This window comes from Callospermophilus lateralis, chromosome 8, assembly GCF_048772815.1.
Source record: "Callospermophilus lateralis isolate mCalLat2 chromosome 8, mCalLat2.hap1, whole genome shotgun sequence".
In the NCBI taxonomy this organism is placed as follows: Eukaryota; Metazoa; Chordata; class Mammalia; order Rodentia; family Sciuridae; genus Callospermophilus; species Callospermophilus lateralis.
This window is the reverse complement of record NC_135312.1, coordinates 46897679-47041857: the sequence shown is the minus strand read 5'-3', so window position 1 is coordinate 47041857 and position 144179 is coordinate 46897679.

Sequence of the window (144179 nt, the reverse complement as noted above, 5' to 3'; positions counted from 1 at the left end):
CTTTATAATATTGTAAAATAGGGTTATTATCCCATTTTTCAGTTTGTGTTTTTAATGCTCAACATTATTTCAGCCCAAACTTTTATTATATATTAGACACTTTGTCTTCTATTGCAGATAGTTACTATTATCAAGGTTTCCAAATAATTTGGGAGTGAGCAATGACATATGCTGAAATTTGTTGTTAGGTCTCTCCATGTAGGGTAGTAAATAATTTTGTTTTAAGGTAAAAATCAAGGGTCGTTCAAATGTTAAAATATTTATAAAAGGCCCCAGAACTCCTTTGTAATTACAATCTAACCAAAATGTCTAATGTACAAGTAAAATGTTTGGCTGAGGGAATGAAAAAAATTAAATGAATAAATTTCATCATCATTGAAACTAAAATATCAACCACATTTTATAATAATACAATATCACAAGTAGTGATATTGTATAAAAACCCTAGAACTTACAATATTTCTCCCTTGTTCTTTCTCTAAGACCTAAGTTAAAACTTCCCTAGAATCTTTCCCATTTTATCTGAATGAACTAACCTGTACCTGAGTGAGGGTGGTTGGAACGTGATTTCTGGTGGTATCCTCAGTTTCTGGATACCCAAGTGCCCCCGTGACTTCATCCTGAATCTCCTTCCATCATGTTTTGCTAGCAGCATTACTTAGGTGTGGATGTTATATACTTCCTCTAGGAAACATGGAACAAGCAGCACCCCACAAAATCTGAAGATGAGTCTTTTAAACTACATATAGTTAGCTTCACATTTAGCTTTATTAAGAAAATTCAGAAATGAGTATTTTGAACAGTTATAACAATTTAAATAAATGTTTTGAGTTAGGGCTTTTTCTATTGACCTGTCTCTATTCAACACAGATTTAATGGATTCATTTAGTTTCCATTCAATTCTTTCCTATTCATTCTAATGCTTAGTGCAATTGCAGGTCATTATATTGCAATTACTCAATAAGGAAATACTTTTAAATGGTGGCTTATTAAAACATTTTATAGTATTTCAATTGGAGCCAAAAAATAACTGCATGTGCAAATATTATTTTTTAAACTGCACAGTAAATAGAAAATCTACAATTAGATGTTTTTCTTCAGGCATATTGCTAAACCTTATATATGGACAATTAAAAATATTATATTTTTTCTTTCTTTGTATTAGATTAAGTGTGAATAATTTTGGTTAGCATACAATAATGAATTAAGAACTAATTTTTTTCTTCCATTATATATTAATATGTGCACATGTTCTTTTGATTTTTTGATAACTACATCAGTATAGATAATTCCTTTTAAAGTCATAATTTTTAAAATTCATTCTAAACAGAAAGTACTAATACTTATATTTAATAAATAGCAGATATGTTTAAAGGGTCCATACTGATGGTTGTGAAGATATTCAATGGCTTTAAGCTTTAATTACATATGAGAAAAACTTTATATGTAGTTTTATGTGCCAGTTCATAACATTTTCAAACTCTTGCTAAAAATAAAAAATAATAATAGTATAAATGATAAACATAAAAAGATTATAGCCTGGGTTATTTTTGTCTACTATAGAAAGAACACAATTATTGATTCTAGTTGTTGTTATTGTTTTTGCATAGGAATTTTCTACACAATCCCTAATAGTTCATTTATAAATGTTAAGATACACCAAATTGTTGCTCTCAAATTTTCATTTTCATATTATTTCAGCATTTTCAAGTAACAGATTTCTAAAATTTTCACCACGGTTAAGTTAACCATAAAATTTTGCATTTTGGAATCAATATTACTTATCTTCCTTCCCTTTTCCCCAAAATTTATAGGATGGCTAAATTAGTTTGTTTGGTTTTTTTTTTTTTTTTGGTAATTGAAGAAAGACTCTATTTTGGCTTTATTCCTATCATTTATCATACCAAAATATTAATAAACAATTAAAATTTTAAAAGGCAGCATTAAATGAAAAAGCAAATTTCTCAAAATGCCTATTGAGAAATCAATATTTTTAGAATGGCAAAAATAGAGAAACATTTAGGTAAACTGAATTACTGATGAATGTATATTGAAACAATATTTGATCAAATTATTTTTAATCATGCATTTAAAGGTCAATTGGCAATCATAATCAAGAAGGATTTATACATATATTTAAAAATATGTAAATATTCACAAATTAATTAATTAATAAAATACATCACAACATAAAATAAAGGACCCAAATCATGGGATCATTTCAATTGGTGCAGATAAAGCATTTGACAGTACTGAACATTATAAAAACTCTCAAAAAAATTAGGTAGAAAAGGACACAATAATGTCCATACCTGTAAACCACACAGCTAACATCATATAAACTGCAAAAAAACTGATAGCTTTTCCTACAAGATCAGGAAGACAAGTATGCTTACTCTCACCACTTCTGCTCAAGATATTATTGGGAATACTAGCCAGAGATATAAGGCAAGAAAATAGTGAAGAAGGCATGCAAATTGGAAAGAAAGAGGCAAAATTGTCTCAGGGAAAATGATATAGAAAAAAAAAAAAAAAAAAAAACCTAAAGATTCTACCAAAAAGAAAAAAAAAATGGGCTTGTAACTAATAAGTGCTTTCAGCAAAATTAAAGAATATAAAATCATTGTACAAAAGCCAAATTGCATTTATATATATATATATATATATATATATATGAAACCATCCAAAAAAAGAAATCAAGAGAATATCCCATTCACAAGAGCATCAAAAAGAATAAAATACTTGCATAAATTTAACCATGTAGATGAAACATCTATTCACTGAAAAGTATAATACAAGGATGAAAGAAACTAAAGAAAATATAAATAAATGAGAAGATAGAAATTCTAAGTTCATGTATTTGAAGAATACAGTTAAAATTTCAATACAACCCCAAAAATTCTGTAGATTCATTGCAATCATTATCAAAATTCCAATAATTGTTTTTAGAGATGTGGAAAAATAATCCTGAAATTCATATGGAAGAACAAAAGACCCCAAATAGTGAGATCGAGCTTGGGCAAAAAGAACAAAGCTTGAGACACCACACTTTTTGATTTCAAAATATATTAAAATGCTATAATAATGAGCATAGTTTTTAACTGGCATATAGACATACAGACTAAATAAACAGAACAGAAAACCCAGAGATAAATCCATGGTTTCAAGTCAATTGATTTTTACCAAAAATTGTCAACAGCATCCAATGAGAGCAGGGCAGTCGCTCAATACATAATGTGGGGAAAATTGGATATGCACATGCAGAATGAAAATGTATCTTTATGTTACACCATGTACAAAAATTAACTCAAAATTGTGAAAGATTTAAATATAAGACCTGAAAGTATAAAACTAATGGAAGAAAACATAGGGGGAAAAGCAATTTGATATGAGTCAGCATAATGAGTTTTTTAAATATGACCTCCAAAGCAAAAACAACAAAAGTGATAATAGACAAGTTGGATTTTGTTAATCTAAAAGCCCCTCCTACAAATGGAAACAATAGAGAGACTACCTACTTAATGGGAGAAATAATTTTCAAACCTTACATCTGTTAAGTGGCTAATATGCAAAAGAGGAATACAAGTAATTCAATAGCAAAGAAAAAGAACAGTTAAAAATTGGATAAATGGATGATTTCACTACTGATCTGGACGGTGTGCTTTTCCAGCTACAAATAGTGTAAATATTTGTGTGAAATATGAAATATTAAGCATCCACAGGCTATATGTTTATTTTTTGTTTCCCTTATCTCTATTACATTATCTGATGTTATAGAAGTTGTGTGGTGGAGGGGAGCCCAAAAGACTAGGAACCATATCTATTTCACAAACCTCAGCACCTAGTACACTGACTGGTACACTGGACACACCGGCACACAGTAGCCAAGAGATGTTTGTCAAATAAACATATGTGGTGACTAAAAGCAGAAAGAAGAAGGAGAAGGAGAAAAAGAGGAGGAAAGGGAAGAAGAAAAGAAGAGACAAATGTGGATGTGTAATCAATGTGAATCTGCAATCTGTATACATGGTAAAAATGGGAGTTCATAACCCACTTGAATCAAATGTATGAAATATGATATGTCAAGAGCATTGTAATGTTTTGAACAACCAATAAAAACTAACTAAATACATCAAATAAAATATGACCATTAGAAACAAAAAAAAAAAAGAAGAAGAAGAGACAAAAGAAGACATACAAATGATGGTTAGGAGATATATGAAATGATATTCCATATCATTAATGATCAGAAAAATATGCAAATTAAATCCCAAAAAAGATATCTCATATTTTTTAAAAATGACTATAATCTGGGCTGGGGAAATAACACAGTTAGTAGAGTGCTTGCCTGCATGCACAAGGCCCTACATTCAATCCCCAGCACCACACACACACACAAAAAAAAAAAATGAAATAAAACAAGAAAAGAAAAAAAAACTAAAATTACAAATATAATAGACAAAATGTGATGGTAAGGATGTGAAGAAAAGGGAACTCTAATACACCATAAATGGGAATGTAAATTGGTACAGCCATTAAGGAAAACAGTATGGAATTTGTCAAAAATTAAAAATAGAGCTATTTTACTTCAGGCCATATATCCAAAGGAAATAAAATCAGCATCAGCATCTAAAATTAAAAACAAAGTTATTGCAGCATTATTCACAATACCTAATATATAGAAACAACTTAAACATTCATCTATGGATGAAAGAATAGAAAATAAATACACATATGAATATATACGCACTGCAAAATGTCATTTATCTTTTAAAAAGAAGAAATCCTGCCATTTGAAAGAACATTCATGAAACTAGAGAACATTATACTAAACCAGACACAGAAAGACAAATACTACATGTTCCCTCTACTATGTAGAATCTACAAATGCTGAAAAACAGTGTACAATGGTAGTTGCTAGAGGCTAGGGAGTGAGAAATGGGAAGATGTTGGTCAAGAGTTGTGAATTTTCATTTATTCAAGATCGGTAAGTTTGGAAGGAGTTAATTAACAACATTAAGTCTGTAATTAAAAATAATACATTGTATGCTGGAAATGTGCTAAGCCAATAGATGTTGAGCATTTTCACCATACACACATGCAGAGGTAACTATGTGAACTGATGAACATATTATTTAGCTTGATTGTGGTAAGTATTTCACAATGTACCTATATATATTGAAACACAATATATGGTAACTTAAATACATTTTTATTTTAAAATACATTTAATACTTTTTATTTTATTTTTATTTATTTGTTAATTTTATGTCAGTACAGAGGAAACAAAATATCCATCAGCACAATTCAGAGCAGTGCTATTTGTATATGTAATGGTATTATCAAGTATAATATTATATGGGTATGGGTATTATTGGCTAGTTATTCTTAATTTACATCCTTGATAGTAATAGAAATTAGTTACAACATAGATATTTGTAATATAAATTAAAGATATAGAACATATAAGTACAAAGCAACATATTTTAAATCTGAACTTGACCTCTTTTAAAATATCAGGATTCCCAAATAAATCATTAGAGAAAAATTAACTTTGCACTCTTACATTTGTCAGAAACTGCAAAGAGCTATATAATGTTTTCCTCTAGTAAAAGCAAAACCTTTTCATTCATTTAATCTCTATACCAATTAGAGTCAGGAGAAGGGGCAAAAATACAATAATTTAAACATAAAATGTTAATACAATGAAAGATTAATTGTAGAGGGGAATGGAGTGAAAAAGGACTGACTAGGAAGAAATATGGAGAATTGTAAATATAGGGATTGCAGATATACTGAAAATTATAGCAAGTCAATTATGTACTATATACTAGTCACTACCCTGATAGCTGAGTTAGAGCATCTGAGGTAATGTTCTCTCTTTGCTTATTCCCTCCTACAGTTGAGGTCCAGACCTCCTTGGAAAGGACATGATCAATATATTGAATGGCAGATTGCTATACAAGTTCCTAGCACAGGTGGAATGCTGTGCTATTAGAACTCACTGGAAATCATCCCTCTGGAAATTATCAGAAACCTGTATTCTGAGGTGCTTCTCCTCAGAATTTGCTGTGAATCAAAACAGAGAGATGCCAGATGCTATAATTTGAATAAGCATCCTCTAAAGATCCATGCATGGAATGCTTGGTCCACAGGATAGTGTTTTGGGAAGTGGTAGAACCTTTGGGAGGTGGGACCTAGTAAGAAGTCCTTATGTTATCAGGGCCTACAGGGAATTGTGAGAACTTGACCCCAGCCTCTCCCTGTTTCTTTTGCTTCTTGGTGGCCACATGTTCCTTCCGTTCTTTTATGGTACTTATGGTACCTCAACAGAGGCTCAAAGGAATGGGACTTAATTATTCATAGACTGCAACATCTAAAACTATGAACTAAATAAAAATTTTTGTATAAGTTATTTAACTCAGGTATCAACTGAAAGTAATACAAAGATGACTAATACGTTAGAAGAAGCCACTGACTGTTGGGATCTGTTGCTTTCCATGATTGCACAGCCATGCACTGCAGAAGCTGTTAGATCAAGACAACAAAGCGTCTTCTTCCTCCAGCATCTCTGTAGTACACTCTATTGGCGAAGCTGAACATTAGTTCCACTGGCCAAAAAGACCCTCACAGCTTAGAAATAATATATTGATAACTGTCCTAGTTATTTATCTTACCAATGACTATGTCTTGAACCTACTAATCTCTTAACAGGGTTTGTAACACTGCTTTCTGCTAGCATTGTTTTTCTTTCTTAATAGAGTATAAAATTATTACCTATAAACTGTACCTTTTTAAAAATTTTTGTTTAATTTCTCTCACTATGGTTTATTGAAGATAGCAGTTTTAAATTTATAATAGTATTTTTCAATTATGAGTAGAGTTTACTTCAATAACACTGAACAAACACAAGGCTGATGTAGGTCGCATGCTTTCTCAAGCCTTCATTTAAAAAACATATCAATAATTCATGTTCTATAGTCCTGTATGGATTTAAACTTTTCTCTTAACTTTTAAAAGAAAAAGTAAAACAGAAAAAGCTATTAATTACATTTTACAGAAGGAAATCTGAAATATCTAGTCCCATCTCCTCCTATATAGTCTTCTCATATTAAGTCCCCCCAACTCAATATTCCAAAGTATCTTACACAGTTAGGAGCTTATTGAAACTTATTTTTTCTTTCATACTTAATGAAATCTAGGCTCCTTAACTTGGGAGAATAGATTTTCTTATTATGAAGTTAGGTTATTTTTTTTCTTGTTATGTTTACTTTGAATATATCTCAATATTCATTCTTTTTTTATTCATTATTGAATGCCAAATTGTTTATTTTTTAACAGTTTGGGAAATAAAAGTAATGTAAGTGTAAAAGCTAATAGTTTTTTTTTAATTTGTTCTAATTAGTTAGACATGGCAGTAGAATGCATTTAGACAACATCATACAAATATGGAGTATAACTTCTCATTCTTCTTGTTGTACATGGATCTAGAAACACACCAGTCTTATAGTTATATATGTACATAGGGTAATAATTTCCAGTTCATTCTACTGTTTTCTTAAGCCCATGCTTCTTTCCCTCCCTTCACTCCCCTCTGCCTAGTTCTAAGTACCTCTATTTTTCACTAGCACTCTCCACTTCATTATTGTGAATTAGCATTCGCATATCAGAGAAAACATTTGGCCTTTGATCTTGGGGAATGGCTTACCACACTTATCATGATATCCTCCAGCTCCATACATTTAATGGCAAATGTCACAATTTCATTATTTCTTAAGGCTGAGTAATAATCAATTGTGTATGCATAGTACATTTTCTTTATCCATTCATCTGTTGAAGGGCATCTAGGTTGGTTCCACAGTTTGGCTATTTTGAGTTGAGCAGCTATAAACATGGATATGGCTGTGTCACTGTAGTATGCTGATTTTAAGTCCTTTGAGTATAGACTGAGGAGTGGGATAACTGTGTCAAATGGTGATTCCATTCCAAGTTTTCTGAGGAATCTCCATACTGCTTTCCAGATTGGTTGCACCAATTTGCGGTCCCACCAGCGATGTATGAGAGTACCTATTATCCCAAATCCTCGCCAACAATTATTGTTGCTTGTATTCTTGATAACTGCCATTCTGACTGGAGTGAGATGAAATCTTTGAGTAGTTTTGATTTGCATTTCTCTAAATGCTAGAGAGGTTGAACATTTTTTCATATATTTATCAATTGATTGTATTTCTTCTGTGAAGTGTCTGTTTAGTTCCTTAGCCCATTTATTGATTAGGTTATTTTTGTTTATTTGTTTATTTTGTATTAAGTTTGTTAATCTCCAGGTTTGTATAACCTGGAGATTAATGCTTTAGATGAGGTGCCTGTGGTAAAGGTTTACTCCCTTCTGTAGGCTCTCTCTTCTATTGATTGTTTCTTTTGCTGAGAAGAGGAAATAAGATCCTAAGCAGACATGGTAAACATTTGGGTTTACTATTATTTTTATATTAGACGGAGGGTCTCTGTTCTAGTGCTAAGTTTTTGATCCACTTTGAGTTGAGTTTTGTGCAGGGTGAGATAGAGGGATTTAATTTCATTTTGTTACAAATGGATTTCCAGTTTTCCTAGCACCATTAGGTGAAGAGGATACTTTTTTTCAATGAAAAACTTTTTTATTAGTTGCTCATGACAATACAATGATCTTGAAATATCATACATTTGATTCAAATGGGGTATGAATTCTGATTTTTCCATGTATACAGGTTGCAGGATCACATTGGTTATACGGCCACATCTATACGTACAGCAATACTAGTGTCTGGGTCTAATATGAAATAACTGTATGTATGTGAGTATGTCTCTGTGTCTTCTATTCTGTACCTTTGGTCTATATGTGTGTTTTGGTGCCAATAACATGCCATTTTTATTAATATGGCTCTGTTACATAGTTTAAAGTTTAGTATTTTCATACCTCCTGCTTCATTTTTCTGGCTGAGGATTTCTTTGGCTATTCTGGGTCTCTTATTTCTCCATGTGAATTTCATGAATATTTTTTCTAGTTCTATGAAGAACATCATTGGAATTTTAATAGGAATTGCACTGAATCTGTATAATGCTTTTGATAGAATGGCCATTTTCACAATGTTAATTCTGAGAATGCAAGAGCATGGGAGAAAAACTGGAACAAGACAAGGATTCCCTCTATCACCACTTCTACTCGGCATAGTCCTAGAAACTCTAACCATGGCAATCATACAGATGACAGATATTAAAGAAGACCCTCTTCTAAAGTCTTCTTCAATCTCTTTCTTTAATGTTCTGTAGTTTTCATTGTAGAGGTCTTTTACCTCTTTTGTTAGATTGATTCCCAAATATTTTTTTACCCTATTATGAATGGGGTATTTTTCCTAATTTCTCTTTGAGTGGATTCATCACTGATGTACAGGAGCATGTTTGATTTATGGGTGTTGATTTTCTATCCTGCTGCTTTGCTTAAATCATTTATTATTTCTAGTAGTTTTCTAGTGGAAGTTTTTGGATCTTCTAAATATAGAATAATGTCATCAGCAAATAGTGATAGTTTAAGTTCTTCTTTCTTATTCATACTCTTTTAATGTCTTTCATATTTAGTTTAGCATACATAGCTTTTACAATATTGCTACTATCCCTAGTTTTTCTAATGTGATAAACATAAAGGAGTGCTGTATTTTGTTGAATGCTTTTTCTGCATCTATTGAGATGATCATATGATTCTTTTCTTTAAATCTCCTGATGTGATGAATTATATCTATTGATTTCTGTATGTTGGACCAACCTTGCAACTCTGGATGAACCCCACTTGATCATGGGTGACACTGTCTTTTAAATAGGTTTGTCTTCAGTTTGCAAGAATTTTATTAAGAATTTTTGCATCTATGTTCATCAGGGATATTGGTCTGAAGTTTTCTTGATATGTCTTTGTCTGGTTTTGGTGTCAGGGTGATACTAGCTTCATAGAATGAGTTTGGAAGAGTTCCCTCCTTCTATATTTTATAGAATAATTTGAGGATTATTAGTGTTAATTGTTCTTTGAATGAACTGGGCTGAGAATCCTTCTTGTCCTGGGCTTTTCTTGGTTGGTAGGTTTTTGATGGCATCTTCCATTTAATTGCTTGAAATTGATCTGTTTAAATCATTTATGTCTTCCTGATTCAGTTTGGGTAGGTAATAAGACTCTAGAAATTTGTCAATGTCTTTGAGATTTTCTATTTTATTGTAGTAGGAAATTTTCAAAATAGTTTCTAATTATCTTTTGTATTTCAGTAGTGTCCATTTTGGTGTTTTGTTTTTCATCATGAATTTTATTATTTTGAGTTTTCTCTCTCTTTGTCTTCTTTACCATGGCTAAGTGTTTATCAATTTTATTTATTTTAAAAAAACAATTTTTGTTTTGGCATTTTTTTTTGTATTGTTTCTTTTGTTTCAATTTCATTGACTTCAGCTCTGATTTTATTTATTTGCTCTCTTCTGCTTTTCTTGATGACTTTTTCTTGTTTTTCTAGGGCTTTGAGATGTAATGTTAGGTAACTTGTTCATTGGCTTTTCATTATTTTAATGAATGAGCTCAATGCAATGAATAGTCCTCTTAGCACTATTTGCATAGTACCCCAGAGATTTTTATATATTGAATTGGTATTCTCATTTACCTCTAAGCATTTGTTTTTTATTTTATCCCTTATTTCTTCTGCTCTCCGTTAATCATTCAGTAACATATCCTTTAGTTTTCAGGTGTTGGAATAGCTTCTATTTTTTATTTTATTTTGATTTCTAATTTAATTCCATGATGATCTGATTAAATGCAGTGTATTATGTCTATTTTTTTGTATTTGCTAAGAGTTGCTTTGTGGCATAAGACATGATCTATTTTAGAGAAGTTTCCATGTGGTGTTGTGAAGAAATTGTATTTGCTTGTTGATATATGAAATATTCTATATGTCCATTAAGTCTAAATTATTGATTATATTATTTAGTTCTAAAGTTTCTTTGTTTAGTTTTTGTTTGGAAGATTTATTCAGTGGTGAGAGAGGTGTGTTACATCCAGTATTATTATATAGTGATCTATTTGATTCTTGAAATTGAGAAGGGTTTTTTTGATGTATGTAGATGGCCCATAGTTAGCATTGTTTGGGACATGAATATTATTCTGTCTTGTTGATGTATGATTTCCTTAAGCAGTATGAAATATCCTTCTTTATCTGTCTTAACTAACTTTGGCTTGAAGTCCACTTTATCTGATATGAGGATGGAAACCCCTGCTTTTTTACGAGTTTCACGTGAGTGATATGTTTTTTCACATCCTTTCATCTTCAGTCTGTGGATGTCTTTGCCTATATGAGGTGAGTCTCTTGGAGACAGCATATTTTTAAGTCTTTTTTTTTTTTTTTTTAGAGAGAGAGACAGAGAATTTTTTAATATTTATTTTTTAGTTTTCGGCAGACACAACATGTTTATTTGTATGTGGTGCTGAGGATTGAACCCAGCGCATGCCAGGCGAGTGCGTTACCGCTTGAGCCACATCCCCAGCCCTAAGTCTTTTTTTTTTTTTTTTAATCCACTTTACCAATCTGTCTTTTGATTGAAGAGTTTAGGATATTAATATTCAGGGTTACTATTGAGATATGATTTATATTCCTGTCCATTTTGATTTATTTCTGATTTTTAATTGTATTTAGTTTCTCCCTCGATTGTCTTTTCCTTTAGTTTAGTTCCTCCCTTTTCTGGTTTTCTTTTTTTTTTTTTTAATTTCCTCCTTATGGAATATTATTGCTGAGAATGTTCAACAGTGCAGGCTTTCTAGTTGTGAATTCTTTTAACTTTTGTTTATCATGGAAGATTTTTACTTCATCTTCAAATCTGAACCTTAATTCTGCTGAATATAAAATTCTTGGTTGGCATCCATTTTCTTTCAGAGCTTGGTATATTTTGTTCCAGGACACCATAGTTTTGAGGGTCTGGGTTGAGAAATCAGCTGAGATCAGAATTGATTTTTCCCCTTTAAATAATCTGATACTTTTTTTGTGTGTGTGGCCTTTAAAATCCTATCCTAGGCATTTTCATTTTAATGTGCCTTGGTGTGGTTCTTTTGTAATTTTGTACATTTGGATTCCTGTAAGCCTCTTGTATTTGATTTTGCATTTCATTCTTAAGGTTTGAGAAATTTTGGTATTATTTCATTGAAAATATTATATATTCCTTTGCTTTGAATCTCTGCTTCTTCCTCTATCACATGAAATCTTAAGTCTGAATTTTTTTTCATGTTTTCCCATAAATCTTGGAAGTTCTGTTCATGGTTTCTCATCATCTTCTCTATATGGTCAATTTTATTTTCAACATTATATATTTTCTCTTCATTACCAGAGATTCTCTATTCCAGGTAGTCTAGTCTGTTGGTAATACATTCCATTGAGTTTTTATTTGATTTATTCCTTCATTTAGAGGATTTCACTTCATAATCTCTCTTTGTTGAAGTGATCTTTCACCTCCTGAATTTTATCTCTGATTTCACTCCTTACATCAACTTTTATGTTGTGGATCACTTCATGTACATTCTGAACTCCTTCTCTGACATCTCTTATACTATGTTGTCAATGGTTAACAGACTCTATCATTGGAGTATCTTGGTTTGTTTGAGGCACTTTGTTCCATTGGTTTCACATATTGTTCCTATATCTTCCCATCTAGCAGTGTGGATCTGAGGTGATACAGTTTCTACCCTGTAGACTTATAGTGTCCATGTAGGTCTCCAGTACCTCACATTTAAGGGAAAAACAAATATTAACAACACCTAATGCAAATAAAATTCAGTCTTAAGCCAAATGGCTCCTATTAAGTCATCAGGCATTTCCCTCCCAGACAGTCCTGAGGGCCAATCACTAGGATCTGGGTGCCTGGCACTGAGAGCTGCTCTGTATCAGGCAGATCAGGACCAGGTGCTGAGAGCTGCCAGTCAGCCATTTTGCTGTGAGCTCCAGGCTGTGTTGTTGGCTGGGAATGGCCTGGGAGCCTGGGACTGGGAATCTGAGGGCCTGTTAGGTGCCAGCCTGATGCCAGAACTGGCAAGACTAGGGGATTGGTGGATGCTGGACTTGGGAGGGGGTTGAGGACTGGGCTGGTGCCCAGGCCCAGTGAGTACAAGCCAGTGTGGACCCGAGGAACCCAGTGAGTGCTGGACTAGTGTTGGATGAGCAAACCAAGAGTAAGTTGTCCTCACACCCTCTTCTTATCTTCTGACCTGCTATAGCCAACCCTGTCAGTCCCCTTGCCCTTCAGGATTCACAGTGATAGGGAGAGTTCAGCTATCTCCCACTTCTGCAGCAAGATAGTGGATACCAGTACACCCAGCAGGAAGACCTCTGGTTCAACTATACCTGTAGGCACCCTGACAATGGGCCTCCAGCCCCCTGCTGGTATCCCAACAAGAAGGCTGTCATGTCTTGAGATGGCAATGGCTGCAGTAGCAGTGTCTCAGGATGGAAGTGCCTGCCACTGGAGATGGGGCAGCAATGCTTGAATATCCACTTTTAATACAAAACATAATGCTCTCTTCCTTCAGTAAGTCACTCCATTTGGGCAAATATGTGGCTAGTTATAACCTATTTCTTCTCACTGTCCCAAAACTCAAGGTTAATAAAAGGAGGGATTATGTCCACAATATTGCCATGTTATGTTAAAATATGATAAGTTAATATAGATAATATGTTCAAGTAGTGCTAGGCATATCCTGTGTGCTAAATAACTGATGGCTCTTATTATTTGCTCCACTTTAATTTTCTCACTTCCATCATTTGTAAAGTAGCTTTGATCAAACTACTGTACTTTTCAATTTTCCTACCACTAGAGTGAACAGAAAATACTGGGCAGTAAATCTGGCTGATATGTTGGGAAAATGCTCAGTCAATTGGATCATCAATCCCACTTTCCATGCCAGGGCCAGAAGCATCTCTAAGTCTTTGCCATAGCTGCTGCCTTTCCTGTCCTGCATCATTATATAGAAAACTAAAACACAATGGATTAATTTAAATCTTATGGGAGCTGAGTCAACTCTTGTGGTCCAGTAATACATTGCTGAAATGGGCCAAGAGTGAGTCATAACACATCTCACTGCTGAAAGTAAAGTAACAGAACGTATGGTGAAAGCAGAGAGAAAAGATTAACATTTCAAATAATGGATTAATGCTGGAAGGCAAAACAAATGGAGACCATTATATATATGCATAGAAAATTCATTGCTTCCATAGAATCTAATAGTAATAGAATGTCAGGTACACCAGAACAACTTAAATAATTTGGTAATCACTTCTGATTCCATTGTTACATGTTATTTTATTTTTTTCCAATAAAATTAATTTAAAGATGATATACTAATGAAACAGAAGCACACTTTGTCTAAGATCAAATGTTAAAAAATATCAGAGCAAGGAGGAGAACCCAGTTTTTTTCAATTCAATATTTTATTCTCATAAACAACGATTCCCTAAAAAAATATTTTAAAATAATAACCCAAGAAATGTAACTACAAGGGAAACACCAGCAAAGTAAACTAATAATTTGCAAACTGATACATGCTCAGTAGACGAAATATTCTGCCAGATAGGGCATCAACCTTCAAATCCAACCAAAATCCTCAACACTTTCTAGATATTCATTTTTCTAACCTTTCTCCAAATCTCTTAGTTTGTATTATCTCTTGGCTTCATGTTTCCCACGAGTTATTATTTTGGTATTGTGCAGATTTAGCATAACCATGCTCTGTTCTTCATCACTTCTAAGGAATGCTGATGCTCCTTGCTTAATAATAGCAGGCTCTTTGTTTTAACCTCAATGGCAACATTATATAAACTGTATGAAACCAAACCATCAAAAGTTCACTTACCAATAAAGTGTTCCAGTGGGAATCTATAGCACAGAGGCTAAGGTATTTATCTAAGGATTCAGCTCATAAAATACATACCCCCAAATCACATCCCCATGGGTCTACCTACTCCAACCACACCCTATACTCCTTCAGTTACCACTAAATTAATCCCTATTAGGGGATTAATTCAATGATTGGATTAAAGTTCTCAAAACCCAATCAAGTCACTTCTAAACCTTCTTCTATTGTCACACACATGAGTTTTGGGGGGATGCCTCATATCTAAATCATAACAGCATTTATTGTAAGGAGTGTTTCAAATACAGACAAATGATAATACCTAGTTACATCTCCTTGGACAATTCATATCTCCTACATTTCAGTTTCTTCATATCTAAAATGAAAATTGCAGCTTACATTCACTAGGGAATATTCTTTGGCAGGCACTCAAATATTCAAAATACTCTTATGAGTTAAGTTTAATTATTATTCCCCTTTCAAAGATGAGGAAACAGGCCAGAGAGATGAAACAAATTACCCAAGTTCACCCAAAAAGTAGGTGGTGGATCAGAGCCAGCATTGTCAGCCAGCCATTCAGCAGTTCTACATCTACTTGGCCAAATGAATACCATTTTGTAAGGTTAGTCTAGAGATGAAGTGCAGCAATTCATGTAAAACAATAAGCACAAAAGTTGCCACATAGATAAACTGCAATAAATTTTAGCTACTACTACTGATATAATGTTCAAACAGCAAGAGTCCACTGGAATCTGACAGTTTTGTTATGAAGAGAGAACTTAAATGTATGTTTTCTTTATAAATGAGAAAATAAACAAGGTAAATTTATTATTTAAATAAATGTCTGCTTATCTGAATGAATGCCTTCAGAAGACTAGTATATATTTATACTTATCTATATTTGATATGGTTATAAAAACTTCTTTCATATATAACTTCCATTCCATTTTTTTATCAAAGCACTTTCCTATCCTGATAATGATAAAATAACATAATCTTTGAATATAATATCATTAAACCTTTATTGATCATTTTCTCTCTCTGATGCTAATTAAAGTTAATCAGCAATAATTCATACATTTAGAAAAAAGTATTTAGGCTTTTTGAGACTGGTTTCTAAATTATATAATATAAAAATTATAGAACCCACCAGCTTATAATGACTTTAGATAACAAATGTTAGTGATAATGAACGTGAAAAAATATAAATTGTGAAATTATTTTGAGAAGTAAAAGGATTTATCTATTTTCAACTTTAGTAAAATGAATCAAAAGATCTATTTTAAAGAGAATTCTAGCCCATGTTTTTAAGTTAAGAGTTTGCCATTTAACTAAATTCTTTCTATTTCTCATTGCATTAAATAAATATATCCATACCCAAAGTTTCCATTTCTTTTATATTAAACCAGAAAGTTTTTTCAAACTCTAGAAAAGTATAGTATTGCAAAAAGCAATAAAACTTCAAGGTCATAGTAGATCCAGGGAATTCTAAGCCCAGATCTTCAGATTTCAAATCCAATATAGTTCTAGTTAAGTGCAAGTGAGTGGATAATGTCAAATAATGTTATAGAGGCAGTACAAATTGATGTCTTAGAGAACTGGTTTTGAATCTAAAATACTTGGTTTTGTATCTTTGCTGTATAATTTATTATTTCTATAACCTTAGGAAAGTTATTTAACCTCTTTGTGACTTCACTTTCTAATCTGTTAAATGAGAAAATAATTCTACACACTTCAAATGGCCATAGCAGAGACTGAATGTACAAATTCCTGGAAAGTGCTTTGAGAAATCTGAATGCATTATACATTAAATAAATGTAAGATATTAAATAATTTTTGTAGTTTGAACATGTTCATTAATTATCCCTTCACCTTTTTCAAATTCTCATCAAATAATAACAGACATAAAAATTCACATGAGAATTAACATATAGTACCAATTCTCACATGATGAGCTAGATTAGTGGATATGACAGGATCTTCTATGCCCTTGGGACTGAAAACTCTAGACCCACACAACTTTGATTTACTCTGTGCAGACACCGGAAAATGACATAACAAACTTCCTCAGGACCTACCTTCCTGCCAACTTAGCCTTGGTCTTGGTCAGAGGATAAGAATCACAGGAGGAAAGTATGCTTCAAATATGGTGGGCAGGAAAATGAGAATGCATTGACAGTAATCATTCTTTGAAAAGAGGAGCCAGTGATATGAAAATCAGGAAGCAGTTCAGCCTCTGGACACTCTAAGTAGGTAGAAGTGAGGTGTTAGAAGGATAACCTATAAGCGTCATTACAGTGGTACTCCATTGAGCAAAGGAACGGAATTTTCTTCTCTCTACGGAAAATAAACAAGAGGGTATAAACTTTTTTCCACTAGGTGGTTCAGATGGGCTGGGAAATCTGTTAGGAAGAGGCAGTTTGTACAAATATTAATTGTTTTGACAAACGTGCATTTAGGTCCTATTATATGCCAGGCTTTGTGCTGATGGAACAGAATAAAAAGCTGAGACAGATTCAACAATATGTGAATTATAATTATTATTGATCAAATTAGATAGTAGAGAACATGGTTCAGAATCTGAGGCAAAGATTTTGTGCTCCACAATGTATATAGATACTTTCCAAAAGTATACCAGAGTGCCTAGCCGAAAGCCCTTTTAATCTACCAGAATGTGTATTTGAGTATTCCATGTGTTAACATTCTTTTCTGAGAAAGCTGGACTAGATAAATGGTTCTTAAATCTTTTCTTATCACAGACTTCTTTGAACAGATAAAATGTTATTGAAAACCTCAAAGTATAAGTTGACAAAAGATTCTTTGCTTGATCTCTCCCTCATCATCTTCAGCTTTCCTGAAGTTCCTCCTGAAGAACTCTCATCTCTAAAGGACATTTTTAAAGAACACTGGACCTATGAGCAACAAGGACTCTTCCACTTATTAAAGTTTGTAGTTCTAAGAAGTTCCATCTTCAATACATGTGACCAGAAATCCTTAAAAAAAAAAAAAGAAAAAGAAAAAACTGCTAACAAAATTGCTTCTTTCAAAATATTCTTTCTTTAAAATATGACAAACAAATCTTCACATTTCCAAGAACATCTTAGTAAACGTGAGACCTAGAAATTGCAGTCAAGCATTATTTACTAGGAAGACAGTAGCACAAAAGTAAAGTAAAACATTGTTTTCTATCTGAACTTCTATGATTTTGCTTGTGTGAAGTCTTATAATAAAACACGCAAGAGAAGCTGTTTCACAAATTCACCTTGTTTTAGAGTTTTCATTTGTCAAGTTGCTGAATTTAGACTATCATAGTTATTTGTTATTATATTTCTATATATTTCTAAGTCCTCATGACAAAATTTAAGATCGAATATACACATGCATGTTTACAGATACATGTATTAAAACATGTTCTGTCAAGCCAATGTTGCTCTCATACATCATATAATAATATATATCAATCCAGTGTTTTGTAATGACAGATCTAGCTGTTTCCTTTTTTCCTATGCCTCTGTTCTTCCTGCTTCTTTAAAATACACACCATTGAAAAGAAGTAAAGCTATCAGAATACACACTTTATATTAGCACTCATAGTACACAGTAGAGATGAGTAAAGAAATTGGCAAAGGATAAGAACTTGACAGGGTTTTTTCTGTTCTTTGCTATTTTTGCTGGGCACATGCAGATGGCTGTTTAAGAATGGTCACAGTGTTCAGCCTGAGGTCTGCCAACAATGTAGACTTAGAAGGTAGAATAAAGAAAGTCATCAATGTGCATAGTAATGGCAGGAAATGGTTCAAAAGAGGGCTCTGTGCTGCATACAGAAATATCCTACAAACCTGAAAGTAACTTGAGTAATTATTAATTATAAAGTGTAGCTTTTTAATTTTGGCAGAATGTGCTTAACTGAAAAAATTCAAAACGGAATAATTTAGTTATCTAACAGCTTTTGGAAGCTAATCTTTATAACTAGGATATCATTAATCCATTTATTTCCATTTATAACATCAACAAATATTTACAACATGTTAGTGATATGCCAGACAACACACTTGAACAGAGATAAAATGTTGGACAAAACAGCCTCATTTATGTTCACATTTCATAAAAGTAAAATAGACATGCAGCAAGCTTACAAATCTAAAATAGACATACAGCAAGCTTACAAATCTAAAAAGTACTTTCTCTAGGGGTTGTAGGGGATAACCGGAAGACCATGAGCTTTACAGTCACAGATAATTGCATTAGAATTCTCACTTAGAAACATGCGATTTTTTATATCTTAGAAAAGTTGTTTAACCTCTAAGAAATTGTTTTACTAATCGAACAATTACTACATGTACTTGGTAGTGTAACCTCAAATATTAAATAAAACAGTAATATTCACAATTCAGATATTTTATACTTTACATCTATTGTCCTAAGGTTTTAATAATGAAAACAAATCCTTTTGTTTTACCTAAATCTTTCTCAGAGAAATTTTGTGGGCCATTTCAAAGTCATCATTGTAGTGAAGTGACTGCTTTGATTCTGTGCATGTATAAATGTTATTCTAAGACAATTAAATTTATTATTTCTCCTTATTGTGTTTTGTTTAAATGTCTCCTATCTCTAAGAAGAAATTAACCCAGAAGAAACTAAAACATTTGCTCCTCAATATTTGCAGATCCTATGTATTGTCAACTTGCCTAGAGGCTGAAATTTATTTGTAACCTTCAAATCAATACTTTCAGCACTTTTGGGTCGTTTGCTGATGTGGGGGAGAAAAAGCAACATCTTTTCTTCAGCCATACAGGGTTCATGGCTGGCACTTCTATAACAAAATGACAGATTAACAAGATGAAAGCACACAAATTTAATTCAACCAAAGTTTTTGCCTACATAGAACTTCCAAAATAAGGGCTCAAAAGACATAGAGAAAACTTCATTTTTTATGCTTGATATGAAAGAGGAATGAACAGTCTCCTCCTAAGGGAGAAGACTTAGCAAGTACTTATTTGTTCAAATTCCTCTGTCCCTGTGGTTACAGGTTAGGACCCCTTTCGATGACCCCTTTTCATGTAAGATAAGTCAGAGAATACCTTTATAGTCATGCTCAGGGAAGAAAGTCAGGAGGTGACAGTGACCAATTTTCTTCTTAGTGTTATCAATCTCTAGGGTCCCATAATTTGGGGGGTTTATGTTCTGAATCCCAATATTCACATAAGCAGACTAGTAAAATTTTAATTGAACAAGTTATCTGTTCCCATTTGATATTAAATTAGATGATGATCTGCCTCCTTATTTTGTTCCCATTTAGAGAAGACTAGAGGATGAAGAAAACAGAGGTCAGGAGAAGCTTCTATTCTGAGACCATTTTGAGCATTTGAATACCAACTCCAACATCTGTGACTAGGGTAGTCTTAGGGAAGTCACTTCACTTTACTGAATCTTATTTTCTCTTTTTTTTTAAAAAAAAAAAAAGATAAAAAATATTAGGATAAATTGTTTTTGTGATTTAAGATTATAATCTATGTGAAGTTTGTACATCTATAAAGATGAGGTAGATGACAGGTAGATGGATAGATAAATTTACAAATTTCTCCTGGTAACAATGTTTTAGTATTTCCTACTTCAGTGTTCATGGGAACTTTATAAAACATGGCTATCATGAAGAATAAAATTTTCTGTATTTTGATTATCAATTTTTCCAACATTATTTTAAACTTTGTATACTAGTAAGGCAAAAATCAAATAATAACCTACTACAGAGTACAAGCAAAATATTTTGGTAATTTTACTCTAAAACAGACAATGTCATTAATATTAATGTTAGATGACAATGAGCTTCATAGGAGACAGAAAAGTTTACTTTTCATTATAAACTAAATAAATGTCTCCCTATTTATGATCCAATAAAGTGATTAAAAATGATTTTAGTATGGAGGCAGGAAAGATTGTGGAATGAGATGGATATTAGTACCCTAGGTACATGTATAACTGCACATATGGTATGATGCTACATCTTATATTATCAGAGAAATGAAAGGTTGTGCTGCAATTGTGTACAATGAATCAAAATGCATTCTGCTGTTGTATTTACCTAGTTAAAATAAATACGTAATTTTAAAAAAATTAAAGAAGAATGATTTTATTACTTCTATAAATAAAATTTTTAAATGATGACATAGTGCGATATTTTAATGTTCTAATTTGTGAAAAGAAGAATTATCCTACTTTGTTACATTTCAGCTACTTAAGTATTCAAAATCATAAAGGAATTACAACATACATAAGGTATCCACTTGCCTGACAGAATGTATTTTGTGTAAATAGAGAAAATTCACATCACTCCTATGTGTAGATCAATTACCTATAACTGAAACTGTATAATTAATTATAATTAAGGCAATGTTCAAATATTATTATTTTAAAACAAATATTATTAGAAATTATATGGAGCTTCTCTTAATTAAAAGAATACACTTTACATACTAAATATGGTTAAACACAAAACTGTAACAATTATGACCAAATACCTCAGAGGGAGTAGTTTAAACTTAAGCTCTAAATTACTTAAGGTTGTGATCTCAAACAATAAACTCTGAAAAAATAAACCATAATAATTATTTTATTTGTTCTAATTAGTTATACATGACAGGAGAATGCATTTTGACACAACATACACAAATGGAGTATAGCTTCTCATTCTTCTGGTTGTAAATGATCTAGAAACTCACCAGTCTTATAGTCATATATGCACACAGGGTAATAATATCCAATTGATCTTACTATCCTTCTTAAAACCTATTCCCCTCTCTTCATTTTACTTTCCTCTGCCTAGTCCTAAGTACCTCTATTCTTGCCTAGCCCTCCTTCTTACTGTGAATTAGCATCCACATATTAGAGAAAACATTTGTCCTTTCTTTTGGACAGATTGGCTTACTTCACTTAGCATGATATTCTCTAGCTCCATTCATTTACCTGCAAATGCCATAATTTCATTCTTCCTTAGGGCTGAATAATAATCAATTGTGTATATATAGCACATTTTCTTTATGCATTCATCTGTTGAAGGGCACCTAGGTTGGTTCCATAGTTTGGCTATTGTGAGTTGAACCATTCTAAACATTGATGTGGTTGTGTCATTGTTCTATGCTGATTTTAACTCCTGTGGGTATAATCTGAGGAGTGGAATAGCTGGGTCAAATGGTAGTTCCATTCCAAGTTTTCAAGGAATCTCCATACTGCTTTCCAGATTGGTTGCACCAATTTGCAGTCCCACCAGCAACGTATGAGAGTACCTATTATCCAAAGACCTTACCAACAATTATCATTGCTTGTATTCTTGATAATTGTCATTCTGACTGCAGTGAGATGAAATCTTTGAGTAGTTTTGATTTGCATTTCTCTAATTGCTAGAGATGTTGAACATTTTTTTTTTTTACATATTTGTTGATTGATTGTATTTCTTCTTCTGTGGAGTGTCTATTCAGTTCTTTAGCCCATTTATTGATTGGGTTCTTTATTTATTCATTTGTATTAATTTTGTTGAGTTCTTTATATATCCTGAAGATTAGTGCTTTAGCTGAAGTGCCTGTGGTAAGGATTTACTCCCATTCTGTACTCTCTCTCTCTCTTCGTGTTATTGATTGTTTCTTTTTCTGAGAAGCTTTTTAGTTTGAATCCATCCCATTTATTGATTCCTGATTATACTTCTCTATGCTTTAGGAGTCTTGTTAAGGAAGTAATATCCTAAGCAGACATGATAAAAATTGGGCCTGTTTTTTCTTCTATTAGGAAGAAGGTCTGTGTTCTAGTGCCTAAGTCTTTTATCCATTTTGAGTTGGGTTTTGCGCAGGGTGAGAGAGAGGGGTTTGATTTCATTTTGTTACATATGGATTTCCAGTTTTTGCAGCAACATTTATTGAAGTAAGCCACAATAATTTAAAAACTATCTTTTTGAGTTAGGCAAGAGTCTCTTTCAGTAAAGTTTGCAGCAAGATCTGTCAGGCAATGCAAAATTCATTTGAAATTATAATCTTAAAACATCCCAGAGATATGCTAAGCAAAATCAGCTACTCAGGACTAATCTTCATACACATTATCTTGTATCTTAAACCAAGCTCACACTTGAGAAACTGATAGAAGGAAAGACATTTCAACAAAAGATCTAAGTTAACTATTTTCCATTTGGACAAAATAGCTTTACCCTCAGAATGACCTGCTAGCCTAAGATTGTTTTTCTGACTCTTTCTTTTCAGCTACAGATAACTAATTTACACCATCCATTAAAACAGGTGTTATGTTATGTGTGTTTATTTTAAAATAAGAGAAAATATGTCAGTGAGAATATGCCTCCTATTATATCTTTGAATATTAACCTAAAATAAATTGGCACTTTTTTCTTCAAAGAGTAATGTATGACAGTGTTGTGACCTCAGTTTTACCAATTTGTAATGTTTTCAGCCCTGCAAGTAGGGTAGCCACAATAATTTAAAGACTATTTTTATAAATAGTGAAAATAATCACACTGAATAAGCTAGGAGTCATAATTTCAAATATAATTCTTATTCCACAACAATATTATTTGAATAAAAGGCCATGAAATTAGGAGGCAAAGACCTGAATGAAATTATATAATTCTGTCAGTGGTCATGTAACTGGGTTACAACTTCTAGAATTCTTTTTCCATCTGGATGCAAATTGCTCAGGGATCACAGAGACTTATTTCTTTTCTGAACTCAACCATATAAATAGAACTCTGTGGATATCAATGCAGGAAATAGAACTTGACATTGTTTAAAATAACATGAGCTAGGTTTCTGGTTCTGTGGGTTTGCCACAGAATTGAACAAAATGAAAGTGAGAAGAAAGCATCTTGATATTAAATAAGGTTGAGATATTTTGAAAGGGAAGTTTAGCATTAGAAATTCTAGCTTCATTAATAGAAGTAACTAAAATACAGCTTATCTGAACTCTTGGTGCCAGGTTATTTCTACTATGCCACTGAAATGACTTTCTGAAACACAATTAAAAATTTCATAAACATATTAGTATTCCACTATAGAAGATTTTATTATTATATTTTTGAAGTGTACTTTGAGTCAAATAATGTCCCTTAAATTTTACTTCCACCAAAAAAATGTCATATAAGTAAGATAATAAGCCTACAAGGTAAGCATACAATGTGAATCCTCAAATCCAAAGGATTTTAGCATTTTTTCCATTCTTTCTTATAAACAAAGAAAATATCAAAAAATTAATAAAAAATACTATTTCCATAAAACCAGAGCATATAATGCATGTAATGTTTGCTGTGGTAGGCAGAATAGGGTAACCCAAATATGTTCATGTTCCAGTTCCTGAAAATTGACAATATGTTATTTTACATGGTAAAAGAAATGGTACAGATGTGGTTAAATTGAGTATATTAACATAGAGAAATTATCTTCGATTACTGAATCAGGCCTGATAAAATCATCAAGGTTCTTAAAAGGTGGAAGAGGAAGTCAGAAGAATCAGGCATAAAATGTTGGCAGTCTAAAAGGGCTTAGAACACATTTCTCAGTTTGGAAAGTGGGAGAATGGAGTCACGAGCAAAGGAATACAGGGATCTCTAATCCTTGAGAAAGGCAAATTCTCCCCTCAACCCACCAGAGAACACAACCATTCCAATGTTTGGATTTAGGCCACTGAGAACCATTTCAGATTTTAGACTTCTATAACATGAGTGATGTTTGAAAGCAGTTTAATTTTGTAGTAATAGAAGGGTTCTATGTTGATTCTGTTTGTTAATTTTGTGAATTTGATAAATCTAATATAAATGTACACAAAGTATTGAAAAATCACTATAGGTAAACAAAAAATTTTCCAAAAATCATATTTTTTCTTTTTTTTAATATTGAAAAAGTAATAAGTAAGCTGAGAGTAATGGAGCACATCTGTAATCCCAGCAGCTCGGGAGGCTGAGGCAGGAGGATCATGAGTTCAAATCAGCCTAAACAAAAGAATTTTAATATTTATTTTTTTTAGTTATCGGCAGACACAACATCTTTGTTTGTATGTGGTGCTGAGGATCGAATCCGGGCCACACGCATGCCAGGAAATCGCACTACCGCTTGAGGCACATCCCCAGCCCGAGACATGGATACTTTAAGAAAAAAATAATAATAATACAAAATAAAATATCCCCAGTGAACAAATAAGCAAAAATCCTCAACAAAATATTATGAGCAAACCATTTAATCACACATTATAAAAATCTTATACTATAATCAAATAGGATTTATTTCTGAGATGCAAATACAGTTTAACATATGCAAATAAATGTAATATACCACATTAAACAGAATGAAAGATAAATCATATGAAAATCTGATATATATAGAAAAACCATTTGATGAAATTCAACATCCTTTCATAATAAAAAACTTTAAAAATTTAGCATAGAAGGAATGTACCTTAATATAATAAAAGCCATGTATCATAAGCCCACAGATAGCATGATACTCAACAGTGAAAGATTCATCCTCTGAATTAAAGAATAAGGTAAAAATATTCACTCTTTTCAATACTGTTTAATATAATACTAAAATTGTAGCCAGAGCACTTAGGCAAGATAAATAGATAACCCAAATTTGAAAGGAAGGGATAAGATTATCTGGGTCAATTGCTAACATGATCTGTATAGATAAAATTCTAAAGACTAAAAATAACAACAAAAAAAAAGAAAAAAAAAAGAACTGTTAGAACTAATAAATGAGCTCAGTAAAATTGCAGGATACAAAATTAAGAAAAAAAATTAGTATAATTTCTATACAGTGTTAACAAACTCTCTAATTAGGAAATTCAAACAAAAATAGGTATAATAGCATAAAAAAATAGAATAAATTAAAGTAAAGATGGGCAAGAATTTTGCACAATGAAAAGTATAAATATGTGTAAAGAGTAAATAAATTAATGGAAAGATACACTGCATTCTTGAATTGAGATAAATAGCACTTAAAATACTATTTAAAAAAATCTTTGCCCAGAAATATATTAAGATTCACACATTTTTTCTCTAGTAGTATTTCATATTGTCTCAAGATATCTATAGATCCAATGGAATCCCTATCAAAATTTTATTATTTTTCACAGAAATAGGAAAATAAAACTAAAATTCAAAAGGGACTACAAATGACCTTGGATAGCAAAGCATTTCAAGCAAAATAATCTGATGAAGCTAAAAGCAGTGTAAACTTGATTTCAAAATATATTACAAAGTTACTATAAATCAAAACATTAGATTGTACTAGCATTAAAACATATAGACCAGTGGAACAGAATACAGACACATAAACGAATCCATGCATTTAGAGTCAACTGATTATTAAAAAGGGTTTAAAGAACACAAAATGGGAAAGCACCATCTCTTTAGTAAATGGAAATAGGAAAATTAGATATAAAATGCAGAAGAATGAAAATAAATCCTATGTCATATCACATAATTGAATCAAAATGGATTTAATATTAAATATAGGAGCAGAAAATAAAAAAAAATAACTAGAGGAAAAAGTAGAGAAAACTTGATATTTTTCTGAGCAAAGATTTTTTTCTTTGGGAAAAAATGTTGGCTTTTTCTGAGGGAAAATGAATGACACAGAGCTAGCTAACTCCCAGGCTGGGAGTGAAGCTTAGTAGTTCTATACTTGCCTAGTACATATAAGGCCCTGAGTTCAATTTCCAACACTTCCAAACAAAACAAAGCAACAACAACAAAAACCTTTCAAGCAGCTTGCTGTTCTTCACCAAAAATGGTGACAGGGGCCTGTAATCCCAGCAATTTGAGAGGCTGAGGGAGAGGATTACGAATTCAAGTCTAGCAAAATGAAAAAGATTTTACTCAGCAAAAGAAGCAACAAAAACAAAAATCTAAAAAATAAAAGAAAATATTTGCAAAACATATACCTGCTACGTGATTAATATTCAAAATACAGACGGAACTGGATACATTCAATGACAAGAAAAATATAAATTGATCTAAAATTTGGAAAAAACTGAACAGATGATTCTAAAAAGAGCATATAGAAATGGTCAAGAAATATGAAAGTGATCCTTATCAGTATTCATCTAGGAAATTCAAACAAAAACTTGGATCAATTATCAAAAGAACAAAAGACAATAAGTTTTGGTAAAAATGTGGAGAAAGGAAAACTTATTCACTCTTGAAGGGAATATGAAGAGTGCGACCACCACAGAAATAGAAATGCTGTGATGCCATGCCCAGCATGGCCAGTAATTCAGAAAACCCCTGAGGGGCGATGGTCGGGGGAGGCTTAAGAAAAGACAAACAGACACAGAGAGAGAGAGATGAAGAAGCTGGGGCCACGTGGGAATTCACCCTCTGAGGGAAAATAAATGACACAGAGGTAGCTCATCATGTTTGTTATATATAATATAAAACCTATAGGTTTTATCATCAAAAGGGTTTTCTGTGAGAAAGTTTCTTCAAAGCAGGCAGGCTGAAGGACAAAGCCCAGTTATAATTATCTCTTTTTTTCCACTCATAATTCTCTACCCAGCGCAGGCACATAGCTCCTGCTGTAGGACAATCAGAGACCATAATTAAAATCACTGCTGCCCATACTGAACTCTGTGCCTTTGGGGAGTGGTGAGCTGCCTCAGGATCTCTGGCTGTGCCTCTGCCCAGAGGTTCCTCTGCAAAGGTGCAGGTCAAGATTGCCCAGTTGTTATAGCGACACCTTGCATAAAGAGGTTCTGTACAAAGCATGGGGCTATGGGTCTTGGCCCTGAGTTTAGACACCAGCTGCTAGAGGTAGAAAATTAGGAGCACAAAAAGATAATTATAATTGGTTGTCAGTACTTCATCCTTCAGCCTGCCTGCTTTGATGAAACTTTCTCACAGAAAACCCTTTTGATGATAAAACTTATATAATAAATGTGCTGAGATAGCTCTGGGTCATTGTTTCTTCACCAGAGGATAATGTCCCACCTGGTCCCAGTTTTCTCTATCTCTGTTTGTTTATCTTTTCTAATCCCCCATCACCTCTCACTGGTTTTTGAATTAACAGCCATGCAGGACATGGCGTGCGCCAACAAACGTGATAACCTAGATCAAATAGACATACACTTTTAATATGTCTAAACTCACAAACTTTATCATTTTCTATCACACATTATATCAAAATTATATTCCATGTATGTATGATATGTCAAAATATATTCTACTGTCATGAGTAGCTAAAAAGAAAAAAATTTTTTTTTAATTGTGAGCTAAATAAACATTTTTTTTCTTTATAAAGGGGGGAAAAAGGATTAAAAACATTTGACAAAATCCATTATCCACTCCTATCTTCTAATTAAAGTAGAAATAGATTGAAACTTTCTCAACTTGACAAACAATACAAAAACACATGTGTATGTGCTCACACACACACACACACACACACACACACAACCAAAGCTATTTTTATATTTAATGGCAATAAGATATAAACTTCCCCACTAAAATCAGGAACAAAACAAGAACATCCCCTCTTATCACTTCATTTCAACATTATAATAGAAGTACTAAGTAATTCAGTAAGATAGTAAATGGAAATAGAAGGCATACATGTTGAGAAGAAAGAGATGAAACTATCTTTGTGCATAGATGACATGACCTTCTTTGCATAAATCCAGAATAATTGGGGGGAAAAAATCACCATAAATTTATAAGAAATTGTAGCCAGGTTTCAGAATGTAAGGTTGATATATACAAAAATAACTCCCACGCTGGGAGTGAAGCTTAGTAGTTCAATACTTGCCTAGTACATATAAGGCCCTAAGTTCAATCCCCAACACTTCCAAACAAACAAAGCAACAACAACAAAAACCTTCCAAGCAGCTTGCTGTTCTTCACCAAAAATGGTGGCAGGGGCCTGTAATCCCAGCAATTTGAGAGGCTGAGGGAGAGGATTAAAAATTAAAGTCTAGCCTCAGCAATGTAGTAAACAGTGTCTCAAAACAAAAAAAGTGAAAAGGATTGGGGATATATCTAAGTGCTAGAGTGCCCCTGGGATCCATTCCCAGTAGTGCCAAAAAAAGAAAAACACAAAAACTACTGCTTTTCCTATATGCTACCAATGAATAAGTGGACTTTAAAATTAAAAACATATTAACCTTTATATTAATGCCCCCCAAAATGAAATACATAGGTATAATTCTACGAAACATGTATGGGGCTATATGAGAAAAACTATAAAACTTAGTATAAATATACCAAAGAGAAACTTAAAAAATGGAGATATATTTCACTTCATTGATAAAAAGACCCAATACCATCAAGATGTCAGTACTTTCCAACTTCATCCATAGATCTAATGTATTCTCAATACAAATCCCAGCAAGTTAGTTTATGGATGTTGACAAATTCATTCTAAAGTTTATATGGTGAGGCCAAAAGATCCAGCATAACCAATCTAGACACAGACTTCATGCTTTAAAATAACGTTGATAGCAAATGGATCATTAACCTAAATGTAAAAGGGGGGGAAAATGTACAACTCCTAGAAGAAACACATGGATAAACCTAGATGACCTTGGGCACGGGGATGATCTTTCTGATATAGCATCCAAGGCATAATCTGTGAAAGTAATTATCACTAAAATGGGCTTTTAAAATGAGAAACTTCTATTCTGTTAAAGAGAGGTAAAGGAATGAGAAGACAAACCGTAGACTAGGAGAAACTGTTTGCAAAAAACATATTTGATAAAGAACTGTTTTCCAAAATATATAAAGAATTCTTAAAAATCAACAAATTTTTTAAAAAGCCTTATGAATTTAAAATTATCTAAAGATGACACCTCACCAAATTGTTACAAATTATAAATATATGAAAAGAGGGTTTACATCATTTTCTCAGGAAAGTTCAAATTAAAACAACAATGAACTATCACTACATAACTATTAGTATGGCCCAAATCTAGAACATTGACATCGCTAGATCCAGTAAAGATACAGAACAACAAGAACATTCATTCACTGTTTATGGGGATACCAAATAGAATAACCATTTTCAGAGACATTTTGGCAATTTATTTTAAAACTAAAGATGCTCTTATCATGGAAATCTATCAATCTTCTTAGTGTTTGCCCAGATCACACTTATGTTCACACAAAAATCTACACAGGGGAGTTTATGTCAGTTTTAGTCATAAATGCCAAATCTTGGAAAGCAATAGGGATGTTCTTCAATACACGGTAATATGTCCAAACAATGAAATAGGTGAGAGATAAGAATATGACCCCAAAATATGCCTTTTTAAGATAATTTGTATTTGGGGTGAAAGCAATTGAAAAGTAGATACTAGAAAGCACTCTGCACCCCACCCCTTCTATTATTCTAAATGAAGGGTGAAGATTTACAAGGCAAAAGGAACATACCTCCCTGTTATCATGGAAAACAAAGTTAATCCCTGAAGACAACTTTAGATCTTTAACAGTCTACAGATGACAATAGAGGAATTTACATTAATAAATTTTTTCTAACTACCTTTTATTGGCCTTCAAGTTAGCCCTCCTATAGACTTAGAGTTTTTTTATTTTTTATTTATATATGACAGTGGAATGCATTACAATTTATATTATACATATAGAGCACAGATTTTTTTTTATATCTCTGGTTGTATACAAAGCATATTCACACCAATTCATGTCTTCTTACATGTACTTTGGATAATGATGACCATGACATTCCTTCTCCCTTGTCTAAAAATGTTCTTTGTTGAAATATTATATAAATTATAAAACCAAATCTCAGAATTTTCCATTCCCTGAGTATTTCCCATTTACATATGAAATACATATGCTAATAAACTTGTGTTTTTCCTCTTATTAACCCATATTGTTAGAGGAGTCTGTTCCAAGTAAAAATTCCTGAAGATTGAGAAAAAAAACATTCTCCTTAAAAAAAAAAAAAATCAAGAAACACTTAAAAGAAATAAACTATTAGCCAGGTGAGGTGGTGCATGCCCATAATTTCATCAAGTTGGAAGGCTGAAGCAGGAGGATGTCAGGTTCAAAGCCAGCCTGAGCAGATTAGTGAGGCACTTAGCAATACTTTGGATCTAAATAAGATATAAAAAAGGACTGGGTATGTGGCTCAGTGGTTAAGAATCTGTGGGTTCAATCCCTGGTACTAAAAAAAAAGGAAAGAAATGTAGTATCAAGCCATAAAAAGTCATGGAAAAATTAAATGCATGTTGCTAAGTGCAGAAAGCCAGTGTAAAAAGATTATATACTATATCCTTTGAACTGCATGCCATTTTGTTAAGAAATTTTTGGAGACAGTACAAAGATAAGTGTTTGTCAGTGTTTTGGAAAAGGGGAAGAATAGATGCAGCACAGTGAATTTTAGGCAGTAAAATACTGTTGCTCTATATTATGATACTGTAATGATGAACATGTGTCATTATACATTTGTCCAATCAAACTAATAGCATAATAACCTCAGAAAATAATTCTAATGTGAACTGTGGACTTTAGGTGAATATGATGTGTCAATCTAAGTCCAGTAAGTGTAACAAATATATCAATTTAGTGGAGACTATTGATAATGTGGGAGACTATGCATGTGTAGGACCAAGGTACATATGGCAAATCTCTGTACCTTCCTTTTAATTTTACTATGAATGTGAACTGCTCTAAAAATAAGGCTTTTAAAAATAATAAAATAAAATGTAAAGTCATTTCAAGAGAATTAAAAACTGAAATAATTAATCACCAGCACATATGGTATAAGAAATCTAAAGGAAGATTTTTGGATATATTTTAAAAATTGAGAATACAATAAGATAAATTGACACCTCACTTTAGTCAGTTGAATTGTAATGAAAGACCCTTTCACTTATAAAGGAAGCTTACATGTAAAATAGAAAAATGTGTGGTTTTTTTTGTTTGTTTTGTGTAGTGTAAACTCAGTAGAACATATGAAACATGACATTTCCTTGTTTTTAATAAAATATGCCTTAAAATATTACAAAGCACTGTATAATTCTATTATCCAATAAGTGGAAAATACCAAGTGGTCAGTTATATGAAAGCATATTCAAAGTGTCATTTAGGGACCTCCCAGACACTCAGAATCTGGGTAAGATTGACTTATTCCCTTCCCAATCTTACCACTCTCTGTTGCAATCCAAAAGTCCGCATGATATTTTGGAAAATTCCTTGAACACTTCCATTTTCACATAAGATCTTGTTTCTATACATGTGGGGAAAATATTTACATAATTTTAAATCAAATAAAGTCTTTAGGCTTACATCATGGTAATTTTAATATATTTCATCCAAAATTGCATATTAGACTTATAAAGGAAAATACAGAACAATTAATAAATTCAGTGTTATTCTCATGCTTTCAATCTTTTCTGTCAGGCTGAACAAATTGTACTCAAGTTGATGTCTCTGGACAACTGCAAAAAAGTTCACTGACTGTCAATTCTTCTCTGGGTACTTTCATGAAAAATACGAATATAACATTAAGATGAACAAGAAATTTCACCAGTGCTATCCATACCTTTTTACTGGGATGATGGAACATTGTAAAACAGAAGACACTATGACGGTACTATATCATAAGCATAAATGTTGAATTTAAGGAATACTTTCTGCATAATAAATCACCTAAGATGAAGACATTAATTTATAATGAACAGAAATTTCACTTTTCATAGTTTCAGAGGTTGGAGAGTCGAAAGTCAAAGAGATTGATTTCATAGGCAAAAAATTCCAGAGGCAGCCCATGTTCCTGCTACTCCAGCATAGACTCCTCTTTGCAGAACAAAATCAGTTACATTACATACATAACACTGAGTAAAAATTGTCTCTTTTTTCACATATGCTGAATTACTGAAATTACAGTGAAGCAGATGCTAAGGCAAGTAATGTTGATATCATCCAGAAATGTAGGAAATGAAAATCTACGATAGTAGTATTTGCTGAATGAAATAAACAATAAATCAATCATTACTTCACTGCATGAATGAACATGTGGTGATTGTATCTGTTATGGATTAAATTGTGTCTTCCCCCAAATTCATCGATTAAAAAACTAAACCCCAATGTAATTGTACTTTAAGATAAGGTGGTTAATTGGGATAGAAGCAAGTAAAATTAAATGAGGTCAAAAGGGTTGAACTCTAATTCTAAGGAATATATATATATATATATATATATATATATATATGCCTCCCCTTCTCCCTCGCTACTTTCTTTCTCTCATAGAAAAAAAGTTCTTATGAAGACATAGTGACAAGGCAAGGAAGAGAGAGCCCTTATCCAGAACAAAATGAACTAGGCTCTTGATCTGAGACTGTCTTCCAGAATCATGGGAAAGAAACAAATTTCTTTTTTAAGACACTCAGTGTGGAGAATTTTGTTATGACAGACTATCCTACTCTGTTTTATGCTGCTATAAAAAAGTGCCACAGACTGGGTAATTTATAATAAATATAAATTTATTTTTCATAATCCTAGAGGTTGGGAAATCCAAGATCAAGGTGCCAACATGGAATGATGAACAGAAGGAAAAGGAGGTTGTGAATTTAGCCTGTTAACAAATCCCCACATGTGATAATGACTTTTGGGGACAGAGCTCTAATCATCACTTAACTGTGCCACATGTACTACTGTTGTGTTGGGGCATAAGTTTCCAACACATGATTTCTGGGGGGAAACATTCAAATAACAGGCTGAGCAGGTGAAGCTAGTATTTTTTTTTTCCCCAAGTCTTAATATACTGACTAATAGATACATACATCTCACTTAGTTTCACACTAAGAAGTGAGCAGTAATAGCAAAATCATAACTCTTAATAGTCCGTGGAAGAGAATCATAATTTTTGAATGCAAACTGAAATTCACAGTATGCTAGTAGTGATTATTATGAGTTTATTCAGTTTCCTGCTGCTGCCAATGACATTTCTTTCTGTTCGCTGTTTTGGTATAAGTTTTCTTTTTCCTAATCATGAAAGGGTAAATTAGATCTGTTGTCTTAAAATCCTGATTAGGTGTTAGCACTTCAGACCTACAATGATAATTTTTTTTTACATTCTTTATACATGAAAGCTATTTTAGAAAAATAGCAATAGTTTAGAGATTTAATATAATTTTTGTTTTAAATGAAATTATTAATGTTAAAAATTCAGTATTTAATTTACTACTGGTTTAGGCACCAAATATTGATCATAAAAGGTACTAACTATGGCTTTTTGTAATGTAATGGGCTATAAGAAAGCATGTCTGATAATTTGACAGGAAGCAAATATTATCATTATTATACTGCACAATAAGTTAACATACCCTCTAATGCAGGGGTTGATACATTCTTTATCTCCCAAGGACTTTTGTTGTAGAAACATACTTAAAAAAAATAATATGGGGAGAAAAACTAGCAATATCTCTCTGCTTTTGTGACATGTAGAATGTGAATAGACTAAAGTAATATAATTCCCACGTGTAAAAATTCATATTATGTTTATGAATTTAAGAGAAAATTAGTAGTTTTCTGGGCTTATACACACACACACACGCGCACACACACACACACACACACACACACACACACACCCTCCTAAAAACACACAGACTGTTATGGTTTGAATATGAAGTGTCTCTAAAAAGCTCCTATTAATCTAGGAATGTTCAGAGATGGGATGATTGAATCATGAGAGCCATACCTCATCAGTCCATCCTAGTTTGAATGGCTGGGTTGTGACTGTAGGCAAGTAAAGAATAGCTGGAGGAGGTAGACCACTGGAGACATGTCCTAAAGGAGTTGATTTTTTTTGTAGACCCTCCCCTTACCCTTTCTCTCTATTTGGTTCCTATCCCCACCATGAACTGGGGCAGCTTTTCTCCACTGGACGGGTCCCCCATGGTATGCTGCCTCAAGGTAGGCCCAGAGCAATGGAGCCACCCATCTACGGATTGAGGTCTCTGAACCATGAGCCACAAAAGAACTTGTCCTCTTCTAGCTTGTTCTCCTCAGGCATTTTGGTCACAGTGACAAAAAAAGCTAAAACACATACTTTTCTAATGTTTAACTGAAATTTAGAATCACTATGAAAATTGTGTGGAACACTGCATAAAACAGGGCTCTATAAAGTACAATATATGCATATGTAACCATTACTCTTTCAATTAATCTATTTAGGTCTTTTTTAACCAAATTTACCCAATATTTCCATCTAAGTTGTTGTTTATCAAAGGTATGAGTTCCATCAGACTTTTTTTTTGATACATGTCATCAAAATTATAGAAATATCCTATATTAGCAAAATTGCTTCTGAGATTTAGATTAAACTATAAAATATACATAAAATATGGCAGTGAAAGTACCCCTATCATTATTTTTTTTCAGTATACCAAGCATTTATTTGTGAAAAGAATTTATAGTTAAATAATTCTTCTAGTAATTCATTTTATTTAAAAAGAAGGTATGAACTTCAATCTCAAAAAGTTAGCACTATCAAACAGAAGTATAATTTAAGCCATGCATATAACTATATTCTTTCTGATTATTACACTTAACAAGTAAATAAAAAAGGTGAAAATTAATAATATCTCAATTCAAAAGCAAATTATTACAGAAAATGTTTTAATCTAGGTTTTATCTATGTTTGAGGGTTTTTTTCATTTTATTTTGTTTTCTAATTTCAAGTTCTTAAAGCCACATGCCATGAACCTATTGGTTATTGTTATGGTTTGGATATGAAGTGCTCATGTGAGACAATGCAAGAATCTTTATAGGTGAAGGACATTATTATGAGAGCTATAACCTAATCAGTTAATTTATCCATTTGATTAATAATTTGAAAGGAGTACTGTACTGGATGGTAACTGTAGGCTAGTAGGGTGTGACTGGAGGAAGTAAGTCACTGGGACCAAGTCCTTGGGGATGATATTTCATTCCTTTGGCTCCTCTCCCTTCCTTTCTCTGCTTCGCAGCTGCCACAAGTTTTCTTATACCATGCCTTTCTTCTATAATATTCCGCCTCTCTTTAGACCCAGAGCAAAGGAGTCAGCCACCATAAATTTCTTCTTCTCTAAGTTTTTTGTCAGGCATTTTGGTCAGAACAATGAAAGACTTGGCTAACATTTACTCTAGTGGAAAATGAAGAGTTAGGAGCTCATAAACTCAAGAATTTGTGAACAGAATCTGTGTACTTATTTTGAAGTTTCTCCTTAACCGATTCTCTTTTTAAACTATGCATGGGGTATATTTTTCACAGTCCTGCAGAGCCCATTTCAAAGATCATGAAAGTAAAATATTATCTGAAACCATGTTGCCTAGCATTCTCAAATGGAATTCAGCAGAAATAGGAGTAAACTGACATCATATCCTGAATCTAGGACAGGCATGAACTGTGGAGCTGGAGAAAAATGTCACAAGTAACATAGTCAAAGGTGCATCTGGAGTAAAGGGAAAGGACTTGAATGTGATATTAAGATATTATAATATGAAATAAGGAATTGAAATATACCTGACTTATTATAAGAAAGAAATTATTGAAGGATATCAGAGAAAAGAAAAAATGGAAAAGGAATTCACTCACTCAGTACAAATCCCCAATCTAACAACAAAAAAGTGAATGGGGGATAATTGGCTAAAAGTTTAAAATAAATATTATAACCTTAATATATTGTTTTGAGCTTGAGAGTTGATTACTTTAATAGTTAATATTAAATTATCATAATAACTTAAATATTCCAATAATTTTGTGTTAATATGATAAACGCTATTTAGCTTAAAATATTTTAATTTAAAACTGAACTGTTCTATTAATCTCTCATGATGTGTCAAATATCTAGATAACAAATTCTTGAGATATTTTCTTTTTAATAAAACCAACATTAAAAATGTTTGTAATTTTAACACTCTCTGGAAGACCCATCATACTACATACTTTTTTTCACTTTTTGTTGTAGTAAAATACAAATAACATAAAATTTACCATCTTAACTATTTTTAAGCCTATAGTTTAGAGGTATTGTATATATTGCCAATATTATGCAACCACCATAACCGTCCATTTCCATAAACTCTTTTCTTGCTATGGAATGGAAACTCTTACCCATTAACTCATAACTCTCTGTTTTTGTCTCCCCAAATCTCTCATAAATATGATTTCATTCTCTAAGATTTTTATTATTCTAGGAACTCATGTAGATGCTATCACACAGTATTTGTCTTTTTGTAAATGATTCATTTCACTTAACATAATGTCCTAAATTTCATTTCTTCCTTTCTTTTTTAATGTTGAAAAATACTCCCCAGTACATATATATTTTTGTTCAACCATTCATCCATTAATGGCCACTTGGGTTGCCTCCACATTTTAGTATTTGTGCATAATGCTGTGAAGAATGTGATTACACAGATATCTCTTCAAAACCCAGTTTTTAATATTTATGCAGTCTATTTTCATTATTTTTCTTTTTCATTTTTAATTCTTTTTCAAGGAACTGCCATATTGTTTTCCAAAATAAGTGTATGATATTACATTCCCACCTGCAGTACATAAGAATTACAATTTTCCCATATCTGTGCTATTATTTATTTAAGCAATGATTGTGGGCTAATTGTGGGTGGTATCTCATTATAGTTTTGATTTGATTTTCCCTAATGATTAATATTCTTAAACATCTTTTCATGGATTTATTGTTCATTAACACATTTTTAAAGAAATTTCTATTCAAGTCTTTTCCCCACTTTTAAATTTATTTCAAGTCTTTTTTGAATTTCTATTCAAGTCTTTTTCCCACTTTTGAATTTATTTGTTGAACTTATTGTTGCTGTTGTTGTTGTTAAGTTTTAGAGGTCTGCATGTATTCTGGATATTATATCCTTATCAAATGTATGATTTGCAACTGTGAAGTTGCAATATCCATTCTGTTGGTGATTTTATATGCCCTTTACAGTGTCTTTTGATATATATATTTTTTCATTTTCATGTACTTTCATTGGTCTGTATTTTCTTTTGTTGCTTGTACTTTGGGCATCAATTATAAGATATTATTGCCAAATTGAGTATCATGAAGTTTTGCATTATGTTTTCTTCTAATATTATCATTGTTTTAGGTATTACATTTAATCTTTAATTTATTTTAAGATAGTGTTTATATATATAGTTTTAAATTATATTTAATTACAACTAGTTATAATTAATTAACAATTATCTTTCATGTGAATGACCAGTTCTCCCAGCACCATTTTTTGAAAAGGTGGTCTTTCTTTTATTGAATGGTCTTAGAAAACTTGTTAAAAGTCATTTGACTATATATTTGGTTGTGAATTTCTAGGCTCTATGTTCTATTCCATTGATCTATATGCTAGTACTATACTGGGTTGATTACTGTAGCTTTGTAAATGAATTTTTGAAATCAGAAAATATGCTCTTCTCTTTCAAGATTGTTTTGGCTACGTGGGATTCCATATAAAATTTTCTTAAGCAAAAAATTATCCTCAGGATTTTGATAGGTATTACATTGAATCTGTACAGTACTTTTAGTAGTATTGATATTTTAATATTGTTAAGTGTTCTGTTGCATAAACATGTCATGTATTCCTTTATACATTCCATTCTTCATTTATTTCAGCAATCCACTATGGTTTTTATTGCACAGTTCTTTCTCATTATTATTATTATTTTGTGTGTGTGTGTGGTGCTGGGGATTGAACCCAGTGCCTTAGTACATGCAAGGCAAGCACTCTACCAACTGAGCTATATACCCAGCCCTCTTTCTCATTATTGATAGATTATTGATAGAGTTAATTCCTAAGTATTTTATTCATTTTCATGCTACTGGAATTGGTTTTAAATTTTTCTTTTCAGAATTTCCATTGTTAAAAGATAGAAATACAACTTTTGTATTTGAGTATGTGTTGACTTTGTATCCTATTTTATGAATTCTAACTGCTTGTATATATAGGGGAATCCTTAAGGTTCTCTATGCTTAAGATCAGACTGTTTCTACCTTTCCATTTCAAATGGTTTTTATTTCCTTTTCTAGCTTAATTAATTGGGGCTAGACCTTCCAGTATTATGTTCACTAGAAGTGTGAAAGCAAGTAATCTTTGCCTTTAGTTTATCTTGACCACTAATCTATATTCTTTGAAGAAATTTCAAAGTCCTTTGAATTGGTTTATTTTATTTTTTTTTGTAGAATTTTAGAATTCTGTGTATTCTGGATATTAACTCTTTATTAAATGTATGATTTGCAAATAATAGAGAAAAGCTAAAGTTTTTTTCACCACAGAGTGTGAATTTCACTGTGAATTTTTCATGTATGACTTTTATTACATTGAGATATTTTCATATATGTATATATATATATATATGGAATATATATATATATGAAAAAAAAATATATATATATACATATTTTTTTGGTACTGACTAAACACAGGGGCACTTGACCACTGACCCATATTTTGTATTTTATTTAGAGACAGTACCTCATTGAATTGCTTAGCACCTCACTTTTGCTGAGGCTGGCTTTGAACTTGAGATCCTCTTGTCTCAGCCTCAAGAGCTGCTGGGATTACAGGCCTACACCACCGCCGGGCTTTCTACATCTTGTTTACTGAATATTTTTCATCATGAAAGGGAATTTAATTTTATCAAATGCTTTTTTTAGCATCCAAATTAGATAATTAGGTGAATAAGTGTGGTGAAAGGCAGGGGCTAGGTAACAGCTCCTGTACTAAGAGCTGTCATTGACTAAAACTAACTACAATTTATGTTTTCTCTAGATGTTTCAAGGCTTCAGAATTCTCAAGAGTTTCAAAATTGGATAGATTCTGTCTACGCAATTAAGTTTAGGCAGAAAGACTCTGGTGCTTCCTGCTCCACAGTTTTCCCACTAACAATTAAATCTTTCAAAATCCATTTTGATTGGCAAACTATTTTCTTTATATCCACAATTCATCTGTTTCCTAAAGATACAAATGTTTTTAAAGATACATTTCATATGAACATAATTTAGTTGAGACTCATTAAAAATTGATTTATACTTGATTCAGTCCATTGTAAAAAAAATTGTCATCCTTGATATTAAATACTGAAACTGAAAAGATACAACTGAAATTGAAAACTGAGGATACTCTGTATTATTTACACACACATACACACGCATGCACACTAGAATAAGAATATTTTAGCATATATATAGCAAGCAAGCAGACATCATTATGATAGGAAACATAAAGCTGTAAGAGATGGGGACATGAGATTAAGGGAATAATTCTATAAACTGAACCCAATACGATGATCACCACATGCTTTCTTTTTTTAAAGAAGCAATTTACCTGCAGCCCTGCCTGGCTTAAATCAACAGAATATGTTGCTTTCCTCAGAAAAGTACCTGTTATCTGAAGGAGAAATGCAGAAAAAAATGCTGATAAAATGAACACAAATTACCCTGAAGTGTAGGAGGGGGGGGGCTTTTGGGACCTTTACACACATCAGATCCCAGATTTCAAGGAGGTAAGTGCAATTCCTGCAGTCATAAAATTGGTAAGAATGTGTTCCAATTAGAACTGGTTAGCATGGATCAACATGATCTGGAGTTGTCCTGCATACTGGGGACTTGAAAGTCTGATGTCATCCTGCTTTCAGCCAAAAGTGAACCTGGAGAGGATTCTCTAGAACCTTCATGGGAACGCCGGTAAAATTGGAGGTCAGGAGGGGCATGCAATCATTCTACTCTCTGAGATGACCTGCACTCTCACTTGAGAACGTTCAGTTTTCCCTTTCCCTATTCCTTCTAATAAAGTCATGCTTGTTACTCTGAGTGACATGTCTGAAATCTTTCTGATGTGATTTTAAGAATCAAGGTTTGAAGAGGAGATTCCTGTGGCTGATTGTGTTTTGTTACAGGCCAGTGCCCTGTAACAACTGCTTATGTGAAACCTGGAAGTCCAATCTAATGAGAAAATATTTGCAAAGGACAAAGCATAGTATTTGCAATATCCAAAAAAAAAAAAGACAAAACAGAAAGAAGTGCTATATTTTTATAATTCCCTGGTGCTTCTTAGAATCCACTGAGTGCACCATCGAACGGTCAATATTTGTTAATAGCGTTATCCATAATTCTATACAAGAAACTATGCAAATTGGTCATACTACTTAATATCATTTTTCTTAATTTTTCCCTTAATAATTAACTCTTTCAAAATCTATTTTAATTGGCAAACTATTTTTTATATCCATAATTCATCTCTTTCCTAGAGATATAAATAATGTTAAAGATACATTTTGTATGAACACAATCTTAGTTACTGAATAAGGATAGACATGACATTCATCTGAAGAGAAAAAAATTAAAATTAAAATAAGAAACACAATAAATAGTAAAAAGGAAGCTAAACCAAGACCAAAGTCAATTGTTTCATTTTTTGGACATATTATTCTTTTAAAATATGCTTTCACTGCATTTGATTTGCTTATTTTAAATTTTTTGTTTTATTCCTTCACAGTTACTATGTAAAACCAATTTTTAAAAAATTGTTGTAGAACTCTCTCAGTGCTTGGATATGTTTTTTCTGTGTTCCCAAATTCAGTTTTTATGATTATAAAGCAACATCAGTTAAAGAGTCTCATAGCTATATCTTTGTGACATTATTTTGTGATGTGAGCATAGAAAAATACCAGAATGTTTTTTGTAGATTTTTTTCCTATTTTTCTACATAACTATGGATGACATTTTTTTTCCTGAAACAGTTCATTGTAAATGAATCAGTGTTTGCTCCCTTTCCTAGTGATGGATGTTGTGTTCCTGTAAAGTGGGAAATACTGCTATTACTTTTTGTTATGTTTCCTAAAGGTTTCACTGCTACAGAAACTGTATTTATTTTGGATTTTTCTGTCAGATCCTTTAAATGTGCCATATTTAAGTGTGCTACATATAGGCTTTCCTGCGAAAATGATACTCTTTGCCAAACCACAACATCATTCCTTCTGAATGTTTTTGAATGTGCTCAAGGAAGTCTGTAAGGCACAACAAAATCTGAAACACAGCAATGTTTTCATATAAAATTACCTTGCTAAATTGAAGGACAACTAATAAACTTAGTCATGTTTCATGTCAGTGAACTTCTGCTGCTTACAACAATGTGCTAAAGGCCCATATTTTACCTGTTCTTATGTTTTATCTTAGCTACTTTTAATGGCTAGCATGCATAGATCTCACTTGTATCTGTTATCTTAGAAAAACTGTCAATCAAATAAGTTACTAAAGGTAGACATGTCATTCATCTTAGGAGAAAAAAATTAAAATTAAAAGAAGCACAATAAATAATAAAAAGGAAGCTAAACCAAGCCCAAAGTCAATTGTTTCCCTTTTTGTACACTAAGAAGAAAGATTTTAATTATATTTATTATTAAATTGTATTTAATGTCTTCTGGTAGACAACAAAACTTGCTATGAGAACTAACAAATATCTTATTCCGAAATTTCTCTATACCTTTCAACAAATATAATACAGCTTTACTTCCCCATAATAAAGTTATTACAAAATTTATTTTACTAACAGTATTACATATATATATATATATATATATATATATATATATAGAGAGAGAGAGAGAGAGAGAGAGAGAGAGAGAGAGGGAGGGGGGGAGGGAGAGAGAGAACATGATATGCACTAAGGTAGATGTTGTACATATATTATCTTTACAACGAACTTGCAAGATTTCAACACTACTTTACAACGAACTTGCAAGATTTCAACACTACTCAAATAAAGAAAATTAAGCTTTAAGAGGTTAAGTGACTGGCTGAAAGTTTATGAATTACACAAAGTGCTACTGAGAGTGTCAAAAAAATAATTGAGAGTTAAATAATTTGATTAAAACACACACAATTAAAGAATAATTTTCTCTAAAATAGAAATTGAAGAATAATTCCCCAAAACATAAATTTTCTTATAATATGCATATCATGAAAAGTGAATTTTTCTAACTTTGTCAGAATGAACTAATAAACCAATTTTGCTTTAAAGATTTTCATCCAATAAAGAGAAAAATTTTGAGGACTTCACATTATTGCAATTATTTTACCTGTGATTTTAAATATAAAAGAGAAATTTATCTAATGCTACTTTGAATTAACATCTCCTTTCTAATTTGCCTCAATATTCTTATTTTAGTCATTGACAGTATAGTTATAGCACTTGTAGTTAATTATATTTTCTTAAATTTTAGTAAGCAAAAGTAATTAAAAATATTAGGCAACACATAAATACACAAAAATGTAATTAGCAAGTCATCCTGATTTCGAGAATATCAGCAACTTTGTAGTGTTGCATTACTTTTCTGATTTGAGGTCCCTCCATTTGCAACTTTCCACAACATAATTAGATTAAGAATCTCAGCAGGAGTAAATTTGACATTGATAGTACTAACTTGAAAGGAACAAATACAATGATAGAATTAGAACAGAATTTATCACTATTTTTCAATAGAAAATGATCTAGTTCCTAGATATGAATATAAAACTACCTAGACAATAGCAGTGTTTGATGAGTGAGGAAACATAAGGAGACAAACATATTTTTGCCATCATTTTTCTGATTTATTCATTTTAGTTATTCCTCTTTTATTTGTTCCTTTTATTTATGACTAAGTCTTGTTACTGGGTCTTGATCTCCTAATGAATGTATTATTAATCTTTTGATGAGTCATTCAGCCATGCCCCAGATCATGCAGTCACATTAGTGTATGTGTGTGTGTATGTGTGTGTGTGTAGGCTGGGGGCGGGGGGGGGGGGGGCTGTTAATACACATGACCTGGAACAAACAAGTAATTGTCCCAGTAAACAATTTAATCCTTTATTTTACTTCCTAAAATTCTAATTTTTATTCTAATTTCGGTAAAGGAACAGTCAGTGTCATACTTTGTTTATGGTAAACAGGCGCTTTGGACTTGTATATTGGAAATGGGATATCAAATCAAGAAAGAAAATAGTAAGAACATTAATGTACTGAAAGAGATGATGTTTTTATTCTCTCAGAAGATCTACTCTACATCAAATATTAGCTCAATAATCTGGTTAGGTTTAAAGGAAAAGAGATATAGTCTGACATCCTTTATTATCATTGCGATTTGGTGATATTTATAATACCTTATAGGACAAAAATAACAAAAATAACTGTTTGATTCCCAAATATGTGATGTGGATGTCGTATATAAACTTCAAGTGTTATTTTTTTTTCCTTAATGAAAGACACTAAAAATCCAAAGTTTTAAAAATCAACACAAGTTTTAGATTTTGAAGAGGTTTTAGCCTAAGCAGTCAATGCCATTCAAAATAAAGATTCCATTTAGCTATTAAAAAAAGAAAGTTTGGTCTGTTATAAAATGATATGAATAATTCATTTTTAAACAAACACTTGAGGATTGTTTTCTTACTTGGAGGTGGTCAAAAATTGATAAAATCTGGATTCAGTTCCAGTCTTTGAATTTCTATCGTCTTCATCTTTGATCACTAGACTTGACAATTTCTTCCAGTTGAGCCTCACTCATATATTCAGAAACAAGAAAATCCAAGGGCAAAAATAATAGAGGCATTTTTCTTGTTTCCTCCACAAGTTTCTCTCATGTTTTGTTTATTTTCAGCTACAAATCCAAGATACAAAATTCTAACACATTAATAGGATGAATTTTTATGAGATAGCCCTGCAGATATATAAATCTGTCTGTAATGAAAAAAGAGAAAGACTGCCTTGGTGAACATTCTGAGGAAAAAAAAGTAATAGCAATATAGCAACAAATAAAAACCAAATGACCAAAGATCATCTGTCTATTAATCAGATTTTCATTATGAAGAATATATCTTATACTTACCAATTTGATTTTAAATTACTATTGTTTATAATCATTTTTAAAACTCAAGTGAATAGGTAATTACAAAGCCAGATTATTTCATACATATTATAAAGAGGTTCTTCATTTCCTCTTGTTCTCATTGACAAAATGAAACTAATATAATGGTTAAAACAGAGAAAAGAGTAGAATAACAACACTATTTTTAACAAAATGTGTCTTCTTCCATATATAAATATTGAAGATTTTCATTTATTAGCCTGCTTTGGATTTTTTCAGTAAAGAGAAAAACTGACAAAGAAGATTTACTTTAGTAATATGATATATTCATGGATATCTTTGTTAGTACCACAACTAAACAAAAATGTAAAACAGAGAGTCAGTATATTATTGTAAAGTACTGGTGATAATAATGGATAAGAAAGTAGCTGGGGTTCAGTGATGCTGCTCTGGAAGCCTGGTCTCTGATAATATTCTAACTACTCTTGTTTTTGAATTTGTATGAATGTATCTCCATCTTTGCATATGCTTTGCTAATCCAGAGTTTATTTTCCTCTGATTCAAGTATTCAGTATCAGACATTCTACTTTCTCTGTGGTCTGTCAGCATTTTTGAGCTTGCTTGATGAAGGGAGTTTCTTAAACCCTTTCAGTGGAAAAAGTAATTTTCCTGCTGTAATGAAAGTTGAAATAGAGGACCCGGTTCTGAAACCCACATGCCTGATTCCTGCAGGAAGATACTAACAGTCTCAAGAAGGAGAGAGTCTCAAAACTCATGTTTAAATACCTCAAAGTGTCAAAATGAAATGAAATGGAATCAAATTATGTAAAAATTTTATCTCAAAAAATATTCCTTCCCTATCAAATGTGAGTATTCATATATATTGTCTTCTAAAATTATGACTACCAGTCAAGGTTTGCATAAAGTGTCAACTATAATGATTCTAAGGATTGGTTTTGAAAATAACAAAAAAACATCAAAATCACCAATAGTTGAAAAATTAAAAAACCATTTTTATCTTTTAAAATATCACATAGTTCTATATCTTGCATATCTGATTTGGAATCAACACTTGAATGACTTATAAATCTACTTCATTATGTTATACAAACCTTTCCTAAGATTCAAACTCCCATCTTCTTTTTATTTCTTCATAAATAAGACTGCTTTCTAGACATAGATCCTCCCTTTATTCTTTCTCATGCAACCTGATTAACTACTGGATAACTTTGAGCACTTAGCTTGATGTCATTATATCCTGAAAGCCTTTGATCTTTTAAGCTCAACTCATTCCTCAGAGTTAAGTGCTTTTCCAATGTATTCACACAAATGCATAAAATCTTCATCATTATTTTTATCATGCAATAATGAAAATATTTACTGACTCAACTGTCTCCTTTAGCAACAAGAAAACAGAGTCTACACATTTAAACCCTGTATGACCAGTGTTCATCACAACACCTATCACAAACACTCGAACGCCTTGTTATAATGCGAACTTCCAGAACACTGTTAGTAGAAAAACATCTCAGTCATCTTCTAAGACTGATTTTACTTGGGTACAATAGAATTGCAGAAACAGAGCTGTCCCATTTATTCCAAGTACTATATGTAGTGACAATGTAGAAGCACCATACACAATTCTCATGCTGACTTTTTGGCCATAACTAAAACCTGCAACTAAGACTAAAAATCTACTGGCTGTTATGACTTACTGTTCTTCACCTGATTAACAGAGCTTCCAAAACCTGCGATTTATTTTTGTAATGATTCTGCTTATTTTATTGTTGTTGTTGTTGTTAAGGATCAGCTTAAAAACAGGGACACGCCTTAACTATTAGTAATCTGTCTAGTATTTTATGTCCTATGTTACAAAAAAAAAAAAAAAAAGTTACTGCCTTACTACAATCTAACTTGATTTGTTTTTTCTAAGGGTGTTTATTTAAAGGAAATAACACACTAAGCTACAGTGTGAAATAGCACATTAACAATTAGCACCAGGTTGGTTTTTCAAACAGCTAGTGGTGCAATTTTAAGAGCTCCCCAAAGTGCTTTAAAGATTGAGAAAACATTTGTGTCATTACAAAGCCATAGTTTAAAGCTTATGAGTTTTCCACTCAACTAAGAAAAGCATTTAAAACAACCCACAGAGGATAGTATAGAACCAAAATAGGTGAATCTGTAATTACTAGGAGCATTACAATAGTTCAGCATTCTAAACAGGATCACTCTTTTAGGTGTGAATATTTAATGCTAAAATACATTTTTTTTTTTTGTAATAGCCATCAGTAGTCAGTTTTTCTAAGTTAATCATGCCTTGGAAATTTGGTCTCTAGAAACTTTCTTTGTTTATGAAACAAGCAAATTTAGCCATCTAGGTCACTCTGAACTTATTTTTACCTTTCAAGTCAAATTTGGTTTAAAAATAGTATTTCTGTCTCAGATAAGTGCTTTTAGCTTCACTGAAGATTGGTTCCAATTTAACTATTTGGACAGAATTTTTCTACAATTGTCATGGGTCAGCTCATATCTTTCCATTTGAACTATTGTACTGCCTACCTGGCCTCTAATCTCCCCTTCTTTAAAATCATCTGAATACCCTCATCAAGCCATTCTTCATATACTGCAACTCTTACAATATCAGCAGACACTGTGGTTCAGCTTAAGACTGGAAGTTCAGATCTTGGTGTCCTCACTATTATCAAGGTACTCAAGCCATCTTTTGGGAAAAATAATAATATAGTTTATGTATAAGATTACTAATGGGAGTAAGCTTTAGTTCATGGGTGACACAACATCATCTGGTGATTTTTAAGCAGTCAAATAATAACTCTCAGACATAGCACCCCATTTTTAATATCTACAATTTTCACATACTATAGCAATCTCTATTCTCTTATTTATATAGTGGTATTGAGATGCTATTCATTTACCATAAAATTAATCCTCAAATTTAATATGCTTATTAGATGGTCTTTTTTTTATTGTAGTCATCCCAGTAGGTGCTAAGTGGCATGATGCTTTAATTTTAATTTTTTTTTAAAATTCGACCTTGTACTCACACCTCTGTCCATTTATTCCTGCACTTTTCTGTTTATTATAAACCCCCTTTCTTCTATCCAATCTGTGCTTGAACTTCTACTCTTCCCTGAAGGTGTAGTTAATAATTTCACCATTCTAGAAGGAAAATCCAACCTACCTCTAAAAAACGAATCTCCTTCTTCTTCCCACTGGAATAAACACTATTATTTTTCATTATAGCCATTAAAATGATTTATTTAAAAATAAACCGAAAATATGTGTTGTTTTTATCTATTTCCTCAAAAACTCTGAACTTCTGAAAGTAAAGGATTGTGTATAGTGCTTTCAACATAGAAGACACTTGGTATTTGTTAAATTACCAGCCATTCCTTTTGATAATTAGAGGAATAAACACCCTTTTAATCAAGGTACTTCCTAGGCTGTCTAATAAAACACTGAGATTTTTAAATAAGTAATTATTCTTTTTAATCTAACTAAAATTAAAACAAATTAAAATTGCACAATGTGTTTGTCAACTTCCCTCATTTGATTCGAGTTTTCCTTGAAGAGAGATATTGTTCCAGTGCCTAGAAGGATTCCAAAGCCACAGAAACAGTGTTGACTTTTGCTTACTCAGACTACTGAGTTACATGAAATAATGGTTGTAGTTTATGTCTTTTCTGTCAGCAAAAGACAAGAATGTAAAGGTTAAAATAATACTTATTTCTCTGAATATATCACTCTCCCAAATCCCAGTAGGAGTAAAAATAATGTGTCTTTTAGTATTATATTAGGCTATTGTAAATATTCTGTAACCACTAATGGGGATGACACCCAGATAAATTCACATAGAGTGTAGAAATATGGCCTTTGATTCAAATTCTTGAGTAAAAAGAGAAAATAACTGATGATTCACTTTTTTGACATTGGTTGCTGCTTTTACTGTGTACCATATATCATTGATTTTGCAGAAATATAACCCTAATAACTCTGTTCTTTAGTTAGGGCACCCTTGATGTTCTATATCAAATATCCTCCAAAAAGAAATGTACTTCAGAAAGTTTTGTCAACTTCCCTTATTTGGTTCCAATTTTTCTTGAGAAGAGATAGTGTCCTAGTGCCTAGAAGACTTCTAAAGGGAGGATTCCTTCCCTTTCATAATAATGGCTATTAGTATATATTAATTCATCTCATGCTCTGGACCAGATATCCTATCAATTCCTTCATTGGAATTACTTCATTTAACATTCATAAAATCTCAAAGAGACAGTGAATTTTTTCTCATTTTATACAAGTGCAACTGAGGTACAAAGTAATTAAATAGCTTGTCAATTGTCCCACAACAAGTTAATAGTGAACCTGGAGTTTGAATAGATTTCTTATTTTCCTTGAAAGACCTATGTCTACCTTAGAGCACTTTACACTTTCATGGATACTTCAAAATTGTATCCAGAATACAAAATAAAAGCAGTGATCTTAGTTTCTGGGATAATTACAGACTCCATTTTTAGAAAGACATTACCACATTTTTTTCTATGCAGCTCTCCACTCTTCTCCCAAACCCATATCTCACATTTTATTTTTTGAATACATAATGATGAAATTTATTTACAGATAAGTCAGGTGTAAAATGAGGCAATAGGTTACTCTTGGGTTATCTCAAAATCACAGCCAAGAATTATTTAAAATTTTACAAAAGTAATCATAATATATGTTTCATAATAAATATCAAATCTTTGAATAATATGAATGACACTTACATTGTTTTTTAACTGGGAAATAGAACTATCTAGTAGATGTTATGTTCCAGTAAAGAAGATCGTTTATATAGATATATTGAATCATATGTTGTAGCCTCATCTTTCAAGTTCTCATTATTATAAGCTTCCTTGACTGAGCATAAACTGCTAAATGTATAACCATTTTTGGAAACATTACTGGTAAAGCTAGTAAAATATAGAAAAGAAAAAAAGTGATTCATTCATGCATCAAAGATTTTTTCTAGTAATACTCTGTTAACATATATTATGGACAAGAGGGTTGAATTTTTTTTCCCCCACTATTTTTTGTTTGCTTGTTTGGAACTGTAAATGTATCACTACCAAAAGAATCACAGGATCTGCTGGAATGCAAACTGTAAGGATTCTGGCTGTGGAAATGTACAAGGCAGTGTTTCTCTGGTGAGTAAACTCCTGGGGGAATTCCAACTGTTTCCCATGGTCAGAATATTCTGTAGTTTCTCTCAGGAACTAGTAAGTTGACTAATACATGCTCAATGCCTAGATGCTATGGTAATGTCCTTTGTGAGGAGGCTCTGTGCTAGGCTAGAGTCTTATCAGCCTGAACGTTGGTCTCAGACATTCAGCTTTTGGAATAAAGGAACTATCTTAGACAACATCAGTGTGTCACTGCTCCTAAACCTGCCCATGTAACAGTAACTTTATACAATGAGCAATAAGTACTAAGGATGTCAGTGACCTAATATAGCCTATTGATATAAATAAATCTGGCAGCTTGGATAAGCAGCTTTGACTTTGCCTCTACACCTTACTTCTGTCTCCTTTTTCTTTGCTTACAGCAAAGAATGAGCGATATGTTTTTTTGTTGTTTTTTTTTCTCTAGACACTATTCCTTGTACCCATATTTTGAGCAGAATTGAAAGAAAATCACTGGCACTCAGTACTCTATATATTCTATTTGAATACAAAAATCCATACTAGAAAAATGACAGCATAGTTTTTGAACATTTTTCTCACATTTTCATTGGTGCATTATACTTGTACATTATGATGGGATTTATTGTTACATATTTGTATATGAACACAATAAAATAGTATAATTTGGCCAATATCACTCCCAGCACTTCCACCCTCTCTTCCCACCTCCCACAATTTGGTTCTGTTCCTCTACCAATTTCCCTTTTATTGCATGAGATCTGTCTTTCTCTGTCTTTTCTTTTGACTCATTAGCTTCTGCAAATGAGAGAAAATATATGACCCTTGACCTTCTGGCTTTGGCTTATTTCTGTTAACATTCTTGTCTCGAGTTCCATCCATTTTACTGCAAAGAACATAATTATATTTTTCTTTATTTTTTAAAAAATTTTTTAGTTGTAGATGGAGACAATATCTTTATTTTATTTATTTATTTATTTTTATGTGGATCATACCCAGTGCCTCATGCATGTGTGGCAAACCACTCTACAACTGAGCTACAATCCGAGCCCTTTAAGTTTTCTTTATAGCTGAATAAAACTACGTTGTGTGTATGTACCACATTTTCTTTATCCATTCATTCATTAATGGGCATCTAGGCTGGTTTCATAGTTTGGCTATTATGCCTTGTTCTGCTATAAACATGGGCATGTAGGTTCACTGTAGTATGGTGACTTTAATTCTCCAGAAGAAATACTAAATAGTGGTACAGCTGGTCATATGGTGGTTCCATGCCTAGTTTTTGAGGAACCTCCATACTTATTTCCATAGTGGTTTTATCAATTTACAATCTTACCAAAAGCATTAAAATGTTACTTTTTTTACACGTCCTTTCCAGCATTTATCATTATTTGTATATTACTGCAATTCTGACCTATGTGAGATGAAATCTCAGTGGAGTTTTAATTTTTATTTACCTAATTGCTAATGATGTTTCACATTTTTTTCATATATTTTTTGGCCAATTCTATTTCTTCTTTAGATGTATCTGTTTTAGTCATTTGTCCATTTATTAATTGGGTTATTTGTTTTTTGATGTAAAGTTTCTTCAGTTTCTTACCTATTTTAGATATTAATTCTCTGTGAGAAAAGTAGGTAGCAAAGATTTTTCTCCCATTCTATGGGTTCTGTCTTCTCATTCTTAATTGTTTCCTTTGCTGTGTATAAGATTTTTAATTTGATGTCATCCCACCTATTAACTCTTGACATTATATATGGAATTTTAAGTGTTCTGCTTTGTGTTTTTTTAAGAAAAAAATAGTAGTGTAAATTTTCCACTATCTAGGCATATAAATAAGTTTTGGTAATCCACACTCATTTTGAAAAACAGAACAATGTAAACACAGGATTCGCTCAGCAACTTGGGTCCACATGCTAAAAATAACCATTCCCCTATTGCAAACACATTTATTACATAATTTTCATACTCCAACCTCTCATTTAATTTCCTTGCCAAAAGAGTTTCTCCTGATTCATTTAGGTTGGTTTGCTTAATTCAGAATGTTCTTTAATATCAATGTGTTTTCCTTGAATATCAAATAAAACAAATGCCTGAAAAAAATCCAAAAGACTATCAAACACTACAACTTAGAGTACTAACTAATGCATCAACATTCATTTAAACAACAAATATTTATTGAATCTTTATCAAATCAAATGCATTCTAGATATTGGGACATCTTTCTAAAACAAAGCACAATCCTGTGTAACTACCTAAACATTAAAAATTGCATATCACCCTGCCGCACTGCTTTCCTAATACTAATTGATCTCTTTGTTCTCCAGTAATTATTCTAATTTTTCATTTTATTTTATTTAATTTTTTATTTAATTTTTTATATTATTATTATTTGTGTGTGTGTGTGTGTGTGTGTGTGTGTGTGTGTGGTGCTGGGGATTGAAATCAGGGCCTTGTGCATGCAAGGCAAACACAATTGAGCTATATCCCCAGGCCCTATTCTTATTTTTCAACACACCTCTATACCAGCACTCTCATGATGTAGAACAGATAAGGTATACTATCATTGGTAGAAAAATGCAGCAATGAATTTAACATCGTAATTAATTGTCCAAATAAAATCACTATTTTTTAAAAAAACAGGGAATACAGATAATTCTAACACACTGCAATTGTACTTTGAACTAATTATTTTTAATAATACAAAATATTTGCATAAAATCCAGTTATTTGTAGCATTTGAAGTACATATCATCTATATCTGTGGCATCTTAACAGATGAAAAGTTCCCTTAAAGATTTGTCTTTTAATGTTAAAATGTTTGCTCAATGTGTATAACCTGCTTATTCTCTTTGAAACAAGAGTTTTATGTGTTTTTTATACAAAGTTTAGTTAGCTCTTCAGTACTCTGTCCCTTTTGCAAAATTGGAGTTATTTCCTTTTTCAATTGGGTTAAGGAAAAGGTTGAGATGTATGTTTAAAATATTAATTATTCACCAAAGAGTAGAACTGCACCCTGTATTCTGCCACAGAGAATAGATTGCTTGGAAAGATGTCAAGATTAAAAAAAAACTGTCAATAACTTTCTTGGCTGCTATTGTTCAAAACATTTTATTAGTATTCGATCGTTCTAAAACAAACAAAATATACTCAGAATGTATGGACATTAAAAACAAATGTTCATATTGGAAGCCAAAATCTTTTACTCTTTAATATTGTTTCTATTCAAAAACAGAATTTATATTTAAACTTCTGGCATTATATTTTTTAAATAAGAGATATATTCCATCTGGATTACATCCAGATAACTTGAATAATTAGTCAAGGTCTGAGGAAGTATGTTGTGTAGTTTAGGAAAAGTCACACAACAAAAATTGAGGAGATGTAGATCCAACCATGAGGCTAGCAAATTCCATTGAAAACCCAGCCTCTATCTCAGAGCAAAGCCTGTCCAAGGAAGGGACATGACCTTTGTCCTTGGAAAAACCCATAGAGTGCTCCTAGGCACATTCCCACACTGCTAAGTTGTTTATCTACAGGAGAGATCTGCTGCGCTAGGTGTCCCTGACTCAGTCAGGCTAGGTGGGGACCCATAGCAGCCCCCTAGCAGCCACCAATCAGCATGAGACAGGGAAATACCTGGGATGCCAGATGACCCTCCCAGTAGTTTATGATGTTGGGAAACCATGTAGTTCAGCATGTACTCTTGGCTTAAACCAATCAGTTCAAACGAATACCCCCTTTGTACTGACCAATCACCCCTAGACAACTTGTTCCCGCCAGTAAATGTGCTAATCATGTTTTAGAGTTGTTATTTGATTTTCCCGTGGTGTGTGATGATTTGCTAAAAGAAGCTATGATGTATGTGAAGTCACCAGTTGCTGTGTGCGTGCGGAGGACCCAGCTAGCTCACAATAAACACCTCTTTGCTGCTTACATCGATCTTGGGTCTCTGGTGGTCTTTTGGGGGTCCCGAATTCAAGCTTAACACCATCATCTCTGAAAAGTAAGGAAAGTAATGATACCGCTGTTGACCGGTGACGAATTCTTGCTTCCCCAATGTTGAAGAATAACACCAAAGAAGCACGCTGAGGCAAGGTCAGAATAGAAATTAGAAGTTTATTAAAGGACAGCAGAAAAGACTTCTCCCGGAGGAAGAAGGGGACCCAAGAGGTGGGAATCCGTGGAAGTGCGGTTGTTTCCCCTTTTTATAGTTTTGGTGATGGAATGTAGGTTGAGGCCCGAGGGGTGGGACACAGGTGGGCTTAATTATCACCTTTTGGGATGGGCTATTTCCAAATCTGTTGGGGCTGTTTCCTGGGCTCCATTAACATTTCTTTGAGGTGGACTTTGGCCTAGGGCCTTTTGGGGACTTCATTAACATTCCATGAGTTGTCCTGTGTTTTCCCTGAGTCATTCCCAGCATGGCCTCCATTTTAGATTTCACTCGATATTAGACCCGATTTACCTAACTACACTGACTACCTAACTTTAAATCTGGCTTCAGTAAGAGTTCCTGCCTTATCTCTTTTTCTAAGGTTTATTGTTTTACTATATTAGATCAAAATCAAAATTATTTTAAATTTGAAATATTCTGTAATAAAAGTGCTCAGGTTATAAATTTTTAATAGCAATAAAAATGTCTCAAAAGACCATTAATTACACATACAATTAAAAGCTATATAAAGCCAAAAGAAATGTATATGTATAATACACAGTTAATGGTGTAAAGTACATGTTCAGAAATATTAAAAGGAAATACACTAAATTGTTAAGAATGATCTTCCTATCTCTACTCTGTTTTCTTTGATCATCTGTTAATTTACATTTGATTGATTCTCTATACATATGTATAAAGCTGAATTTTCCTTTCAAATATTTATATATGCACATAATATGATTGTCTAAGAATTTATGCTACATTGTCTTTCCTTACATATCCCTCCACTCTCCCTCTTGGTATCCTTTTTCTACATTACTAATCTTCCTTTAACTTTATGTTATCCTGTGTTGTCCCATAGTCCTTGTGTACTCTGGTCATGTTCTATAAAATTTTCCCTTTATTACATTGCATATACTCAAGATCATGTACTCTGTCTTCAAGGCCTGAAGTTCTGTCTTCAAGGGCTGAGATTCCATTTTCGATGCATTCTAATCTCTTAGTGATGCCTTCAATGAGTTTTTAATTCAATTTTGTCTTTCATTTCTGGGAGTTCTGCTTGGTTTCTTTTCACTATTTCTATTTCTTTATTAAAGTGGTCTTTTATCTTGTGCATTTGCTTTCTTAATTTCTTCCTTAGATCTTCTTTTAGTTCATTGAACATTTGAATCATTTATTTATTTATTTTAATGAAAAAGACATTTTATTGCCTTCTAGTAAAGGAGAAATGCAGGGGACTTCTTTCCCATAAGCTGTTATTTTGCCCATCAGCAGGCTCATAATGCTTTTAAAGAGATGATTCAAAGGCTATGTTCCACATGTTCTCTGTTGGAGTTGTAATTCACTTGTTAATTTGTAAAATAGTCATTTATGAGGTCTTCTGGTGCCATCTCCAAAGTACTTCATTCCTATGGTGGGTGTATACTCAAGGACAGAAAAATCTTCTAGTATGGGGAAAAAGGTAAACCTGTTTTCCTTGAGTTTAGGGAGGGGGAGAAATTAAGGAGTAGCAGGAAGAAAGAGAAAAAACATGTTCATTTTAAAAAATACATTGCAGTGACAAAGTAGAAAGAGTTATACACAAAGCATGAATTGGACCACTCTTAACAATTTCCCACTGTCAATTTCTACATTCCATTTCTATGGAAAAAAGGGCAACAATATCTTCAAGATGCTTCCCGCTGAAAGAGGGCAAAGCTGGGTGAAATAACCCCAAATCCTTGTTCTCTATCAAGTGAATAATTAATCTTTCTCTAGGATTTCATACACCTCATTATCAGTGGGATTTTTGTTGGAGGATTTTGGATTTTTCGGGGGAGATTTGTTTGCCTGTTTTTTTTCATATTCTCATTTTCTCATATGCATGTCCTTTTATGTGAAATCATCTTATTTCTTCTGGGACTTCTCTCAGTTTGTGATGTCTGAGTAGATGTCCAAGGAGTGGGACCTGAGGTTACTCCTCCAGGGGTCCTTGTTCTTTGTTTGGAGTTTTTTTTCCTCCTCCTTTTTTTTTTTTTTTTTTTTTTTGAGGTGGAGTAATGTCAAGGCTGAGGTAAAGTAGACTGTGTGTGCAGTGAGCTTCACAGTTGCTTGGTTAAGATGTATTGCTCAGCTGCAGGTTCTCTACTCTGATCTTGAAATATCCCAATCTCTTTCCAACCACTCTTAGAGGGAAAGGGAGCCAGGAGTGGCACTTTTGACAGCAACAAATGTATAACTTTATATTAAAGGTCACCGGTCTACTTTGACATTTGAATACTATTTGCTAGCTATATAGGAATGGTGGAGGTCAGCATTTAACAACAGTACTAACAATCAAACCCATAAACGGAATCAGGAATTTGATAGCAGGTATCTACTATGTTGTCTAGTATATTAATTATATAATCATCCCAATTTGAATGGGGTGGGAATTACATAGCATAATCATGATTTGGGGGCTTTTCTCTCTTCTCTTTTTTGTATTAAAGTACAGCTGAAGACTGGTTGTCATTCATTTATGGGTAGAGCAAAGTGAACTGCCTTTGGGTTGGTTCTAGTTCAGCAGCAGAATCTCCAGCCTATGAACTTTTAGTGTCCCTGTAGGTTTCCAGCACCTCACAGAAATTGGAGAAATCAATAAACAAAGCAACCATTACAAAGAGTACACAGCATTAGAATAAATACCAACTTCTTACTATATTGTTCTCAACATTAATTACCAGCAAAAACAGGAATGGTGGATTCAGTGTTTGTCAACAGTAAAAACAATGATTATGAATGAGATCTGGCTTTAAAACAGATAGCAGATGTCAAGTATATCTTCCACAGCAGTAATTATTGCAGCAGCATTAATGGTGGGGGCACAAGTTATATAATACGAAAATACTTCCAAAAGATGGTAAAAAAACAGTTAGCTAGGAGAAAAGGAAATGTGTTAGGATCTTAGAAGAGTTTACAATTTCAAAAAGCCACAACTCAAGCCCCTCCAATAGTCTTTCTTTCCAATTTTTCTTGAGTTATATAGTGATAGAGAAAGAGCAAGAGGTGGGGGTTGTTAACACTTTCCTGTTTTTGTGTTGCTCTCTGAGCTGCCAATTGGAGCGGCCTAAGATTGAAGCTGTTTGATAAAAGACTCATCTTCCCTTCTCACCAGTATGAGGTAGGATGGGTTAGGAAGTACTGTCAGTGAAGTTTGGTGCTGGGAGCCATCAGCCAAGTAGGTATGACAAATTCCTTGCCAGCTTACTCCCATGCTGTCTAGTGGAAGGACTTCTGAAAGGTGACCTTGCTCAAGGACCAGGGCAGGATCCGTGTTTAGGGTGTTCCCCCTTTAGAATAGGGCAGTTTAGCATAATAGGAGAGTAGGGTGTTTCCCCTTTAGAATAGGGTGGTTTAGTAATAGGAGATTAGGGTGTTCCTCTTTTGGAATAGGGCGTATCCTGCTGCTGAGTTCCTCTTGAGTGCTTAGGGTCAGACAGTATTTTTTGAGAGACAGAAGCCCATGCGGTGTGGATTTAGGCAGGAGTGGATTTGGGCGGATTGGATTTGGGCAGAGACCGTGGATTCCCCCAGAACGTGTTTGTAGACGGCCGGTGTGAGTTCGGGAAAAAAGAATTGCTGTTTGAATCTACAAGCTGTGTGGAGACTCGTGATTTGTGCCCAGCCGAGAGACTGCGGCAGTTTGGTCCATTTAGAACAATTTGATGCACTCCCGGTGTAAAACTTATTTAGATTTGAGGAGAGTTCCAGTAGGTGGGCCTAAGGTTTAATCAGACCCAAGGGCTTTGTTGGATGGTGTCTGCTTTGGAGAGGTTAGATCTGTCTACCTCTAGGGCTTCACAGTAGCCGATCTTTGATTTAGATCTGGTTCTCAGGACTCTCCCAAGAATTCCAATCATGGGTCAGTCCTCCACTCACTGCTGCCCATGAGCACAGCCTTCCCAGGCTTACTTAGTCCCTGAGTGTACTCACCTCCACCTTCTCAGACTGCCAGCCCACTCGAGCTGGTAATGTGAACCACCAGACTCAAAGGAGAAGTGAGTCAGCGTCCACTTTGCCCTTCCATCTCAAATTCCCTTGTGTACAGTTCACTCAGGGCCTGTTTCACACACATTCTGCCAGGCACACCCTATGTCACATGATAGGCATCTGCTGGGATACTATGGCTGTTTTGTTTTTTGTTTTGTTTTGTTTCCCAATCTCCCATCTCCGAGAGCTGCTGCTACAGTTCAGTCAACCCAAGACAACTAAGCCTCGGCTCTGCACAGCCTGTTCAGATACAGAAAGTGCTTTTAAAGCACCAATGCACAGTTCAGCCTTTGTATTATTATCATTAGGCAGAATATTTTATTTCAAACTTATCCATACCAAATGTATGTTCTCCCTTCCTCTGTCTGTAGTGAATTAGTACCAAAGGTGCCAGTCTGGCAGCTGGGTCAGCTCCCATGTATTCTTTCTTGTTTATTATATGCAAATTTCTTAGTTCCCAAGCCAATTCAAATGCCCTACTTTGAATTTTAGTAAAATTCCTCTTTTACCCACCTTGCTACCTTGCTGAGGAGCAGCCCATCCACTACCACTGCTTTGGTAGTGAGTCAGGCAGCCCGGAAAGTAATTTTCCTCTACTCTACCATCTTCCATCTTTCCAGATATAAAAATCTCAGATATAAAAATCTCTATCTGACATTACATTAAAAAGCTAATTTTTACGATTGTTTCTTTTTTCTTCCTTCCTTCTTCTATACTATATTAATATGTTCATCTCTCCTTTAATATTTCTTGTAATTCACTTAATTGATCTAGATTTTTCTCTTAGAGTATATCGTGCTTCTTCAGCAATATGTACTATTCTTTCTGAGTGCTAGCCAAGAAGAGGAGCTGATATTGTACATATTCTTAGAATCTGGATACCAAGCATGTTTGCAGTGTCTTGACTCTCATAATGAAAACACATTAGAAAATAAAATAATTTTTATATATATGATGCCCTCCTTAAATGTAAGCATAACAAACTTGAAATAGTTTTAAAAAGCTCTGTGCTACTAATAAGGTGATTATCTATGTCAAATACACACACAAAATATGTTGAATAATTAAAGTTTGATAATTTAGTTCCTTTTTGGTTTTTAACTTCACATGAGATGTTCAAGATTTCAGAAGCAAACACAAGGATGGAAAATGGAAAGTAAAAAAAAAGATAATTTTCCCATAATATCTATCAGAAAACATATTTTGGAATAGTAAGAAAAAATTGAAATGTGGAACATACTTTTATTAATGCTCCTCTTTCCTTTCATGTAGATTCTATAAAAGTAGTGGATGAACTCTTTCAATAGTACCTGTATTATCCACATGAAGGTTAGCTGAACATGAAATATGAGTCCTTCCATATTCTAATCTCATTCAAAGGTTATAAGTATCCTGACTGATGAATACTAAGGCACTTTGAAAACATATAATGTATAATTACCTACCATTAATGGAATATGTCAGAAAGTTCTACTTTCATTTTTAAACAGTTGACTTCAGGCCAGTTCTTTATTGTGTTTCATTTTTCTCATCTTGCTCTGGCTTACATTCAGAACTCACATTGACTTACACAAGGATCTTTGCATTTGGCTCAGATACAACAATAAAAACAAGATATTAAACAGAACCTTGCCACTTCTGAATATCTCTAAAAGGATAATACTCCACACACAATGCTTCCAGATAGTATATTTTATTATCAACATCGAACAATTCTAATAACACTGTGCATAATATTTTATAAGATGGATCCAAACTGTGTAAATATTTGCTTGAATTTTCAAGGAATTTTTTTAAAGTTTTCTAAGTTATTACAAAGATAGATGATACAGATATAATTTTATGTGAGGCTTACATTATTTTATGAAATTGATAGAATAGATACAAGTTGTCCCATTACACAAAAAATAAATCTTGGCACAGATTTATTAGCTATTTAATAATAACTCCTAGTTAATAGTTTTTCTATTAGTAGTCTCTTTATACCAGATTCCTGAAAGGTTGTGGTATTATTGAAGGGCGTTTTACAAACCATTACAGTGTGCAAAGTATTGTATATAGAACAGAGATATTTATTATATATATATATATATATATATATATATGTTCTATAATTTAAAAATATTCTTAGGTGTCCTATTGATTAATAAACTATATGCCATGTATATAATATTACTATAGTCACAATATTTATATCTCATTCAATGGATATAAAAGAACAATTATTCTTACAAATATAGTTACTCAAAATTTATTTTCTTAAACTGATGAGTCTTATGTGTAAAGAATCTAAAAAGCCTTAAATTAGCACACTCTTTTAGAGAAAGTTGCACAAGAGATAAAAATCAGATTACCCAGGGGAATGGAGAAGGCATTATTGATCTGAACAAGTTTGCTTCTCGCACATATAATTGTGTGTATAAATGTATACAACTGAAACTGTCAAGTGAAATTTTATATCAAAATATATTTTTAATGATTCTATTTTTTTCAATAAGAGATATGATGTATAATATATCACTCCCAATTGCCACTTTCCTCAAAGGCAAAGATCTCCAAACTCTAAATCAATATAACTTAGCCTTAGGGAACTAACCTAAGAATCAGAAATAGGCTTTACTTTTCAGGATGAATTACAGAGTCTGATCAGTAAAATTCTGAAAAGAACCCATCTAAGAACTATTTTGTAGTGCTTCAGTCAAAGTCAGACTGTTAAAAGAAGAATGGTTCCTTCCTCGATAGCTGTGTAGCTATGAGAGCAATATAAATAAAAAGAATCCATTTGGTGTTAATAATTGAAGAAGAAACCACATTTGAAAGAGTATGTAAGTTAGAGTACTTTCATTTGTTAAAAAAATATTGGGTCAGGAATGAATACCAATTTTCACCTACAATAGTAATAATATCCACTATTGTCCAAGAAATATGGGTAGAAAAAAATGACATGAAATGGTGACTGAAAAAGACAGAATGTGGGTGGAATGTTCTTTTTAAAACCTAGTAAACAAATATGATGTGAAAGGAAATGCAAAATCAAAGAGCCTACACATCACAAAAGAAGTAAAGCAACAATGGAAAGTAAAGATGAAAATTATTGATTAAACCTCTAATTGGAAATAATACCACTGTGGTTCCAATTTGGACACAATTATATCTTCTATTTATAACAACTTTTCAGTATTAAACAAGGTTCTGATGCCATCTATCCTTTGGGAAAAAAATGAAGAAATAAAAAGACAGCCTACTGCTTCAGTTCATATGCTTTTCTTGTTTAAGAAAACAAACAAAAATTATTATTTTGTTTTGTTTTGCTAATACAGTAATGTCTCCATGTTTGGGGTAAATTTGAATAAGGATCTTTATCAGATGAATGAGAATTAGATGAAAGTTGCTTTCCCACTGAAGATATGCCAAAGAAGTATGAAAATTTCATGTCTTTTTCCACAAGGCAAAAACTAGGGTGAACAGAAAAATGATAGATAAATTTTAGTCTAAAAAGGGCTGTCTAACATTCATTTAGTACTAAAAAGATAAGATGACCCTTATAGTAATATTAAAAAACAGCATAATTATCATTATAACACATCTAGAACAAGATCCATATACATATTATGAAGTAGAATGAGGTTATAGTGACAAATAATAATCACAATTAATGTATAATTTCAAGATACAATTATGCATCAATTCATGCTGTGGCATTCTTATTACAAAATAAGAGATAGCAAAATAATTTAGAAATTATAAACTAGATTTTTGTAAAAGAGGAGCATGCAGTATTTTATTATGTACACATAGGTATGTATACAGAATACACATACACTTTATTATTTCTGTTCTTCTGCAGAACCTTGACAAATATGCTACATGAGAGGTATTCAGGAACTCCCTCTACTATTTTTATACCTTTTCTTTAAATGTAAAATTATTATGAAATAATTCTATTTTTAAAATAACATTAATGATTTTATACTTAATCACACTCTCTAAATTTCTTTTGATTTAACAGTTCTGATCATCCCTAATTGTCAAGGAATTGAAAAACAGGAATACTTATTCATTGCTAGTAAGATTGTAAAATGACATGAATCACTTTAGAGTGATAAAACCATTATGAATGTATTTGGCTTCAAGTAACAAAATTTCAATTAAGAGTGATTTAAGATTTATGAATTTATCCAGGACCCATGTGGTAAACATTAAAATATGTCATTCAGATCTTCAACTGTAGGGAATACGATTTCCCAGAGACCTCAATTGCTAGATTCTTAATTCCTTCACCATATTTGTTCTCCAGACCTTCTGCCCATAGGAAATAAATACAAGACATTTTATTCCTTGATGATGTGAGGTAAGACTTCTCACATGGATGAATTTGCTCAGATTCTATATTTCACCAACTTTCTTGGGACTGCTGTAAAATCTATTATTCCCTTTTGCCCAACATTTCTTAACTCTCTCCATACTAATGGAGCTGTATCATGAGTATGATATTTCTCCAATGCTCTCACTTCAGTTTTCCTCATAGGTGCTTACACTCAAATTTCTCATTGATATTTTGGCAAATACAACCTTAGAGCCTACTTCTCGCTGAAACTTCTCTAATGCAACCTAACAACAAATATTTTTTTCAATGTCAAAGGACATACCTAGAATGCACACTATGGCTTCTAAAAGCCATGTTCCACTGAAAGAAAAGTTCAGTGAAAAGGTAACGGACTCCAGATATGCAGTACTGGAAGTATAGGGGAAACTTTACATCTAGGCAAAATGCAGCAGTTTATCATGTATTAAATTAAAGAGAACAACTCAGCTGGGCACGGTGGTGCACACCTCTAATCCCAGTGGCTAGGGAGGCTGAGACAGAAGAATCATGAGTTCGAAGCCAGCCTTAGCAAAAGCGAGGTGCTAAGCAACTCAGTGAGCCCCTCTCTCTAAATAAAATAAAAAATAGGGCTGGGGATATGGCTCAGTGACTGAGTGCTCCTGTATTTAATCCCCTGTACAACATGCCCCCCGCAAAAAAAAATATAACAACTCAAAGGAGAGATTTACTAGCTTGGGGAGTCTTCTATTAACCAATCTGGTACAAATTTATTACAAACAAGAAAGGCCATAATAGATTAAATAACTATGAGTAATAAAATAACTTTTTAGTTCATAGTGTCAATCAGACACACAAAATCAAGGCAAAAAAGTTCTGTTTTGTTAAAGAAAGTAAACTAGTAAATAAAGCAGAATTGATAGTATAAGAAACTGAGAATTTTAACCAGGAATAGAAAAATAATGACACAGGTTAGTATTATAAATTGATGTTAAAAAATTTATTGAAAAATAATTAAGGATGAGATTAACTTTTTGTATGACAATTTAAAGAGCTGTCTCAAGGCCAGTGGTAAAATTTTTTTAATTTTAAAAGATAAATTTTTTAATTTTAAAAGATAACCATTTAAATTATCTGAAACTTACTACATGAGTAATTTCTAAGAGTATACTGTAAAAGAATGAACGCCTGTTCAAGAAAAATCTACAAAAATTCAGTAAGAAAAGTGAGAGTCTATAGTATTTAAATGAAAACTGTTCTGTCTCCTTTCCCCTTCTCATATCAGCATAATAGAAACTCTACTGGTACAAGCATGAACAGGAAGTTTCCTCTTCTCCAAGATTCCAGTCAATGGACTTTCTTCCAGGAGAAGATCTTGGCACATCTCATTCTGTTCACAACTACCTGTTGACAAGGATATGTTCTAGGCAAATTCAGTGGAGAGTTCAAGACTCTTTTCTCTGCACAGCCTGCAGCCATGGAATAGGGACTCCATCTTGAGTAAAGTACTACTGAGAATGTGGGGATTCCAGTTGACTTTGCCCTGGCTCATTACAGCAGTGTTGCCATACCAATAGAAACAAATAAAGAAGATTCTAGGCTGTCTCCTGCACTCCCCAATCAGTAATTACCTTCTAAAGTAGGAGTATTACTTAGAGAGAAATGTCATTTTCCCAGCACCCATATCTAGAGCCCTAGCTCAGAGAAAAATTGGACTGTAAAACATATAGCCTCTAATCATTTCCACAGGAACTGACATCATTTGTACCAGAATTTGAAGAAGTTTAAGGATTCTCTTAAAAACAGTGTATGTCATCATTGTGGCTTACATATGAAGTATTTCCCAAAAGCTCCTGTGTTGATGCAGGAAAATTCAGATACTAAACAATTTGATTATGAATACTGTAACCTAATAAATTTATCCTAGTTTGAATGGATTGACTGGGTCCTAAATGTAAAGAGATGGGGTGTGACTAGAAGAGGTGGGTCACTGGATGAATGTGCTCTGAAAGAGTTAATTTTCCCTGAAACCCCTTTGCGTGTGCTCTCCTTCCATCCCCAAATCCCTCCTCCCTGCTCCTGCACTCCTTGCAGTGCTCTTCCACTAAACCATGAAGTTCTGCCTTATCTTAGACCCAGAACAATGGACTTGGCAGATTATGGACTAAACCTCTGAAACTGTTAGCCAAAATGAATTTTTTCTCCTCTAAGTAGTTCTTGGTCACTGAGATGAAAACCTAACTAACATAGTTGTGATAGTGGGAAAAGGTGAGGATATGCACAGGTTCTATGAAGATCCAGACTAAAGAGAAGGCCAGCTTTTTTGGTGAGAAAGTTTGAGAAAGAGATAGCTGGAAGGTTTCCTGCTGGGGTCAGAACAAATGTCAAACTCTGATCTCAGGAAGTATTCCTTCAGGGGAACTAAATTTCATTTGTAATTTGTTCAGCCATTTGTGCTCTGTCATTATTGAAAACAACAGAACAATCATCTAGCCATTAGTGAGGCCCAACATAAAGAGAGATAAAGAGAACCCTGCCAAAACCATTGTTTCCCAGGGTGACTGGACATTACCAAAGCTATGACTGCCTAAGGAACAACAGCAGAGAATCAACACTGAAGAAGGGGGTTGTGGAATGAAAACAGACTTTGCTAAGAAAATTCAGTCAGTTAAAAATAAATAAATAAAAATAGTAGGTTTTGGAAAGATAAGAAGCAATACAGACATTGCTACATTTTCCAAAATGTTATATTTACAAAAACAACAACAAAAAAATGAGCCATGCAAAAACACAAGAAAGTGTGACTCAATCACTACAAACATTTTTTAAATCAGGCAACATAAACTGTCAGTGATAGTAAAATCAAGAAGATTTAACACAAAAGATTTCAAAATATCCATTATAAATATATTTGAAGGAGTAAAGGAAATCAAAACCAAAGGTGAAAAAAAGGAAGACAGGCTGATAATGCCATCAAAGAGACAACATCTACAAAGAAATAATAGTTACAAAAGAGAATCAAATAGAAATTTGAGAGTTAGAAAGTACAATAACCACAATGAAAAATTCATGGTGTGTTCAACAGCAGATTTGAACTGGTAGTAAAAGAAACTAGCAAACTTAATATAGATCAGTAGAGGTTGCATAACCTGAAAATAAAGAGGTAAAATAATGTATAAAAGGAGCAAAGCCCTAGAGAAATATAAACTTAGTATACAATTAAGTGTAAAACATTTGTGTAATGAGAATGCTACCAGAATGGGAGATAAGTAAGAGAAACAGAAAATTTATGAAGATCAATATGGCTGAAAACTTATCAAATTTATTGAAAAACATTAACTGATATATATGGAAATCTCATCAAAGTTTGAGAATGATAAAAAGAGAGACTCAAATACTTCAAATGATGAAAGTCAAAAATAAGAAGAAAATCTGGAAAACAGAATTTTTAAAAAAATGATTCATTTCTTACAATAAAATCACAAGAAAGAATTCTTTAGTCTAAAGCAAGAAACATAAGGTGGTGATTCTAATCCACACACACAAAATAAGGCAAGAGTTAAGCTAATTATGAAAGTGTAAAAGAGAGCATATTGCATGTCTTTTATTCTCTTAACTGATTTATATAACAACAATAAAAATAATATTTATATGATATAGTGTTGATCTATTACATATTAGAATGTAGTGTATATGTATGTATTTGCAAAAACAGCTAAAAGGAAGTATGTGCAAGGACAGATGTACTGAGCTCAAAAAAAGGCTATAGATGATAAAGTGATAATTATGCAAAAATGTGTTAATGAGTTTGTAACATCAATAAATGTAATATGTACTAATGTAATGTACAAACTGGGAAAAAGAACAGAGCTACAGAGTAGTAATTTTTCTATATATCATTGGAATTCAATATTTTTCTAACTTTAATGTAAATTTATTATAAATATATATTTGATCCAAATAAGTTATATTTTACATAAAAAAGTCTTAAAGCATTTACTAAAATATAACTTTTAAAGCGTGGGAAAAAAACATTGGAGTTATTTAAATGCTTTAGTAGAAAATATTCAGTTAATATAAAAGAAAGAAATGAAGAAAAATAGAGGAACAAAAACACATTAAACACATAGAAAACCTAAATTGCTAGAAATAAACCCAAATATATCAATAATAATTAATTGAGTGGGTTAGACATTGTAAACATAAGGCAAAAATTGTTAAATTGGATTTAAAAAAAAGATCTAACCATATGTTTTCTATGGAAGACACACTAAAGACAGTAAAATAAATTTTAAAAATAAATGGATGGAAAAAGACATCATGCAAAAGAACCACAGGAAAATTGTGTTGCCTCTATTAAAGTCAGACAAAATAGACTTTATGATAAAAATGATATTAGAGATAAAGAATTTTTTAGGTGATAAAAGATCAAATCATCAGGAAGATAAAGCCATTATAAATACACAGAAAAATATGCAAATTAAGATAATATATTTTTCTGTCCTTCCCTAATGGGTCTATAGTGCTATGTCTTTGAGAAGTTTCTCCATCCAGTGCTAGAATTTCTACAGTGAGTTAAGTCTTATGCCAACTCAAATATTTAATTTTGAGCCTAGTATTTATCAGTTAGCTCTACAATTATGGCCTTTTTCTTTGCAATAAAAGAAGCAGAATTATAGAACTTGAGCCCCATTTTTGAAAGACTTTTGGAAGCTCACAAATTTGATAGGAGATTGTGAAATACTCTCAGAAACCAAGGAAATATGTATATATCATCCTTTTAGTAACAGCTATTATTTGATAGAAATAGAAGAATATGCATTATCTCTATTTATATTAAGGATGCAAATAAATAAATAAGTTATAGTTTATGTAACTGTGTAATCAGAACCCCCATGAATCTCCATATAAACTTATGCATGGATGTGATGATTCATACATATATTTCTGTATATATGAGGATAACATATAGATTAGTAGGGAGAAATTTGATAATTTTATTTTGGCACTTGACATTCCTTCAAGTTATATTGTTCATTCATTTCTATGAATTATACAAATATATTAAGAATTATATGTGGTGTACATTTTTAAATAATATGTAATGAACATAGAGGTATTTCCATCTATCAAATGAAAAAGGAAGATATCCAATAACATACATAATGGATAGATTTCTTTATCTCTTTATCTCTTCCATATACCTATATTCATGTATTTGAATACAGATTTAAGTATAAACAATCTATATGCAGATAATTAATATAAAGGAACTTAACAGATTTAAATTGCTCCTCAACAATCCTTCAAGTGTTATAAGTGAGATACACACACATTTATACATAAAATTTCTTAATCCTCATATATTAAAATAGTTTTCTCTTTTATGTTTCAACAATTTGCAGTAAACATTCTACTACTTACATGTGTAGGAATATGAATAAATATTTATACATACATAATACATATAAAAAATAAAAATGAATTTTTAGAATTTCAGATCCAGTAAGTAGAATTTCATGGTGAAAATCTGTGGATAGTTTAATTTTTAAAAGGTATTTGTAGCATAGACTTTGAAATTAAGGAAATCTGATAAAAATGTTAAACTCCATACCCCTAATACAAATTTGTATAAAGATTTTTAAACACCATTTGATGTTGGGTAAGAGAATAGCAAATTTTTTGTCTCCATTTATTTTCTCCTACCCTATAAACTAAATTTGTCAGATTATTGTTTTAATTTTCATTTCATCTATACTTTGTAATATCGAACAGATTTGTATATACTTTACTGGCAAAATGAGTTCATTATGTCTTGATCCATTATCTATTTTCCTCAGGTTAATTTATTTCTTGTCAATTAGAACAAATTCTTATGACATTGTTCACAATGATTCTCTTAGTCTTACCTTCAGATTCCATTTCTTTGTTTTGTACTCATTTTTGCTGACTAGTGCCTTAAATATATTTAATTTTAAGCATTTAATATGTCTGTATTTACATATACTGTGTATTTATGGCCTTTCTCTTTTTTTCTATATACATGGCTTTATTTGTTTGATTTGCACATTTATGGTCATAAAATGTTTACCTTATTTTTTTTTTACAAACTCTCCAAAACAACTGAATGTCAATGTTACACATGCCTTTTTATGATCATCAATTATAGTGTTAATCAGAATTTTGAGAGAAGTTGATTAACATTGGAGATTAAATTATCCGGTAATCTTCTAGAACATAAACAAAACATGTTCTCAACTGGAAAAAAAAAAAGCTATATAATTTGAATACCAGGCTAAGATCAACATTTATTATTAAACTCAATAAAAACATAGACCTTTCCAATACTGAAATTACCCTACCTCTAAAGGAATTTCAGGTTGGTCTACAATTCCATGTCTTAATGCATGGAAGACATAATTTTAGCCAGGTGTGTGTGTGTGTGTGTGTGTGTGTGTGTGTGTGTGTGTGTATCCATTGTAACTGTGATCAAACTTAGGGCCTCGCATGTGTTAGGCAGATGCTCCACCACTGAGCTACAGCTCCAAACCCTGAAATATTTTTGGAATAGACTTACCAATTGTCTATGTCAACCTATTGTATCTAATAATGTATGATTGTGAATAGTTATTTTTCCTGAACAGTTCTGCCAAGATGAATCAGTAATGAAATGCATCAATGGTTAACTTAGTAAATTGACCAAGTAGGTGTATTCTGCTCTGTTCTCTCCTTGACATTGCATACTCTCTTCCAAATGTAACAGTTCTTTTTCCAGTTGGTCTTAAACAACATCTTCTAGCACTGAAGAAAAAAATTAGGAGATGCTTCAAGTAACCTCTGGTTTGGAATTTTAAAATCATATATAGATATTAATATAGAAATAGATACTAGGGTGTAGTTCAGTGATAGAACATTTGCTTAGCATGCACAAAACCCCAGATTTGCTTCTCAGTACTAAAAGCATAAAATAAAGAAGAAAGAAAAGAGGAGAGAGAGCTATTTTCATGTTTACTATGACAATGCATATGGAGGCAATTTCCTCAATATGTTTATGTCTCAACAGGAAATGTAGATCTTTGAATGCAAGGATGATGTCTTTTCATTTTTTACCAGACTGATGAGTATCATAAAAGCAGTAATCTCTAAAAATACTTACTACAAATGTACATGAAAGGAGACCTAAAGTAGTTTACAATTTTATAACACGTGGATTGAAATCTGACACTTTATTCATTCTGATTTAGCAATACTTCTCAAACCTAAAGCTTTAAGGAACTATTTACAATTTTGGGTTATGAAGAAAATGATATAGTTTGTCACTTAAATATTTCTCAACACAGTACAATTCTGATAATTTTAAATGCCATAATAATTCTACAAATTTGGCTAATATCAATGTAAATTAGAAGTACAACAAGGAACAACAGTGGTTACTTAAAACAACTTGGCTTGTCATATAGATTAATAGATTTTGAAATCATCTGGCAGTTTATGGAAGAAGAAACAGACCTGAAAGTTAAGTGAGCTAAATTTTGTACATATTTGCATATTTTAGAGCTATGTAGGACTTATAAAGCTTGCACTCTTGCCTCAATATAAGGGAGAGTATTGTTCTATTCAGCCTATGGCATGTCCAGAAAACAGACTAAACATTATTTCTGAGCGTTTCTGTGAAGGTGTTTCTGGAGTAGATTCCTATTTAAATTCACAGACTGAGTCAAGAAGATGGTACTTACCAATGTAGGGCTGCATCATCCAATCCCTTACGGATTCAAATAGACCAAAAGTCAAAGGAGGGAAACTCACCCACTCTTTTTATACTAGGAAATCTGTGTGGTCCTCCTTTCCAACTTGAGGACTCTTGGTTTTCAAGTCTTTAAACTTGAACTTGGTCTAGTTTGCCACTGAATCACAGGCCCTAAACCTTGAACTGAAACTACACCACTGGTCTTCCTGGACCTCCAGTTGGAGAAGGGAAATTCATGGACTTCTCAGCCATAATCACATGAGCCAATTGTTCACATGACATCTCTTTCTGTACATCTACATAGGTCTTATTAATTTTGTTTCTATGGAGAACCTAATTGAAACCAGTTTCATAACAACTCCAGAATACTGGACATATTCTAATGTTCCCTATGGGTTTGGGCTTAAGTTTGAGACTTCTCTAGGCCTCACTAAATTCTACCTATACCCCCAATTAAAAAAAAAAAAAAAAAACATTCATCTGAATCTTTATCTCTACTTCTAGGAATCTGATATAAAACATAAGTTGTTTTTTTTTTTCCCCCTGCACTATGGAAGGACATAATCAATAACAAACATGGCACAAAACATAGAAGTAGAAAAGAAATACCTTAAACTTCTCTATTGTTCTGTCTTCAAGTTTTTGCCAAGACATCTTGTTGATGACATCTAAAAGTAATGCAGTCTGTCAGGAACCTAGCCCCTGACTAACTATACTAGTCCTATTACAATTCTTCATAAGTCCTTGTTGTTTTTTCAGAGTCTGATGCTGTCAGTGGACAGTTCAGCGTGAGCAGGGAACAGGGAGATGATGTAATTTGCAGTGGTAAATCTCCTGGGTCTTAGAGAAAAATGGGGGGTGGGGGGGAAGGAGATGGATAAATATTTTGGGGGATGCCATGGTGTTTTGCTAATGGAAAATAGCTTCCAAATTCCTTACTAGGACTTTTAGGACTTGAGCCATAAATCCTAAGTCTGTATCCGGTATCAGCATTTACTCTTCTACATGACACTTCCATATTCTCCAGTAATTTTGACTTATAATCATTTTTCATAGATATCAGGCTCTGACTGTTATATCTCCTCCTTTTTATGCATACAGTCTATAACCACTACCCCAATTTTGCAACTTAACTGTTCTCATCCATCATTGTTCTAGCTTACGTCTGAAATATTTTAGGTCTAAAGTGTTGATTAGGAGAGGTGATCCTCTATGTGGTGGCCCCTGACTAACTATACTAGTCCTAATACAATTCTTCATAAGTCCTTGTTGTTTTTTTTCAGAGTCTGATACTGTCAGTGGACAGTTCAGTGTGAGCAGGGAGCATTGTGTTGTTGAATTTCTATTGAACTGATCATTTCCTTCAGAGTAATGAGATGTTACACTATTGTTCATTCACTGATGCTATTGCATTTGCAAGACGGTGAGTCTGTAATTTTGGCATCTTAGCTGGAAAAAACTAAAACTTGCCTAAACAGAGTGAGGTTTTATATCCTTAGTAGCAACCTCTCCACAGTGGCTTTCATAGACTATTAAGTTAGCAGAGAAAATTTAGTAAATTTGAGTCTTTTGAGATCATGCCAAAATCACAAAGACCTAATATATCCTCTTTAGGTCACCAATATTCTCTACTTACCAGGACTACTTTGAAGAATTTAAAAGTTCCTCTGCTCTGCTTCCTTCTTTTGTTAATTCATACCTCATATATATTATTCAATCAATACACCTGTTAAACACCCTGTTCTTGCTTCCCTCTGTGCCAGTAGGGCTATAGTTCTCTGCATTCATTCATAAATTATTGAAAATGCTCCTCAAAGATACTTCTGTGTAATTATGTCAAAATCTATTAACTTTATGATTTTTAATTTTTTTCTCTTTATTTTCCATTCATTTTGAAGGCACTTACGTTGCACCTAATTAAAGTTCTTGGAAATTTCCTTTGAAATGTTCATTTTTATACCAAATGCTTAGAGATCAAGAACTGAATACAGAGTCTAGACTTCTTACAAAGTTTTTCTTCATTCCAAACAATTATTTAACACACATCTACACAGAGAGTAAAAGACACAGACACACAGAGACAAAGAGAGGTAAAAAGAGATTAAAGAACACTAAAGGGGGGAGGGGGCTGGGACATAGCTCAGTGGCAGACTGTTTGCCTAGCATCCTCAAACCCCTGGGTTCAATCCCAGTACTGCAAAAACAAAACAAATCCAAACAAACCAAAAAAGGGACAAGAATATAAAGAAATAGACCTTGTATATTTCCTATGATTATTGACTATAACTTTAGTAGTTGTGAGGTAAAGGAGACGATTCAAGAGGAATCTCTGATGCTATTTCATTTAGGAAAGAATTGTTCATGGTTTATATCATCTCAATTTGACAGTAAGGGAATGGTAATGACTACTAGTTCTTATTTTAGAAACATCTATCTTTTCGGCACAACACACAAAGTCCAGTCCCATTGTATCACTAGATACCTCTGTGATCTTGGAAAATAACCAAGGCTATCTGTGACTGAGTGTGACGACACACACCTGTAACCCCAGTGACTCCAAAGGCTGAGGCAGGAGGACCATAAGTACAAGGACAGCCTCAGAAATTAGTGAGATCTTAAGCAACTTAGTGAGACCATGTCTCAATATAAATCATAAATAAAGCTGGGGATGTAGCACAGTGATTGTAATGGTTAATTTGAATTGTCAACTTGATTGAATTAGAGATGTCAATGAGGCCATGTCTAGGAATGAATGGCATGTGGGATAGTGGAATGAACTGGAGACCTGCCTAAGTGTGGGCAGCACCCTCCAATAAGATGATGGCTTTGATGGAATAAAAGTTGGAAAGAACAAGAAAGCTCTGTGAATAGATTCTTGATTGCTGTTCCAATTGCCTGGGGACATCAGATTCTCAACCTTCACTCTCCCAGTGATGTTTCTCCAGGGAATTTCCAGAGCCTTCTCTCTGGACTGGGTTAGTATTGTTGGTACCTCTTATTCTGGGACTTCAGCTTCTTGGACTGCTCCTCCAGGTCTCTAGCCTGCAGACAGCCATGGTGGACTATCCAGCTTCTGGTCATATTAGTCAACCTAATAAATTCCCTTTTTATAATCATAATTCCTGTTGATTCTGTTCCTCTAGAGAACCCTGACTAATACAGCGGTAAAACACTTCTAGGTTCAATCCCCAGTACAAAAAAAAAAAAAATCTTACACTATTTGAACCTTAATTTTTCCCACCAAAAGAGGAGTATTATCATCTCTCTTCCATTTTTTTTTTTTTTGTAAGAATAAATGCATTAGGGCATGAAAGTCTTTTGTCAATCACAGGTTTCATAGGTCATTATCCCACCAAATCAGAATATTGAATTTAAAGTGAAAAGTGTCTCTATCTTTAAGTCATTTCTGACAACTGATTTTTAGAAAAAAAAATAATAAGCCTTTTCTAAGCACCACATATTTGCCACTTTCCTTTCCCTCAAATTTTACAATTCAGTTTTGAGTACTATTAGATATGCTGGGGACAGGGATAATAAGAAGATTAAAAATGCCATTTAAGTAATTCTCATTCAGTATTATGTTAATTAAAATGCGAATATTATCTAGGAAATACTACTGGCTCTTGATTGGATATCTAAATGGGTCTTATCTTTATGGGTTCACTTTTCTCAGTGTTTCCTGCCTTGATTCAGGATATCATTTCTAAAAAAGGTCTACAAAGGAAATAATTCTCTGAATCTTATTCAGATATGAAGGAGAAATTACTAAGTAATACTAAACCTTAACCTCTATTTACAAAGTAATTTCAAAAAATATCAATGAGTATAAAAATATTATGTGAAATAAATTCTAAAATTAAAAATTAAAGATAAGGTTTCTAATGATTGTATATGAAAAACAGTAAGGATAATATAAATTTAAAAGTTATCCCTTTACGAGGATAAATAAAAACAAGGACATATAGAAAATAAAATTTATTTTTAAAAAAATTCTCTAAAATGATTCACAGGAAGAAATGTTAGCTATCCATAGTTGAAAACTTGGCAAGTACTGAGAGATAGAAGAAATTAGAGTTTACAAAGTTTCCATTCATTCATCTTATAGTACTTTTAACCACTATCATCACCAGACTTCACTAGAGTTTGGCTATGTCATGTTTGCCAACAGCACTCATCATTTTAATTGCAACAAATTCTAGTGACTTCAGTTACCAATAACTTGAGGTGTTCGGAGTCTAGGAGAGTCTTTGATTTGAGAAGCCATGTCAATTTAAGGTCCTTTACTCGTGCAAGGCACATTAACTCATTGCTACTTATCTCCGGTTTGCCCCAAGTTCCTTGGGGTTCTAGATTTTGTTTCTTTATTTTATCTAAGCAATACCACAAAGACACTATATAGGTGATATATATTTATCTCCTCATCAGGGTGTGTTAAGGCAATTGGTTATTGCAAAGTGCATTAATTTCCTAGGGCTGCTGTAACAAAGTACCACAAACTGAGTGGCTTCAAACAGAATTTTCTTTTTGTGGGGGAGGATACCAGGGATTGAATTGAGGGGCCACTGAGTCACATCCCCTGCCCTATTTTGTATTTTACTTAGAGACAGGTTCTCACTGAGTTGCTTAACACACTATCCTCCTGCCTCAGCCTCCTGGCCACTGCACAACAGAAATTTTTTTTGTCTCACATAAAGAAGCTTCAGATCAACATGTTCTCAGGGCCATGTTCCCTCTAAAACTCTTAAGGGAGAATCTTCCTAACGTCTGTTGGTTTACTATAATCCTCAGTGTTCCCAGACTTGCCCCAACTGCACTTCAATCTCCCCATCTGTTGTTGCAGTGTCTTCTCCCCTCCGTGTCTGTCTCCATCTGGTATTTTCTATTGCTTATAAGGATACCAGTCATACTGGATTAGGGCTCACCTCATGATGTCATCTTAACTTACATCAGCAAAGACTGTATTTATAATTAAGGTTATATTTACTGGCACCTGGGATTAGGACTTCCATATCTTTTTGGGTGGGAATGCAATTTAACCCATAGCAAAAGGCTAGTGACATTTTTCCCTGGCCCTTGGTACCATGTTCTTTGAGTTTGCAAACCTCAATTCACATGAGATAGCCTTATACAAATACTACTCAGTTCTCCTCCTTTATTTTCAGGTTAAGGAGAATTCTAGATTCTGCATCCCTGTATATAAAAAACATATATCACCAAGTATTTTTCATGAAATTTTGCATTACCAACTCATTGTGGGTGGCATATAGTTTTCTTTCCCAGCAAGCTAAGATTTGACCCTATGAGTTACAGGAGTCAGTACAAATAAGGTATAATATGAAGAGAAGATTAAATTGAACTTGCTTGATTTGACTTGATTCTTAGAAACATGTGAACAAAACTTCCCAGGTAATACTGGTCAAAGAAGAATGAGAAACCCACTTTTACTCAAACTTTAACCCCTGAATGAGCCCAGACAGTTTACAAAAAGGAACAGAGGTAACCCTGCTGACCTACAAAACACTCAGCAAGAGAAATAAGTACCTGTTTATTGTAAGCCACTGAATATTAAGGTAATTTGTTTTGCCGCTCAATTTTGGACATAGGCGACCAATATGTTCTTCAGTTCAGATTCAAGCTATGTGTCCACTATAACATTCCTTCTTCCCCAAAATTTCCCTGATTGATTTTTCAGGTTCTTTTTATTAGAAATCTTCCAGATTTGATTTTTAAAGAGAACTACTTCATATTAAAAGAAATACATGTTTGTGTGCCATTAATTTCAGAAACTACAAATGTTGTTGAGATTTTTCTCTTATCATAACTTCTATTGAAATGAACTCCTCACACGATGGCAAACATTGACTTGGACATGTGTGAAATAACTTTCAGTGTCTCCTTTAGATAAAATGACTACATAATCATATACTCAGTTACGCCTTTAAGAATGAAGAGGATACTCTTAATAATTATGCTAGTATTGGGTGTAAGGCAGTTTTCCTGAGTACACTCGTCCAGGTTATCACTGTTCATATAGTAAAATAACTATGATATAATAACTATGCTATCATGACCTTCATGGGGTTAAAGTTGAGTAAAGGTGGGTTTCTCATTCTTCTTTAATTATATTACCTGGGAAGTGTTCTTTACATGTTTCTAAGAATCAGGTCAAATCAAGCAAGTTCAATTTAATATTTTCTTCATACATTACCCACTAATCTGTAGTTACCCATGTAGCTCACAGGACCAAACCTTAGCTTGCTGGGAAAGGAAACTACATGCCACCCACAATGAGTTGGTATTGCAAAATTTTATGAAAAAAACTTGCCCTTCTTATAGTAAAATAACTATGATATGAAGTAACTATGATATAATGCCCTTGATAACTAAGCAAGGTCTTTTTGTTTGTCTTTGTCTTTGTCATTACTTATTTTTGGTCATTGTCTTAGTCATTGCCTTTTCAAAATCTTTCACATGAATGCTGATTAAGCTCTTTATATTTAGAATTACAGGGTATTTAGGAATTAGAATGTTACTCCAGAGAGCTCCCAAGGGGAAAAGTTGCCATTTTCCTTTTTTTAATACAGTTTAACCAAGTCTAATTTGACATTTAAGAATCAGTCTTGGGCTGGGCTATGGCTCAGTGGTACAGCACTTCCCTAGCACATGTGAGGCCCTGGGTTCAATCCTCAGCGCCACATACAAATAAATAAATAAAATAAAGGTATTGTGAAAAACCAATCTTTAAAAATTATTTATTTAAAAAGAATTTATTTCTTTATATATACTTACTTAGGAAGACTCATGAAAAAATGTTTCAGAAAGGGTTTAGTCTGTCCAGGAAGCTGGTCCAGTTTCTATTTGCAGAACTAGGTAAAATTAGTTTCTTTATAGGGAAGAAGAATAGGAAATCCAAACCACATGCCTTTTAGCTTTATATATTCCTGTTATTCTCAAAAACTTCAATACAGATTTTCACAATGAAATCTGATTGTTTGTTCATTTTTGTTTTCTTGCTATAATCCACAAGTCCCCAAAGTATGGCTCAAGATTTCTAGGGATTCCTGGGAATTTTTTAAGAGATAGAAAGTTATTATTATCATAACAATACTAAGACATTATTTGTGTTTTCCATGTGCTGGCATTAAAATGATGGTGGACAAGTAAAACTTGTGGAATCTTAGCAAAAACCAAAGCATTGATCAAAACTGTGCTAGTGGTCACTGCATTCTTCAATATCAGGTACTTGCAGTGAAAAAAAAAAAAAGTAAATTTCAACTAAGTATGCTCTTGATTACACAGTAAACATAATGATTTCTATTAACTTTCCATGTTTAAATACATATCTTTTTCTTTTTGTGCAATGAAATAAGCACTACATAAAAGCAGTTTTGCTTTAAAACAAGGTATGTTGACTGTATCTCACAGGGAAATTATATGACATTAGTGTACTTATGTGTTTGGGTGAGCCACAGCAAGGACATTTTTGTTTCATGGAACACTGTTAATACTAGATACAATGGATGATAAACAAATTATGGTTATTCAGACTTAGGTTTTTGGCATACATTTTCTCAAAATTGAACAAAGTATGAACAAAATTACAGGAATGCTGCTATGATTTCAAGCAAAAATTGAATCTAGTAAAATGTATGCCCACTACAATGAGCATAACAGTTCCCCAATAATTAAAGCATTTTCTGAGGAGATCACAAGTGATATAAATAAAGCTGAAATTTATATATGTATAACGAAATGTACCAACATTTGGGAGATGTCCTCAACACAAATATTTTGAACAAATATTTTCAAAATGGATAGTGCATGATATAACAAAATAATGCACTGGTAAATGATGCAGTAAATATGCAAGATAAATAGTATGCTTTAAGGTAAAAATTCATTAATTTTTTTAATATTTCATATAGAAATTAACATTTTAAAATTATGACTTGTTGCATTTGGGAAAGAATCAAGGAAGAACATTCCAAAATATCTGAAAAACATGTTTCAATAATCCTCCCTTTTTAAAATTAGTATCTTTGTAAGGCCAGATTTTCTTTCTGGTCTCCAATCAAACTAACATTGGCACAGTTTGAATTCAGAGATTGAGACAGACAAGAAAATCCATGTGTATATTGGTCTGCTATAACAAAACACTATAAGTTGGGGGACTAACAAACATTAAACATTTTTTTTAACAGTATGGAGGCTGAGAAGCCCAAAGAGTCAATGTCTGATATGGGTTTGTTTCTTCCAAATGATTCCTTTTGGCTATATTGACATGTAGTAGAAGGAGCAAAGGATCCCTATAGGATTTATTTTATAAGGGCCCTGATCCTATTCATGGGAACTTTGTCCTCATGACCTAATCACTTTCCAAAGCCCCAACTTAAGAATATTATTGCACTGGGGATTAGGCTTCAGCATATAAACTACAGGGAACACAGACATACAGACAATAGCATCATGAGTCATCTATTGTTGTCAGATATTAAAGAGATCCAAAAAAATATTTTAGAATCATTTTATCACTAATTATTTTTTTACTTTGAAAATAGGAAATATTTTATTTGAAAAATGTATTTTGCTATTCTAATGAACTTATTCATTTTAAACAAAATTATTTAATTATTAGTTTTATTGTTCAGCATGATAAATATTAACAGCTATAATTCATATTAATACAATACATATCAATCAATAAATATCAATATATCAATACCTGCTTTGGGGGATAAATAACAAAGGTTTTGGACTATAAAAGAATCCTAAATACCTAAGTCTTCAATATGACTGCTGTAGTCAAAGTTAAAGCTCACTGTCTCTTCTTTCTTTCTTTTTCTTTTTTGTACTTGATGAAGATACAAAGATAAAAGTCTCCATTTGCTTCCTAAGAACACTGCTGTGTATAATTTCAATTCTAGTCAACTCCTATTTAATTTTTATTTTAAGATGAACATTAATAAAACCTACACCATAAAGTTATCTGTTTGAAACCCTGGGCTAATAGTGGAAAAATCAATTTGTTGAGGTTTATGTAAAGTACAGGCCAAAGTAAAGGGGCAATGATATGATTATGATTCTCCTGTTGTGTCTTTTCCATGAAGTATGATGTGAAATTAGAAAAGTTACCCTGTGGATTTCTCCTCTGGATGAGATTATCCACCCATTTCCATCTCCTTATCTATTGTGAGCTGCTTTCAAATTGCTAACATAATGGGCTGCATAGCTAATGTATTTGTTTGGAAAGAATAGAAATTGGTTTTGACATACATTAAGAGAAATAGTTTTCACTACACAAAAATAATTTACACAAACTCTTTATATTCCTTCAAGAAATAATTGCCAATCCAACTCTTTACTCAGATCCTAAAAACAACTTCAATATCTTTTTGTTGTTGTTGTTGTTTTAATTCTAGTAACTTGACCTAAAAACTAAATGCATATGGAACCTGGAAATATTACAGCAATGAACTTCAGCTGCTCATCCCAAACATAGGAGCAATTGAGAGATAAAAGTTAACATGATACCAGAAGGAGTCAGGACTCTTTCCTTCCTCCTTTGCATAGACTGACAGCATGTGGCAGGGTACAGCTCAGAAAATAATGTGTGCCAGAGGTTTACAGAATAAAATATTCAAGGCTCCAGATGCACAATAAAAGCTGTGTAGGAAATAGGGGAGCATATTTGCTTGAAATCTTTGAAATTCTGTCTGTTAAATCTTTTGTGGGACTTTTGGGTCTCAAAATGGCAAAGTAGACAACCCAGGGGAAAAGAAATGATGGAACAGTTCCATTTTACATCTGCAACTTGGGGTGCCTTAGAAGCTTTGGGTAAAGCATGAACTTCCCAGCAGTATAGGGTAAATATTGCTTGCTGGGAGGTTCTCACATTTCCAAGCTCAGCTGGTGGTGACTATTGCTATAATAGTGCAGTGTTATAGACATGATGTGCAAGATTAGAACAACTCATTCACTATTCCCATTCAGCCACAAACTGTGAAGGGAAAGTTCTATACCTTGTAACTTCTTTTCATAAAGTAACAAAAACAGTAGGATATAGTTGCTCTTGTCAATGAGGTTGGGAATTTATAGCAATTCATTCATTCAGATCACAAGGAATAAAAGAAAAGAAAGAAAGAAAAACAAAGATGTATTTTGAATGGCCTGAAAATATAATCTGTGATTTGACTCCACCTAGTACTTATAGACCTGAAAGGAATTCATGAATCCCCAGAATAAAGATCAGGAAGTATTGAAATGAAAAACCCAAAATTGTCAGAAAATTAAAATAACTTTTGTGAAACTTTAAATTATTCAAAGGAAAAATAAAATATAAAACATAAACAAACATAATTTTGAAAACCCTGTTAAGTACTATCCAGTGCCTAGGAGAGCTTGCAGTGAATTAAGAATATCTCTAAAGAATGTGATAACAAAGGAAAACAGAAAGGGAGAGCTGGCCACTTCCCTCATCTCCAATCTTTAGAAGAGGATGAAAGTACAATGACCCTGGTTATAAAATAAAGGAATGGCCTCATCAAACATCTGAGGAAATCCACCTGCCCAGCGCACATGCAATCTCTCCAATATATTCCATCCCTTGCTTGTGGGCATAGTATGGCCCTCACTGTAACCTGGGCCACCACTGCAGAGAAGTGAGTAAGAAATAAAATGTCCAAAACCTCTCCACTGAGTCCTTTGGGATCAGTAAACAATACATTGGTGCATTTACAGCCCTGGGGTTACTCACCTCCACTAATAACAATAGAGTTCTTGCTAAGAAATCTCACTTACTTGAAAAATTTGAGATTTGACTTTTGAATTTCTCCTTTCTGAAAATTTGAGGACTTCACTTTTATTAGTCATCACATACTTTTAAAGGAACAGACTTCCTTTCCCTCATTTGGTTTTATTTTGCTTAGTCTATGTAATCAGAGATATTTATTTTACATTTTGAGCTCTCAAAGTTTATATCATATGATAACTGATGGCCACATTTAAATAATTATATTTTATAATAGTTTTATTTTTTTACAAATGAATATTTTACAGATATCAAACCAATTATAAATCAGTAATTCCTCCTAATAGTGTATTTGTCTGACTAAATATTTGTATAATAGATTAAATTTTACTTAACCAAAATTTTATTTATTTTAAACAGCATAAACTTGGTGCAATTATAAAATATGTCAATACATATCAGCACCTTTTTGTTTTTTTATTTGTTCTTTTTAGATACATAGCAGCAGAGTAAATTTTGACATATTATACATAAATGGAGTATAACTTATCATTCTTGTAGTTGTACATGATGAAGAGTTACACTGATTATGTATTCATGTATGAACATAGGAAAGATATGTATAATTAATTCTACTGTCTTTCTTATTCCCATTCCCCCAGTCCCCTTTGTCTAATCCAATGAACTTCTATCCTTCCCCTCATTGGGTGCTAGAATCCACATATCAGAGAGAACATTCAGCCTTTGGGTTTTGGGGATTGGCTTATTACATTTAGCATTATATTCTCCAGTTCCATCCAATTACAAGAAAATGCTATAATTTCATTTGATTATATATATCCCACATTTTCTTCATCCATTCATCTGTTGAAGGGCATCTAGCTTAGCTTGATTCCATAGATTTGCTATAGTGAATTGAGCTGCTATATACATTGAACTGGCTGCATCACTATAGTATACTGATTTTAAGTCCTTTGATTATATATGAGGAATGGGATAATTGGATCAAATGGTGATTCCTTTCCAAGTTTTCTGAGGAATCTCCATACTGCTTTCCAAAGTGGTTGCACCAATTTTTAGTCCCACCAGCAATGTATGAGTGAACCTTTTTCCCCACATCCTCTCCAACATTTATTATTATTTGTATTCTTGATAATTGCCATTCTGACTGGAGTGACATGGAATCATGTGTGTAGTTTTAATTTGCATTTCTCTAATTGCTAGAGATGTTGAGCATTTTTTCATATATTTGTTGACTGTTTTTCTTCTGTGAAGTGTCTAGTTCCTCTGCCCATTTATTGATTGAGTTATTATTATTATTTTTGGTGTTAAGTTTTTGAGTTCTTTATATATCCTGGAAATTCATGCTGTATCTTAGGTGCAAGTGGCAAAGAATTTTCTCCCATTCTGTATGTTCTCTCTTCACATTCTTGATTATTTCTTTTGCTGTAAGCACCTTATTTTAAAAATACCTATAACATATAACAAGCAGTTGTTTATAGATTTAATCTTTACATTTTATCATGTTGATAAATTTAATGACACTATAGATATTACTAATCATTATATTAAAAGGAAAGAGTCTTATAATAGCCAGATAGCTTTTACCAGACTTACCTCTGTGTATAGAACATGTGTAACATCTATACACAGAATAGAATGATCAAAATAAAAAAAATTGGAAGGAATTTGATTCTTAAAAGAAAGGAAATGCATTAGATTAGATCCATGTTTATACAGATTTTCACATGAGGATATCTCCAAATCTGAATTGCATGAAGCAGCTAAAATATCAAAAAAAAAAAAAAAAAAAAAAAAAGGATGAAAACTTGATAGGTTCAAAAGACTAAATGTAGGGCTGCCAGACTGCTGGTAAATCTGTAAAAGAGGGACACACTGTGGGAAGTCCCACAGTCTTTATGGAAAATTCCCAAAATTATGCCTTCATGGGGGGGACTTCAAGAATCCCAAAAGAAAATAAACATATTGCTGTTTAGCCCAAGAGAGACAGAAATTGGTACATGTTACACGTTGGATAAACATTGGGTTTTTTGCTGAGACCAAGAATGGCCATACCTTTGTCCAGATCTAAGGAATTCACTCTGGAATAAAAATCAAGTAAATATAGATCTGATCTAAGAAGCCTCAAAAACTGGGGGTATAAATCACTGGTAGAGCACATGTTTAATATACCCAAGGCCCTGGGTTTGATCCCCATCACCAAAATTAAAAAGAAGGAGCCAAGAAAGGAAGGATGGGAAGAAGAAAAAAATAGAAGAAATAATACAAAGGTTTTTGGGGTTTTTTTATTAGTTGCTCAAGACAATACAATGACCTTGACATATCATACATTTGATTCAAATAGGGTATGAATTCTCATTTTTCCACGTGTACAGATTGCAGGATCACATTGGTTATAGGTTTTGACACCTCCAGTTCCAGTTCTGCTCCCTCACATGTTGAAGTGTAACATTAAAGAAGCAAGCCGAGGCAAGCAAGGTTTATTTTAAAAGGGGTAACAGACTTCTCCTGGGAGGGAGAAGAGTGTCATAACTGGTATCCTGGTATCCTAAGAAGTGGGGGAGGTTCTGCCTTTTTTTAATGTCCTAAGCTTCCTTTGTTCTCCTATTCTCTTCCCCTTATCTGTCCTCCCTGGTGACTAGACCCAGGAAATCTTGGTGGGATGGCCAAAAGGTGGGAAAGAGATGGGCTGAAGGCTGTAGGGAGGAACAATCCCTGTGACAGGTTACCATAGCAATAGGTTGGAGCAGGGGTAGGTTAACTTGATAAGGGTGGAGGAAGGGCTCTGAAGGAATTAACATTTCAATTCCTCCAGTCTCTGGATTCTCATCCTTATCTCTTTGGTTTTCTAATTCTAGCTTCACTTTCTGGATTTCAAGGTCTTCAGCCAGTTATTTAACCATCATCTAGAATACAAATTCTTCAGAGTCTTTAAAATTAATCACCCAAATGATATTAAAAATCAGTAAACAATAACTATAAATAAAGATTTAAAAAAAAAAAAAAAACCTATAGGGTAATCTAACCTAAAGTCAAGAGAGGTAGGACATAGCAACAAACCCTTTGATCACACAGATGTTAGATTAAAAAGCAAGAACTTTAAAGTAGTTATAATGAAATGTTCAAGGAATTAATATGAAATATGGTCATGATAATAAAACAGTTCAATAATATCAGCAGATATATGAAAATAAAAATTAGATATTCTACAAGAAGAAATATAATATCTGAATTGGAAAATTTGCAGGATTGAAGAGAATATTAAAGTTGACAGACAAGGAAAGAAAGAGAGAAAGCAAATACATGATGCTTAAAGAGAAGTTATGTACTATAACCCAATAAAACAAAATTGAGAAAAAAAATTGAACAAACACCTGTTCGATTGCATATTCAGAAGAAAATAGGATGGAAATTATTAAAATATAATATATGAGAAATATTAATAAAACATAAAACTTTCAGATCTAAGAAACGCTGAGAACTGTAAGCAGTATAAATACAAATCTATATCTGTTCACTGTATAGTCAAGCTGCAGAAAATCATACATGAAGAAATTCTTGAAAACAGCTGAAAAAAATTTTTACATTTTATACAAAAGATAACCATAATAATAATTCTGAATAAATCTCATCAGAAAGCATGAAAAAAGACACTAGTAAGATATACTTAATGTGCTGAAAGAAATTGCTGCAAAATAGCGGGGGGGGGGTGACGAACAACTTGTGTAGATTGATACAGCAGGAGTGGGAGCCATTTATTGTAGGACAGGAGGGGTATATATACATTCCACACACCTTATCCTAATTAACATAAACTAGATACAGCAGTCAACCAATAAGGAATCTCCACACTTAATGGCTCGCTGGTGTTACTTCACAAACCACTCCCTCTGGCATTTTGCCAGGCGCCATCTTGACTTGTTTACATACCCTAACAAGAAATTATGTACATATGTACATGTATGTGTATGTATGTATTTATCAAACTAGAATCACATAGCTAGTGCAAGTAATTTTCAAAAATGAAGAAAATAATTAAGATATGTTCAGCTAGACAAGAGGATCTCTCCTCAGATGATTGAACATTGATTAAAAATGAACTAAATTTAAAAATGTTGAGAAAGTTCTTGAGGCTGAAGGAAAACAATACCCAAAATATAATTTCAGACCTACAAAAAAAGATAAAGAACACAAAAAATAGACTATATAAAATAGAAAAATACATAAAAGACCCATCTTTGCCCACTTCATTTCTTAAAAAAAAAAAAAAAACTTAACAATTTAGAATATAACATTGTAAAGTAGGTGGATATACGCATGCATATATGTCAGACAGTAATGTCAAAGCAGGACCTGTTGTGGGAGTCTTGCATTTGACGATCATTTTACATTAGCTTTGTGCAGACTGTGGTAAATTATGACTTTACATTATAATTCCTAGACCACCACTAAAAACATAAATCTAGAATCAAAAGAGCAGCAAGAGATCTAAATAGATTAAGAGGTATGTTTAATTACCATGAGAAAGACAATAAATTAAGAAGTAAAAAGTAGAACAATGACAAATATTAAATAAATGTAGACTGTAGACTAAATGAAACTATAAACATAATTATAATAAATTTAAAGGAATTAAGCAAATGGCAAAGATTATCAAACTAAATTGAAAAAGAAATAATTATGTTTCTATGAGATAGTTGCTTTAAATGGATAAAGTCAATTGACAAGAATAACAAATATGTATCATAAATAAACTCACCAAAAGAAAGTTGCAAAGCTTTAATTTACATGAGATAAACTAGAATTCTGAGTGAGAAATATTAGGGTTAAAAAGAGACATTAATGAGCAAAGGATCAGTTCATCAAAGGGAACTGACCTACCTAAATAAGTTTGATCTAATAACTGAACTTAGACATACATGAAGCAAAAACAGGTTAAATAAAAAATTATATATAAACCAATCTATATACACACTTGGATATGTTAGCACAAACAACTTGACAATAAAATCAGTAAAGAAAGGCATATTATGTCAAAATAACAATACCAACCCGACTGAAACTTATATAATACTACTTCCAGTAACTGTAGAACACACATTGTTTTTAATTGCATATATAATGTTTATCGAAAAACAGGCGATAGACTGAGCTATAAAATACCTTATCGGGTTTCAATGATTGAAACATATTTTTTGCTTGTTTTGAAAGCTAATCTTAGTATTCAAACAAAATAACCATAGATTAGACCAAGAGAGGCTTGTAAAACACAATTATTCATTTATACTATTTAAAACATACTTATCAAATGCCTGCATCATTACAGTCACTATTTGGTGCACTGGAGATAGAGCTGTGAGCAGTACCAGACAGAAAAAACAAAGAAGAGAAGCGGGGAAGGCTGGCATCCCTGAAGACAAACAAATAAATTATTTCAAGAAAGAGTTATTGTTAAACTAATGGAGGAATACTGATAGATCTGCTAAAATGAATGCTGAAGGATGACAATAGCATTTAATACTTCAGAGGTTGTTGGTGACCTTGACAACAACAATGTTAGGCAAGTGGTGGTGGCAAGTGATGGTTAGCGATTGTTCAAGAGCAAACAACCCCACAAATGGAAACAATGAATATTGACAAGTCCTTGGAAGATTTTATTGTGAAAGGGATACAGGAAGAAAAGCAAATTATATGCAAAAGAAAATAACACTAGGAGGAATTTTGTGAGTTTAATGTAGGAGATGTAAAGCATGGTTTATCTTTGGATCCAGATGGGGAGATAAAGAAAATGACAAAGCTCTCTAAGGTATATATCTAGTAGTGTGCTTGCTCAGGCCAAGGCTAGATATACGTTGATACTTTAAAGATAGTGCGAATTAGTTTTCTATATCCTTGTTCAATATTTGGTGTCACCAGAGTTCAAATTTCAGCCATTGGGATGAGTACAAACCGTTTTTATATTATGCCTTTAGTTTTATTTTTCTGATTTCCAAAGATGCTAAGAATGTTTTCTATGCTCATTGGTCATTTGTATGTCATCTTTATTTATTCAAATATTTGGACTATATTATATTCATTTGTAGAAATTCAATGTATATTCTAGGTATAAGTTCCATTTGAATATTTATAAATTTTTCAAGTAACTTCCTATTTATATAAAATTTAATTCCCTATGTTCACGTGGCATGTCTTAAAATTCAATCATTGAATCAATTAGTCATTATCTTTAAGCCTATAATATACAATAAAAATGACTGCCAACTATTTCCCTCTTCTAACAATGGTATCACATGAAAAATAAATTTTACCGTAAAAAATTATATATATATATACATACATATATATATATATCTTAATTACAATTCTCATGTGATTTTTTTGTAAGATGTAAAAAAATGTCTTTGTACTTTTTTTTGCTTTTTAAATTTTATTTTATGTTATTTTTAATTATACATGACAGTAGATTTTGACATTTTTATTCAAACATGGAATATGCCTTATTCTAATTAGCATCCCAATCTTGTGGATGTACACGATGTGAAGATTCTCTGTAGTGTATTCGTATAGGTACATAGGAAAGTCATATGTTAGATTTATTCCACTGTCTTTCCTATCCTATTCCTCCTCCCTTCCCTTTACTCCCCTTTCCCTAGTCCACTGAACTTCTATTCCCCCCCACCCCACTGTATGTTAACATTCACATGTGATTTTACAAGAACACCTTGATCTCAGATTGTCCAGCCTTAGAAACTGTGAGAAGTAAATGTTGTTTAAGCCACCTCATCTTTGGAAATTTATTGCATCTCTCTTGTACCTGGCCATTTCTTGAGATTCTGTTTGTAGCAAGCACTCTCAGGAGAAGAAATAAGATCTCTCTTCAATACAGAAAGCAGACTACTCTAAGGCAGTGGTCCCATGTTCCTCCCCTGGGTGTAACTTGTTGATTTAATGTGGTCTCCCACTGAGACTCACCACTGTGCCTTGGAACTCAGGAAACTGAGGTAAGTGAGCTGACACTATGGCTCTTGCAATTGCTTTGAGGAAGTCTTTTTTAAAATATTTTTTATTCTAATTTGTTATGTATGACACCAGAATGCATTACAATTCATATTACACATATAGAGCAAATTTTTTCATATATCCGGTTGAATATAAAGTATATTCACACCATTCATGTTTTCATACATGTATTTAGGGTAATGATATCCATCTCATTCCACCATATTTTTTATCTCCATGCCCCTTGCTTCCCCTTCTACCCCTTTTCCCTATCTAGAGTTTGTCTAATCCTCCCCTGATACTCTTCCCAACTCCATTATAAATTAGCCTCCTTATATCAGAGAAAACACTCAGCATTTGGTTTTGGGGGGATTGGCTAACTTCACTTAGCATTATATTCTCCACTCAATCCATTTGCCTTCCAATGCCATGATTTTATTCTCTTTTATTGCTGAGTAATATTCCATTGTGTATATATACCATATTTTCTTTATCCATTTATCTATTGAGGGCCATCTAAGTTGGTTCCACAGTTTAGCTATTGTGAATTGTGCTGCTATAAACATTGATGTGGCTGTGTCCCTGTAGTATGCTGTTTTTAAGTCCTTTGGGTATAGACAGAGAAGTGGGATAGCTGGGACAAATGGTCATTCCATTCCAGCTTTCCAAGAAATCTCCATACTGCTTTCCATATTGGCTGCACCAATTTGCAGTCCCACCAGCAATGTATGAGTGTGTCTTTTCCCCCACACTCTCACCAACACTTACTGTTGTTTGTGTTCTTAATAGCTGCTATTCTGACTGGGGTGAGATGAATCTTAGAGTAGTTTTGATTCACATTTCTCTAATTGCTAGAGAGGTTGAACATTTTTTCATATATATATATATATATATATATATATATATATATATATATATATATATATATATAGGTTGGTTCCACTGTTTAGCTATCGTGAATTGTGCTACTATAAACATTGATATGGCTGTGTCCCTGAAGTATGCTGTTTTTTAGTTCTTTGGATATAGACAGAGAAGAGGGATAGCTGGGTCAAATGGTGGTTCCATTCCCAGTTTTCCAAGGAATCTCCATGCTTTCCATATTGGCTACACCAATTTGCAGTCCCACCAGCAGTATATGAGTGTACCTTTTCCCCCACATTCTTGCCAACACTGATTGTTGTTTGTCCTCATAATAGCTGCCATTCTGGCTGGAGGGAGATGATATCTTAGAGTAGTTCTGATTTGCATTTCTCTAATTGCTAGAGATGGTGGACATTTTTTCATATATTTTTGATTGATTGTATATCATTTTCTGAGAGATGTCTGTTCAGTTCTTTGGCCTATTTCTTGATTGGCTATTTTTTTTGGGGGGGTGGTGGTGGTGGTGGGTTTTTTGTTATTGTTGTTGTTGTTGTGGGTTTTTTTTGGTGTTTATCTTTTTGAGTTCTTTATATACCCTAGAGATTAGTGCTCTACCTGTTGTGTGAGAGGTAAAATTTTGCTCCCAATATGTAGGCTCCCTATTCACCTCACTGATTGTTTCTCTTGCTGAGAAGAAGCTTTTTAGTTTGAATCCATCACATTTATTGATTCCAGATTTTAATTATTGTGCTATAGGAGTCTTATTAAGGAAGTAGGGCTCTAATTCAACATGATGGAGATTTGGGACTACTTTTTCTTCTATTAGAAACAGGGTTTCTGGTTTAATTCCTAGGTTCTTTATCCACTTTGAGTTAAGTTTTGTGCATGGTGAGAGATAGGGGTTTAATTTTATTTTGTTGCATATGGATTTCCAATTTGGCCAGCACCATTTGTTGAAGAGGCTATCTTTTCTCCTATGTAGGTTTTGGTGCCTTTGTCTAATATAAGAAAACTGTAATTAACTGAGTTAGTCTCTGTGTCCTCTATTCTGTACCATTGGTCTACCAGTCTATTTTGGTGCCAATACCATGCTGTTTTGTTACTATTGCTCTGTAGTATAGTTTAAGGTCTGGTATAGTAATGCCACCTATAGTAATGCTTCACTCTTCTTTCTCAGGATTGCTTTTGCTATTCTGGGTCTCTTATTTTTCTAGATGAATTTCATGACTGGTTTTTCTATTTCCAGAAGAAATGTAATTGGGATTTTTATTGGAATTGCATTAAATCTGTATAGTGCTTTTGGTAGTATGGTCATTTTGACAATATTAATTCTGGCTATCCAAGAATAAGAGAGATCTTTCCATCTTCTAAGGTTCTTCTTTAATTCTTTCTTTAGCATTCCTTAATTTTGGTTGTAATTTTGTTATTAGGTTGATTCCCAAGTATTTTATTTATTTATTTGTTTGTTTGTTTGTTTGATGTTATTGTAAATGGGGTAGTTTACCTCATTTCTCTTTCAGAGGATTTGATTTATGTGTGTTGTGCTATTTTGCTGAATTCATTTACTAGTTCTAGAAGTTTTCTGGTGGATTTTTGGGGTATTTTAGGTATAGAATCATATCTTCAGCAAATAGTGATAATTTGAGTTCCTCTTTCCTAATCTGTATCCCTTTAATTTCTTTCATCTGCCTAATTACTCTGTCTAGAGTTTCAAGAACTATGTTAAATTGAAGTGATGACAGAGGGCATCCCTGTCTTGTTCCAGATTTTAGAGGGAATGCTTTCAATTTTTCTCCATTTAGAATGATGTTGGCCTGGGGCTTAGCATAGATAGCTTTGATATATGATGTTGATACATGTTTCTGTTATCCCTAGTTTTTCTAGTGTTTGGAACATGAAGCAGTGCTGCATTTTGTCATGTGCTTTTTCCGCATCTATTGAGATGATCCTATGATTCTTATCTTTAAGTCTATTTATGTGATGAATTACATCCATTGATTTTCGAATGTTGAAACAACCTTGCATCCCTGGGATGAATCCCACTTGATCATAGTGCACTATCTTTTTGACTTGTTTTGTATTTGTTTTGCCAGAATTTTATTGAGAATTCCTGCATCTATGTTCATTCGAGATATTGGTCTCAAGTTATCTTTTATTGATGTGTCTTTGCCTGGTTTTGGAATCAGTATGATATTGGCCTCAGATAATAAGTTTGGAAGTGCTCCCTTTTTTTCTATTTCCTGAAATAAATTGAATAGTATTGGTATTAATTCTTTTTAAAGGTTTTATAGAACTTGGCTATGTATCCATCTGGTCCCAGACTTTTCTTGGTTGGTAGGCTTCTGTTGGTGTCTTCTATTTCATTGCTTAAATTGATCTGTTTAAATTGTATATATCATCCTGATTAAATGTAGGCAAATCATATGACTCTAGAAATTTGTTGATGCCTTTGTTATTTTCTATTTTATTAGGGTACAAGTTTTCAAAATAATTTCTAATTATGTTCTGTATTTCTGTAGTGTCTGTTGTGATATTTCCTTTTTCATCATGTATGTTAGTAATTCAAGTTCTCTCTTTCTCTTTGTTAGCATGGCTAAGGGTTTGTCAGTTTTACCTATACAATTTTACTTATACAATTTTTTGTTTTGTCAATTTTTTCAATTGTCTCTTTTGTTTCAATTTCATTGATTTCAGCTCTGATTTTAATTATTTCTTGTCTTCTACTGTTTTTAGTGTTGATTTGTTCTTTTTCAGGTTGAGACACAATGTTAGGTCCTTTGTTTATTGAATTTTTCTTCTTTTAAGGAATGAACTCCATGCAATGAACTTTCCTCTTAGTTCTGCTTTAATATTGTCCCAAAGATTTCAATATGTTGTATACGTGTTTTCATTTACCTTTAAGATTTTTTAAAATCTCCTTCTTGATGTCTTTTGCAGCCCATTGTCTATTCAGTAGCATATTATTTAGTCTCCAGGTGTTGGAGTAGTATTTATTTTTTTATTTTATCATTGATTGCTAATTTCATTCCATTGTGATCTGATAAAATGCAGGGCAGTATCTCTACTTTTTTATATTTGCTAAGAGTTGCTTTATGGCATAATATATGGTCTATTTTAGAGAATGATCCATGTGCTGCTGAGAAGAAAGAATATTTGCTCATTGAAAGATAAAATATTAAATATATGTTAGTTAAATCTAAATCATTGTATTATTGAGATCAATAGTTTCTTTGTTCAATTCTTGTTTGGAAGATCTATTCAGTGGTGAAAGAGATGTGTTAAAGTCACCCAGAATTATTGTGTTGTGGTCACTTTGATTTATGAACTTGAGAAGAGTTTGCATAATGAACCTAGATGCTCTATTGTTTGAGGTATATATACTTATATTTGTTGTCTTGGGTTGTATGCTTCCCTTGAGCAGTATGAAATGTTCTTCTTTTCTTCTGATTAACTTTAGCTTAAAGTCTACTCTACTTGATATGAGGATGGAAACCCCTGCTTGCTTTTGCAGTCCATGTGAGTGGTATGATTTTTTGCAGCCTTTCACCTTCAGTCTGTGGATATCTTATTTTTATGAGATGGGTCTCATAGAGACAGCATATTGTTGGATCTTTTTTTTTTTTTTCCCATCAGCCAGCCTAAATCTTTTAATTGGTGAGTTTAGGTCATTAATATACAGGGTTATTATTGAGACATGATTTGTAATCCCAGCCATTTTGTTTAACTTGGCTTGGTTTGGTCTTGGATTAGCTTTTACTTTAGTGTAATACCTCCCTCTTCTGATTTTCATTATTGTTTTTCATTTCCTCTTCATAGAATATTTTGTAAAGGATGTCTGTAGTGCAGGATTTTCTAGCTATAAATTCTTTTAACTTTTATCATGAAAGGTTTTTATTTCATCATCAAATCTAAAGCTTAATTTTGCTGGATACAAAATTCTTGGTTGGCATCCATTTTATTTCAGAGCTTGATATATATTGTTCTAGGATCTTCTAGTTTTCAGGGTCTGGGTTGAAATATCTGCACAGAATCTAATTGGTTTCCCCCTAAATGTAATCTGATTCTTTTCTCTGGTGACTTTTAATATTCTCTCATTATTCTGTAGGTTAGGCATTTTCATTATAATGTTCCTTGGTGTGGATCTGTTGTGATTTTTGTATATTTGGTGTCCTGTAAGCCTCTTGAATTTGGTTTTCCGATTTGTTCTTCATGTTTGGAAATTTTTCTTCTATTTTTCTTCTATTATTTCCTTGAATAGATTGCTCATTCCTTTGGTTTAAATTTGGTATTTTTATCCTATCTAATATTTCTTAAATGTTCTGCTCATGTTTTCTTACCATTCTCACTGTGTGGTCTACATTTTCTTTAAGATTATATATCCTGTCTGAGGTCCCGTCTTCCAAGTGGTCTAATCTCTTGATGATGGTTTCAATTGAACTTTTAATTTGGTTTATTGTTTCTTTCATTTCAAGGATTTATTGTTTGATTTTCCTTTAGAACCTCTATCTCCTCATTGAAGTAATCTTTTGCTTCTTGTATTTGTTTATGTAGCTCTTTGTCAAAACAATCTCTTTTTTATTTTTTTTTTTGCCTGTATTTGCTCTCACATCACCCTTTAATTCACAGAACATCTTAATTATGTACATTCTGAACTCCTCCTCTGTCATTTCTTCTGCTGTGCTGGCAATGGATTCTAATAACGTGGCATCTTGATTTGTTTGGGGCACTTTCTTGCCTTGTCTTTTCATGTTACTCCTGTGTCTTACTTTATAGCTTTGTGGATCTGAGGCATTATTGTTTTTACCCTATAGGTTCACAGTGCCTCTGTAGGGTTCCAATACCTCTCCTTTGATGGGAAGGACAATGTTAACAGATCCCAATATAAACAAAATACCATCGAAAAACAAATAGTTGTTATTAAGACATTTATAGTTTGGTTACAGTGTACAGAAACGGTGAATTCAATTATTATCTATAATATAATCCATAGGTTTGTAAAAGGTTTTGCAGGTTCTGATGATGGACAAAGAACTGGGGATGAGGCATAAGATGATATGCTGAAAAGGTATGAGATGAGGATATAGAGTTACTATATCTTAGGGAGTGTGAAAGAGAAATCTAAAGAAGAAGCTTAGTAGCAGAATAATGAGGTAGTAATTTGGGGTAGACAAGTAAGAGGGAGGACAGTAGAATACATAAAACAACCACATGTGTATATTCAGAAAAATTCAAAGTTAAAATAGTAAAAGTTGGAAAGAGAAAAAAATATACAACACAACTGTAACATACTATTCAGTCCATCTCCGTCCTCAATATCCTAATTCATTCAAAGTACTTAGTTTCACATATATTGGGGATGTGAGGGTGGGAGAATAAAGAGTCAGAAGAAAGAAAAAAATCTTTAAATAAGAAACAAGGATTGTTTTGGTTGGAGATCAGTATCTTTTCCTCCTTCTCTTCTCAACAAATAGATGGGGTTGTCTGTTCTTAGTTGGTATCTCTGACCTCAGGATGGTGGGGGTTACTAGGGTTTGAGGGTTGGTCTTGGGTACAGGGCACCTGGAAGTGGGGTATAGCACCTGCCAGGCCTGTTGAGAGACTGCACCTCAAGGATCTTCTTTGGGGTCTGCTCCTATGATATGGACCTTATTTCCTCATCTTGCCTGTAGACCTCACAGTTCTTGCCCTCTAAATTAGTGTATCTCCCTTACCATCTCCCTTTATACTTCCTAATCAGGAACATTTCTATCTGGGGGTTTTGTGTGTTGCACTCTGATGGCTGCACACCTGTCATAGAGGGCTGTTTTGTATCGGGCAGTCACTCTCCCAAGTTAGCGGCTTCTGGGGATTGGGGGGAATTAGAAAACTATGGGTACCTGGCTATCCAGTGTTCCACACTGGTAGTTTCCCCAACTAAAGATGGTGATGGGGGTGACCAGAGATCGAGGTAGCTACTTTCAATGATGGGGTGTCGGGTGGGTGAAGGGAGTCAGGCAATGGTTTTGTGTGAAGCGTTCAGAGATGAGCTCTGTGGAACACAGTGTTGCAGCTGTCAGCTTTCTTCAGAGACTGTGATGCCCCCAGGTGCAGGCAGACAGACTTCCATGAGTAAGGGACTATGGCAGTAGCTGCCAAGTCCCTAGATGAAGGTGACCAGGGGAGCCCCACATTGGTAGATGGTGGTCCTCACAGGAGTGGCAACCAGAGTTCCTACATGTGGGAAGCAGCTGAGTATACTTTGTGGGAGTGACTTCTGGGAATTCTGTGCTGATGCTGATGCCAGTGGTCCCACTAAGGCACCCCCAGACCTGCGTGGATGAGTAAGCAGGAGTCGGAGTCCTTTTCTAATACTGAGTCCTGGGGCCCCCTGCAGCAGGGTAGCCATGATTCCTGTGCAGGATCAGCTGTGGAGGAGTCCCCTATCACTCTCAGCGAAGGAGTATTCCCACTAGTTGAGACCCAGTTCATGGAGTGACACAGAATGCTGCCTCCCTCTGGCCCGCCATCTTGGATCCCCCCTGTAGTTTAATTTTAATGCTACATTTTCAAATAGTTATAATTAATACTTCTTACCATTTGTATGTTGTGTTAATATTAATATATTCATCTATATTATGCCTATAAATGTCACCAAGTTGGTTTTCCCTCCACATATTAGGTTTTATCAGCAAACAGCATGCTTGTCAAAAGCTTTCTTGACTTAAACAATGAGGATATGTAGGTACACAAAAAATTCCTCTCTGAAGATTATCATAAAACTTTAGTTTTCCAATTAGACAACCACCAACAAAAGTAAATCACTTCTTCTTGTCAAAGAATTATGCTTTAAATAACCCCTGCAGATTCAGCAAGGTTTTTGGAAAGTAAGAACAAGAACAGTAAGACATAAAATTACTACGTTATCTAGCATGTATATTTATATTTTTCCTTGTTTAAAAAAAATAGTTTATCATATGAAATTACTTTTATCTTAACCTTTCAGAATCATTGCTATCTAAGAAATCATAAGATTGAGAAGGAGATATGATTTTAATTTTTTAAGGCACACATACTTGAAGTAAGCTCAAGTAACATAATTATGTCATTCAGGTTTAGTTTACTATTTTACCTAGAAAATTCAGAATCCATTGTGTGAAAAAAAAAAAAGTTAAAAAAAAATCATCAGGGCTGGGGATGTGGTTCAAGCGGTAACGCACTCGCCTGGCATGCGTGGGGCGCTGGGTTCAATACTCAGCACCACATAAAAATAAAATAAAGATGTTGTGTCCACCGAAAACTAAAAAATAAATATTAAAAACTCTCTCTCTAAAAAAAAAATCATCATATAATGATTATCAGACAGATGTGATTTAATAAATATTTGAGAATAAAAGCACTTCATAATTTTAATGTATCTGTAATTGTAATTCCCAAGTATCTTTCCTTCCTCAACTAATTGGGTAATGACATTGCTAGAATTAATCCAAGGTCATCAGCTTGCACATAGTACAGATGGTTTCACCATTTTATGGGTGTACAGGGGATTCAAGATTACTGTTGCCTGCTGCTTTTCAAACTAATTTTTATTCTTAAAAATCCACATTTTCACTGCAGCTGAACAGCTAAGCCATATGTTGCTTTGTGAATACTTTAAAATATCTGGTGCATGTAATTATTACACTAAAACTAGCATGCATTAGTACTTTTCAATTTTGTTGTAAGGAGAGGACACTTACCATAATATGGTGTGTGTGTGTGTGTGTTTCCTTTAATTACTAAACTTTAAATTATGGGTCTGGTAAGAGTTTCATCCTAGAATACATTAGTTGGCTGATCTGCCTCCTGATATGTAATGTATTTCAGTATACTTCAGAATTCACCTAATGCTATTTAAGATAATATGTTAATCATCTTGCAGCTAGAAACTTTGGTTTTGAAATATTTTTCCACCTTTCCCCTGTGGCTGTCATGATAAATAAGAATGAGATATTTCCATGCTTTTTTTTAGAATTGTAGTGTGCTATTGGCATGATTGATAATTTAGAAAATTGAGAAACCTTTTTTATATGTGTGTTAGGTGAAAGGCCTTATTAAAAATAGTAATAGTAATGACACCTTTTATTTGTTAATATGTAACAGTCATAAAGGTGTTTGCACATTAAATATATTCTCTACACAAAATTAATTTAAGATCAGAAGTCAACATTTTGCAAATAAAAAAAACAAAAAACACTCAAACTCATGAATCTTAATTGACTTACTCAAGTCACACACAGTATGCAACAAACTGAGTTAGGATTTGCTTTGGTTGACCCAGAGCCTATTCTGCCCCAGCAGGTGGGTCCATAGTCCTTTCCTCTTCATTTTTCTTTTACCCCATTCATGGGTCAGTAACTAGCCTTGCAAGATGAATAGGCAAGTGCTGGGGTTGTGGCTCAGTGATAGAGCACTTGCCTAGCATGTATGAGGCACTGGGTTTGTTTCTCAGCACCACATATAAATAAGTAAAATAAAGGTCCGTTGACAATTAACAATTTTTTTTTCAAAAAAAAATGAAGAGGCAAGAAAATTCTGCATTAGGGTTCTCCAGAAAAACAGAATCATTAAATTTATATACATAGAAAGAGGTTTATTGTAACATACTTGTTCACGCTACTGTGGAGGTTGACAACTCAAAATCTGTAGGGTAATGGGACAAACTGCAGACTCAGGAAAGCCAAGGTTTAGCTCCTATCCAAAGCAGGCAAATTTGAGAACCAGAAGGAGCCAGTTTTTCAGTTCAAGTTTGACAAAAGAATAAAGTTGATGTCCCAGTACAATGGCAGTTAGGCAGGAGAAACTCTATCTAACTTAAAAAAGGGTGAGCTTTTGATTTCCATACAGGCCTACAACCCACCTTATTTAGTATACTTGTTTAAATATAAATCTCATCCAAAAACATCCTCACAGAAATGCTCAGAATAATGTTTGATCAAATGTCTAGATACTTTGTGGCCCGAACAAGTTGATATATAGACAAAAATCAAACTACTTTTTTTCTGTTTATATTATTCCCTATATCACTTTCCTAGAGCATACTTACTTGTCAACATAAAGTTCAAAAAATCATTTTGTAGGTAGATAGAATAAATCTACATAAACAGAAATCATACATATGTTCAGAAAGCATCAATACACTGAAGCAAAAACCAAACAGAAAACATAAACAAAATGTTATAACAGAATATATGCACATCTGAATATTAGCATGTAAATAAACAAATCTCTGTCTTCTATGGGAGGTGTATCTCAGAACCCAATTTTGGAGATACTGTAATCTGAACTAGACCCTGAAAAATAGTTTATAATCAACTATTTTTCAGGGTAAACAGACAAAGAAGGCTATTCTAAGCCTAGGAAAAAACCTGAATGAAATAAAAAGGGACAAATTTAATAAGCAAATTGTAAAGAGCTTGTTGAAGACTATCCAGGATCAAATAAGAGATTAAAAACTAATAGAGTTATGGGTATTATCAATTTTCTGACATATGCAGGACTTAATTCTGAGAACAATAGGATTAACGGATAATTTTGAGCTAATCCATTTCATCTATTACCTCAATAAATTTTTTCTGAAACTTGACTACTTTTCAATTCAAAATAAAGGCAGAGAAATAAAAAGTAAAATGAATAAATATTTAGAATTCTTGGTACAAATTCATGAGTGTATGTAACAAGGTAGTTACAAATGTACTACTAAGAGAAAGAAAAAGCAAATATTGACTTTAAGAGGAATGCTGAAAAATTCAATGACAACATCTAGATTTTAGAACAAGATAGCTTGGAGAATATTGGAACATCTCTGATGAAAGCAGACAAAATATCTGCATATTGTTTTTAAAAAGTTTGGAGTGTGTCTTATTAGATTCCATATACCTGGGCTAAACACTCAAAGTGTAGTTGAGTGTTTAGCCCAGGTATATGATTTTAGCATAATCATTTAGTGAAAATAGGTTAATTTCCCTAAAAGTTTAGAGAAACTGAGAACCAGGGAATGAAATTTCTAGTACAATTCATGAAAGTAGCCAAAAAAAATTTTTTTTAAATAAATAAAAATCAAGGAAAGAAGAAAAGAAGAAAGGATCATAAAAAAAAGAGGACCATGGGGCTGGGGATGTGGCTCAAGGTAGCACGCTCGCCTGGCATGCATGCGGCCTGGGTTTGATCCTCAGCACCACATACAAACAAAGATGTTGTGTCAGCCGAAAACTAAAATAAATAAATAAATATTAAAAAAAAAAAAAAAGAAAAGAAAAGAAAAAGAGGACCAAACCAGAAAATTAAATTAGTGACATAGACAGGAGAATGTGTCAAAAAGGAGAAGAGAAGAAAAATATATGTATATGTACAGATGTACATACATAGAAGACAGGGTAATGTGTGATTCCAAAAGAAAGATAATTGGTGGAACTGTTTATAGGCCATGTCCACTAAATGAACATTCCATTCACTAATCAATTGCAGAGGAAAACATTGTCACTGAATTTTAATTGCTAACTTTCACTACTTATTCTCTCTGTGGAGCTAAGAATTAGTTATGGAGTGTTTATGTGGATGACAGTCATCTTGTTTGTAACAAACTCATCTGCATGGAAAAGCACACATCAGTTAGACTCCTGTCAAAATAATTAGCTAAGCATGAAATAAGACTGTTTAGATTTTAGAACATTCCAAGCACTAAGTCCTTTTTTATAAGAAGCCACTCAACTTGTTTTACAGAAGTATTATATCTAACACTACATTTTTTATCATGTTCCCTTTGCCTTGGCCTTATTTTCCTATATTTTAAAAATATTTAATTTAATAAAATAAAACATTAACGATTGGTAATCACTGAGATAATGAGAAATGGAATTCCTTCTCACTTTTCTCATCCTTCTCATTCTATGTTAGGCATTATGAAATTGAAGTAAAATCCATTTCAATTAAAAGAGTTCTGTTGTCTCACTGTAGGCCTTGATAAATAGCACCGCTGAATTCGGGCCAATCATAATTTAATTACTATGCATCCGTCACCTAAGTTTGCAAGACTATATCCTCTTCTGCTCCATGATGAGGCAAAAATCCCAAGGCTGAAATGTGGTATATTTGAAAGCAGCTTGTTACAAAGAGCATTTTCTACCTAGCTCTTCTCCATAAGCATAGAAAAGGAAACAGATTGATGATTGCATTTCTGGAAGATGTGATGTGATGTGATTTGTTGATTAATATAACAAATTTATTTTAAAAATAGTTAACTTGATTTTGTCAGTGAATTTACTGTCATTGATTGAGTTTGAAAAATATGAAGTTGGTATTAGTTCCCTTTTATTATTTGCCTTTGGATTAATTCATTTAAAGAACCATGGTCATTTTAGTAAATTAACTCCCCTTACTTTCTGTATCTTCAGGCTATTTTAAAAGTCAAAAACCTTTTTCAGTGCTCACTATTTTAAAGGCCATGGATATGAAGATGAATGAGAAGCAGTTCCTGTCAAATGTGTTTTTCAGAGGCTAAAGCATTTTCACCCATTATGCTGTTAATTAAAAGAAAATAAGATTTGAAGGTTGCTTCACACACAAGCGCTTAACTTTCTGACTTACATGACATAAGTCAAAAAGGTCCTGAACACACAAGCATTACACCATACATTTGGTATCACAGAATTCTTTGGTAGGGGAGGGTACTTGTGCAGTATAGGATATTTAGCTACAAGCCCAGGTCTCTCTCAAAGTGAGGCTAGTAATATACCCCAATGGGAGGCATGACAACAAAAAACTGGTCGAGACACTTGTCAACTGGTCCCCTATTGAAAACCACTATTCTAATTGTAAACAGGATATCAACATTTAAAAAGCAATTTAGAGGAAAGAGAGTCCACAGAATAGATCCAAAAAGAAATAGAAAGAAACAGTTTGAGAAGCAAGAGAAGAAAGAATTCCAGGGATGAATTTGATCAGTGGTGTCACATGCCATGCTGGGTAATAGATGAGTTTCTAAGGATACAGTTCAAATGGAGCATTTCAGAAGTGATTTTTAGACACTGACTTTTAACATAAAATATCTTTCTCCAGCCTAAGTGATTATGCTCTATTATCTCACTTGGATATCTGAACTTCTAGAAATTCAAATTCATATGTTCTGGAGTGTGTTAGGATATATAAATAAATACATATATTTACATAAACATATATTAAATAGATATTTTTTAATTTCTGTGTGATTCTGTCATGCATCCTTGGTTAACAGCTACTTCTCTAATCTTATTTTTGTTCCCTTTATTTCCTTCTTAATTTTCTCCTTGTCTTTAGTAGTGTGGGGTAGCATAAAGAATATTGAATGGAATTATTCTGGTCAGAGTTCTTAGTTCTTAATTTGACACTAAATAAATGTGTTCATTTAAACTCTCAACTTCAGTTTAATCACCTGTAAAACTGGCTTGGGCAGTAATGTCACAACAACTTTCTACATATAATCTGATAAAATAACCATAGTGAGTATGCCCTTAGGGAAAATATTAGCTGATCCATTCTAATCAAATACAAATGCTTATAAAGAAAAAGGTAAATACAGATTACACAGCAGATTATACTCCAAAATGTGATATAATCATGTAACTATACAATAAAATTTTAAATAATAATACAAATTCTAGACAAAGCTTGGAAAACAAAATAATGTATAATACACTAGATAACGAAATATAAAATAATTCTCAAAGCAATGTTCTGAATAGTTGTATGTTCCCACATTGTGAAGAATGGAGTATTGCATATTTATGTATAATATAAATTCTTCCTATTTGTGATATTATTCTACAGAGTTAATTTGAATCTTGCTTTTTGTGTATATGGACTGTGGCTATTTTATCATTATGGATTTATCGCCCCTAAGGTAACATTCAGAGATCAAGAAACAAAAACGCTGTTGTCCCCACATCCACAACTGCTTCTCAAACACAGCTCCAATTTGTGATTTCATATGTCTAGTCGGGTATCCACCACAGCCAGTTTCTTAGTAACCTGGCAATCGCACGTGATGCAGGAATGATGGTACCAGGTATCTGAGTAATTTCAAACTTTGCTTCAAAGAGCCAAGAATCACAGGAACAAGGTTTCTGATTCATGATCACCTTTAGAACTCATACAAGTGTATCTTAACAGTGAAATCTAATTTGTATCCAGATGAAAGATATTCATTATCATTTAGGCATTTTCCAAAGAAAAGAGAATGGGATTTGAAAGGGTCTGAAAAATATACCACAATACATTTTTGAATTTTCCTTTTTAAATGGAGAAAATAAAAAACCCATTAATCTTTTTGAGGTACTAAGCTTTAGCCTTGGCCATGATGCTATGTCAGCAAGAAAGTTGAGTTTTCTAAAAACTATTTTATTGAAATTAAATTGATGTACAAAGAATGGTACATATTCATGTGTACAGTGGGGTGAGTTCAGGCATACAAAAAACATTTGTGAAACTTGGGCTGTCATAAAGGTTTAGTGGTTATCAATATGGTTGATTAGTCTTAGAAGATGATAAAATATGTTCATCACCTAAAAATATCCCACTTTAAGGATTATTTTGAGATAAAGGCATTTATAAAACAGCAAATGCAAAAAGGACCCTCTGATTTCCCCCTTTCATCCCCTAAAAGCAAGAGATAAAGCTCTTGTGTGAAAGATGCACTCCCTGTAGGGGAAAAAAAAAAGGTAGAAATATTTTTATCATCAGAGATTAAAGAATATGAGACTGATGGAAATCTGGCCTAGTCACTTCTCCATAGCTAATTGCCCTAGCACAAGCCCCATGTCTTTTCATGCTTTCTTTTCCCAATTTAGTTTGTAAGCATCCAGCTCTGACTGCTTCTTCGGGTCCTCATGTTCCTATGGGGGCTCCTAAGAAAATGTAAGAATTTTACACTTTTCTTTATCCATCATATGCCAATTTAAATTTCAGGCCCAGCCAAATAGACTCAAAGGTAGAGATAAATTTTGCCTTCCATATAGATCATTAAATAACTCATCATAAATATATGTTTTATAAACTACAGCAGAATTATTTATTAATAAAATGTTTAATCTCTGAATTAAGAATTCCAGACTTATAGCTTAGCTCCACCACTTTGCTAACTATATGTCTATAACGTATTTGCATTCCCTTTAAAATCTTAAAGATTTTAATATACAAAAAGGTAATAGTATTATCTGCTTTGTTATGCTAGTGTGACAATTACATAAAAAAAAAAAAAATCTGTGGAAACTATCAACCCATTGATCAGCACTTAGTGTAAACAATGCTAATCACAGTGATAATTAAGTCAAATTGACCTATCCAGGCCATACTGAAAGAATTTTTAAAATCATTATGGTATCCATTCTTCCATCTGTAGTCAATTCATTTACAGGTAAAGGCCAAAGTCTATTTGTGTGTGTGTGTGTGTGTGTGTGTGTGTTTGATAATATATATACATTCATTTGCAAAGTGTATTTGTGCAAATGTATAGAATATATATTATATATACATGCATTTTGTACATTTTTTCACAGAACAGCTTGCTGTTATAATAGTGACCATATTTTAGAGCCTAAAATTATTCTACTTTGTTATGTAATAGAATCTTTGGGAAGAAAAGCCCTTAATCCAAAAACATAACCTAAGGGAAATTTGTTATTGAAGTTACAGATCTATGATAGCTCTGTTGCCATTTATCATAGTACTTAATTTGAATTTCTAAAACATGATTTAACCTGTTTAATGCATTTCAGACATTTCAATGTAAGAGATGACATTTTTCTCCAGATTACTAGCTTCATAATATGATTATTAGATAATGGGAATTTCCTAGGATGGTGCTAAGTGTATAGTACAATCTAAATGAATATCAGTTTCCTTTTATTTCCACAGTTGCACAAGGGCTTGGATATGTTGTCTTCATTTTAGAGGTAATAAAAGCACTTAGTGAAAAATGTGATATAATAAAAGGAATGAGTTCAAAGTTAGGTTCTTGTGCTAGGTTGCAAAGTACCCGCAAATTTGTCCTTTCACTATGTGCATTTCCCTTTATGATATGACTTATCCTTTCCTCCTATTAAAATTGGGATTGGCTATGTGACCTGCTTTACCCAATGAGATATTTAAAAATGTAGCCTTAAGAAGTGTTTGAGTGCTGAGTGGTTGTCATTTCCTGCTGTTAGCAATCCTCCACCAAAAGTGGATAACTTCCTAAAAAATGAAAAAAATAAATAAATAAATATGCCATGCCTTTCCAGGTATCCCACCTGTCCCAGACATGTAAGTGAGATCTTCTATATTGTTCAGTCTCTTTCACCAAACTGGCCCAGGAAAGAACTGACCCAACAACCCACAGAATCATTCAGAAAAAAAAGAAAGAAAAGAGAAATGTGTTATTTTAAGCTACATACATGAAGGCCATTTTCAGAACAGGAAAAAAAAATAGAACTATTCTATCATCTTTTAATACTTGTGCAAACTTGAGCAGGCAATTTACCCTATTGAAACTCAATTTTAAAATTAATTTTGAAGAACGGCAGAAAGCCTGGACAACAAACCTACGTCCCTATATGGTTGTAGTGAAACATTTAGAAGATAATATGTTTAAAACAGCACATTGCAAGTACGCGCTGGAGACTGAGTAATGTTCTTGGCCTTTTCTTTCCTCTCCCCTGACAGTTTCTTTCATAGCATGTTTTCATAGAATGTATGCAAGAAGTACCAAACACAAACATAACACGCCCAAAGATCAAGGACTACAGCCCATACTGTATCCTAAACTGTGCATTCGGTTTGGATTTTCCTCTGCCTCAAGGAAAGTATACCTGTACCTAATTCACACAGAGACACTAGAAGGCCTAACAGAAGCCTGGGTTTTGAGGGTTGGGAGCATTTGTTTGTTTTTCCTCTAAGGCTGGGGGGATGGAATCCAGGGCCTCACACAAGATAGGCAAGCATTCTATCATTAATTTACGTCTTCCTGTAACCTGCGTTATATGCTAAATAAATTTCTGTTAAACTGAATTGAATTAAGTTGTTCAATAGTGGAGAAGCTTGAGATTCAGAAAATAAAATAGCAAAAGTAATCTCTAATTATTTTGAAGTCTGAAAGAGTCATCCAAAATCCATCCCCTCACTTTCTCTTGATCTTCAGAGAATTTTATATCCATTCCATTTCAATACTTATAAACGTGGCTACACTCTGGAAACTATCATCATTTGTCACTTTTTTAGCCTCAGAAAACTTAAAATATCATATTCTATATTTTAATTAAAAATGCTCTCTTCTACTGTTCTGACTTCCTTAATGATACTACGTTTGGAGTTCACCTCTTGACTCCTTCAGTTTCTGCAGTTTATCAACAGCCTCTTCCAACACTCACTTCTCTATCCAGCTTGCACTGGACTGAGAATTACCTAAACTGCTTGTTCAGGATTCCCTTTGCTTCCTTTCATCTAGTCTGCATAACAAAGAAGTGCTAGATCTAGATGAACACCATCTCCTGTTTTGCTGTTATATCTTCATTGCCAAGCAATACTAGAAGAAGAAAGAAAGAATTAAAATGTAAATGTTTTACATATTAACATTCTCCAGTCACAAATGGACTTTAAACATTGATTGACAATCCTTGGCCATTTTCCTGTGCCTTTATTCTAAATAACTATTCCTAATATTCATTACACTTGTCCATCCTCTAATCCATACTCTCTTACCCATTTATTTGTTCACTTATTAAACAAATTGCTTTAAGTCCCTATCATGCAATATATTTTGATGGAACCAGGAAATAAAACAGTCACCAAATTATGAATGATGTTGACTGTCATGAAATTTGTATCTAGTTAGGGAAAGAGAATGCAAACCAATAAACAAAATAATTTTTCTAAGTATTATGAAAGAAATGGGATGTTCTTTAAAAATTACAGTGTTGGTAAAGCTCGTGGGGGTAAGTACTATTTTTAAATATTATAGTGAAACATCATTTGAAACACATATTTAAATAAGAATTTAAAAGATGAGGCCAGGCACAGTGGTGCAGGCCTGTAATCCCAACAGCTCTGAAGGCTGAGCAGAAGGATCAAGAGTTCAAAGTCAGCTTTGGCAATTTAGGGAGACCCTAAGCAATTAAGTGAGACACTGTCTCTAAATAAAATATTTAAAAAGGCTCTGGATGTGGCTTGGTGGTTAAGTACTCCTGGGTCCAATCCCTGATGCCAAAAAATAAATATAAATAAAGAAAAGATGAGAAGAGAGTCTTAAGAAGAACTATAACACCAGGCTCAGGAGGCTAAGACAGGAAGATCACAAGTATGAGGCCAGCCTCAGCAACTTAGCAAGACCCTAAACAACTTAGTGAGACCCTGTCTCAAAATAAATATGAAAAGGGCTGGAGATATATTTCAGTGGTTAAGTACCCCTGGGTTCAATCGCCAATATCACTCCCTCACAAAAAAAAAAGACTTATAAGAAGATGCCCAGGAAGATAGCACAGCATGATCATAAACTTTGAATTTGTAAAAAAATATTTTTTCTAGAGTTTTTTAGTGGGTCTATGTATCAAGAGCTTGGAAAACTCAGATACAGAATTTAATTATAAAATAGAAAATAGAGTAATTTATTCAAGAACCTTGAAAATAGCAGTGAAGTGAAATGAAGGAAGGGAGGCAGGAAAAAAGAAAGGAAGGAGAAAAAAAGGGAGGAAGGAAATTTAGAAGTCACTCTAGCAAATTAAAGCAGTAAAAGGTCTTAATAAAGCTTAATGCTTATTCAATAGCTCCCAGATCATTTGGAGGGGCAAAGAGAACAGGCTTGGGGGCACACAGAATGATAGCAAGTCCAAACTGCACTGTGGGACTGTGCCAGAGAAGATCAATTGTCACTGCACCTGGGATCAGAAATCTTACTTGGCATCAGTGATCCTGGGAGCTGTGTGTGTGTACCCCTCTCGGCACTACCCCTAAAGCCTTCACTGTCATCTTCAACTACACCTGGACCCCATGTGGCACCTGGTTTTTCACACTAAACCGTCATGAATTGGAGTTCATGAGCAGTTTACCTGATTAGGTTAACCGACACTAGTTTACAATTCTGTAACTTTGCTGCAAAGGAGCCTAAGAAAGGGAATACCTGACTTCTACATTTTAACGGAGGAGCTCAGTTCGTGAGAAAATTCCTGAATATAAGAAATGTGCTTGGCAGCAAGATGCTATGACATGTGTCAAAACAGAAGCTTACAATAAAAGTCCCTTTCTTATTCATGTTGCATATATAGACTTTGAATTCTTTGAGTCTCTGCTTGGTACTGCTCCATGGGTCTTCTCATCCTAAGATCAGGCTGAAGAAGCTGCATGTATATCAATCATGCCTTTCACATGCTGGAAGGGCAGTCAAGAGGCCAAGCTGTTCCGTGCAATCTTATTTAATGTTTTACTTTGCTAAACATTATGAACACTCATATTTTTTGGCCGAATTAATTCTGATTACAAGTTAATAAAAGTGGAATGAGGTAATATTATTCTCCCGTGGGGGGGGGGAGACAGGAAGTGGTGAATATTTTTGAAGAATCTATTGGTATAATCAGTCTTTTTGATCATAGATATTAATTTCCCTTTTTCTGCTAAAAAAAAAAAAAAAAAAAAAAAAAAAAAAAAAAAAAAACATGCCCCAAAGAAGACATCCAATTATGGCTTCGGTCTGTAGTCCATTGTTCTGTGATACCCTTTTGCATCTAGATGATGATATTCCTCACGTCCATCATGAAAAGGTAGAATATCCACCACAAAGTATTACTGTTTGAAAAAATTGTACATGTTATACTTAGGTTCAATGAAGAATTATAGTAAGACCAAAAAAGAAAATCAGAGATGATCTAATTATAATAAACTTGGGACACATCCTTTTTTTTTTTTTTTTTTGGTACTTTTTGGCATCTCTGTATTCTTTCTTTCCTCCTGATATAAAGCATACCCTTAATCATATAAGGATTCTTGGACTTACTTTAAGAGGAAATATTTGAGAAAATGCTTTTTATGGTCTGAAGCAGGAAACATGGAGAAGGTCAGAGAGAGACCTTCTTTCTTTTGCAGTTTTCTTAATTTCCTTCAGGTTAAAGCATTCAATATACTTAGGTGTCATGTTTTAGAGTATCATGTTCTGCACTCTATCAATAAACCTTGCATATTCCTCTTCCTGGTAGTAGAATATATTCCTTGGTCTCTGGTTCTGACCATTAGCAGAAGTTTCTAGGTTCATTGTTATCCATAAGTCTGATTATTATATTATTCTCCCGTGGGCGGGGGGGGGGGGAGAGACAGGAAGTGGTTAAATCTAGAGATGAGTTCAAAAAATAAACAGGGCTGGGGATGTGGCTCAAGCGCTAACACGCTCGCCTGGCATGTGAGGGGCGCTGGGTTCGATCCTCAGCACCATATAAAATAAAGATGTTGTGTCCACCAAAAACTGAAAAATAAATATTAAAAAAATTCTCTCTCTCTTTCTTCTCTCCCTCTCTCTTTCTCTCTCTCTCTTAAAAAAAAAAGAAAGAAAGAAAGACAGAAAAAACAGCCCCGCCTATTTATTAGAAACAATAAAAAGAATATCTGGAACTGGCAAGGTTGAGAAATATAATGGGTTCTCTTCTTCAAGAAAGCAAACATAAAATTGAGAAATGTTTAGAGACAGAAAGCCTCAAAAGACTCATTCTTAGGTCAAAGACTAAATGCTGGGTTGGCCATTAAGATACCTGCTCAACACAGAGCACTAACCATAAGTATAATAAACAAAAATCCTGCGTTAGTTCAAAGCCCGGAGTAGAAGTTTTCAAACATTTTATTTGTTATTTTTATGGTAAGTTCTTTCAGTTGGGCAAAATGGCTTGGGATAAAATAAGGATAAGAGCCAATGAAAGTCGGATGGACAAAAATGTTTGTAACAATGAAAAACATAGCAAAATGTTTTTAGATGTTGCTAAGGAGGAGACCCATCATAAAAAGAACACTTCCCAGAAGGCAAGTGTCAGTGGGTTTTCTGCCACTGTTACAGAATACCACAGATGGGTAATTTGTAAACAGAAGAAGCTTATTTAGCTCATGGTTCTAGAATTTGGAAAGACCAAAGCATAATGCCAGCACATAGTGAGGACTTATGCAACATGTCATAGTGTGGTGCAGGGGCTAGTGATTTACCTGGAGTCCACTCCTGTTATAATTATCCTATCTGCTCGAAAATAGCATTGACTCATGCATTTAAAAACCCTACTTCTTAAAATGGTTACAAAGACAAAATTCCAACATGAGTTTTTGAGGGGACATTTGATGTATAGCAGGAAGACTCAGACTTATATAATGCAACTTACTAATTAACTCTTGTAAAATAATTTAGTTTCAAAACCTCAATGGTTACAGCCCCAATTTCATTAGACGAAGAATTTGCCTTCCAAATCATCCAAGTGATTGTTTGCCAGTTTTTTTCCCAGTGTATAATATCGATCATTACTTTTCTAGCCTCTAATAATTAGATTTTTCTTTGTTTTTTAATGCCTTCTGCTGACTCCAAACACAGTTACACATAAATTAACTTTTTTAAAGAGTACAGCATTTTTAACTACAAATTTTTGCACAAGTCAGCTTTTGATAGTCTATGTGGTATAACAAAAAATCCAAACCCTCATTAACTGACAACAGCCCATCTTTATTTTTCAATCATTTTTCAAGGATTGCATGGGATGGTTGTATCTCTTGTCTAAGTCTGTGGGACATAGTTATACATTCTGCATTTGTCCTTTTAATTTTATAGGCCAGGGTGAAGGCACAGCCTCAATCTAGGATGTGGCTATTCCTATTATAGAGAGGAAGAGCAAGAGAAGTTAAGCCAAATTGTGCCACTGTGTTCTCAGGTCCTGATCAGATACAACATATGGCAGATCCATACATATCTTCATTAGCTTTGCATTCCTGTGACCAAAAGACCTGACAAGAATAGCATAGAATAGGAAAAGCTTATTTCCGTTCATGGTTTCAGAAGTGTCAGTTCATATACAGATGAACACATAGCTCTGGGCCTAAGGTGAGGAACATCATGGCAGAAGGGTATGGCACCAAAAAAAGCAGCTCAGAACAACAGGCAACAGGAAGAAGAGAGAGAATGCTTTACTCTCCAGGAACAGGAAAAAAAAAAGAAAAAACAACAATGCCATTCCCAATGACCCACCTCCATCAGTTAGACCCTTACTTGCCAGTAAGTGACTAGAACTGCATACTATGTGTTAGAAGCAAGTTGGGGGCTGAGAGATTATGAGCAAAAGACAGAATCTTTGGAATTAAGACCTTGGCAAATTTGAAAAAATTGTACTATCGTGAAACAGTAGAAAATTATCTCTACATCATCATTCAATACTGTTTTCCAATTTTCACTTTCAGGTGACCTTTTTGAGTTTCTCTGGTGCCGCAGTCTGGCTGGGCACAAATCACGAGCCACTCACAGCTTTGTAGATTCAAACAGCAATTCTTTATTCCCGAACTCACACCGGCCCTCTACAAACACGCTCTGGGGAAATCCACGTTCTCTGCCCAAATCCACACCCACTGGGCTTCTGTCTCCCAAATATATTCTGAATCCCATGAGAACTCAAGGGGAACTCAGGCAGCAGGATACGCCCTATTCTAAATGGGGAACGCCCTAAACTCGGATTATCCTAAACCGGGAACACCCTAAACACAGATCTGCCCTGGTCCTAGAGCAAGGTCACCTTACATGCAATGTCGCTGCAAAATGTCCTATTTCCACGAGTCCTTCCACTAAAGAAACATGGGGGTACGCTGGCAAGGAAATTGTCATACCTACTTGGCTGATGGCTCCCCCAGCACTCTGGGGAGAAAAAAAAAAAGAAAACATGCAACCAGAAGAAAAAAGTCTACAAACTGCCCAACTATCACTACCACCTTCAGCAGCTGACCTGGCTTTGTGCATATATTTTATAAATTTCCTCCTGCTACCAGGGATAAACTATTCAAAATACTACCAAAATGAAGATGCTGGGTGCCTTCTTTGGGTGTCTTTCACAATAACACGACCATATCTGGGAGTGCCCCCGACCTTGTCACCCAAGCACCACATTCACTTTAAACTTCTTCAGATCACAAGCTGAGCGAGCCCCTCCATCACATCCTAGGCAGTGAGGACTTCAGGTTGTATTTTCCAAGAACTATGTTCTGGTTTCAGCTTATGGTTCACTTTGCATTTACTTGGGAAAATGTGAATAAAATTGACTTTACAGACTGAAAAATAATAAAACCTATCAGAGACCAAACCCCTCACATTTACACCGTACCCCATCCCTGGTTCTGTTGCTTTTCTTGTCTTCCTTGCATCATTTATTCCTTCCTGTAATCTGGAATACAACCATCAGGCAAAACACATATGCTGTTATTTTTCATATCAAAAAGGAATATTTTCAAAAATTTGGCCTCCAGCCAATAACACATTTCTCCTAACAACCTAACACCTTCCACTGAACAACACATTTCTCTGTCTTTCTTTTATAATAAAACTCTTTGAAAGTAGCATCTACACTCACCCTAATTTATCTTCTTTCCTCTCCTGAACCCAGTGACATTTTTATCCTGGCTACTCCCCTTTGTGTTATTGTCAATGCCATCAATGATCTCCAGATTCCCAAAACCAATGGAAAGGTCTTAATCCTTTTCCTAATCTGTCAACTATAGTATTTACCACTTACTCATACCTCATTTTTGTTCTTTCAGAATTCATGTCTATTTTGGTAATTCTTGTTTCCTCATACTTTATTTTCCCCTACCCTACTTTATTGGCTTTTGAGTTATTGAATATTGGCACCCCACAAAACACCAACTTCAGATTCCATTCTCTCGTGGGCATCTCATCCAATTCTATAACCTTAAATGGCATCAGCATGCTGACCGCACCAAACAAGGAAACCTTCAAATGTAGGTTTCATATTTGCTTGGTGACTTTTCAATTCTGAGGACAAGTAAAGACATTAAGCTTATCATGTTCTAAACAAAACTCCTATTTTTCAACAACACACCCTCCTGTGAGTGGCTTAACATTACTAAAATTAAAAAAAAAAAAATCTTGGAGACAACATTGATGCCTCTATTTCTGCACATCCCATTTGCATCAACATATGATCTGTCTTACCTTTGAAATATGCATCTAATCCAATCTCTTCTTAAATCTTTTCCACAAGAGTAATTCTAGTCTGGTCTAGTTTAATTTCATCTTTCACTGAAATATAGAAATTAGATTTCTGAGTTTTCTTCTTCCCTCCTTAGTGCTATATGATCTACTTTCTGTGCTGCATACAAAGTGACCATTTTAAAATATTAGTTATACTGTGTAATGCCTATAAACTCTTCAATAGTTTTCCATCTTGAATTCCTAAATTCTTTTAATGGATTACAAGGCACATATAATTGAGTCCCATGCTACTTTTCTGGTCTCTCACACACCCAGTAGTATACAAATTTTGTTTTATTTTATTTAAAGGCCTTAGTGTCTGGTCTCTTTTTCTCAATGGCAATATTGGATTCAGTAAAGATTTTGAAGGTGAACTTCTCTGATCCACAGAGAAGCAGCAAGAGAAATTCCAACGTACTTCTTTGGGAATAATAACATCAGCAAGCATGCTGTAAAACAAACATGATCTACAGTTATAAACACAATCTTGCTGATACATCACCTACACTACCTGCAATATGACCACCAGTCCAAAACTCATGCTGTTATTTGTCATAAGGAAACACACCATTGTTTTAAAGTTTGGACCTTCCGTCCTGTTTGAGCTACCAAAACGCTTGTCACTCCCTTACCAACTTTTGCTTTTTTCTGAACTTTTATTTCTTTACTTACACAGTGAAGTAAAACAAAATTACTTTTTGCATGTACTACTATTATTCAAGGACAATTCCTTTACCTTCCTCATTTCTTCAACCACATTGTTCTCTCAATTAGTTATTTTGTAAAATGTTTATTAGAGATAATGTTCTGCTAGCTTGCTGTGCATGCCTGTAATGTGAACTATTGGGCTGAGTTGGAGGATCAAGTGCAGAGAGCCTGGACAAACTGTCAGGATCATATCTCAAAACATAAACAGAGCCAGGTGTGGCGGTGCATGCCTGTAATCCCAGCAGCTCAGGAGGCTGAGGCATAAGGATTAAAAGTTAGAGGCCAGCCTCAGCAACTGAGCAATTCCCTAAGCAATGCACCGAGACCCTGTCTCTAAATAAAATATAAAAATGGGTTAGGGATGTAGCTCAGTGGTTAAGTACCCTAGTTTCAATCCCTGGTACAAAATTAAAAAACAAACAAACAAACAAAAAAACAGCTTATGCCAGGTTGGGTATTGTGGCTCAAATTTGTAATCCCCAGGGATTCAGAAGAGACTGAGGGAAGATTGTAGCCATTCCAGGCCAAACTGGAGGACTTAGCCAGACCTGCCTCTACAGGGCTGAGGCTCACCATGCCCCTCAGTTCAATCCCAAGAACCAAAGAAAAAAGAATTAGCTTATTATGGGGGCATGGAATCTTCTTTTTGTAGGGCTGGACAGCAGCACAGAAATTGAGGAAATCCAGAAATATGGCTGTTGCAGGTCAAAGGCACACAGGCTCCCAGGATGCTTCCTCAAACAGCATTTATTCGTTTTTGTTTTCAACTTTTGCACATCAAGATTATCCCATGCTGAAAAACAAAATTCCTTCAACTGTATTTGTCCTAAAACTTCATGCTTTCTTTCACTTTTCACTTACAAGGCCCTTGAAAAAATAGTGCATCTTCTTTTTCTTATGTTACAATCTATTTTCCATCAATTGTTAACTGTTTTTGATTCCACTAAAATTGCTTTAGGAAAACATCAAAAATGTTACTCTTACGGCTGAATGCAACAGCAAATCTTTATTGTTTTCATTCTTTCATTTTCTTTTCTTTTCTTTTTGTTTCTTTTTTTTTTTTCTTTTTTGCAAGGCATATATTCTATTTGTAACATCGGTAACTTCCTTCTAGAAGTTCTTCCTTTTCTAGATTTCCTTAACACTACCCCTCTCTTTCCTTCTGCTCTACTTTCTTCTCAGTTTCCTACGTCACTTCTACCCCTGGGGCTTGATCCATTCAACTTATTTGATTTCTTTAACCAGGCATCTTGATGTTCTCCCCTGACCTAACATACCTCTGGTTATAGAAACTCACGTCATCTGATTTCACATCACCTCCAGGGCAAACTCACAAGCTTTGTGAGGGTATTTCCAGAGACTTTATACTCTGCCTAGCTAGTGGGTTAGCATGATGTTTGGTAAATAATGGCTGTGGAGTTGAAGATTCTACTCAATCTCAGATCATTCATCAACAAACTATTATACCCATTTAATCCTATTGGCCACAGACCAAAATGATTTGTTTTTGTTAGAAAATACATGCCAACACACCATGGTGTTTCTGAGACCTCCGGGGGCACTGAGAGCCTGGCGCTGAGAGCATTCTTGGAGGGTGAGATGTTGGTTGTCATGGAAACATTTTAGGCCCTCAGGAACAGAGTTATTTCCTAAGAGAGCTATTTCCTCTTTTAAAGAAGGCTTAAGAACTTCTTTCCTACACATGGAAGGACAAGAAAATTGGAAAAGGTTTCACTATTTTCTATGTCCCTGTCGGAAAGCCCCAGATTCAATTCCAGAAATCTCAGGAATACTTCCAGGGAAGTAAGACCTCATGCAAAAATCAAACTAAATAGAATCTTTTAAAAAAGAAAACGATAGATAAACTTCTTTCACAGACAAATAAAATCCAAACAAATTTTAAAACAAAATAGCAATAACATTAATGGAATTTCACACCACCCTCCCTGATTCCAAGTTCCCTATCACAAAGTCAGTGGCAGGAGAGGAGGCAGCATGGAAAGATTTCCTTTAACAACCACCTGCGGGGAGCCACACTTTTTCTTCTGGCTCTAGCCCACCTCCCATCTTCACACCAGCTGTTTGCCATTGGAAATCAGTTGCTCGAGCCAAACATGGCTATTCACCACAAATCCCTCGTTCTTTGTTGTTCCTGGAAGGCTGCCCACCCCCTGCAGTGTACTCTTCACTTCCTCTCTGTTTAAGAATGTTTTCACTGTTCTTTAAGTATTCAGTCAAGTCTTGAAATTTCCTAAAAACCTTCCCCAAATGCAACTGCTTTTGCTGACTTCTCTGAGCTAATAAAATTCTGATAACCTCTAAAGTACCATTTGTCTCTCAACACATACAGCTATGTCCTACAGATTTGTTTGACCTATACTGCAATCTTTGTCCACTAGGGTAAGCTTCCCTAAAGGACAGAATTGGTCACAATCACCCTAGAAACAAAGAGTATGCTCACAATTTAGGCTTATAAAGACAAAACCCTAAAAGCACAAATTATATAGTAATACTAACAAACATGATAGAGTACAAACATATCCTTATTGGTCAAAACTTTTTACTAGTAATTCTCAAGACTCAGGGTATTGTGAATGTTTAAGATTTACTCCTGACTCCTACGTTCTATTTAAGAATCATGTGCCTTATATTCTCCTTCAAATGAATATTTTTATCTGTATCCTCTTTTTACTTTTCTATAATAATCTAACAGGACTTAACCAAAGACAACGTTTCATAGGTAGAATAGTTGAAGTAATGTAGGTTCTCACAAATTCAAATCTCATAAATTGAATATGGAGAATTTGTTAGAGAAAGACAAATGAGGGTTGTGGGAGCACAAGATTAAAAGAATGATTCTATAAAATGGGCCCCTGGTATTGACCCCCACATGCTTTCTTTTTCCAGAAGCAATATACCTGCAGCCCTGCCTGGTCTCAATGAACAGGATATGTCACATTCCTCAGCAAACTACCTATTCACTGCAGGAGAAATTCAGGTTAAGATGTTGATAAGAAGAACCCAAGTTACCCTGAAAAAGGAGACTTTTGGAGATAAGGTCAGTTCCTCCTAACCATAAAGTCTGTAAGAATATATGGTAAAGAATCCAATTAGAACTGGTCACCATGGACCAAGGTGACCTAGAATTGTCATGACAGTGGGGACTTGAAAGTCTGATGTCACCCTACTGTCAGTCAAAAGTCAAGAGGTGGGCCTGGGCAGGACTCTGGAAATTTCTCTGGGATCCCCAATAAAAATGAACTGGAAGAAGGGCACCCTGTCCCTCTCTGTGAGAGGACCAGCTCTCTCCCTTGAGAGTGTCTCGTTTCTTCTTTCCTATTCCTTCAGTAAACTCATTCCTGTCACTCTGAGCAATATGTCTGAAATCTTTCTGACTTGATCTCAAGAATCTGGATTTAAAGATGGGCGGGGGACGGGGTCTTTGTGCTGCTTTACTTTCTCAGATGGCTCTAGGTCTGTAAGATTAGGATGTAGGTTTCATAACACAGGCAGGGAACATGGTTATGGGTATTCAATAGATATTTTTTTTTTACTCTTTTTAAATTTTTTTGTAGTTATAGATGGACAGAGTGCCTTTATTTTATTTGTTTATTTTTATGTGGTGCTAAGGATCTAACCCACTGTTTCACACATGCTGGGCAAGTGCTCTGCCACTGAGCTACAGTCCCAGCTCGATAATTTTTATTTTTATCCAAACTGTTCTTATGATTATGTTTAATAAAGCTATTATGATAAAGAAGATTTAAATTGAAAGAAAAGGCTAGCTTTGTACTTTTGTCTATTAGTAGGGCTTTATTATTGCTGATAATGAATTTTTAAACAAAAAGCAAAAGAGTCAATTTTCACAGATAATTCAAAAAAATACTTGTAGTATTGTTAGGTAACCAACAATTGACCACATCTATTTTTCTCTAAATATCAGGATAGAAAAATCCACAATGTCATTTGGTTATAAAACCTCTTGTGTTAACAAAAGATAAGGGGGTGAGAGTTGGGGCAGAAAGGCCATTTCTATTATCTATGGATGAAAACAGTGCAGTACTGAGTGAGCAGTATTGGTGAGAAGATAATTTATTGTATTGGAACAAAGAAAGATACCAAGTTTAGTGAGTAGATAAAAAGTAGGTTAGGCTAGCAAATTTAGAAGAGGATGTTCACAGCAGTGTGACCTTTGCATACAAACAAGGAGCAGAATTATATCATATTTTCCTTTTTTTAGAATGCAAAAGAAAAGTGGATGAACCACGTGAAAATTAAGGTTTGCATAAAGCTACATAGCATAATTATGGCTTCTTTGTGAGTTGGTAACCGACATCTCCCCCTACCTATGGAAATGATATTATAATAGAAATATCACATGTAGATTAAGTAATTATTACTCATATGAAAAATGTGCTTAGCTACTTCTAATTTAAAAGAAAGTCTGTCCTGGGGCTGGGGCTGGGGTTGGGGCTCAGTGGTAGAGCACTCACCTAGCATGTGTGAGGTGCTGGGTTCAATCCTCAGCACCACATAAAAAAGAAAAGAAAAGAAAGTTTGCCCTGGATAAAATGGTTTGAGACTTTGGATATACAGAAAATATTTTTTTTGCAAATGCTGTGATTTGAATGTGTCCCCTCTAAGATTCACAGATTGGAAACTAATCCCCTGTGCAAATCAAGGTGAAGTGGAGTCTTTGGAATAATATTTAGGGTATGGGGAAGCCATCCTCATGAATTATCAAAACTGCTGTAAAAAGTCCATGTGAAAACATATTTACTCATTTCTGCTCTTCTGTGGTCTAGGGACAAAGCATTCATTCTTGTTTGGCTTGAGAAAATACAGAAAGAAAGCTCTCATCAGAGGCTGGCAACTTGTTCTTGGACTTCCCAGCCTCCAGATCTGTATGAAACAAATTTCTATTCTTTATAAATTAAACAGTCGCAAGTATTCTCTTATAGAGCACACACAGAGGAAGACACATGGCACATAGGAATGAATGGACATGGCTGGGCAACAGCCCCAGGCTCACTGGATCTGTAGGACCTTGCCTAACTTCTTTGTGGTATGAAGGGATCCTTATCTCCTGAAGCCTATATAATGTCTCCCTTGCAAATCAGTGTTTACTGGCTCATCTTCAAACAATGATTGACATCAGTAGGGAATAAAGGAGGTAAGTTCGGCCCATGTGCTCTTCCATTTTAGAATCATGTCTATGGGGTCTTCTGTTTTGATGAAATATGATATGTCAAGAGCTTTGTAATGTTTTGAACAACCAATAAAAAAAATAGTTCAAATAATAATTATATATTCACATTGCATGAGTCATTCAAACTATTGGCATAACCTTCAAAAGGAGATTTTGGATCGAAGAACAAGTCACCTTGTTACCTTTCTATGTATTCTGGCTGGTTCTTGTGGACACTGTATGGACTTGTATGGATTGATTTCCCCACCTTATGCTATCAGTGGTATGGCTTAGGCTGGCATATTTTGTTACAATATTGCAGGTACCCAATAGATGATGTTAGTTGGTAAGTACCTATATTTGTTGGTTTCCCTGAAGGAAAAATGAAGCAAAAAGTCAAGATACCATAACTAAGCCAGGTACAGTGGCACAGATATATAATCCCAGTAGCTCAAGAAACTGAGGCAAGAGGATTGCAGGTTCAAAGCTAGCCTTTGCAACTTAGTAAGGCATTAAAAAACTTAGCAAGACCCTGTCTCAAAATAAAAATTTTTTTAAAAGGGCTGGGGATGTAGCTCAGTCGTTAAACACCCCAGGTTCAATCACTGGTACCATAAATAAATACATAATACATACATACATACATACATACATACATATACATATCATAAACAAGCTCAATTATTAGTTTTCAAAAATTATCAATTTTTTTAATCATACTACCAACACTTTTGAAAATCAAGATTCTATTAAATTATTTACATTGTTTAATTTTAGGTAGAAAGTTATAATTTTCCTTACTACATGGTGATATGACTCCTGATCCCTTTGATATTAAACATGATGTATAAATTAGACACAAAATCTAGAACATGCGTAAGAAAAGTAAGAAAGTAAGAAAGCATACATTTGAACATGATAGTGGTTGAATGCAAAAAGTGGGTTCTAGTCACGTTATTTCCATCTTTGCATTGTTGTCCAATGATTTTTTTTTCCTGTGCTGTATCTGTTTTTCTATTTTTTTTTCTTTAATTTTCCATCGGTCTTTCACTTGTTCAAAATCATCTTTTTCCAATTTTCTTTTATTAAGTGATCAGATTCAGGGCCTACTAATCAAAATATCAACATTTGAGAAAACGGCAGAAGCAGGAAGTTCCCTACTGCTTCCCTGAAACAGGTCCTAAGGTCATTGAGAGCGGGCCTCAGGATACATAGAAGAAAGGTACATTCTTATCTCAGAAGGCACAGGGACAGTGAGAAGAATCTGAACAAACCAGCCTTACTGTATTTATTACATCATACTTTTTTAACCAATTGTATTTTTCCACCATCATCTTTGCATAAACAAATACATGGGTTTATCTGTTTCCTTCTGGAAGCTTCTGTGGCACATAAACATCCTTAAATAAGTTTGTATGCATTTTTCTTGTTAATTTGTCTTTTGCTGTAAGGCCATAAACGGGCTAGTACTTATGTGACAGAAATCTCTTTTGTATTTGATAATTTATTTGGGGGGAAGTTCAGAGATACTATGACATTACTGAGGCTTCAGAAATTCTACAATGAAATATTAAGTATTTTATACAAAACCAACATGAGAAAGATATTTTCGTTGTGATTTTACCCCTAATCCTTATACACAACTCCAACCTGGTAACATTTTCTTCTTCATTAATATTAATTAAGTTTTGTGAGCTACAGCAGAAATACTTAGCAAATAAGTATTTTCAGCCAACCCTATAAGTGGTTGCTTCAGTTGAAAGCTAAACAAGTAAAACACAAAAATGAACATCCATGAACTGTCTGATGTACCAATACAGATTGAAAATGGCATACAGGACAACTGAGAGATGTATTACATATCAACAAAAGCTTTCTAACAAGAAAAACAAAATGCTTATTTTGTTTTTTGTTTAAAACCCAGTCAGAAGATGTCTTCACAGTGCTATCAGAAAGATCTTTGCTACAAAGGCAGTCAAACTCTGCCTGAACTCTCAGTGGTGCTGATAAAGCCAGATAGGCTGGCAGAGCCTTGTAACAGGACATTCAGTGAACAGAGCAGGGCTCTTTCTTAGTATAATGAAAAAGCAAGGTAAGGGACACGAAGAAAAGGATGACAGTAATTCAGAGTTTTTAATGTTTTTTTAATTAATAGGTTTTTGTTGTTGTTGTTGTTTGTTTGTTTTTAAAGACACTTAAAAAGCCCAGTGCAGTGGTGCATGCCTATAATTCCAGTGACTCCAGAGACTAAGACAGGAGGATCAGAAGTTCAAAGCCAGCCTCAGCAACTGACAAGGTGCTAAACAACACAGTGAAACCCTGTCTCTAAATAAAATATAAAACTAGGGCTTGGGATGTAGTTCAGTGGTCGAATGCCCCTGAGTCCAATACCTGAAACAAACAAACAAAAAAAGGCACTTAAAAGAAGATAATACATTGATTTATCTGAGCTGTTATCAACATTTTGATACTGTCAAAACTAATAATATTTTTTTCTTTTGCTAGACAATATAAATATCGCTAACAATCAGAATGATAGCAAGCTTATAGAGTTTTCCAAATAAAGATGTAGTATTTGTTTATGTAGGGACATAAGTATCACATACAAGGAAGAATATTGGTTCTGTTTAGGTGCAAATTGTTTTAGAATTTATTTGCATTTCTTCTAAAATATTTCTGGAAACAAAATGTTTGCACTTTTAAGGTATTAGCCAACATAGTAACTCTTGGCTGATAACACAAGCCATTCTTCAGTATGATAGATTTAAGATCTTTATTTTCCTCAGTCTCTACTTTTTTACATAGCCACACCTTTACAAAATAACTGACAGTATTTGTTTTACAAAAGCCAAAATTAACAATTTTTAAAATATTTTTTTGCATCATACTTTTCAGTTGCCTATCCAAAAAAAAAAAATTATTCAGCAATTGGCTTTTCTGCCACTCCCTCTTCCACTACAAACTTTAACTGAACAGTGTTCTAATGTCATAACACTAGATCTTTAGATCTTTTGAAGTTTTAAAAATAGTTTTTTGCATGATTAAAGTTATTGAAAACAAACAATATAAAATTTAGGCCAAAGTCTTTTTTATCTTTTGGAACAAAGAAAGACTGAAGTACTTTTTAGTTTCCAACTTTTGGAAACTTTTTTTGCTGCCCTTAAAATGCCCCTTAGATACATTTCCCAAATGAGCAACACATTTTTTTTGCAAGTTTTAAAGGCATTTATTCCCATTCAGAAAACAAATGTAAAAGTATGAACTAAGGAAAGTCATGAAATCTAATGCAGCTGAGTCCAAATATTTCTATGTGTTCAAAATCACTAACAGTTTTAGTTTTAAAACACAGGGATAATATGACTTCTCCTAGGGATGTCTGTATTTGCTTTGGAGCAGCTTTTCTATTTGGAATACTATGGATTCCCTTGGGTCCTTTACTATTTATATTTCCAAATAGATACTCCTAATAAAATTTATTAATGCAACACAAATTTATTACTTAACCATTTAATATTCTTACAAATATTCAAGTACTATCTGGGTGAGATCAAAATGAAACATAAATGTGAGTGCTTTGTAAAACATAACAACATATGTATCCTTCATTAATAAATGCATTAAGCTGAGTATCACAGTGGTGTTACATCACATAGTGAAATATATATGCCAAAGATGCATAATTCTGTGTCTTCTATCATAGAAAATTGATTTTTGAAAATTCAAAAGGGGTATATCAAAAAGGAGATTTCTTTTATATTCTATTCCTTTGCTGCCATGATATCTTGTAACACCTAGCCTCACCCATGACTTCAAAGTCTTTGAAGCTGTACAACAGTACAAGCTTGTACCATTCCCTGACGAGGAATAGTTCGCCTGGGTGTCAAAACCTGACATAGCAGCTTATTAATTTTTAAAAACTACAATCTGTAGTTCTCCTGGAAGGTTTATCCACTTATGAGGCTAGGGTTATATGCAATATGCCACTTAAGAATTGCCCAGTGTTATTGTTGCACCAAAATATGTTCTCGGGTATTCAATATTATCTATACCACTCACATTAAAATTAGTCCTGTTATATGACATGAGATGTCCATAAAGCTACTCTAAAAATGTCAGTTTCGATTTCTTAAATGATTAACATCTAATTTATAAAAAAAAACAGGGACCTAATAAAATTGGCTACATGGAAGACAAGGATTTATAAGAAAGGAAATCATGACCAAATTTCACGAGAAGAGAGTATCAATGCAGACCAGGGTACAGAATCTAAGACAATAGAATAAAAATCTGAAAGAATAGAATGAAAGTAAGATGGAAAGAAGTGAAAATATAGTAAATAAATAAAAAGTGAATTAATTTCAGTAAATTTTATAGAACCCATTTATGCCAACATGACCATGGTGTAGTCATACAACACAAGAAACACAGTCTGAAAAGTCAGCTATTTGGAATAATAAAATGAAAAAAAACAGGGAATTCCAACTTGTCCTCAGTCCCCTCTTGCTCTGTGACCAACCAGTGTTCCTAACTGCCAACGAAAAGCCAAACCCACATCACATGTTGAAAGCAGCATCCCCAGAGATGATAGTTTCCACAGATAACTGTTTCTGACCACCTTCATATGGTTTTGTCTTTCTGATCAGATGAGTGTACCTTCTCCAAGGTCCCCTCACCCTCTGGACCTCCACAACACCAGTTCCTCCTGCTTTTGTATAACTTAATTCTAACACTAAACCTCTCACTTCTAAAAAGAGCTCGCAGGGATTCTGTGCTTTAACTTAACACTGACAATGCACTGTTACCTGAAGTGGACAGCTTTTATTATGGGCTCCTGTTATTCATGTCCCAATCTATTCACTTTATTTGAAGAGCACTCACACTGAAATGACTGGCTTTGCCCAACACCAGAAGCAGTTTTGATGGAAGTAGAACTTGAGAAGGTCTTGAATACATCTGCTTTTTCTCAAGAAGTCCTGCTACATCCATGATAACATTCATAGGCTATCCTGCTGGAGCAGAACATAAAAGAAAATGATATTATTCCAGCTACAGTTATCATAGATAAGTCAGAGCCCAACAGACCAATCAGGTAACCACAAATGCACAAAGGAAACAGATGAGGTCAGGCAAACCATGTCTCCTCTGGGATACCAAAGAGCCAACTGATGGCAAGTTAACTGCATTTTACAGTTTACTGCAATCCCCCCAAAAGCAGTGATTTATCTTAACTCTAATTGCCACATTTTAGGTACAGTATTGCTTTTCCTGTAAGCAAAAATAACCAACATGGTTTCACCAACATTATAAAAACACAAAAAACCTGGACAGAAGCAGACCTCAAATGGATCAGCAAGCTTTCATTTATTCCACAGTGGAGACCAATCAGTCAGGCCCTGAGGGTGCTCATTTTCTGGGTAGGAAAATGGCCACTGGTTACAAAGGAGTCTGATTTTTATGGTTTACAATGAGGGTGGTTTAATTATTGAGACTGAAGTAGGACGTGTTGGTTTGGACAGTCAGGAAAAAAATTATGAAAAGCCCAAAACTCATTGTTACTGGGAAAAGCTCAAAACTCCGTGATCACTGCTCATCTTCTTCTTCTGGGACCCATTGTTACCCAGAGCTTCACTATTTGCTTTTCTCCTTTCAGGATTCATTGGCAATAGGAAAAGGTAAAAGTCCAGGGCCTGGAGTTTCAGTATCTGCCTCATCCCTTCAGGAACCATAGTGGTTGGGAAGGGATGAAAGTTTGCTTTTTCACCGTGAGAACTTGTTACTGGGAAAGTATTTACTGGGAGAAGATGAATGATTGCCTTCCTTCTCCATCTTCTTCCAGGTCAGACAGTTTTGGGGTTTTTCATTTCTCTGTCCTGGGAGTTATAATTTTTCATATCCTTCATTTCTTACAAAGCCTCAATAAATTTGCAGAATGTTTAATCCACTGGCACACCATTATGAACACAGTATCCACTGGTCCAATCATACATCATCCTGAAGCTATCAACCTAAGGCAGTATTGAGATAGCATTTTGAATAGACATTTGAGGTACTAACTTGGAGATGTGTGACCTTGTAATTATGGTACAACAAAAAAAAATTTTTCACCCTAAATCAAAAAATATTAAATAGTGCCATGACCATAACAGACAGAATGCCTAAGTATTAGATCAAAGGGTAGAGATAGGAATGACTTGCTCATCATATATCCCACTGACTCACTTGAAGAACTCATACTTTATGCTCTTCAATCTTAGTTTACAGAGTTCAGGAATTCTTCAATGAGATAACCTATTTATAGAGAGTGTCAATAATATTTAAGCTACAGATATAGCTCAATGACATTTGGTTCCTAATGCCAAAGAAAGGAGTCACCAAACTGGAAGGGGTTATTGATTCTGATCAGTATCTGCCTCGTCCCTTCAGGAACCATAGTGGCTGGGAAGGGATGAAAGTTTGCTTTGTCACCGAGGGAATTGATTAAAAAATTAGAGTTGATTAAAAACTTAGGTTGACTTTCAAACTGATCCAGTAGGACTTCTCTTAATTAAGTGCAACAGATACTCAAAAATATCCAGAATATGTTGCCCCTATGCACAGGACATTTTTCCTCTTCACTTAATCATTTAATAAAATTTTACATCTCAGTTTTCCTTGACAATCCAAGCAAAGTAAAGAATCCCTTTTTCTGCTATCTTAGCAAATTTTTTTTTTTTTTTTGGATGGTGCTGGGGACTGAATCCAGGGCCTTGTTAATGCTAGGCAGGCACTCTACCAACTGAGCTATATCCCCAGCCTCTATCCTGGCAAATTTAAGCACTTGTATTATAAACTTTAACTCTGATATTATTTGTTATTTGCATGCACATTGGTCTTCTATATAGTGTAAGCAATTTAAATTGAGAAAATATGTATGATTCACCTTTCTATCTCTAGCATTTAGGATAGTTCCTGACCAATAGCCAATGATTAGCAAACACTTGTTAAAAATAAGAAGGAAGGGTTGTTATCTCTCTGAAACATTCACATAATTTCCACCTATCCTTCATCAGGGCTGCAGAGCTCTATTGTTTTCTTTGCTTGTGTGAATATATCTTCTACAAGATTCTAAGCAATCAGCATGCAAGATATATTTCACTTTTCATTTTCCATGTCTCACTCAGTAATACTCCATAAATATTGAATGAAGTTATAACAATATTAAATTTTCTACTGGTACTGCCTTAAAGCAAAACTAAAAGCAACTGAAAATATATAAATAGTAATAAATAAAAAAAGAAGGGATTTGGTAAGGGACCTATCTCAAACCTGACATTTTAAGAGTGTTTGTTAAAAAAAGGTTATTTTTTAGGTAAAAATCATATAAATATTAAGGAAAATGTGTATGTTTTAAGCTATTGAGAAGTGAGTTTGAATTTTAGTTTTGATACCAGTCATGAGAATTTTGAAAGTAATTCTACATTCCAAGCTTCTGTTTCCCCTTCTTTAAAACAAAGATAAAATCTACCTCATGGGACTTTTGTGAAACTTAAATGAGAAGATGACTTTGAAAGCAAGTTAATATACAGTTGAAACTCAGTTTAAAAAAAAAAAAAAGTATTTTCTGCAATCTGTATACGGGGTAAAAATGGGAGTTCATAACCCACTTGAATCAAATGTATGAAATATGATATGTCAAGAGCTATGTAATGTTTGAACAACTAATGATAAAAATTTTAAAAAATATAAAAAAAAAATATTTCTTGGGGCTAGGGCTGTAGCTCAGTGTTAGAGCACTTGCCTAGCATGTGTGAGGCACTGGGTTTGATCCTCAGTACCACATAAATAAATAAAATAAAGGCATGCTGTCCATCTACAAGTATACAAATTTTTTTAAAAGTTATTTCTTTCTTGCTTTTAATATTATTGGAACAGACTGAATTTGCCCCCATCCTCTGAAATTGGAAATGACTTTCTCATGCTGAGAGTGGAGACTGGGAAGGCTGAAACCCTCATTCAACTTCTTCCTCTATCTATTCCTCATCTCTAACATCCTCTAAATTCTAAAGAAAGCCTTCTGTAATTTATTTTCTCCTCAGTTAAAGAGATAACATGTTTATCTAAAATGCAGATACAGATGCTGGCCCCAGGAAGTCCTAGTTACTTTTGATATGATAAGAAGGCTCCAGCGCCTCCACACCTGTGAAACACCTCTTGGCCAAAGATTCAGAAAGAGGCAGACCCTGTATAACTCCTGGCTTTTGTCCTAACACATCTCTCTTTTAAAAGCTTTCCTCATCCCAGAGTTTTTTAGAGATGGAACTTTTGAAGCAGTGAAGTTTCTGCCATCTTCTTTCAAACTTGACTGGATAAAATCTATTTTTTCTACCAATTTGACTCTGGCTTTTCTTCTCCCTCCCTATGCAGAATGCCAGGTAACATTATCATCATCTTTCTATTCATTGTAAATAAAGCATGCTTTTTAATTGTCTCCAGACTTCCATGTAAAATAGATATATTTGTATCGACTTAATTTATTTTTTTTAAATATTTATTTTTTAGTTATAGGATGACACCGTATCTTTATTTTATCTTTATGTGGTGCTGAGGATCGAACCCAGTGCCTCATGCATACAAGGCAAGCACTCTCCCTCTGAGCCACAATTTATTTTCTTTAGATTGTTTTGAGGAGTTTCAATTCTGCTACAATGACTTGGAGATTTTTAAAGGATATTTCTGGTTATCAAGATGAAAATACTTTATAGGCTATCACAACTAACAGAACTATGAAAGCCTACTAAGCAGTATTCTTTATTCATTGATTAAAGAGCAATCTTACTGTGAAATTGCTTTTCTCCTGGAAAAAAAATTAAGTCTGATATATGAAATAATTTATTGATTTACAAGATCTTCTAAAGAAGCGATTTTTAGAGAAGTAAATCATTGCTATCCTTATGAAGGGGTCACAACAAATCATAAAGTATGTATAAGAATAATTTTACAATAAATGAATGATTAGCTTTTACTTGCTTTATTATGGATAAAGCAAAGCTCTTGAACATAGCAACACGTTACCTTTAAGGACTTCAAAAAATTAGTTTCTGAACAAGAGATTATAAAAGAAAATAATAATTTGTAGTTTCGACAATTCCTTGATTTAGAGAGGAGTTTGCTTTAAATACAAACAGTTGTTTAATATGTTAAATAAATTGTCTTTAAATCATTCATTTATCTTTTCAAAAAACACTAAGTGTATAACAAGTCTAGACCAAATATAGCCATTAGCTGTAATATATTATGCATGCAATCTGTTTTAAAATTTGGACTAACATTTCAAAATCAGGACTCTTCATATACAAATCTGGATGTCATTCTTTCCTTGAACCACTGTAACAGTGGTTCACCTTACCTTTTGAACATAGCCCTTGCTGATTATTTTAAAAGGGACATTTTTTTTCCTTTCTTCTCCCTCTCCCCTCCCCTGAGGGAAGGGAACATGATTACATGGAGTTATCTGTTCTCCACAGGAAGGAGATGTCACCAGAAGAACTAGGAAGTGACTATCTCCCAAATTAACTAGTGAATTTCAACACACCATCAGGGTGCACCTGGGACCCCCTGCCAAGTTACATCTGGAATATAGGCTTTGAATACTTCTTTAAAAGCCCTCTGTTTTCCCTGATGGGCAGAACCACTGCCTCTGGGACTGGAGTCCCCTGTGTTTCTCCTTTGCTAGCAAAGCAATAAACCTTCTTTTTTTTTTTTCTTTTTCTCAGAACTGTGTTCTCATTATTAATTTGGCATGAATTGGCATCAGGGACAAGGACCCAGCTCTCAGCAACACACTCAGTGCCTGCATGTGCACAGGTCACACAATTCATTGGAGCAAAGAAAGGGCAAAAAAGGGTATGTGATCTTTGCCACAATTCAGACCAATGCCCAGTGAAAATCTGCCTCTTCAACTGTCCTTTATCAAGGCTCTGACCCTGTTTTTATCCTCAGAGATATATTTCTTTATATCTGTGTCTCTATAAAGAAATAGAAGCAAAAGATAGAGCAGTGGAATATTTTAAGAAAAAGGAAAGGAATATGTTTCTTCTTTTAAATTTCTCTCTTTAATTTAAATTGAGTATGCAAACAACAAGTCTGCAACAAAATGACAAAACCCAACCCATTTCAATTGTTTTATAATAACCCCAGGCCATGTAAACTTTTTCAGTAGGCACCTCTGGTATATCTAAGAAGACCCCATCTTAGTTGCTGGGAGTTTTATCATTAGCATTATTGAGTAAGTCCTTGATTTCAGAGAGTTTATAATCTGGTAGAGAAAAAAAAAATGAGTAAGAATTCTAATGAAGTTAAACAAGCAATCACAGTGAAAATCCCTCCTTAAGGCTTCAGAAGAAAACTTCAAAGAGCTGATGCTCAGTAAGTGATTGAAAAAGCACCAAAGCCCAGGTATTTAGATTCACTCTCATTTCAGTCTGTGAGATCTGAGGCCACAATACCTGGTGTGCCTATGTATGCTGGTAATCATCACACTTCCCATATGGCTGTCTATGCACTTTCCTCTACCGAGTCATCCTCCTTTCTCCCTCATCCATTTCCACCTTCTAATGTGTGATCATCAAATTCCCTGAGCCACTTCCTCTCCAGATGTTCTTGTCCCTGGATGACCTCCATTAAAACTAGGTTTGCTTTTATGGAAATTCTCCCACTGATTTATTCTTATTAGAAACTCATTTTCATTCTTTCTTTGTCTACAAACCACAGGACCAAGTGATGTGATGTGGACTCTTCTTCAGAATGCCACTTCTAGTCCAATTAGCCACTCCCTTCCTCTAGGAATATTAATGCTCAAGTCTGTCATCCTCCTGTCCACTCATTAGTCTGGATCCCACCTGTTAGGTGACTAAGTTCAGCTTTTTTTCTTGACAAAAGAATTGTCAAGAAAAACTTAGAGGAGAAGTATATTTTGTTTCATTGTTTCAGAGGTTCAGTCCATAGTGGGCCAACTCCATGGCTCTGGACCCTAAGTGATCTCAAGGTAGAAGATGGTGGCAGAGACTGTTCATATCTTGCCAGCCAGATAGCAGAGAAAGATGAAAGAACTCTGCTCATCAGGGACAATATAAAGCCCAAATGTATACTCCAGTTATAAGCACATGGGCATACAAATGATGGAGGTGGGAAGCAGGCCTCGGATCAGCAAGCTTCCATTTATTCAGCAGTAGGGTCAGTCTGACAAACAGCTGACATGGCTCATTGTCAGGGATAAAATGGCTGCTGGACATGAGGTTCTTAGCAGAGCCAGGCCATGGATGGAGTTAGTTACTTTTGGCAGGTCCTTTTGGCAGGCAGGGCGAGGGCCAGGTCATGGGAAGAGTTCTGGTAGCAGAATCATTTAGGGTGGGGTGAAAAGACAGGTAGGTAACCCTGTCCTTCACTAGTGACCTACTTCCTCCAGTTACACCCTGCCCACCATTATCACCTTGTTAATTCATTTAAGTGGATCTTTTCAGTGATTAAGTTACAGCCCTCATAATCTAATCATTTCATCTCTGAATGTTCTTGCATCGTCTCACACATGACCCCTTACAGGAACACCTCATATCCAAACCATAACACCAACTAAAGATGTAGCATTTTTTCTTTGTTTGTTAAAATGTCATGCATATGTAACACATATGCCATTATCAGTATTAACTATTTCAACATTGACATACAAAATTTGGACATATCTTATCATTTTGGTCCTTGAACTCTAACCCCTACCTTAGATACCCACTCCCACACTCAGCTTAATGCTGTTAGAGTTTGAATCAGATCTGAAATATGTACTTCATACATTATAATTCCAACCCTGCTACAGTTTTCTTGCTATAAATGTCTTTATATTAGTCTAGCTTTATTACAAAGTATACTATTGTAATCATTAATAAACACTTGCAACCCTACTCCTTTACTTCTCCATTGTATGTTTTGTAAACTCCCATTAAACTCTAACCTGCATAATTTTGCTGCCTTGAATTCACATCCTGAATGTTTTGGGGGGAATGCTGTTCTCATATACTATTGAAATAACTGAGAGAATCAAATATAACCTCTTTGGGAGATCCAAGATGGTTGGACAGAGGGAGGCAGCAATCTGTGTTGCTCCATGACCTGGGACTCAAATAGTGAGAATATTACTTCTCAGCAAACGATATGCCTACTCCTGTGCAGAAATCACAGTCACTATGCTGCTCCAGGGCTCAAAGCCTCAGCATCAGAGTAGGTCTTCTAACTACTCACCCACACAGGACTACCAAGCGGGACCATTAACCCCCCCTGCAGAACTTTTGGCCACCCACTGAAGCAAAAATCACTGATGCCATTCCCATGCAGTACACCCAGAAGAAACTCCAGTCATCACTCCTGTGTGGACCCCCATCTACCAATGAGGGACTCTCCCAGTCACCAACATCTTGGGATACTGCAGCAGCGGAGATAGTCCCCTATGCACAGTATAGTGCCTTCTCTGAAGTTAGCTGACAGCCACACACTGCACGCCACAGAGCTCATCTCTGAACTCATCATTCAACGCTGTCACCCAGCTACCCCATCCCTGAAGCAGGCACCTCCAACTTGGGTGACCTTCAGCACTATTTTCAGTGGGGGGGCAACTCCCAGTTTGGAACTCAGGCTGACAGGTACCCAGTTTCTAACTCCTCCCTCCCCAGAGCAGCCACTACCCCGACACAGTGATGCCCTGGTTACCTTTACCATGCTGAGGGCTGAGATACCAGATAACAACAGATGACTTCACCTATTGGATAAGAAGGAAAGCAGGAAAGATAAGGATTTCCAACCAAAACAACCCCTGTTTCTTCCTTCAAGATTTTTATTTTGTTTTCCTCTTTCTTTCTATTCTCCCATCCTTACAACTCCAACATATGTGAAAACAAGTACTTGGTATGAAATAGGATTTTGAGGACTGGTGCATCTGAATAGTAAATTATAGCTGTTTTGTATATTCTTTTGAAATTTTCCCTTTTTTCCCACCAATTTCAACTATTTGAACATTTTTTATTTTCTTTATAATATATGTAAATATATATATATATATATATATATATATATATATTATGTGTATATAATATAGATTTTTTTCTACTGTCTTTCCACTTACTTGTCTACCCAAAATTACTTCCTCTTCATCCTCCTGCTACTGGTCTTCCTCTTTAGATTTCTCTTTCACACTTTCTAAGATATAACAACTATATCCTACCTCCTACCTCCTCAGCATATCATCCAACTCCTTACCCCCAGTTCTTTGTCCAACATCAGAACCTATAAGCCCTTTTATAAACCTACTGAGTATGTTGTAGATAATAATTGAATTTGCCATTTCTGTACATTGTGACCAAACTATAAATAAAAACATTTGTTTTTAGGGTGTATAACGTTTATATTGGGATATGATAACATTATTCTTCCCCTCAAAGGAGAGGTATTGGATCGCTATGGGGGCTCTATAAACCTATGGGGTAAAAATGGTAATCCCTTGGATCCATAGTGCTGCAAGGGAAGACACACTAGCTATATGAAAAGAAAAGGGAAGAAAGTGTTCCAAACAAATCAAGGTACCACATTATTAGAATCCATGGCCAGCACAGCAGAAGAAATGACAGAGAAAGAGTTCAGGATGTACATAATTAAAATGTTCTGTGAATTAAAGGATGATATAAGAGAGCAAATACAGGCAGCAAAAGATCATTTTGACAATGAGCTATATAAAGAAATACAGGAAGCAAAACATTACTTTAATAGGGAGATAGAGGTTCTAAAAAAAATCCTTGGAATGAAAGAAACAATAAATCAAATTAAAAGTTCAATTGAAAGCATCACCAAGAGATTAGGCCATTTGGAAGACAGGATCTCAGACAATGAAGACAAAATAAATAATCTCAAAAAGAATGTAAACCATACTATGAAAATGGTAAAAAACTATGACCAGAACATTCAAGAAATATGAGATAGGATAAAAAGATCAAATTTAAGAGTTATTGGATAGAGGAAGGCACAGAGTTTTAAACCAAAGGAATGAACAATCTATTCAATGAAATAATACCAGAAAATTTTCCAAACATGAAGAACGAATTGGGAAACCAAATTCAAGAGGCTTACAGGACCCCAAATGTACAAAAATCACAACAGATTCACAAAAGTCACATTATAATAAAAATTTCTAACATACAGAATAAGGAGAGAACATTAAAAACCACTTTTAAAAAAGAGTCAGATTACATATAAGGGGAAACCAATTAGATTATGTGAAGATTTTTGGACCCAGCCCTGAAGCCAAAAGATCCTGGAAAAACATATATCAAGCTCTGAAAGAAAGTGGATGCTAACCACGAATCTTATATCCTGGAAGATTAAGCTTTAGATATGATGATGAAATAAAAACCTTCTATGACAAACAAGTTTTTTTAAAAAATTCAACTCAAAAGCCTGTACTACAGAACATCCTCTGCAAAATATTTCATGAAGAGGAATTGTAAAACAACAATGAAAATCAGAAAGGATGTATTACACTAAAGGAAAAATTAAACAAAGTAGAAACTGAGTCAAGTTAAATACCAAAAATAAACAAAAATGGCTTGGAATACAAATCATCTCATAATAATAACCCTGATTGTCAATAACCTAAACTCAGGAATAAAAAGACATAGACTGGCAGATTCAATTTTTTAAAAAAGACCCAACAATATGCTCCCTACAAGAGACTCATCTTATAGGAAAAGACATCCACACACTGAAGGTGAAAGAATGGGAAAAATCATACCACTCACATGGACTGCAGAAGCAAGTAAGGGTTTCCATTTTCATATCAAATAAAGTGGACTTCAAGCCAAAGTTAATCAAAAGGGATAAAAAAGGATATTTCATACTGCTTAAGGGAGCCAGTCATCAACAAAATATAACAATAATAAATTTGTATGCCCCAAACAATGGAGCATCAATATTCATCAAACAAACTCTTCTCAAGTTCAAGAGATACTATGAAGGCAGTACTAAGAGGAAGGCTCATTGCATGAAGTTCATTCCTTAAAAGAAAAAAAAGTCAACAAATAAATGACTTAACATTGCATCTCAAAGTCCTAGAAAAAGAACAAATCAATACCAAAAGCAGTAGAACACAAAAAATAATTAAAATCAGAGGTGAAATCTGAAATTGAAACAAAAGAAACAATTGAAAAAAACAAAAAGGAAGAGAAAATTCAAATTACTAACATACACAATGAAAAAGGAAATATACAACAGACACTACAGAAATACAGAAGATAATTAAAAATTATTTTGAAAACTTGTACTCCAATAAAATAGAAAATATCAAAGGCATTGACAAATTTCTAGAGTCATATGATTTGCCCACATTTAATCAGGATGATATACACAATTTAAACAAATCAATTTCAAGTGATGAAATAGAAGACACCATCAGAAGTCTACCAACCTAGAAAAACTCTGGAACCAGATGGATACTTAGCTTCTATAAGACCTTTAAAGAAGGACTAATACTAACGCTTTTCATTTATTTCAGGAAATAGAAAAAAGAGGGAGACTTTCCAAACTTATTCTATGAGTTCAATATCACCCTGATTCCAAAACCAGGCAAAGACACATAAAAGAAAGAAAAGTTCAGATCAATATCTCTAATGAGCATAGATGTAAAAATTCTCAATGATATTCTGGCAAATCAAATACAAAAACATAGTAAGAAGACAGCGCACCACAATCCTGGGGTTCATCCCAGGATACAAGTTTGGTTCAACATACAGAAATCAATAAATATAATTCAACACATCCATAGACTTAAAGATAAGAATCCTATGATAATCACAATAGATAAAGAAAAAACATTAAACAACATACAGCAACTCTTCATGTTCAAAACACTAGAAAAACTAGGGATGACAGGAACTATCTCAACATCACAAAAGCTATCTATGCTAAGCCCCAGGCCAACATCCTTCTAAATGGAGGAAAATTTAAAAGCATTTCCTCTAAAAACTGAAACAAGACAGGGATGCCCTCTTTCACCACTTTTATTTAACATAGTTCTTGAAACACTGGCCAGAGCAATTAGAGAAATGAGAAAAATTAAAGTGATACACATCAGGAAAAGAAGAACTCAAATTGACACTATTTGATGATGATATGATTCTATACCTAGAAGACTCTAAAAGTCTTTTCCACCAGAAAACTTCTAGAACTAGTAAATGAATTCATAAAAGTAGCAGGATACAAAATCAACACCCATAAATCAAAGGCATTTTTGTATATCAAAGGGAAATGAGGAAAACTACCCCAATTACAATAGTCTCAAAGTAAAATATTTGGGAATCAAACTAAGAGGTGAAAAACCTCTACAAGGAAAAATATAGAATGCTAATGAAGGAAATTAAAGAAGACTTTAGAATATGGAAAGATCTCCCTTGTTCTTGGATAGGCAGAATTAATATTGTCAAAATGACCATACTGCCAAAAGCACTATACAGATTTAATGCAATTCCAATCAAAATCCCAATGACATTTCTCCAAGGAATAGAAAAACCAGTCATGAAATTCATCTGGAAAAATAAGAGACCTAGAATAGGTAAAGCAATTCTTATCAAGAAGAGTGAAGCAGGAGGCATAACTATATTAGACCTTAAACTATACTACAGAGCAATAGTAACAAAAACAGCATGGTTTTGGTACCAAAATAGACTGGTAGATCAATGGTTCAGAATAGAGAACACAGAGACTAACCCACATAATTGGAGTTATCTTATATTAGACAAAGGCACCAACAAACTACATTGGAGAAAAGATAGCCTCTTCAACAAATGATGCTGGCCAAACTGGAAATCCATATGCAACAAAATAAAATTAAACCCCTATCTCTTACCATGAACAAAACTCAACTCAAAGTGGATCAAATATCTAGAAATTAAACCAGAAACCCTGTTTCTGATAGAAGAAAAAGTAGCCCCTAATCTCCACCATGTTGGATTAGACCCCTACTTCTTTAATAAGACTCCTATAATGTAAGAATTAAAATCAAGAATCAATAAATAGAATGGTCTCAAACTAAAATGTTTCTTCTCAGCAAAAGAAACAATCTGTGAGGTGAATAGAGAGTCTACATCTTGGGAGCAAATCTTAACCCCTCACACATCAGATTGAGCACTAATATATAAAGAACTCAAAAAGCTAAACACCAAAAATAATAATAATAAAATAATAATAATAACCCAATCAATAATTGGACCAAGGAACTTAACAGACACTTCTCAGAAGGTGGTATAGAATCAATTAACAATATGGAAAAATGTTCAACATCTCTAGCAATTAGAGAAATGCAAATTAAAAGTACTCTAAGATTTCATCTTACTCTAGTCAGAATGGCAGCTATTAAAAATACAAATAACAATAAGTGTTGGCAAGGATGTGAGGGAAAAGTCACTCATACATTGCTGGTGGGACTGCAAATTGGTGCAACCAATATGAAAAGTAGTATGGAGATTCCTTGGAAAGCTGGGAATGGAACCACTATTTGACCCAACTATGCCACTCTTTGGTCTATATTCAAAGGACTTAAAAACAGCATACTACATGGACACAGCCACATCAATGTTCATAGCAGCACAATTCACAATAGCTAAACAGTGGAACCAAACTAGATGCCCTTCAGTGATAAATGGATAAAGGAAATGTGGTATATATATATGCATAATGGGATATTACTCAGCAATAAAAGAGAATAATGCATGGCATTTGCAGGTAAATAGATGGAGTTAGAGAATATAATGCTAAGTGAAATTAGCCAATCTCCAAAAATCAAATGCCAGTGTTTTCTCTGATATAAGGAGACTTGATTTATAGTGGGATTGGGAGGGGGAACATGGGGAGATTAGACAAACTCTAGGTAGCGCAAAGGGAAAGGAAGGGAAGGGAGGGGGCAAAGGGGTAAAAAAAGATGGTGGAATGAGATGGACATCATTACCCAAAGTACATATAGGAAGACACAAATGATGTGAATGTACATTGTATACAACCAAAGATATGAAAAACTGGGTTGTATATGTGTAATATGAATTATAATGCATTCTGTTGTCATATACAAGAAATTAGAATAAAAATTTTAAAAAATAAAATAATATATACAGAAAAAATATATATAACCTCTGTAGGAGAGACTGCTAACAACCACAAAATATCCATTGAATTCTTCTTTTTAATAACAGAATTCCATTCTTTAGAAAAGCCTTTTGCAACCTTGCTAAAAGATTATTTCCCAGCACTCCCTGAAACTTGACATGTCATATAACTTAATTCGTGCCAAGCAGATTTTGGTAGAAACATTATGTGATATCTTTTTTATTAGAAGGTTTAGTATAAAATAAAGACTGATAATGCTGGTTATCAGTAACAAGTTCCGGTTCCTCACATGTTGCTGTTTGAACATTAGAGAAGCACGCCAAGACAAGCATATAAAGTAGGGTTTATTTAAAAAGAGGTAACATAGACTTCTCCCAGGAGGCAGAAGGGGGCCACAGGTGGTATCCTGGTATGCCAAGAGGTGAGGTGTCTGTCCTTTTTATATGTCCTAGGCTTCCTTTGTTCTCCTAGCCTCTTCCTCTTATCTGTCTCCTCTCCTGCCTTTGTGACTGGGCCTAGGGAATGCTCTTTGGGATGGCTCAAAGGTGGGATACGGTGGACTGAAGGGAGAAGGGCAGGATGGAGCAACCCAGGACACATTAATTAACAACCTTATAGCTCCCTGTAGGAAGGGACAATTACTGGGACTGGTTACCTTAGAACAGGTTGGAGCAGGGGCAGGTTCTTGATAAGCACAGAGGAAGAGCTCTGAACAAATTAACATTTCAATCCCCCAGGGGACAGTCTCCAACTTCCCAGACTCACTCAAAATTGCCCTCCTTGATCCAACCTGATTCCATTTGCCTATCTATACTGATTGCCTATCTAATTTTGGCTTCATTAAGGCAATTTTTTTGTTTTGTTTTCTTCTATTTGCTATCTGAAGATCAAAAGAGATGTTGTGTCGGTTTACACTCCTAGTGTTACCAAAAGTTGGATCTTTATCCCCAATTCCAATACAATAATGAGGACATAGTTTGAGAAAAAGGAGGTTTATTGCTTTGCTAGAATAGAAGTACAGGGAACTCCTGTCCCAGAGATTGTGATTCTCCCATTGTGGAGAACAGGGGGGTTATTAAAGAGGTAATTCAGAGAAATCTTATTTCCTGACATCAGGGAGGAGAAGGTCTGCAACAGTGGTTATTGGCATCATATCAATATTGGCATTAGATCCAGCCATTTTATCTAGGAGCTCCTAAGTTTCAATTTAGGAGACATTTTATTCAGGGTTTCCCAGACTTCCATTCTGAATGTGCCTGCTAAAAAGTTAACCCCACCCCAGCCTCTGATGCAACTCCTAAGCATGCTTGTGAAATTCCTCTTGCAGGCTATAAAGCTGCTCTGAGAGTGCCCACAGGCTGCTGCTCTCCTTGGGGGAACAGTCCTGTAGGTTTGCTCCATGGTCTGACAATGAATCTCTTGCGTGGGACTTTGTGAGTGTCCTTTCAGTGGTCCACTTCACCTTGTGAATATTTAGCTCTAAGGTTTTTTGTTTGTTTGTTTGTTTTTGTTTTTTCTTGTACTAGAGATTGAACCCAGGGGCACTGGACCACTGAACCATATCCCCAGCCTTATTTTGTATTTTATTTAGAGGCAGGGTCTCAATGAGTTGCTTAGAACCTTGCTGTTGCTGAGGCTGGCTTTGAACTCACAATCCTCCTGTCTCAGCCTCAGAGCCGCTGAGATTATAGGGGTGCACCACTGCCACTTGGCATAGGCTTGTTTTTAAAAGGGACATGCTTTCTTTTTCCTCTTTTCCCTCTCTCTCTCCCTAACCTGGGGGAGGGATACAAGATCACCTCAAGTTATCTGTGCTCCACAGGAAGGACACAGATGTAGGAAGTGAATTCCTCCCAAATTAACAAGTGAATCCTAACACTCCATCAGGGTACCCTGGGATCCCCCTTTCAGGACACACCTGGAATGTAGCCTTTGAATAGCTCTTTTAAAATCCCAGCTGTCTTCTCTGATGGGCAGAATCATAACATCAGGGACAGGAGTCCCATGTGTTTCTCTTTTGCTAGCAAAGTGATAAAATTTCTTTTTCCTTTTTCTCAAAACTGTGGCCTCATTAATAAATTAGCATGATTGTCATTGGAGACAAGGACTGAGGTTTTGGTTACAGATCAGAGAGGGGATCAGGGAGAAGATTAAGAAGATGATCAGTGAGGAGAAAGTTGAGAAAAAGGAAAACAAACATGTCAGTTTTAGAGCGACAAGGGATATAGTCATAGCATAAAATAAGCCATTGTTGCAATAGGTAAAAAAAAAAATAAAAAAACAGGGAAAGGGGTCAGATAAAAAGGAATGAAAAGCTCTTATTACATAGCATGTTAAACAAGCATTTGGGGTCCTTGTCAAGGATTGTTCAAATGCAGTGGGAGGATCTGAAATTAATCAAGTGTACAGAATGAGTGAACATGTAAGGAATAAGTTGGCAACTTATAAAAATCTTTTAAGAATTTTGGTTTTGAGAGAGATGAGATATATGGATAAGAAAATCATGAAAGAATTGTGAGTTAAGAATTTTTTTTTAAATGGGAGGTGACGAATGATTTTCACATTATGTAAATCTAATCAAGTGATATTTGCTGATTTTGACAAATTTATTACTGTAGAAGTGACTAATGGGAGGATTAATATTCTCTCCTTCCCTCTCTTTTTCCTCCAGTCCCTTAAGCAATGGATTCTTTATCTCTTACCATTCTTTTGTTGTTGTTGTTCTTGTTGCTTTTGTTTTGTATTGTTTTGTGTTTTGGTACAAGGAATTGAACTCAGGGGCATTCAGTCACTGAGCCACATCCTCAGCCCTATTTTGAAACAGGGTCTCACTGATTTGCTTAGCACCTTGCTAGATCCTAAGGCTGGCTTCGAACTTGCTATCCTCCTGTCTCAGTGTCAGGAGCTGCTGGGATTACAGTCATGCAGCACGGTTCCCTGCTATGTCTCTTACCATTCTTTAATATCACATGGTTTTATTTTTCTCATGTGTAGTGGGAATACTATTGTTAGTGAAAGCTTGGCCCCTATTTCCAAAGCCAAATCCAATAACAAGGATATGGTTTTGAGAAAAAAGAAAAGGAAGTTTTATTGCTTTGCTAGCAAAGGAAAAACACGGGGGCTTCTCTCCCAGAGGCTGTGGATTCTGCCCATCTAAGGGAACAGGTGGTTTTTAAAGAGGTAATTCAAAGGCTGCAATACACATGTGTTCTCTGTCAGAGTTGTAATGCACTTGTCAATTTGGGAGGTAGTCCTTTCTGAGATCTTCTGGTGCCACCCACACTGTATGAATTTGTTTCTGTGGTGGGTGTGTGCTCAAGGACAGATAACTGCCTAGAATGGGGAAGAAAGATAATCCTGTTTCTACTGAGATTAGGGAGAGGAAGAGATTAGGAAGGAGTATTGAGAGAAGAAAAGAAAGAAACATGTCCTTTTAAAAATAAGTCACGGTGGTTAGGGTTGTGGCTCAGTAGTAGAGCACTCTCCTAGTTCATGTGAGACCCTGGGTTTGATCCTCAGCACTGCATAAAAAAATAAATAAATAAAATAAATAAGTAAAATAAAGGTATTGTGTCCAACTACAACTAAAAAACAAATATTGAAAAAAAAATTAATCACAGTGACAGCCCAACAAGGTCTATATTCAAAGCACAAGATAAACCACAGTTATACTATAGTGCCTACATCAAAGTTTGGCAAAGATCCATATGTTATTATTCATTACCTATTAAATCTGTAGTTTATTGTGTACTATCAGATCCATTTCCTGATGCCCCTGAATCTGTTTCATACCACATGAGTTTTGACACATTCCATTCTACTTAGGATCGTAGCAGAGCACTTGGGTCAGAGAAGATGAAGTCAGGCTATTTCTCTTGGCTTCATGCCAGATCCCAACAAGAGCTGCCTCTCCCCCAAGTATTGAGCTCCCCCTGGAGATTCTCAGGCTCTGAACTCTGGTAACATCACTTTGTCTGATTGGTATCTCCAGTTATAGGGGCAATAATAGCTTTTAGCTATTGCTAAGCTCTAGATTTTCTGGCAATCGCCCACTTCACTTTTACTGTTTTATCACTTTTATAACTAGGTTTTCATCTTTTCCTCTATTGAACTACCTGGCATGGATTTTCTCCTCCTGACTTTGCTCTATCATCTTTATCATTAAAATTAGTCAGTAAACAAGAGTTGGTTAAATATAGAAATAAGTACCTTAGGAAATATGAGTTAGAGTACAAAGCACAGATAAAAGGAAGAGCTTACAAAGGAGAAAGGGAAGAAAACTTGCACATAGGAGCAGGTAAATAGCCAGACTGGTTCATCTTGTTATTTGTATGCCATCCATTCATCCTGGGTATGTTTGAGGCAACAGAAACCACAGTTTAATTGTACTCTCTCTCCCAGCAACACCTCAGCAATGTAGTGAGTCTCCAGAGTAAAAGTGGTTGAATTGTGTGTTTTGCAAATAGAGCCCTAGAGATTGTCATAGAACTCCTTAGGTCCCAGAGTATGCAGCAGCAGCAGAATGATACCAAGGCAACACACAAAAAAAGCAAAAATCAAAACAGTTTCATAGAATTTCTAGGCAGATAAGGGATTACTAGAGTTCAATAAGTTCCCCAAGTAAAATTTGAGTCTCAGCAATAGAAAGATTTCTCTCTACCTAAGGATGGTACTACAAAAGAAAGAGACTTGTTGAACTTAATACATAAGATAATAACCACTAATAATTTAGTAGTAATCCATACAGACGGACCACTGAGAAACAAGCAAGGCAAAGCCTGACTAAATACAACTCAAAGAGCACACTTAGGGGCTACCAAATGCCACAGTCTCTGGCTGGACACAAATCACGAGTCTCACACAGCTTGTAGATTCAAACAGCAATTCTTTATTCCCGAACTCACACCGGCCGTCTACAAACACGTTCTGGGGGAATCCACGTTCTCTGCCCAAATCCACACTCTGCCCAAATCCACCACTCCTGGGCTTCTGTCTCCCAAAATATACTGTCTGACCCTAAGAACTCAAGAGGAACTCAGCAGCAGGATACGCCCTATTCTAAAGGGGGAACACCCTAATCTCCTATTATGCTAAACTGCCCTATTCTAAAGGGGGAACACCCTAATCTCCTATGATGCTAAACCGCCCTGGTCCTTGAGCAAGGTCACCTTTCAGAAGTCCTTCCACTAGACAGCATGGGAGTAAGCTGGCAAGGAGATTGTCATACCTACTTGGCTGATGGCTCCCAGCATGCTCATCTCCATTCTTCGATGTCTTAGGACTATCTTGGATTCGTGTAAATTTAACATGGTCCATGGAAGACAATAGGAAAGACAGTGAAAAATTGAAATCGCAGTTTTGGACAGTTTATGAATATGGTTCAAAATAGAAAACACAGTTTTAGAAAAACAAATTTCTATTATCATACATCTGAACCAGTTAACTGAGATCTACCTGTGACAAGCAGCGAAAAATAGTTGGACAGTCTTACAGGATCTGTTTTAAATTCATGTTGAAAGAACAAGGTAGTGCTATAATAGGAAATTTTATAAAGCACTATATTAAAGATATACGTGAATCTTTTGGTCAAAAAGAAGAGGTTAAGATAAAATTAAAAGATGTGTCCTTATTTCAAAATGCTTAAGGAATATTCTTGAATTTCTTTTTGAAAACAGATATATTCTTACATGGGTCTAAAACTATAACACATAAAAGTAAAAGATTGGGGGTTCACTGCGCTGATTTTATACCCTGAATTCAACAATAGCTATCAGATAATTGGTTGAAACAGGAGATCACCTAGATATAACCTTAAAATTGTGTGAATAAAAAAGTTAGCATTCTTGTCATTTTGTTATTTTATTCCTCCATATTTAAAAAAAAAATGTTATCTGTGAAGAGAGAATTAACTTGTGAAATTGCTTAAAAAGAAATTTTCAAAAAAAAAATTTTTTTTTTTTTTTCCAGTTTATGCCACAGTTTGAGGCTTGGACATAGTCAAAGTCAAGGTGTTAACCATTTGGTCACCACCCTGTGGCACTGTTATAAGGTGGTGGAAACTTTAATAGGTGGAGCCTTGTGGAAAGATGTTAGGTCTTTGACAGTGTGCCCTTGAAGTGGGTATTGGGCACTGATCTCTTCCTGGCATGATCTGATCTCTTCACTGTCTGCCATGAGGTAGCAACATACTCTGCTGTATATTCCTGTCAAGATGTACTGTGCTGCCACATGACCAAGTGACCATGAACTGAAACCTCTAAAACCAAAAGCCAACATAAACATTTTTTCCTTTACTAAGTTGATTTGTCACAGCGATCAACTGTGAAAGCTGACTAATATAGTTTATTTTCAAGGAGGAAAAAGAAACATATTCTTATATGGAGCTAAAACTATGACACAGAGGGAAAAAAAAAAGAAGAAAAGAAAGAAAGACAGGGGCCTCACCCTTTGCTGATTTTGTACCATTTATTCAGCAACAGCTAGACATCTCCCACTACGATTCCTCAGCTTAAAATTATTTGCACCCCAGTTTTTCCAATATTTTCAATTGACTTGTGACATGGAAAATTAAAGAGTAATAATAAATACTTTTGACCTTATTTACAGTGAAATTTGTAATGACAGAAGCTTCTATAGAATGCAGAGATAAATTTTTACTTGGTATGCACAACGCATTGATAAAAATCTATTTCCTGATTTTCCTTAAGAGAAAAATCATGATGTCCTGGTAAAGGTTAAATAAGAAAACAAGATGAAAGGATTCATTGTTTGCCTAACAGGTTACTGACAAATTGTATTATTTAGCAGCTATCTTTTAATGCTGAGCATTCACATTCAACAACTGTAAACTAAACTGTGATTTGTTGTACTATACTTAACAATATCCTTGTAATGGAAATTAAGTTACAGAGTCAAAAGAAGAGAGTTGATCAAGTTTATGTAGTTTTTTATGATGTGACAAAAATTATAGTGTTAGTGGTTAAAACAAAAACATGAATTCTCTTTCTTCAGTGAACATGAGGAGTCAATGAGTCTTTCTTAGGTATATGACATATAATTGACTAAATTACCCAATAATAATATTCATTATTTTGAAAATTTAATCTTTGAATCCTGCCACTTTTACCAGGGATTGAACTCAGGGGCACTCAATCACTGAGTCACATCCCCAGCCCTATTTTGTGTTTTATTTAGAGACAGGGTTTCGGTGAGTTGCTTAGTGCCTCACCATTACTCAGGCTGGCTATGAACTCTGGATCCTCAGCCTCCCAAACTGCTGGGATTACAGGTGTGCACCACCACGCCTGGCTGAATAGTGCCACTTCTTTGGAATTATCATCCCAGCACTTCTCTACAGAGGTTCTTCTGACATATTACATTAATCTAAGAAGCATTGTTTCCTATTTATATCTATATTTTCACATGAATTCAAATATATTTTCACAAAAGGAAATTTCTCAGACAAGAAAGCTAGCATGCAGTGGTTTTTCCTCCATTCAACCCACTTCTTCAATATATACAGATCCATTTTAGTCATTAACCAAAAGAGAAATAAAAGACTATCAACTGGTAAATAATGTAAAAATAACCTCACTTCATATAATAAAATACTCATACTTTATAGAGGTCAATGTAAATTTTTAATGAAATTCTCAGAATGGGGCAATAAGGAACCAAGAATTCAGCCAGATGTTCCTGACTTATTAACCTTATGCTATTAGAAATACTTTGGCTAAAGGTTTGCAAAACACAGCCTCATGAATCTATGGTTCATTGGCAACCAATTTTATATCTACAATAATTAACCGATTTTACCCATTAACAAGCAGTAGCTCCCAGAGAAGCAATCAGTTCTACTTTCTCATGAAGCTCCCCTTGCTTAAAAAATAGGTATCCGTGTATTAGTCCCAGATCCAGATGAAAAAGGCCACACCCTCTGGCAGCTGTGTCATTTGTTAATTTATGAGTCTTAGTAGATTTTTTGCAAAAGCCAGCAGAGAATACCTCCTTCCCCCTCACCTCATATCAGTAACTTGAATCTTATAGAAACAGAAAAGGAATGTTTGCCTGCAGTTTAGCAA